Below are 144,179 nucleotides of genomic sequence, written 5' to 3'. Positions count from 1 at the left end.
CGTTCTGTGCGTTCTACAGACCTGTGCCTTTTGCTTTCAGGTCTGGAAGGTGATTAGTGTTCTATTGAAGAAAGTGGAACACATAAACCTTTAGCTTCATATATGTGAATTCAAAGATCTGCTCAGTCAGAAGAATGGAACACCAGTACCTACAGTAATTTTATCTGTCCTCAATCTCCAATCTGTAAGGCAGTGTTTCTCAACCCGGTCCCCAGACACCCCCAGATGCTCCACATTTTTGCTCCTTCTTAGCTCACTGCAGCACTGCGGCAGTGAGCTGGGAGGAAGCAAAAACATGGACTGTCCGGGGGTCTCTGGGGAATGGGTTGAGAAACACGGCTCTAAGATTCCAAAGCTACAGCCTGAAGAAGTTTTTATATGTGTCAGCACATGTCTGAAGAACCAGTCTGTAAAAAGCAAGAGCACCCAAAGGTTGATCCTAAAAGAGTCTTATGGGAAATCGTGAAAACAACATATCCCCTTGTGCATTCATGCGACTCATTGTGCTCCAGCGCTTAAGCCAAGGACTTGCGACAATTCAGCTGTTGACTTCATTACGCGGAGCGCCGGGCATCTCCGCAGGAAGGCGGAGGTCAGGACCATCGCTGGGGCTCCATCACCGATGCCTCCCATGACCACACAAAGATGGTGAAGATGGAGGGTCAAATGGACCCCTAGGGGACAAACAGCTGCCAGTGCCAGCGAAAAGACTGAGCAGCCTCCCCCCTCCGAGGCGACTTGTGCCGATGCCAAGACACGTTTTCTGGCGTCTGAGTCCAAAAGCATGAAGTGTTTCTCATTTCTGCTTCTCAGAGTACCTGCCGCAGAATCCCGCTCATCCTTCCTGCTTCAGCTCGGAAGCTCTGTGAGACCTGGGTGTTGCATATAACACATACAGTTAACATTTATCACTAGACAACTATGCACACAGAGATAAACAGAAGTACAAAAATATATGACAAAGAAAATTGGGTAACACTTTACTGAAGGCCATGTTTTTAGTAATTTATAAACACGTTCATAACAAATAATAATGCATTCATAAAGCATTATAAACATGGCTATAAATATCAAAAGGCATAACACATTATAGCTATGTATTTCATGCATTATAAATGCTCTATGAAGCTCTCAGCTATAATGCACTATAGATACCTTCATAATGCAGTACAAAGCCTCCTTAATGCTTATACTGATCATTATAATGCATTCATAAAGCATTCATAATGCATGAAATACATAGCTATAATGCGTTATGCCTTTTGATAAATATTTATAGCCATGTTTATAATGCTTTATGAATGAAATTATTATTTCTTATGAACGTGTTTATAAATGACTAAAAGCATGGCCTTAAGTAAAGTGTTAGCGAAAATTGTCATACAGTAACCATTAGCAGTTATGGTTCATAATTTGTTTCGTGCTTTTAAAATTTCAGGGATTTCCAGGGTTATCAGTTTATAATGTATTTTTGTTGCTGTTTATAGAGTGATTGGGTATATGTTGCTGTGAGAAAAAAAGCCAATAATCTTTGCTTCAGTTAATAATATTTTACCCCTTAAAATGTAATATTACAAAAAATTTAATGGCGAGGGGCTGCTACATAAATGAGTCATATAGACATATTTTGATAAAGGTTCAATATAGTATGCAACAGACAAATTAATTCTCTACGCTGAGATTTCAATGAGTTATCCATGAGTTCATCAGAATTTAATGTGTCTAAAGACTACAATTCATAATCATAATTAATAATCTTCAAAATCATCCAAATTTAGATGACAGCCGTACTCCTCTCCATGGGAGCCGGAGCAGTTTGCACCTTTTGCAAGACGGCTATCAGGGATCGCCATGGTGACACTTTGGTTAGGTGCTGGGATGGTATGTGTTCTCCCAGAAGGCTGAATGTCAAGCTTCTGAACGCTAGCATGAGTCATCATGACACAATGAGAAAACAATGAAGGAATAAAGGTATCTTGCCACTTGACGACAGAGAGTTGTGTAAAAAATGCTCAAGAATGTAAAGAAACATATAGTTCAGGCTTGCTTAGTATTTGAGTCATTATTACGTTTAAAGCACTCCCTGAAAATTCCTGTCTCAAGTGCTATCAAAGGTCAAATCGTCAACAGCTATAAGTCTTGCACAAGTTGCCAACTTGCACAAGTTACTCAAGGCAATGAAGTTAAGTTTACGGCTTAATTAAATGTTTTTAAATTTGCCTGACGTAGTGATTCGGCGTGGGCGCTTTTCCGACCGTCGACGGCATTTTAAATCAATTACGCTGAACCGCGCTACCGCCGCTGCCAAATGCCGCTGTGAAGGCACCCAGAGCGATATGACAACATGCACACTTGATCGGTATGCTACATTAATTTCTAGACAGTGTCATAAATACTACTGTTTCACATATGTCACGAATTGCTGGAACGAGGCCGTGCACAGTACAGTATTTTGGCAAGCAGCTACAATATTGATAAGCACTGGATCACCAGAGCCCACCTGTAAAATGCTGTACTAAATTATAGAGAGTAGGCCTTAGATGGAAGACCTTTAAAGGAAGGCAGATTGGGAATTGGTATCAGTACCTGAGATGTAACATTGCTCATGCCTTTTCGGCCAAATTTTAACACATTTTGGTTATTAAATGTCTCACAAGTCAATGGAACATGTTGCTAGTAAGGTGACTTAAGCTCCAGAACGTTATGCCCTGCCAGCCTTGTTTGGTCACACAGTGCTGCTTTTTCTGCTAATAAATAACAGGGCCCTATGACTGTCATTTTTAGACTAGCTTAGCTTGGTAACCATGTGAGTTTGTTCATTTTTATTTCTGTTACCCCATCTAAGTGGCACTAATTTACACTTGATAATGTGAGGAGGGCGGCATTAGCACCTGCCTGTACAGACATTTTGAAATAAAACAGGGTATCTGACAGATGGGTGACACATACCTGCACACACACAAGCGGCACCCAGACGTACCCATTTCAAACACGTTTCTGGCCAGAGTGTTTCAGTAAGGCTGATCTCAGCAATGGATCACTTCCTGACATTCAGCAATAGACATCTTACAATATTATTTTTACAAACAAGGATGAAGTTCGATTTCCTGGCTTTTTTCTCAGTGTTGTTCAAAGGTCACTACTGAGAACATTATAGAGGAATAAAATGATGGTATTTTAAAACCTCTTTTGATGGTACATTGCCTCAAACGAAAGGGTACAAAAGACAATGCATCTACTGTACTGAAGGTACTTAACTCTAGTTATTGACAGAAAATAACTTCTACTTAAACAAAAGTATTCCAAGGGCTTGTTAGCTCACTTTCCTGCATTATATTCCTATGTATAGCCTCTTGTTGTGAGGTTTGAAAATATTTAATACCCCTGGACTTGTTAACCTTAATTAGTAATGACTGGGCTTTCAAAGTGCATTATGAAAGGAATGGAAAGGTTATGAGGGTCAAACATTTCAAATATCCTTTGTCTGCAACTCAGTGTTAAACTGTAATTCTTCCAGACACTGCACTTAAGGAATTAAATGTTGGCTAAACGACACAGCGTGATTTAGGAGTGGACACACACAGGATGCTGTATACATCTTACCTGCCATCCCCCATTCCAGAAACTTCCCCATAAATGTAAGTGGCGTACATGTATATATATCAGATCTCTGGGAGCTGCCTTTTATAAATAAGGATATCTTCTGGCAATTACGTGGTACATAGACTGCCTAGGTTATCTCCAGGCTGCTGGAGTGAGTGGTAATGCATTGGCAAGCTACATTTTAGAAGATTTTAGAAGATGTTGCTACTTTTTGTGGTGTGCAAACCAACTATAGCCATAGTTCGGTGGGAAAAAAACAATGTAAAATTTTTCTTTGATTATAATTTGATGGATTTTTTGAGCTGTGTATTAAATTTTAACTATAGGTATGGTACAATGCAACGAATTCTAGTTATAAATATCTATGCTTAACAAAGTACATATACATATTTTCATGTGCATTAAATTACGTTTAAGGCATGGCATTTTACATCGGGCTTTGTATTTTTCCGTAATTGTAAGAACTGTCAATAGATATTGGGATGGGAGTTACATGATGCTGAAATCTGAGGAATATATTTTTCATTATAATGGCACAAATTTGGGAAAATTTGCATTAGCGGCAAAATGTCATGTTTTGCCATTTTCCAGAATAAGAAACAGAATAATCATCTGTATGATAATGGTTTCCAGACATAGTAAACAGCATGAATGTGATAATGGCACAAATGGTGCACAATGTTCTTGTAATTTTTAAAATATAATTTATATTACACTATTTGCATAAAAATTAAGCAAAAGCAGCGTTACAAAATGTTTTCATTTATTTGGAGCAGTGGAAAGAAAAGTTTTGGCCTGAAAAGTTCAGTTTTGTGGTTTCAGTAGAAAACCTAAATTAGTGGCACTTTGAAACCTTCAAATTGTATAGCAAGTAGACACCCTGACACAAATCCCATGATGCCTCAGGCCAGGTTGGGTGATGATTAACCACTTTTAGGAGGAAGAACTTAAACACATTTGTCTACATATCAGTATAAGACACTTCTGTCCAAAATATATGTTATGTAGTTACTGTTTCTAACATTCCTACAATTTTCAAGGTTTTTATTTAACAGTTAGATGAACAGACACAAAATGCTGCAAAACACAAGCACACTTTGAGTGGACAGCTAAACACAGTCTCTGCTAACAGACTGACATAAACGTTAACGAAAATTGAATAGCAGCTCGTCTACTGCGACTCGTGGAGCGGAGGAGGATTGAGATAACCACGTTCGTCACGGCGCATTTGCGAATGTACAACTTAGGTTGGAGGTTTATCTGGAGCGGCAGGGAAAGTGATTTCCGAGTTACGCACGCTCATGCAAATGCATTGCTATCGTTATTATTATTATTATTCCCGCCGCGTGCAGTCCCAATAATAATAATAATAAAAAAAGCCTTTTGCTTTGGGTTTAATTGTCACAGTCACACGCGAAAGCACCGCACATGTGCGGCAAAACGGGGCCGCTTTCGGTCACGTTCGATCGTGGGCTTCGCTGAGACAGATTGGGTGCCATAATGTGCTATTCAGCCTTACAATCCCCATCTGCTATGGAGAGCCAGCGAACTGAGGAAGGAAGGAACGGCTAGCAGGATGATGGAGTATGTATTAAAAATAAAGCATACAGTGTGGTTAGAGTTCAGGTTATCAGCACTTAGACTTCCTCTCAACGTTTTGCAGCTCTAGTAATTCCATGAAAGAACTCACCTCTTTCTTACTCTGATTGATTGTGGCCTATTTATAAAGAAAATATGATGGGGAATCTTGGGAAATTTGCAGAGGGCCTTGGTACATGCGGACAGGGTCGTACTTTACTTGGGGGAGTATGTTGGCCAAATGCTATGTTGGGAAGGCGAACGGTGTTAAGCAAAGAGTCCATAACCTTTCTCAGAGTACCGACCGACTTCAGTGAAGGCTTGTGTTTCTTTACCATTGTTCTGAAAAACTGAATACCGTCAGGGGAGCATAGAAGGCATAAGCATCTGGACACTGATGCATTTTTTATCATTTTCTCTCTGTAAATCACCACAATGGATTTGAAATTAAGCAATCAAGATGTGAGTAAAGTATAGATGTTCAGCTTTAATTTACGGGGTTTAACAAAGGTATTGAATTACACTGTTAGAAATTACAGACATTTTTCACAGTCCCTCCATTTTCAGATGCTCAAAAGTGATTGGACACAGTAATATAATATAAAATATATGTATTGTTTTAATTCTTGGATGAAAATGACGATGACAGCCTGAAGTCCAGAACCCATGGACGTCCCTGAAAGCTGAGTCTCCGCCCCTGAGATGCTTTGCCGCCTTTGGTTCCTGCTTGTTAATTAGTCTGCTGGCCTTCAGTTTTGTCTTCAGTAACTGAAAAGCTCTGTTGGGTTGAGATCAAGTGACTGACTTGGCCATTGACGAATATTCCGTTTCTTTGCATTGAGAAACTCTTAGATTGCGTTTGCAGTATGTTTTGGGTCATTATCCATTAGCGCTGTAAAGTACCTTCCAATCAGTTCTGCAGCATTTGGCTGAATTTTGGCAGAGAGAATAGCTCGATGTGCTTCAGAATTCATCCTGCTTCTTCTGTCATCAGTCACATCTTCGATAAACACCAGTGACCCAGTTAAATGGGCAGCTTTACACGCCCGTACCATAACACTGCCTCACCGTGTTTGACAGACGATGTGGTACGCTCCCGATCAGCGGCTGTCCCTTTCTTTCATCATAATTTTCTCTTCCCATCAGTCTGGAAAAAGTTGATCTTGGTTTCATCTTCACAAAGAACCTTATTCCAGAATTTGGTGGGCTTTTTAGGACGTTTTCTGGCAAAGTTTAATCCCTGGCCCTCCTGTTCTTCAGTATTATCAGTTTGCATCTAGAGGTAAACCCTCTTCATGAAGTGGTCTCTTGACAGTGATATGCCTTCCTCCTGAAAAGTGCTCTTGGCCTGGCTAGATGTTGTGAAGGGGCGCTTCTTCACCAAGGAAAAAATTCTGCGATCAACCACATTAGTTGTATTCTGTTGTCTCCCAGGCCATTGGGAATTGCTAAGCTCACTTCTCCTGGGCTGTGCTGCCTGGAGACCCCAAATTTTCAAGATATCCTGCCTACCCTGCTGCCTGCGATGTCCCCACTGCCTGTGATGTCCTTTCAGCCTGCTCACCCTTCTGCCTGTGATGTCTTCTCTGAAAGCCCTGCTGCTGTACCACTGTTCCACCTGCCATCTGAAGCACCTCCAGCACTTGCCTGTCATTACCTCCTTGTCCCCCGCTTTGTGACTCAAATGTTAAGATTGGGACAATGTGAATTGGGACTTTGCCATCTTGATCAATTGACTTTCCCTGCTGGCCCCTGGAGGATGGGCTGCCCCTCTGAGTCTGGTTCCTCCCAAGGATTCTTCCTTCTACGGAGTTTTTCCTTGCCACTGTCGCCTCAGGCTTACTCACTGGGGGCTTTGGGTGGGGATGCTGTAAAGTGCTTTGAGACGATGTAATGTTGTGAAAACACGCTATACAAATTAAATTGAATTGAATTTAACCAGTACGTTCCATCATTTTAAGAAGGTGCCGAATTGTTGATTTGGACACTCTGGTTTTAGCTCTCTCTCTGATAGGTTTTGTTTTTCAGCCTAATGATGACCTCCTTCACTTCCACTGACTCCTCTTTGGACCTCATGTTGAGTTCCACTTAATAGCTACCAAATGCAAATTCAGTGCTTGGAATCAGTTCCAGACCTTTTATCTACTTAATATGTCATGGAATAACGAGGGAACTGGCCACACCTGGCCAAGAAACTGTGTCAGTCACATGTCCAATTACTTTTGAGCTTCTGAAAATGAAGGGACTCTGGGAAAAATAGCAGAAATTTCTGAAAGCTTAATGCAATACCTTTGTTAAACCCATTAAATATACTTCCATCAAATCCATTGTGATGGTATACAGAGAGCAGATTACAAAAATTGAAAAAATGTCCAAATACCTATGTAGATGCAGAAGTAACATGCTGCAAATAAGATTCATGCTGCCCTGTGATATCCCTGCACAAAAATAAGTAACACTATAGCTATAGGTGGTTATATATTAATACCTATTTACCCATATGTCTGTGATGATAATCCGCTCATGATAGGAGGGTACATCTGGTTTATTGTATACAAGAATCCATCAAATACTGAAATACCAGACAAACCACATGAGGCAAAAACAAAAATCAAATAAAAACCCGACTGGAAAGAGAAACGCTAAACACCAAGATCTATCAGTCGTCTGCTCTGTCAGGGACTTGCTGCAACCTGGAAAACTGCAGTTGCAGTGTAGAGGTTGGATATATTCACGCTGGAATGCTGGTAGTTTAAAATAATTAGAGTGGGGCCACTTTTACGGACTCTGAAGCCTGAGATAGAGAAAATATGATACTGGCTGCAGGAGCTGATAAGACAAGGATCTCAGACGTAATTAGTGGCATTAGGTGTGCAGGCGGTGGGATACAGCAAGACGGGAACTGGTCGGAGCTGCTGGGAACTGGTTTAAGAGTCACATGGGCAGGTTCTGTGCTATGCTACATTCCAAGAGTGGGATTATCGATAGCCAGCAGAACAACACTGCAATAGTTCAGTGTTTGTTAGACATAGTGCTGAAGTGGAATAAGCAAGCATATGCTGGTCTTCTTTTATGTTAGCAGATATTCGAAAAATATCTTTATCTATGTGCAAATTATGTAAATTACTGTAAGGAGCTCAGCTTGTAAAAATATATCACATTAAATAAAAAAGAATTCAAATTATGGGTATGTCAATTATTTTCATTTTACAGTTATTAACTAATTTGCTTACCCTCCTGGGTTTTAAATATAAAAAGACAATTTGACTCATTTCTGTGCCAAGAACCAACACAAGTGTCGGATTCCACACTTTAAACACCTGGAATTCACAGGACAGCTGCGTAAGCACCCAGGTTTTACACAGCAAGTGCTGTTTTGTCCTTAACGTTGAGCCTATGGCATCTAACAGGAAGCACAGGGCACAAGATAAGGGAACTTCCTGTATTTGGCGCCACCCAATCACAAGGCACAAGGCAGGGGAGCTTCCTGGATGGGGTACCACCCAATCACAGGGCACAAGGCAGGGGAGCTTCCTGGATGGGGTTCCACCCAATCACAGGGGATGTTCTATGAATGCATTATGAAGGCGCACAGCATGTTCTACGAATGCATTATGAAGGTGCACAGAATGTTCTATGAACGCATTGCGAAGGTGCACTGAATGTTCTGTGAATGCATAATGAATGCATCATGAAGGTGCAGTCAATATAAAGTGTTACCCAACATGGTATTAGTGCTCTGATATCCAAATAATGAAAATACTCAGACATCAGATGTTAGAATATGAATGACGGCTTTTGCAAGAAGCAGCCATCTTATAAATAAGTCATTGAAGGGGTGAGGCTGGTTACCGTATTACTGTTTTTTTGTCTTTACAGAATGCAGAGGTGCAGATACATACTGATAACTGATTTATGCCTGCGTTTAGCATTTAGATTGTGGTTAGAAGGCTCCCGCTGAAGGGTCCCATGCACACACAGAAGGAATGGTTTCTCCTTTGATCAGTCTGGAGTCGACCGTCCAGATCATCAAACAAGTTAAACGTAGCTTGTGTCACTTGGCATGTTTGTGGCAGCTTGATGTGTGATACATAGATGCCAGAAGATATAATCACCATGTGTAGATGAAAGAGATATCTGATTTAGATAGACAACCCAAGGGTGTGGCTTCAACTTTCAGGATCAAGGTTGCTGTCATGACAAGTGATGGCTTTGGTAAATTGCACTTGGATGAAGTAAACTGTTTTTTTTTTTTTTTTTGGAATTCCATGCACTTGCCAGAGATCTGGTGTTATCTTGATAAAGCCTGAAAGGAATAAGCGAGGAAGATAACGTAATCTTTTCCGTGAATTAATATGATCCGGTTTCTCCCTGCCGCCTCAACACCAATCCCGTATATAAATTACAGTATTTCACATAGTCTGGTTTGTATTCAAATGACAGTTGCCGGTCCATTGCGCAAAAACTGAAAAATAAATTCTGATGGAACATGTCACCTCAGTTAATCCATATGGTACCTGGTTATTTACAATATTTTACTATAACAGATATTGCTTATCCACTGTTTTTTTTGTTATTATTTTGCAGACACTTTTGTCCAAAGTGATGTACCATTAAAGATCCTTAAAGCAGTGTTTGTCAACGCGGTTTGTGGGGACCCCCACACAGCCCACATTTTTTGCTCCCTCCCAGCTCTCTGCCATGTCCCAGTGGACCGGATTGAGAGACACTGCCCTATAGTAATTAAGAATTAAGGGCCTTGCTCAAATGCCTAATGGCAATATGATTAGTCTTGTGGGATTGGAACCCACAACCGTCCAGACATGAATCCCTATCCTATTGAGCTACAAATGAACCCATGCATGCAAATGGTTTAGAATCTAGGTAAAAATACAGAAGCTGTGCCTTTGGGTGTTCTACACAGACCTGCAAAGCATTGCTTTGTGACATCTAGTACATTCCTGTCTTTTGTGGGCTTATCTGGTCTTCTACGATGGCTCATGACAAGGCATCAATCAAACCACACCAGCTATAGATTCATCTCCTTTACCAAACTGCCCAAACTGCATATACTGTGCAAACTGACACGTTTCACGGGAGATAAACGTGCAAACAGTTAGTGTTAATCGCTATTTCATCATCGCCCTGAAAGTTAATTTTGCTGGCTTAGTGAATATCGTTATTCGCTCGGGAACAACGTCAACATCAAATATCCTGTAATTGTCCCTTTCACTTATCCCCTACACATCAGGTGACAACCGGTCTCTCTACACCGGCTTCATGCATAACCTTCACAGTTAAAGAGGTTTTAGTTGATGATAAGACACAACAAATGAAATCCTCATATTTACAAAAAACAAGGAACATGAAGGAATGCTGAATCCAATTGTAAGAGGATTAAATGCGAAACTTATTCTAGGACCCTGATAGGGTTGAGGACTCATAAATTTAATTGTCATTATTTCATCCTGAGCTGTCACACAAGGAATCCTTTATGTGTGACCTCAAGAAAAGTCAAGTGAGAGACTCTTCTTAATGGCCTCAATGAAATACCAAAATATTTTCAACTTTAGATCTCTGTGGTGTAAGATCCCCTAGGTCGATTTCACGGTCACTGGAAAAGATCGGCATAACATACGCGTGTTAAACAACGTTTGACATTTATGCATGTGGATGTTTGCTATTAAACACATACGATAAACAGGGTACTTGTAGAAGGCATTTGTGTGGGAATATATCGATTAATTGGTCTTAAGTTGCTTTGTTTAGAAGTTGAGAAGCTTGAAAGCTGCTGTAGATTGTCATGTAATAACTGTTTACTCTATGAACATTTATAATTGGCTGTACATATGCTTTTTTAAACAATGCTCTGTTCTTTAGCATTTAACTACAGCACAACTAAAACGGTTTCCATTGTTCTGCAACAAAATGTTATGTTCAAATCTTTTTAGATGTATTGATTTATGTTTTAGATATGTATTAATTCAAGGCAAAACTGAATTGTCTGTATGTATTTCAGTAAGAATGCAGTTGAATAACCATACAGACAAATTTCCAAGAGAAATTATTTTCTTATGCTCTATGATGGAATCACACAAAGCTAAACCGGATCAGGAAAGCGAAAAATCATAAAGTTTGACTTGCTCATTTGGGTCACCTCTGAAATGAAGAAAATGTACACTGTCCTACAAAACAGAATGGAGGATTTTATTTCGACAGGGGTGGGCGTTACTCGGTTTCCCGCCTGCACAGGTGACCTCCTTTCTGTACGCGCTCACTCATGCGTGTTTACAGATTCCCGGGAAAAGACGAAAGATGGGAGAGGCTGGCTGCCCGGAAGGAAGCTCCGCGAGGCGATGTGTCACGTGACATGTCCCGCTTTGTGCCGAGCGGCCGGGCGCTTTGCAAAGAAGGACCGGCGACCCCCTCCTTTACGAGAAATACACTCGGCGCCTTTCTCTCGTGACGCCACTTTATTACAAATTGCTTTTTTATTTCGATGCACACGGAGAAAATTAACCTCTCTTCCTGCCCGCCCGACGGTGAAAGCTGGGAATAAACAGCGAGTGCAGATTTAAGAGCAGGGCTCCATTTCTCGTGTTTGAGAACTTTGAGGGACTTTGCTTAAGAAGAGCTGAAGGAGCAGATGGTACTTTCGTCACCTGAGGGCAGCGCGCGTGTGGGTTCAGCGGGGACACGCGGGTGACGTAACTCACATCCCTGCGCGTGATCCTCCATGGGCGCAATTAGCTTTATAAAAGCTACGTGTAAGAGAACAATAAACGTTAAATGCAGAGTAAGTGGCGCATTAATTCATATGGAAACTGCTGTTTTATGTAATAAATGGACAGTACATTAATGGAACTTGATTTATCCTGCTGTTTACATTGGTTTTAACTGATTTCATTAGCATATCATATATTGCAATATTAATACTACATATAAAGAACCTCATGAACAAGCTGCCGCACTTAAATTAACTTTTAATTTATTATAGAAAAGGGTGCCATAAGCAAAGGATTTCTAGACGGATCATGAATTATAAAAGTCAGGAAATGAGGAGAATATTCGCTAATTTTAGGCTGTTGTCGAAGGCAGTGTAATGATGCTTGTTGAAATGTTCTGATTCTGAATCTGTAGAAGAAACTTCAGTCAGGCATTTGGCGTGGAGATGCGATGATGTGGAGATGTGATGAAGGTCACATGAGGGATGTCACGCAACTGCCACTTCACATTTATTGGCTACTTAGTTTGAGTACAACAATTATCACATGTCACTATTTGTACATTAGATTAGGTTAAACTTCAGATGCAGTTAGAATCTAACAAGGTGCAAATCAATTATATGCAAATACATTCATCCATCCATCCATCTATTTTCTGTAATTGTGTATCCTATTCAGGGTAGTGGGGGGGGGGGGGGGGGGGGGGGGGGGGCTCGGAGGCTATGGACGCACGGCAGGGAGCGACCAGGGATGTATATATAAATTTATATATAATTAAATTATGGTTACGTGCAAAATTATACATTAGGTAGTCCATAATGTAAGGTATAGACAGGAAGTACAGAGTAAATGATTGTGATTGATATGATACAAGATCATGCAAACTGTAGGCTTATACATATGAATATGGAATTCACAAATATTTCCTCCCCGCAGTCCGTACATCAGCATGTCCCATGCAGGAGGAGCAAGGGTGACGTAATCTGAGCCAAAATGATACATCTGCTGTCTTCAAAGCCCACAGACACCCTGCTTTTCCAGTACAAACTGACAGGTCGATAGCACGATGAGCTTATCTGCCAGCTGCCGATAACTGTGGGGGGGAAAAAAAGGGACAACGCGATCTCTGAGAACATTCCGGAATTCCGTTCGGAATGTGGCCCTGGGCTTCTTTGTATTATCTATCATTTGATATAGTGTGAAGATCAATCCTTTGCGCCGGAACGCTAACTTTTTATGTTTAACCCTAGTATCTTAATAGGCTCCTTAATTAAATGAAGGGGGTTTGGGGCCTCATCTCTAATCAATCATCCCTTCTTTGTTAATATCAGATTCCAGGATGCTAGAGGTTAGCAGTGAGATTTATTATGTGGAGGCAATTTTCCTGCTCTAACAGGAATTTTGAGAGCATTTATTTAATAAGGGAATTTCTAGGACGTGACTTAGTTTGCTGGGCTAATATTTAATCATAATGTGTCAAAAGGGACAGTCGTTGTCCTCCAAAAACAGCTACGCTTGTGATGATGTCATCTTCTGGCCACACCACCCAGTTCTTCTGTAAGTGGTCTGCACCTCTGCTGCTTGAAATGCATTTACAGACACACAGAATCTGCTGCCTCATCCTCAGGTAATAATGTGCCATCCTTCACAAATATATGCACATATATGGATGTTCAACAGTCAGTTACCCAATTAAGGTTGCAGTCCATGACATGGCACGCACACAACTGCATGCTATGGATACTATAGAGGTATCAAGTTTTATTTGTGCGTGTTTGTTTGTGCCTGTGATCAGAAGGTTGCTGGTTCAAATCCCTGACTTGACAGAGTGATGTCACCATTGGGCCTTTGAGTACAGCTCTTGGCCATCATGGCTCCAGAGACTGTCTGACCCTGCTTTCAGTTGTGTAATGCCCTGGATAAAAGGATTTGTCAAATAAATAGTAACTGCATGCCTTTGGACTGTGGGGCCACAGTCATGGTTTGAAAAATAGTGAGATCCGGGACCCGGGGGTGGGGGGTGGTTCTCGTCAATCACATTATTGATGCCGTCCCCTTCATAAACTCTTCATTTATTTTAAAGTACTCAGTCATGTGAAACCTTACTTAGCCTAATTCTATATTCAGGTGTATATTTAGTTTCTATTTTCTATTTAGTTTCTAGTTTGACTTTTTAGCTCTTAAAGAATTACACGGGTCTAGACCTCGGTGATGTCATAGCTGACTACGGCCCTGGGGGAAACCCATGTAATACGGAGAGAATGCACACGTGCACACACACACACACACACACACACACACACACACGCACACCCTGAAGGTGTGAGACAATGCTGCTCGTCCACCGACCCATCCCGTTAATAAAGAACCATTAGATGATTACTGGTAAATGCAACAGCGAGACTGACAGTGAAATATATAAATACTTTCAAAGAGTCTAAAACGCTCGCTGTAGTCAGCTATTCATTCAATACATTCCCTCATGATGAAAAAATGAACTGCATAAAATAACGAGAGGAAACATTTAATGGATGTTGCTCAGATTTCAGATGAAAGGAATTAGCACACGATGCTTAGTTAATGCCTCCGTGCTGTGTATCAAAAACTTTCCCAGATCACAGATGTTAGTTTATAGTACATACAAAACACTGTCTTGTTTTTAATAATTGATTTAGATCTATATTGTTCAGGTCAGCCACAATGCAGAGCTGTACAGAATTTGTTTGCAGGCTGGTGTCATTTGCAGACCCCACAGATCTGTCGGAAATATCCTTTATAAATAAAGGATTGTGAGTTATACTATCACATTTTGGATCAAGGTTTTAGCAGAAGGAAGTCAGTTGCTTGTTTTGTGCTTACGGGTTTATGTTAACGTATAAAAATGGATTTTAAATCTTCTCCGCTGGTCTTCTCTGGATGAGGTTTAGACACTCCTTGCTGACTGAAGATGCTGAGTTATGCAAGTGATATTGACCTTGGTGGTGTGATCTGGGCATAACTGAATTGCAAATACTTCGTTTCTATGTGATGTAAATCTTAGGTGAAGACTGGATCTTTACAGTAGCAGATTTTGCTCATGTTTATATGAAGAATGGGGGTATATTTTCAAGCCTGCCTTATATTTCAGAGGTCAGGATACACAGATGTCCTAAATTGTGAGAAATAAAGGGTAACAGCCCTGGTGCAAAAATGCTCCTCAGAATCCATTTCTGAACCTTCAATTAGGTTCAGAGGTACATTTACCTACAGCGAGGGTGCAACTGGCAGACCCTTGAGGGTACAGCCCCAGTGACAAGTAATTGTACCCTCAAAGGTACAAACTGGTGCTTTGTTTCTGACACTGTACAGCCTGGGAATTAACTGGGAATGATGCAATTCAGCTGAAGAACTTTAAAACTGGCAAATATATCGCACCTCTTAAGTGTCATCTGAAAAAAAGCTCAACAGAATCAATTTTATCTGAAGGATAGGATGAGGAAATAATACAGTTCTCTCTGGAACATGTTTTAATGAACGCAGCTCAATAACTCTAGGGAGAGTTGATGTTATGTAACAAGGTGGGGTGTAAGGGGATGTTCTAACAGGAAATGATGTCATGTGCTCAGCAGAACACTGCAGTTCGGATCACGTGTGTTCTGGAAGCCTCCTTTCAAGCGGCTCTCGAAGAAAGCAGCCACTCTGCTGTTGTTTTTACAGTCGACTTGCCATATGGACTCACAGGTTTCTGGGTGACGTGTCACAAACTGCGCGTGGCAAACTGTCGATTGTTCAGCAGGGACAAATGGTCGGCAAAAGCCAAGTGTGGCGGAGATGACCCAAACAAATGGTAATTCACGGCCTGTCCATGAGCGCGGTTACCGAGGCTGTTTCTTAGAAGCTTGAGCGGTGGGTGGGTGGCAGTGTTTGTGCGTCATGAAAAAATAAAATTCACAGCTGCTACATGGACAGGACAGATGCACAGGATGAAAAAAATCAGCAGTTTTGTAAGGGACAGAAACAGTTTTGCTTTGATTAAAACATGTATTACACTTACACAACTTAAACAAGCAACTGTTATCTAGCAGCGCTCTCTTAAGACAACACCCCCCCCCCCCCCACCAGAAGAATTAAACGAATTGTCAGATGGTCGAATCTGATGCAAATGAATTTATCACATGCTAAAATAGTTTCTTTAAAGCTTGTTTGTGACCTTTACAGACGCATTTTTCAAATTAAGAGGGAATAAATATGCAAATTTCTGAGGCTGGTCTATTAGAAGGACATGTCCTGGCGTGGACACGATCGTGGTCACTCAGCCCTAGCATCCATGATGAGCCATCCGCCAGACAAACGCCATTCCAGCGATGGCCAGGGCACTGTTACCGAGAAATGCCTCGCAACCGCTGCCAAGTGTAAATATGGAGTACAGACACATTTTACACGAGGGGGCTGGGTGTTAAGGCACTTAAATTCAGAGGGATGCCTGCTAATAGAGAAGAGAGTGCGAAGGGGGACAGGGACATGAGCATAGATAATGCATCCAGAGGGAGAGGGAGGAGGCGCATGCATTATAGAGGAGCGTTTCGCTGATCTATGATTAACTCAGAGCTACGCAAAGCGGAAAGAAATTCTTCTTTTTTGTTAACGAGGAGGAACTCCATTTCCCTTCTTAATAATGAGGGGGTGGCACCCCCCAGTTTGGCCCCTGCTATTATGGAGACGACTTTGAGTCTTAACGTTTTGCATTTCCAGTTGCCTCTTGTTGGGGTGCTAGTCGCAGAGGATAAACACACCACGGCTGTTAACTGGGACACCCTTCTGAAATGTATTCAGGCGTCTGATACATTAAGGGAAAAATGTGGAGCCTTTCCTGCTGTTTTTCCTTTGTGAAAGTCTCCTGCAGTCCACTGTGATTAGGGTCCTCACATGAGTTTGCAAATAAAAAAGAAATGATGTTTTTTATGAAATAGGAGTGATGAAGAGTGGCAGAGTTTAATTCGACCAAAACCCATGCAGTCTTACCACTGAATCCACTCAGCATCTTCTGCTGAATGATCCCACTATGGTCCAGCAAGAGAACATCACCAAAATCAAGATGTCAGTTGCTACCTTAGGGGATTAATTCGATGGATTGCTGGCTTGGTATCAACATATATGCCTGGAATCAGATGAACCTGTCAGAAGATACGAGGTTTTGTACATACGGTCGATACATTTCCCGTGATCCTCATTTCCGAGCCTAAACAAGAGAACCGTACTTACTCACTGTGTTGCGCTGAAGTACAGGATAACATAACACGCTCGCAACCCAACACCTTAGTAACCTCCTAATGGTAACGTATATGTAGCAAATTGCTGCGGATAAACTTCTCAGCTATATAAATAAATGAATGTTGCGTGGGGAGAGATAAGGAACAAAAGCCAGCACACCACCCAGCACCTTTCAGGCCGAGCAGGGGAGCTCTGGTTCCCTTAGACCAGGGGTGTCAAACTCCAGTCCTGGGGGGCCGGAGCCCTGTGTAGCTTAGTTCTTTCCATGTTCCACCACAAATGACTCAGCTGAAGAGCTGCGTGACAATTAGCACAAGGAGTTGAATCAGGTGAGTTAAATGAGGGGAAACCCAAAGATGTCTAGGGCTCCGGCCCCCCAGGACTGGAGTTTGACACCCGTGCCTTAGACCATTGTTTCCAAATCCGGTCCTCGGGGACCTGCAGACGGTCCACATTTCTGCTCCCACCCAGCTCCCTGCCAGACAGTCCACACAGAGGGAGCAAAAACATGGACAGGATGTGGGACCCTGAGGTCCAGATTGGGAAACACTGCAATAGAGGAGTGTGGGTCTCACAGGGCTTATGGCAGCCACAGAAAGATGCAGTGAAGAGGATTGAGTGCGTCTGAGGGAAGCAGGGAGACCAGTGAGGCAGAAGGTCCTGGTACGATGTTGGCCTGCAGGCCTGCTAGGGGGAATGTGCGGCCCTCCAGGTGGGAAAGCAGTAGGGCGTAAACTGGCACTGGGGCGTGAACCGGCAGCAGGGTGGGCTGGAAGAGCTGGCCTGGATGCCAGGCATCAGCAGGCGGGGGCCAGGGCTGCGACGACCTGGAGGGGGGGGGGTGTCGATAAAGATCCACGCTTTCCAGAAGGTTCCGGGAAGCCCTGCGGAGGGTTAATGCAATGATTTCTAGTGAGGTCATGAAGATCTGTGCTGGGGAGGGACTGACTGGGAGAGGTCATGCTAACAGCCCTGGGGAAGGCAAGGTAGACAAACCAGAAGATATAGCAGTATCTAAGAGTAACCTTATAGACATTAGAAGTAACCAGGAGTAACCTTATAGATATTAGAAGTAACCTTATAGACATTAGAAGTAACTAGGAGTAACCTTATAGAAATTGGGAGTAACTATTTGATTATTAAGTATGTCACCAGTATATGGAAAAAATATATAATTTGCCCGACACTTTCTTTTAAAGTACAAGAGACTGATGAAGCGGAAAATCAACATCATTAGATAGCTTCTCCTATAATATATAGTTAACACATTATATATCTATAATATAATTTTATGTGCACCGTGCTACAAAGTGTTCATGGCCCGGGAATCAGCAGACATGATGGAGACTGACTGGTACAGAATGAAACTTAATTCATATGTGTCACAACAAGCTAACTAGTTAAGTTAGATTTTTTGGGGATTATCTGATAAGAATAACTGCTACCACAGTACGTTATAAGTCTCATCTGGTCCAATGTTTATTTTTTATCAGGATTAAATATTTCAGGCTGGGATTGCATTATACTGGGCAGTATATAGGGTGATATTGTGAAACTCCTTATTTATTACAGTATTATATATGACAGTAAATATTATTAAAAACCCAAAGCTAAACCCTGACACACAAAGGGTTTGTCTCACATTTCGCTAGAGCCTGGTAAGGTGTTACTGTCATCCACAGAAAGCATGCAGCAAAACAGAGGACTATACGCTGGGAGTTTCCTCTGCTGTGTGTTTGCAGGTTTTCTGATGATTCAAGATCCAATTGATCTTTATGGTCAGACCATTAAAATAGATGCATATATCCGGGATGAAATATCGTCTCCCGAGTTTCATGGTGCTACATTTACACATTTACTCAACAATATACTACGACATACTAACATGCACATTGACTAGACAATATACTTCACACACTACATTTAAATAGTGACTAGACAATGGGGCACCAATCTTATCCACAAAGGGCCGGTGTGTATGCAGGTTTCTGGGGTAACCTTTAGGTCAGCTGTTCAAACCCAGGTGTGAGGACTCTTCAGTCATCTAATTAGGGGATAGCACTGAAAACTCACACAAACAACAGCCCTTTCTGGCCAAGACAATATGCTACATACAGTACAGGAGGGAAATCCCACCCCATTTCCATTGCTCCAGAGCCCAGTGGCAGTGTGCTTTACACCACTGCATCCGACGCTTGGCATTGAGCTTGGTGATGTGAAGCTTGCTTGCAGCTGCTCGGCTATGGAAGCCCATTCCATGAAGCTCCTGGTGCACAGTTTTTGCGCTCGGGATAATGCCAGAGTACTCTACAGTTCGGAACTCTACAGTTATTGAGTCAGACCATAGACAACTTGTACGCACTATGCATCTCAACACTCAGTGAGCCCGCTGTCTTTCACTCTATATGGTCCGCAGTTTCTGTTGTTTGTAAACTCTTCCACTTTGCAATAACACCACTAACAGTTGGCCATGGAATATCTAACAGGGAAGAAATTTCACAAGCCGACTTATTGCAGAGGTGGCATCCTGTGACAGAACCCCGCGCTTGAATTCACTGAGCTCTTCAGGACGACCCATTCTTTCACAAACGTTTATAAACCTGATTGCATGACTATGTGCCTAATTTTACGTATGTACCTGTGGCAATGGGTCTGAATGAAACACCGGAATTCAATGATTAAGAGGCCCAATACGTTTGTCCATATAGTGTAATAATACTAAAATGTTGCGTGTAACATTCCGGCTATTCTGCTGCTTGGTCATGGGCAAGGTTCAAGGAAAGTTCAGTCTAAGATTTACATGTTTCTCTTTCCTGTCACAGTATAGGTAAGATGCTGGTCAAAAACAGCCCCCTTTCGTGTTCTGTGGCAGTCAGCGAAGTCCTGCAATTTTAAGCAATACTTATAAATGACTCTGGCGCTAACGAGTTCTCCGCTAGCTCCTGAGATCATTAAGGCCCGGCTTTAGCCTGGGGCTGCACACGCACTTTTTTCTTCAAAACTGTGCACTTTATCTATAATTTAGCTATCTTTCTTAAATTATTCAAGCAAATAGTGGGGGAGAAAAAATTACGAAGTTCACAAAATCAAACTCACAATTTATATAATATATATGTGCGTATGTGTTTGTGTTCCCGGTTTAATCCCGAAGATGTTCGCTTTTCCATCCTGGATGTGCTGTTCCCAGGCCTCTGTTCGGCACTCCGACCCAAACGAAGCCTTTCACGTCTGCCGTAAATAAATGATCGGAACGGAGGAGGTTAACAGCGCTGAGGAATATCAGTCTGTTAGAAAGGCTGCAGAACAATAACTCTGGGGACAAAGCCTATTAACACCAACAGTGCTATTCAAATGTACGCTTTTCACCACATAACAATGAGAATAATGTCAATTCAAAAAGGTCAAAGGGTTAATTAAAGACAAAGTAAGAATCTCGGTTTACTGAACCATTCTATTTCTTAAAAGACATTTTTGAAAATTTGGTACTTTGGTAGTCACAGTTCTCATTTGTAATTTTGTAACAATATTGGTATTATCGTCGATTTACGATTTTTTTGTTATCAGGAAACATAAACAGTTCATCCATCCATCTCTCTGATGTCTGTGTTATTAAAATTGGGTGACGTAGGGGGAGGACTGGGCAACTAATTCCCACTGCATTCTTTTATTTTTTTTTCCATTGTCTTGGACACTAGCTAATCGCTAACTAGCTAACCGCTAATAATGCTACGTCCTGGACAAATTCAAAACATTCCAACTGACCTCCCTTCCATTAAAGCGTATCATGTATCTATCTTGGGCTAAAATATTGTGACACCATACATAGTCTCATTGTCAATAATTATGCTTTTAACGTAAACGGCACACAAAGCCCAAGCAGGCAGCTGTGGCCTAATGGTTGGAGAAACACTCATGTAGTTGAACGGTTGACGGTTTGAATCCCCAACCAGCAAAGTACCACTAAGGTGCCCAGAGCAATTTGCTGTTCCCTGTGTCCTAAATTAGCTGCCCCCTGGAATGTCATGATGTCACCCATGGGTTAAATGCAGAGGACACATTTTGTTGTGGTGTGTCAACAATGACAACTAATCACTTTCACTAATTAAGTTTAGTGTGTAGAATTTCTGAGCAAGGTGCAAGAGTAATTTTTATCAGAAAATGGCACTGCACTGATTATGACGATGCCAGCCGGTTCCTTGTGGACAGCAGGTGGCACAGGATGTGTAGCTCGGGGGAAAGGCTTCGAAGCTTTCTACCTTCACTCTGAGCAGAGGCTGTTGTCTGAATACAAAATCTCGGCCATTAGGGTTAACTTTCCATTTCTATCATTAAAGGAGACCTCCTGGGATTCTCTTCTTGACTCAACTGGCAGATTCAGCGTCTCCATCATTTTTTTATTTAAGACTTTGATGCTGCTACGAACATGAAAAGTACCGAGGATAAAGTGATGAAATGGAAATGAACAGGCCTGGTAACAAATCAGTGTTTAAGGGGGGCAGTGCTGTCCTTAATTGCATGCATTTCATAAGACCGGCCTCCTGTGAATCTGCCGGCTTGTTAGCTAAAAAAATAAAAAGAATCACTTCACGGTGAGGAGCCGGAATGCAAATTTAAAAGCATGAAAATAATCAGAGCTCTTTGGGCCGGGCAGACGGCGGCGACATTAATAAGTAATGTCTGCTTGTTTTCTTTGCACAGTTCCGGCTCGCATGCGGCCCGTGGAAGTGACCGACCCTCTGATCCTCTTTGAGCGGGAATGACATCGGCTCAGCCTCATGGATGAGTCGCTTTTCCCTTCGTTATCTCTTCACGTCTTTCATTAGGGAAGCCCGGCTTCGTCTTGTGGAGATCCATCATTCCCACGCGTCTTGACTTGGGCGGATCAAGGACAGTAAGGTGGTCTTACAAACAGGCAGGGTAGAAACAGCCCATCCATGGTGGAACCCCCACCCCCCCCCCCCCCATATCTGCCATTTCTGTGTCCTGTGCGTGTCTTGGTAGGTTGGTATTGTGTGCTTGTAATCAGAAGGTTGCTTGATCAAATCCTCTTGTTGACAGAATCCCTTCAGTGGCTCTTAACCCCAATTACTTGATGCCTTTAATAAAATACTAAAAAATAATTGCTTCTCTATGGGAATATGCTACTCACGTAGCATATTACCTGGCTTTTAAGATGACTTCTAATGTGTTTTTTTTTCCCAAATTATCTGCATAAAAGCAAACCCTTGACTAATACACTTTTCATCATTGGCGTTGATCTAGCAGCCTCACACGCGCAGCCGTATCTGTAGTAATTACAAAGTGCTGTGGCTTGTTAGCGAAATGCGGACCTTTGAATATTTTCGGTCTGCGGGCTCTGGAGAGCTCTCAGGGCTGTGAGCTCTTTTAAAGCCTATCTGCGCCATCGCTTCTTTGCCATATAATTATTTTTCACACGTTGCAGCCTCGGCGCCGGTTCGGAGCTGAAATGTATCTCCGTGTGTTTAAAAAGGTAGAAATAAAATCCTGTCACCTTCCCGCCGCCGGCGAGGTGTGGCGGGTGTGACGACACCTTCGAGGACGGCCAGGGGCTCCTAAGCTATGGCTAATCGACACGTCTCTGGCTTTCTGACACGCTCCGTCGCCGGCTGAACCTCACGGCCCGTGATCAGCGCTCAGGCCCGACACGCGGTGCCCCTCGTGGACGTGCGAACGCACAGGTGTCGTCTTGCGGTCTAACCGGTGTGACCGGAGTCCCTTTTTAAAGAGTAATTCTTAGGCGGTCACAGAGAGGCTGGTTTACGACTCTCCAACATTACCCTGTGGCCTCATACTTCAGCAGATCTCACATCAGTGAGCTTCTTCATAGAAACTAAGGATAACCTTTATTACAATAAAATATTACTCTGCATGCATGTGCAAATTTTATTTTATCTTCGTATTATGATTTCTCCCTTCAACACTATACTGGAATAGGGCTTGGAGGATGGATAGATGTGTTGTGATTTTACACGTTAGAGGTTGCATCAGAATTATATTTACTTACAGTATACACTATATGGTCAAAAGTATGTGGGCAACTCTATTAATTAGAGGACTTGCCTAATTAAGCCAAACCCATTGTTGATATAGGTGTATAATTAATTAAGAACACAGTCACACAATCTCCTGTAACAAACACTGGCGGCAGAATGGGCTGAACACAAGTGGTTATTGACCTACTTGTCACCATCTTTGGATGCAGTTTTTTCCAACAAGTCAGCTTGACAAATTTCTGTGATGCTACAGCTGTCCTGGTCAGCCGCTGGTGAACATCTAGGAGAAACTACCCAAGCTCACAAAAAGGGACCTGATCACCCAGCATCAGTACCCAACCTGAATGGCAGCAAGTCCCACCAGCAATGTTCCAACACCTGATGGAAAGCTTTTCCAGAAGAGCAGAGGCCAAGATACCAACAAAGAGCGGGCCAGCTTCATATTAAAACCCTTGGTTTTGGAACAAGATGATGAACAAGTTGGTGTCCACATACTTTTTGCCATACAGTGTATACTTTTTGCATGTTTGAGGCTCTAAGTGAAATCACACATGAATACTGAGGTCCAGCCATTGAGATTTCTCTCTGTTAATCAGTGATTGCTGTGCTTTCCTTTCCTGAACTTTATAAGCAATTTTCATTTGTTGTGAGGACCTTAAATACAGCATAAAATTCCGAAATATTGCATGTGTTGGATCTAGATTCATATTCAATGATATGTCAATTTTTTACTTGTCTTCCTCAATATATCAATATATCCAGAACTTTATTGCTGGAGAGAGGGCACCATTCAACAGCTGACTTTCCACCATAACTGACTTTATTTTGACAAGCATTCAACCAGTCAAACATCTTAAAATGACATATTCAATCAATACCCAGGTTAGCTGTGTACTAAATAATCTGATCAAAAGGTATTATTTAAATTTTAGTTTCAGAGGAAAAAAAAGAACCAGAAAGAAAAAATGACAGCCAATGAATTTTTGATATAAAATAAAGAAAGAAAGCAACTTTCCTTGCATGGTAGCCTTTGCCACCAGTGTATGAATGTGAGTGTGGATGGGTGAATGTGAGGCATGTATTGTAAAACGCTTTGAGTACTTGTAGTACTCAGTCCATTTACCATTTTTTCCTCAATTGAAATATAGAACTAAATATGACAAGGGGGATACCATAATGCTCCAATCAGGATGGTGAACAGAATCATGTGATAGTTACCTCATTTCCACGAATGTGGAGCTGGTGCTGATGCTGGTAACAGTACTGAAGTGGTTCTCACTGGGTGCCATTTGAGAACCGGCCTGTGTTTCCACTGGTTTCAAAAAAAGAACGGAATGGAAATGTGCGTAACGTGTTTGATTTTTTTTTTACCATTGATTTCATGAAGGTGGAACCTAATCAGCCACAAGAACACTTTAAACTTTGATTTTATAAATACTCATATCATTACTGTTGTTAATGTGGAAATTAGTACAATTACGTTTTGTTTATTTGGATGTTATAGCCAGTCCCACTTCCACTGCCATTATGGTTAGAAGTTCGGAGACCAGCTTTTCTGTGGTGCCGCGCTGGAGCCGATTTTCTGGCCCTGGGGCAATTTTTTATTTTTTTTTGCAGCAGAAATGCCAGAACCACTTCTGATTTGGGAAAAAGTCCGGCACTGGCACCGCATTGGTGGAAACGAAGTAAGTGATAGGAGAAAAGAACGGGGGACATTAGGGAAACCAATCACAGAAGTGAACCAAGAATGACTTGTGAGGGAGGGCCGTGGGGTCACTGTTAGGGGCCAACTGCTTTTCATAGCATCTCTACGTAATCCAATGCACGATTTTCCCTCCGGGGGGGGGGGGGGGGGGGGGGTGTAGGCAGAATCACATGACACAAAGATGGTCGGAAAAGAGACCTTATCTGGGGATGGGCATTTGGGAATAAGACATGAAAAGAAAATGGGGCCATAAGGCCTCCAGCAATGACATAGGGTCGGACATGAAGATCTGAGAGCATTTCCTGCGCTGACAGGAAGCTCAGTCAGAAACAGGTGAAATAAATAAGTCACCTGACTTCACCCCATCACAGGATGTGCAACCTCCACCGTCTGCGGTATTTCAGGCCAGTCCCTCAGATTTCAGACATGTGCACCATCACCATTGAAACTCTAGTGGAAGTGCGGCATATTTTCCCATAATAACAATAATAGCTCGTTGTCCTCACAGTGCCAGCTGGCTCTTCCCTCGTCACATGACACTGGGCCACATGTTCTGCAGGTTGCCAAATCGCTTCCACTCCGCAAGCCAGTTGTTTATGCTGCGGGAAGCTCGCACTCAGTAAACACGCCTGGCATCCGGCGGAGGTCCGCTCAAGGCACCCATTCAGTCACCGGTCTTCTCTTACCGAAAGCAGATACGCTCCGAGGATTTGGTGGAGGCTTCCTGCTCCGTTTGTGCGCTGGATAAACCCCAACAATGGCGGCGGGTGGGAAGGTCTCACGGACGCCTGAGGCCAAGTCAAATAATCGTTGTTTGTCTGTGTTTCTGTGTCAGACACAATCCACTAGGACACAAAGGCCTCAGCACAAAAAATAAACAGCCGAAGATCCTCATGGTGTGGCTTTTGAATATAGTTACGGTCGTCTAGTTTTTAATTACATCCCTGCTGTTATAATCTCAAATGCAGCATAAGTAAAGGACAGAAACATCTTAGTAGGTTCTCCTGTTTGTTACACCAGTCATCTTTGCTCAAAAAAGATGAGCATTTATTTTTCGGCAAGGTGCAATGAAATATTAAAAACAATAAGGTCTGGCTTGCCTTCGGCTGAAAGCTTTTTCAGGTGTGTGTTGTTTTTCTGCTACAAACATGGCTGCCAATCAGAGTGACTGACACGGATCAGTGGGAGCACAAGAGACCCAACCTGACGCTTGTCTTTCAGTTTGCTTCCTTCCTGTTTTCACAGCACACAGACACAGACACACACACACACACACACTGCAGTCTGTCAGCCAAACAGTCCTTCGGATCCACAGCTTGCTTTTTGCCCATCAGGCAAAATGGTTTAAAGTTAAATGAGAGACCATCTTTCTCTGCTACAATCTACCTCTTATATTTCACACCTGCCCCAAACCCTGGGAGCTCAGATGCTGCCCAGAGCAGAACTTGGCCCCTTTGGAGTATTTATTTGGCATGAAGAGCTGTACCTGTGAGCAGCGGCACTTTCAAGTCGGCCGACTGACATGCGCCGAGCCGAGCTGGGAAACAGAGCGGCTTCAGTCATTAGCAGGCTTTATTCCCTATATGAACAAAGGGCCAGACTGTGTTACTGTCCTTCCTGTGCTCTGCTGTGCTGTGACCTATGCAAAGATACTCTGGTAACACTTGTGCTACTTGACGGAGCACAAATAAAATAGTATGCTATTACTTACGTATTAATTAACCACAAACTAAGTCTTAGCTACATACTGATGTCATGTTAATTCATCATTAATTAATCATGATGCATGCTTTATCTCAAGGACTATGTCACTAATTCTGTAAACCTTTGTGAACTACTGATGCAACTACTGAAGGAACCACTGAAGAAATAGATAATGAATAATACGTGAAATACTGATCATATATTTGTTCATCATTAATAAATCATGACACATGTTTAATCTCAAGTAGCAACTACATTTGTTCATGATTTGCACTTCAGTAGTAACTGAGTTATTACTAAATATTTGCGCTTTGTAAAGTGTTTCCTGATACATTCTAATCCCCGGTTATAGTAACAAATTTTCACACACAGATTTGGCCTACTTGTAAAGTCCAAATAAACCCAGGTTTAATAAATAAAAACCACATAGGCTCAATAATAACAATTAGTGCCCTTAAACACTGAAAAACTTTTCCTTTAAAGGAAATCCTTTCCTCTTTCAAAGTTTTGTGCAACTTTAATGAATATGACTAAAAATAAAATGACCGATCTTTTATTTCAAACAGTGGTAGGAAATAACTACCGTAATTACAGCAAGAAGAGGAAAGTTATTTTTTTACACAAATGCATGTGGCACCTGATTGCATCTTCTGGCAGCTTAGAACCAAGCATTTTCATTTCCGAAGTCGGACATGTGATTGCTTGCTCACAGCAGCTTCTGCGCAGCAGGAATGATTTGAATCTGTGGTCTGCAGCAGTATGGAGGTGGACTTTCAGGCACACAGTGAGGAGCTGGAGGAGCTGGGCAGGTATGAACACTGGCGTCTGGCTCCATTGCAGCTATTGCTGTCCAGTAGGTTGGCTACCTCAGCAAGAAAGGGTTCGAACATCATCTGGGAACCAAAAACCGACTATCTATTTTTTCCTCTTTTCTGTTAAGTATTTTTGGCCAGGATACAAGTTTGGGCTAACACTATTGTGCCCTCTATAAAGGTACTTTATTGGAACAATTTGAAATGCCCAGCTGTAAAAATGGACAGACTGCTTTGGATTGAATAGTCACATAACTATACTTTCATGGAATAATAAATTATTATAGCGTGACGATGACTTTAGGTCTCTGTGCTGATTATTCCTGGGTGATTAATTGTAAAACCTATTCTGCTGTGTAATGATGAAACATTTTTAGTACTTTATCATATTTCCATGACTCAATATCAGGACCGGACACCGTAGCGGGCTAACCACTCTCTATCGTTTCCGACACACTCACATGTACATTGCACGAAGAGTGCAAGTCGTCAGGGTGTAGTGTCATCTGCCCCATGGTGGACGATATAAAAGCAGAACAATGGAGACAGACTTAGGAACAGAACACTGAGCACGATACTGCCCATCACTGAAAGATAAAAGAACCTTAAGATACAACTAATAAAGAGCACGATGAAGTAATAAACCAAAAAGTGGGCGGCCCCAAGGTATGCTGGGAGCGACATCCTGTAACCATAAATCAAGCATCCAGTAGAACTCTACAATACGTAACGTCTGTGACATTGTACGCTAACCCATCTCGAAGCTTTATCCTCTTGAGGTCTGAGATCTTACAGATCGACTGTAGCACTGACACATGGCAAAGAGCCTTCACGCTTCATGCATGTGGGACTTTCTGAATCACTCCTGGAGGACAATGAAACTCAACAAGTAACATCATGCCTAACGGTCAACAGGGATACATCTCTGAAGTCTGGATTAAGGTTGATGTCACTTCTGAAGTCAATACAAGGAAGAGGGAATAAAGAACCCAACCCCCCCCCTCTGCCGCCTTCTTCCATTTCTCCCATCTGATTCCAATTACGGGTGAAATTGTTCTGTGATGTCACAGAGCAGCCCGTTGTCGGTGCAGCAATCACGGAACAATGCGGGCAGCTGGTGCCAGAAACCTGCACGGCAGGTGCGGGGCACCGCGGCGCTCAGCCTGCCCTTGATCAGCGGTATCAAGCGTGCGTAACGCCGGCTCCCTGGACACCCCCAGACCCTCCCGTCACATCTGCTGACAATAAATATAATTCTGCTCCCCTGCTTTTAATTAGAGGATCCTGGGCAGATGTGCAGGCCAGTCGTTTACGGTGCCGGGCAAACATTTGGCATCTAATCGTCCGCCGCTATTCTCTTCCTCCGCCTTTCCTGGGGGAGAGCGGGAAGGGGCGGATGGCGGGGGAGCGCGGCCGGTAATCCCTCTTCTGGATGAGCCGCCCTGCTGCCTGATGAACAGGATCATGGTATGCTTGTGTATATCACCACCCCCACCCTTCCCGGACCCCTAAGTGAGGTACACATATTAAGGTGAGTCTTCTACAAGTTTTTATAACATAAAAACTTTATAAGAGGGAGAATAATGTAGGGCTGCCCCACTACAGGCCAATATGAGTATGTGTGGAAATTCACACGCTCCCTAGGGGTTGCTAAGGGGATATAAAGCAAGTCTGAAATTTGGTGCATGCATATGTGTGTGTGTGTGTGTTTTTGTGTGTGTGTGTGTGTGTGTGTGCGTGTGTCCGTATGCCGGGTCAGTGGGGAGGCTTAACTTCCCCAGGAAACATCTTTCGTTCTCTTTTCTTCCAGTGTCCTGTCCTCTTCAGCATTAGACCGACAGAATCTGCCATTTCAATTCGGAGGGAGGGGAGGAAAATGACGTTTTTTTGGCAGACGAGTATCGCAGAGACGGAGGGAAGCTTCGCCAAATGGGTCTGAGCGGCATCCAAACTCCGGAAGCCGAGTTTCTTTTTTTTTTTTTTAAATAAATATGCTGAGTCTGAGCGCACTGCCCAGGCCAGGAGCTGGTAGCATGGATGTGTGTGTGTATGTTTCTGTGGGGGGAGGGGTGAGGGGGGAGGGTCCAGACGGGCCGGAGAGGCGGCCCGCATGCTGTGCCAAGGGCCCCACGCATACAGTGCAGTGTTGTGCTCCCTGTGCCCAGCGTAGCTGCGAGACGGCGTGGGAACTCGGCAGGGCGGCGTCCTACGTGGCGCCAAACCACGGAGCCCCCCTCCCCCACTTCCAGATGGTCATGTGACTCCCTAGGCATGCCTACCTGATCCCACTGGAAGGCAGAGAAATCTCACTCTGTGACAGGTCTATCAACCATTTGCCAAAGTGATGTACCAGCAAGTTAGGGCCCCTTGGTAGCATCATGGTTAAGGATGTAAACCAAAGATGGGTGCAAAGTGCACCCTAACCATTTAGGTAAAGTTATTCAGGGATGTAAACAGATGGAGTACATCACGGGATAAAAGATGCCCATAACTAGGAAGTTAAAGAGTCATGTCAGACATGTAAATTTTTGCTTGTGCATTTGACAGAGTGAAATACCTGGGTGACTGGATAAATCGCGGTCTTTCTGTTTATCCGGATGGGCATCCCGACCATACCTGTGCTCAGAGAAGCTCTTCGCGTGATGTCATCGCTTACCTTCTGGTGCATTCCTTCGCACTAGTGAGAGGTGTCCTCTTTCACGGCCACATGGGAGTGGATTCCACTTAGGCAGCATGCATCGCAGAGTCTTAATTACGACCCCCCCCCCCCCCCGGCATGGCCTCCGACGTGTCCCAGAACGTGTTGCGGGGGGGATTATGTAAGGAACTACGAGCCACAAAGCAGAGTTTGGGGAACTTAAGTGAAACTGTATATGTGTAAATCCTAAATCCCCAGACCGTTTATCCTCTGGGAGCCCTTGAAACCTGAACGTGCCGATTATTTACCCTTCGGCACAGGTAGACGGTAAGAGACATGATGCTTGCTTTCCTGTATGAGTCTCATCCGCTCCGTCAAAACATTCAGCTTGCTTTGCGGTTTGTCAATGGAAGCAAGACTCGTGAACAAAGACAGCTAAATTCCCTATAACACAAAAAAGGTGAATGAATGTATTTACTGTGAGGACAGTCTCAGAGAGAGCTCAGACATTTCAATTGAGGTTCATTGGCAAGTTTAGTGACACTACTTGCATGTGCTGTAATGAATTGGAAGTCAATTTTCCATAACTCACTCAGTCCATTTTTGTTGTTTTTGGGATGATACCGTCAATGACCTGAAAGTCAGGCTTCCTCATCATATGTTACAGTGTTGGGAAACAAAACGCTCATAAGATTTCTAAAACTCATTAAGTCTGCAAAAAAATTCTCTAAAATGTGCCCTGGATAGTGAGTGAGTTTTGGAAATTTGCTCTTCAGTTCCAGAATGATAATTGCAAAGGCTTCCTTCTAAGAGAAGACAAACAAAAACTGAAGGCATCTGCGTTTGCTGATGTCACCAGTATAACATCAAATGACCAACTGAGAACTCTTCTCCATAACCTGAGAATATACATAAGGCTCTCATTTCAGGATAGCCTCCTTCAATTGTGCCGCTGGAATGAAATGTATAGTTCTGCTGTGGATTCTCACACAGATTCCCCGAATCAGCCGAGGATGTTCCGCTGGCTCGCTGCTGTGAATTGAGTTCTCTGAATCCCACAGAAGGGAGCTCCCTCCCCATTGTGCCTGGTCAAAGTGCTTCCTCCCAGTAATCCCATTTTAGCAGCTGGAAGAGAGGGGAAGTGACAGGCATTGTGGCTCGAGCCATATAACGGCTGGCATTATGCCTTTGATAAAGGGCATTAGGGACATCTTACGTCCCGGTCACCTCTATCACAGTTCATCTCTGCTAATGGGAGACTTAGGCGAGTGACATTTACAGACCCCGCACGTTTATATACTTTGGCACATAACCCTCATGCTTCCTGGCCTGATTCGCCACCTCGGCTGACTCTGCCTAATCCAGCTTATGGTCTTCTTTTTTTTTGTGGGGGGGGGGGGTCCCTGGGGGGTAATGCTTACTCTCAGAGGTTAAACTCTGCTGGATGGAGCTTCTGAATGGGTTCTTACCCATCCATCCATCCATCCATCCATCCATCCAATATTACTGAACAGTAACAGTAGTAGTAACAGTAGCTGTAGGAGCTGTCAGCATAATGGTACAACCCTGATTACTGATCAATAATAGTAATATTAACAGTAGCTGTAGGAGCTGTCAGCATAATGGTACGACCCTGATTACTGATCAATAATAGTAATATTAACAGTAGCTGTAGGAGCTGTCAGCATAATGGTACAACCCTGATTACTGATCAATAATAGTAATATTAACAGCAGCTGTAGGTGCTGTCAGCATAATGGCACAACCCTGATTACTGATCAATAATAGTAATATTAACAGTAGCTGTAGGAGCTGTCAGCATAATGGTACAACCCTGATTACTGATCAATAATAGTAATATTAACAGTAGCTGTAGGAGCTGTCAGCATAATGGTACGACCCTGATTACTGATCAATAATAGTAATATTAACAGTAGCTGTAGGAGCTGTCAGCATAATGGTACGACCCTGATTACTGATCAATAATAGTAATATTAACAGTAGCTGTAGGAGCTGTCAGCATAATGGTACGACCCTGATTACTGATCAATAATAGTAATATTAACAGTAGCTGTAGGAGCTGTCAGCATAATGGTACGACCCTGATTACTGATCAATAATAGTAATATTAACAGTAGCTGTAGGAGCTGTCAGCATAATGGTACAACCCTGATTACTGATCAATAATAGTAATATTAACAGTAGCTGTAGGAGCTGTCAGCATAATGGTACAACCCTGATTACTGATCAATAATAGTAATATTAACAGTAGCTGTAGGAGCTGTCAGCATAATGGTACAACCCTGATTACTGATCAACAATAGTAATATTAACAGTAGCTGTAGGAGCTGTCAGCATAATGGCACAACCCTGATTACTGATCAACAATAGTAATATTAACAGTAGCTGTAGGAGCTGTCTGCATAATGGTACGACCCTGATTACCGATCAATAATAGTAACATTAACTGTAGCTGTAGTAGTTGTCAGCAAAATGGTAACAGTAGCTGAAACAGTTGCTAGCACAATGGTACAAACCACACTCCTATAAGATCCATAACACAGTTCATGGTGTGGGCTATACCATTGCAAGCATGTATACTTGTGCGCTGATGTGTCGGTGTCACTCTGCAATTACATGCATTGGAGGAAGTATGATGCTACCAATCGGACCAAACACAGTCCTTGCAGGCTGTTCCACCAAGATGTGTAATAACACATGAATCTGAAATGGCAAAACTGGCAATATTTCATTTCAATCAGTCATTAAAGTAATGTAAGAAAATGTCATAATATATTGATATAACCGTCTCTATGCATTTGCTAAGGATATATTTTCTGTATAAGAATTGCCTCTTTTTTCATCGTTGATATTAATATCCATATTTTTTACTCTTTTTTTCTTACTTCAATCCCTTCAGTTGTATTTTTCTTGAAAAGTTCAATAAAAGCCAAAAAAATGTCATAACATAGTATTGTTATTTTAGAATCCATTAATTCTGTATGACAAAATGTATCATTTACAAATTGAAATGTTGTGCTATAAATTAAAAGTTTAAGCAAGTTTAATGTGTTAATAATGATTCAGTGGTGCCCAGTACTAAATCTTCATCTCCTCAGTGGAGTCCAGACCACAGGTGAGTGTGACTCACCCATCGTCCATCAGAAGTGTATTCACATCCGCGACATGCGGGTTTCCTGCCCAAGCATCTGTTTTGTGCCTGCGCACACTTTGGCAAACGGAATAAACATTCCCACCGTGACCTAAGTTGTTGGCAAAATGCTTGTTTTAGCGCTGAAAATTACCACCACCCACCCCCCAACACAGAGGGAGCCAAACCAATTGAAGAAAAAAAAGGTGTTTAGGAGAAAGTAATTTCTCACCCAACAGCTGCTGGTTTCCCCTTCACTCGGGGACTTTAAGGTGGATGAGGACGTCTCCTTCAGAGACGTGTGACAGAGGGACAGGGGACACATGGTGGGACACTCCCTCAGAGAAACCACATACACAGGAATGGGAGAAGCTGACGGTCTGATTCACAAATTACCCTGATTACTGCTGCCTAAGGCGTCCCTCTGCTTCAGGGCTGGGTTCCTGCTCTCCAGTGTGTGTGTGTAAGTATATATGCCCAGACATACATATATAGATCCAAACACACACACACACACACATACACACGGTATGTACATAGATGTTTACACATAGCCTGCACTTGTACTGTAGTTTCTCTTCTGTAATATGTATCTCTGAAGGCTTTGCCCTCTTCTCAGTTGCGGGGTACAGCAGGGGATTATGGGTAAATTCTTTTTTTATTATCCCATTACAGCAAAGGGCTTAACCATCAAACTAATCATCCTCTGAATTGCTTCATGTAAAAATAAAAGATTGTTAGTGATATTATGCATTTTTTTATTGGTGTAAACTTTTTTTACTGTGCGCTGTGATTCCTGGGGTGGGTGTCCGGCCCCCCCATCCTGCATGGGATAAGCGATGAGAAGCAGGATGGGTGGATGGATGGATGGATGGTTTGGTTTTTTAAGCGGGTGAAAAAACTCAAAAAAAGTAAATTCTGAGCATGGAGCTCACGTTAATATTGTTTACATTGTTCATTTCACTTCAGGCCACTTGGGCGGCGCCGTCTCCTACAGCACAGGGGCAGCCAGTTGGGTAATTACAGGATCCCCGATGGCAGGAAGTGAAGCTGTGAGGCAGCGCCGTGTGGGACGTAGCACCTGGAAATGGCTAGAACCACATGCTGCAGGCAGGCCACTTTGCAGGCAGGCCACTTCGCGGGAGCAGCCGGCTCTGAGGGGATGGCAGTGCCGCTTGGGTTGAGCATGCCAGCGGGATCCTCTCTTACCTTGGCCTTCTGGCTGTGAGGGAAGGTCGACGCAGAGAGCGTACACGGCTCATCCGAGCTCCGCCTTTCTCCCAAACCCCACCTTTCGTCCAATCTCCGCCTTTCACCAAAGCCCCGCCTTTCACTCAAACTCCACCTTTGCGTGCTTTTCTCAGTTGCCCCTTTGATCCATACACCCACTCCCTCCGGTGAAAACAGATCAGTGTCTCGCCATTCAAAGGCTGACCAATAGGAAGCCAGTATCCTCAGTGCCAAAGAGGCTCATTTAACCACGACTCTGTTTAACTTGCTTTTGGCCGGTGTTGTTTTGATCCCACTGATCCGTCACTCCGTGGCCCCGGGCTGCTTCATCTGGGGGTGTTTTCATTCTCTGTCCCTCTCCTGTAGCATCTCCGTTGCACACAGCCCCCCCCCCACCACTCAGTAGGACTGACACAAAAAAAAAAGAAAATGCACCAATCCTTTTCTCAGCTATTGGTTCCTGTCCCAGATCAAATGTCAGGGTTTAAAGGCTAAAGTTTGATGTGGATGAACAACTGCCTATAAAACACTTTAATCCCTAGTGCTGTAATGTATTTAATTTCACACCCTCTGATGGTATTGCCCCTGTAGGGATTACGGTAGGGGGCGGTCACTGTCGCTAGGTCGACTCCGAGGAAGAATGGTGCAGCGAAAAGCTGCCGAGCTCTCAGAGGGCACACAGACGGGCAGGAAACGTGCGATTTTTCAATTTGGATGTTTTTATTCAAATACGAAGTGAGGACTTTAGACTTCCGAGAATGCAATCATTTCTAGCTTCCAAAGGCCGAGCAAATCCCATTTTATATGTGTGACTTTCCAGCATTGCTTCGGCCTTCACCGCATCCGCATTGTTTAAGGATCTCATATAATGCAAATGTTTTATTTATTTTTATATTTCTTTTTATGTCGGCGCTTAATGTCCCATTCACAGGAATACAGCCTCAAAGCGAGATAATCAGAAGCAGAATGGAAACTGAGGCAAATGTCCGGGTTCCTCAGTACTGTTCAGTTAAGACGCAGAATCTCTGTGAAAGCAAATTTATTCCAGGCTCCCATTTCTCCGTGAAAATGGAAAAAAAAATAATCGTAGGTGCAAAGCTAATTTTATTTGGTGTACTTCATTATTTATAAATACATATATTTGAATATGTTGTTAAAAAAGCAATGGTATGTATTTTTTAAAACTTGAGCATGTGCAACCTTCATCGCTGCCTGACATCCCGTAGGATGAGGAATACGACATAAACATCGCTGAGCAGTAGTTCATTTTATCACCTTGTTTTTGGACGGAGACGCATCGACACACAGACTAGATATTTATTTATGGTTCTATTCATTGGCACATTCATCTTGATAAAATGATAAAAGCATCCAGTTTTATGTTCTTGATCAATGCAGTTTTTTTATTCTCCCAAAACGAACAGCAAAGCACAGTGTCATTTAATTATACTGTATATACTGTGTTATTACTGAGCCTCAACAGGAAAGCCTGTCTGAAGAAGGCGGATGGATGGTGCTGTACCTGCTGTTATGCTGCTGTAGGAGAGCATGGGATGCGACAAGCCTGTTTGATTTAATGTTCATTGGGAAACATGCAAGCCAGTGTCAACACTTGTGCAGCTGTAAAGTCCTCACAGATAGTGGGACAAGTTTTAATGCATTAAAGCTCCTCAGACCTTTGAAAAATACTCTATCAATTTAATGCTACCATCCATCCATCAATCCATCCATCTTAAATTACCGAGAGTATGGTTGTGGCCTCCCAGTAGCCTCCCCAAGGAAACACGGGCCATGAAGCAGGGAACGTCCTACACAGGATGCATCTCAGGACAATCTTAATGCTTCTAATAATCATTAAATGTGGCCTCTGTTGTGTATTTTATCACAGTGTACATGTTAAATATGCCCTCTGGACTGCCATTGCTCTATGTTCTTGAACCCTACAAAGCAGGAGTATTTTCTACTCTGCTGAGGCAGTAACAGCTTAGTGATTTTCTGACCAATAAAACTTGATCTGAAGTTATAGAAAATATTTAAGTTATACCTTGATTGTTAGTGCTGGGCTGAGGTTAGGGATGGGCTGCCGCACGGGCCTTTCAGCGCCGATATAACCTGACAATCCCAAATGCTAAACTCAATCTCCAGCAGTGACAGCTGGAAAAGCAGGGCTTCCTTCTATTGGACTCAGGAGAGAAGTCAATTTAGGCTCTTCGAGAATCGATAAACAGTGAACTAGCGCTGGATGTTATAAGACATTGTGTAAGATGTTATAGAAGGTCCCTAATGCAGCAGATAGGGTTCCGAGGATTCTGGGAGAAGTCCATGATTTGACGAATGTTGTTGACCTATAGGATGTCATCCAACACAGATTCAAAGCCCTGGTATGGTGATTAGATAGATAAATAAATAGATAGAAACTTTATTAATCCTGAAGGAAATTGCTTGAACCTCTGAGACCAGGGTTCGAGTCTGCGCCATGGCTCCATGTGTGTGGCGTTTGCATGTTCTCCCTGTACTGTAGTGGGGTTTCCTCCACGTTCTGCAGTCCCCCCCCCCCCCTGTCCAAAACACACTTAGGTGTTCTGGAGCTGCCAAACTGGCTGTAGGTGTGCGCCTTTCAATGGGTTTGCACCCTGTCCTGGATTATTCCCTGCATCCCCCGCCCCCGAGCCTTCATCAGACAAGCTGGCCCACAACATGGTTGGATAATAAAGTCTCCACTATAACTGAATCCCTATAAAATATATGCTTCCCTCCAACGTGACCAAGCCCAACATTCAGGTGGTCAGTACCTATGGGCAGGATCATGGACATCTACCCTCGCTCTCCACCCCTTCTTCCCTCCCCCTTTCCCTCTGCACAGCCTGTAAACTCCCCCTCAGATGTGCGTCCCCGTCTCCGTTACTCCTGCTCGTTCGGCTGGCTTTATTTACTCATAACAAGGGCTCAGTTGAGAGCCCCCAAATGAGAGTGTATGCTGATTTATACGCTGAGCAGGGGATTTGGGTCCCCTCGCTTCAGTCCTCGCTCCACAACTGGTGTCCGTCTCGCCCAATCGCTGCCGCCGATTACCTTCCATGTGACGCCGGCCCTGTTTCCTCACGCCGTATTTAACAGGGAAAAAAAGACACGCAAACGCACTCGCCGAAGGAGGAGTGAACACAGCATCATATCCACTGTCCCCAGAGGAATCTCCTATTTTTAAACAATCACTCTTAAAAACAATGTAAGCTTTGGTGTTCCTGTAACACTCCTTTCTTAATGTGGCAGTAAATTCAGCTCAAAGCACAATGTGCTGGACAGTGAGAGCGGTTCTTAGGGTCAGAAACACTCAAATCTTTTAGCTGAACTCTCACTTATAATAGAAAGTCATAATATAACAGCCCATTACAAAAAAAATGTAATTTTACACATTTATTTACCATTAATAGACACTCATAATTTAAAGCTACAATCATATATATATACCCTGACCAGGATAATCAGTTTCATGTGTGTGTGTGTGTATGCATATACATGTGTGTGTGTGTATATATATATATAAACATACTGCATATACACACAGACTTTGTCCATGGTACCTTGGCTCTCCATTGAGCTGTATCGATGTATAAAGAGAGATTAATTACCGCAATTATGCTGTTTGTTATTAGACAGGTTATCAGGGACGTGTCCAAGCGTGCCGCACCCTTCAGAGGTTACGACAACATTAACTCAGGTGCTGATCTGTAGCCTTGAGTATTGAGCGTGCATATGCACTCTTTCGCATGTATAAATTAAGTGGGCATTTTCATATGCCCCACTATGCCCCCTCAATAGAGTCTTTATTGGGTGTTTGAAAAAGAAATTAAATATATTTTGCTTGCAATTGTTTCATTAAACACTGTGTTAACTGCTTTATCAATTTGTTTCAATTGACTGAGAGGTCAAACACAGTGCACACGGCTGGTGTGAAGCTCGGCTCTCGTTATGCCAGTATTCCCCCGGTCCGCTCCATCCTGTAACCCCGGCACGTAATGAGTTATCGGACCCAGTCAGTATTGGAATCTTAATGACTTTGTTTGTTGAGCCTTCACTATGAAGTAATTTATTGCCCTGCTAATCAATAACTAATCTTCAACATAGTCAGAGATGAAATAAAGTGTAAAATGAGCCGCACTGGAAGGTTCCGTCGGACTCGGCGCCCGGTGACCTTGGATCCTTCCCGCCAGTTTGGAAAAACAAAGGGCAGCGGCTCGGCGCCCTGGGCAGAAATGCATTCTGGGAGGCCATCATTCCAGAAAGCCACGAAGCAGAGGTAGGGGTGGCTTTGCTTGCAGTGAGGGAGGGGCGGTCAGGGGGTGGACTCGAATGGAACAGGCAAACAGACAGGCCCGGATTTGGATACCGAGGAAGGTGAACGGAGCAGAGACGGGAACGAGGGCCTGGTCGCTTTGCTGTGCCGCTGCTCTCCCGGGCCAATTGCGGCCAGTCTGATCCGCCGTGTCACTTCACTGCCACCCCAGTCCGAGAGGCCCAGGCCCTCTGGGCCCCGACAAAGGGAAGAAAAATGGAGAAAGGGAGGAAAGGGAGGGACGCCGGTCCCGGCAGCGTTAATTCTTCCATATCTAAGCCTCTTTGCAAAACTCCCCTTTTGTCTTGAGAATGCGAGGTCATTAAATACTAATCCCATCACTCCGGATAATCTGCAGCCGCCGAAGCACAATCCAGCTTTTTGGGGGCTGCCCTTTGTCACCCCCCAAATAGACACGGCTAAGGTTCGGGCACGAGGGTCTCCCTGCAGGGCCCATGTGGACCGCTAATTAAGAGCGGCTAATGAAGACCGCTAATGAAGAGCGGCTAACGAGTCCCTCTGTCTCTGAAGTGCATGGTGCTGTTTGCAGAGGCCTTCAGTTACCATGGGGCATTCCAAGTACCACCAAGCTCAGAAAAAATATATATATATATATTTAAAAAGAAACAAGACAGGGACTCGCTAAAGAGAGATGAGGTTCTTAAGAGCAACCCGATTTAAATAACAAAGGTTTTAGTTCATCGTCGTGGATGAAAAAGCACAACAAACCGAAAGGAGATTTCAGGGGATTTTCTGCAAGATTTGTGATGAGGAAGTGTTTGGGGGGAACGTGCCCGTTAAGGGGTGGTTAAACAGCCCCCCGTCTTTTAATTTAGGGGCATGGAGACACACGACGCGTGTTTGATCCGGGCAACAAACACGAGCGGAATCGCGAGCGGCGGGAATATTTCAGCAGTTTAGTGCAGCTTCGTGTGGATTTTCGGTTCCAGTGATCTTCCAGCACATCTGCTGCATGAGGCTCCTGATCCCGACAGCCCTCGTGAATGTCTGTCAAGGTTGGAATAAAATAAAATCCATCTTATGGGGAGCAGAAGCTGCCCGCGCAGGCTCTGTCCCGGTGATCGGCTCCTGTTTGCTCCATACTTTTGCTCTCCCAGCAATGTACACTGGGAAGGATATTGGCCAAGCAAACATCACATTTATTCTCCCAGAGGCTGTAGTTTCAGGATCCATTCCATGCACGTGAAATCATCAGCGTTAAGCCTTTCCTGTTTTGGTTTGGATTTTGAAAAACTTTATTAGTCTGTAAGGAGGGCGGTTTCACAGTAGCGACACGGACATATTTGAACTGTTAAATCATGTCAGTTCAGATTAGGCCATCATGTTTATGGACCAGGTCATCAAACTTAATAACAAACATGGCACATGCCTGTCCTTTAACAGTAACTGCTTCCCCAGACATGGCCATCTTGGTCTAGTGCAGCACTGGGAAGTGTAAGTAGTTTGTCAGGCTCACAGAGGAGCAGGCGCCAGCTCCTTCCAGTGCACAAAACAAGCTATAATCCTTCCAGTGCACAAACCGCCATAACAAGCTATGATCCTTCCAGTGCACAAACCGCCATAACAAGCTATGATCCTTCCAGTGCACAAACTGCCATAACAAGCTATGAGGCACTGCTCTGGACATTCTATACATTTTTAATGCTGCACCGAGCCACATTTAAAGCTTTTATGTAACATGGCAGCTGAAATGCATCACATACTGCACCGACACATAAAAAGACGCGGCGTGAGAGGTATGTTCCTGTAGGCCGTCCAGCCAGACTTCACGCAGTGAACATATTTTTAGATTCATTGAGTGCAGTGAAAGCAGGCCGGCAGCACGGGACTTGGGGGGGGGGGGGGCACAGACAGGCGTAGGGAGGCTTAACGAGGCCGTGGAAAGAACCAGAAAGCCAGAGGAGGCTTTCCCAAGCCATACTGGGGTCAATGATACCATTACTGTCTCATGGAGGGAAAACTGGGAAAGAATGAGGTTAGCAGTGTATTAGCAAATAATGATATATATTTTTAATAAAGAACACTGATTGATCTCTGCGGGGAAACTCACTTTTGGCCAACCTGATCTTGCTCTCCATGACCCACATGTAGATGAGACCCAGCTTGGCACTGAAGGACAGCCACACCCATGGGGGCAGGGGGCTGATTAAGGGCCTTGCTCAATGGCCCACACTTATTGGAATATGCTGCCAAAGCAGAGCTTGAATCTTCCAATCACAGGCACAGAGGCTTAGCCTGCTGAACCACACACTGCCGCCTGATTGGGTCAGTGGTCACACAGTTAAACATGTTTGTTAGTGGGGCTCAGATACTAGACTTTTCCTCACTTGTACCCTTTAAGTGATGAGAAGCATAATGTTGTGATTTTAGGAAATCGGGCGGGCGGTTGCGGGGGGGGATGGGGGCTGAGTGACTGAGCTGGGCTACCAGATAAATCGCTGGAAGCTGATTGGTTGGAAGGACTGCTTACGCATTTAGCGGGCAAGCCGCACCACCTCCGCTGGCCTGCTGGAAATCTCAAGCCCTGTTTAATCTGTGCCGGCCACTCAATGAAAACCAGACGCAGCGCCGTAGAGATTAAATCCCACACAGACAGACGATACTCTGACTGAGCTGCAAACGTGGGTAGGGGGCTTTTCGGGGAGGGGGTATCCGGTTCTGATCCAGTTCCCGATGCCCAAACCCCATGGGTCTACAGCCGACATTAACACTCCCGTATTTTCAGATTTTTTTCTTCGTTTTTGGATTGAGCCACGACGTTAGCTACGCCACGGCAAGTCCTCACTCTGAATGGCGAGGTGGGGTGCCCCGGCTTAGGGTCATCTGTGTGACCTCTGCCCGTGTGGCTTAGCATGGTGAAGTGAGGGATTAGGGGGTCACTGCACCTCCGAAGGGCAGGACCACTCAACACCAGCACCTGGAACTGGCTCCGTCGCCTGACAGAAGTGCTATGCAAAGATTGGCTTAATTTACTTCAAAGCAAGTTTAATCTCGCTCGTTTGTTACCTACAAATCGTCTAATTTTAGTAACTTCCTGACCTGAAGCCGAAAGAATATGGCATCAGTGCACTATTATATTTTTCCCCATGTATTCCTGGCCCCTCCCCAGCGGTGACCATGTGACACTGGGGGCCCCAGGCAAAAAAACTCCACGGGGCCCCCAGACGCACCCCGCCCCACATGGCAAAATTTACGACCCTTATTTTAGCGTGAAGTCTGAATTAATAATATCAACAAAGGGAATTTAATAAACACAATTCCATTATTTTCACTGTGAAAAACAGAATACACAAATAAAGCTGATTTGCTGTTGCTGCGGCCCCCAGGCGATTTCTCTGCCCCGCCTGTCCCGTCCCTATCCCTCTGCCCTGCCTCCTCTCACTTTCCCCCCGCAGTTCTGTTTCTGACTGGGCGCAAAGGAAACATTTCGGTGGCACTCAAGCATATTTAGCCTGAACCGAATCCCAACCAGAATGTGCACAATTACCGTTGCAGCAGTAAGGCAGATAGAGCAGGGTGCTTTCGATGCAGCAAGAGTCAGTCAATTTTTAAACTCCGTTATTGTATTTCATTTCTTTTACTTCACTCAAGCTGTGTTTAGAAAATATGCTCTGTGTTTGTAAGGTCCCTCCCCCCCCAGCATGACTAACCGCACATAGCAAACAAAACCTCCAGCGCCTAACGTCATGCCGGGCGCTAACTTTAGCATGTGGATCAAAGCCATGTGTTAATTTGCCAATAAGAATGGGGTAAGGGGGGGTCTGCTGGCTACATTCGATAGCTACTCTTTCTACGCAGAGCTGTGCCGTCAGCGTCCATGTCTGACACACCCTCAGCACGTAGACACTGGCTAATCTTAACATGAGGCACGATTGAACTAATAATACCAAAGTCTGTCAAAGGCTCCTAAGTCTAATACAATGTATCGAATCGGCTTTCATATTAAAATAAATAAATATGCAAATCAGCCCGCAGGCCTTAAGATTTATGCTACTTTTAAAATGATAACGGAGGAGATGCTCGCACGGTGATAATTACGCTGTCGACGCTGGCCTCCATCCTTCTCAGTAACGAGCTCCCGGATCGCAGCGGAAGGCACCGCCGCACATATTGATATGTGGCCGAATTAATAAATCCATCAGGAGGCTTTGTCGCATCCGACTTCATCGGCGGTAACGCACTGCACCCGGGAAGCGACTGATCACACTCTCATCACATGATCTTAGCTTTTGGTCAGTGATATGGAAATATTGCACTGGTTCATTAGCTTTTATTTACAGGTAAATGTTTGAATGTAATAATAATAATAATAATACATATTGCAATAATAGTAACAATAATGAAACGCTCTTGCATGATGTCACACGGTAAAATCCACACTAAGCAAAAGCTGTTAGCCGCCATATTGGTGCATGGTTTCCCATCCGGTGCATGACACGGTCTATGATAATTTGCCACGTCCGTCGTGATCAGCTGTGCCATTGTCGGCCGCAGCAACAGTAGTGTTCATGACAAAGGTAAAGAATCCTTCAGGATTCCCAAAATTGATGAGATGAAGTTTTATATAGCAAACATTGCCAATGTTTACACAACATCCAGAGTTGAATATCCAGGTAAGAATAATGCTAAAATTAAAGAATAAAGAATATTCCCTTGTACAAGTACAATAATTTATGTAATTGGAATAGCTGCTTGCAATAATGTCATTCTACATAAATCTTGTTACCATCCAGTTCACAGGAAAGTGTCTTTGGCATGGAATGGATCCTGACCTGAGGCTCAGTAAATGGACACATCTTGTGACTTCACTGCCAACGCAGTTTGGTCACATTGCTAACATTTTAAAAGCACTTTAGAAGCATTTCTTTCATATTTCCTCTATGACCCACTACTGGGTGGACAGCTAAATATGGATAGATCAGGGACGGATTATGGGTTGTGCGGGCCCCTGGGCAAAATGTTTGCGACACAATTCAAGGGCCCTTGGCAGCCAAACGCCCTCCCTCCATGTTTCCATCAGAGGCCCTATAGGGTCAGGGGCCCTTGTAGGCAGAGGATCAAAGAATGTAGGCCCTCTAAAATAGACAAACGAAAATACATTGTTGATAAGCGTTGCAAATTGTTTTGGGCTAGGGGCCCCACGGGCCCCCTGGACCCCAAGGGCCCCTGGGCAGCGGCCCCGCTGGCCCAGTCCGTAATCCGTCCCTGGGATAGATAGATGGACTGATAATTCACAACTATGCTAACAGACAACAATATGCACACATTTCATGTGCAGGATGCACTGTGCAGGATTAATGTCCTTTATTTCACTGGATGCACACACAGAATCAGCATAAAGAAGAATTACACCCTTTGAAGTTCATTTCCACTCTCAGTGTATTTGCCAACTCTTTGCACATGAGTTACTGCTCAATGTCTCCATGAAAGAGCCTTGATTTAAAGATCTGCTCATGACTGTTACGCACTTCAAGGACAGATCTACCCTCTACACAGAAACTACGACTCAATCTGAGGGCAGTCCGGCGAGTCCTTTTCATTACGATCCCTTGGCTGGATAAGAGTTGCTCCAGACGCACTGTGAAACACTTATCCGCTCCCCACTCTCTTTCTGAGCTTGGATTCCACCCAGTTGGCGAATCACACACGAGCCCCATGTCCCTCTATGTCTCTCCACAGCAACTGCGCTCATCCCCTATATCATATCGGGTCTCAGATCGCATTCATCTCCACTCCACTACAAAGGCGACTCAGCATGAAGATGCTGCCATCCTAAGGAATATGTCAGAGGTCCTTCAGGGTCCTAATGGTTGGCCTTTAGTGTCCATGGTCAATCTGGAGCCCGCCAGCGAGGTGGGGGAATCCCGGGCCCGGGGGCTGGGGGGGCCGCAGAGCCGACAGCAGAGGGGCATGTGTGTCTGTGTGTGTGGAGGTGGGGGACACAAATGGATGATGGCCAGTCTCACCCTCCCCACCCCCGCCCCCTCACACTTAGGGTCGCACATACTTACAGTAGCGGCTGCAAGTCAGGATGCCATTTGTCTCTGGGGAAAATTGGCAGCCCTCAGCGCCCAGGAAGTGATAAAAACGTTGCCGTCCAGCATAGCATAGCAGCTCACCTTTAATAAAGCCAATATGGCCGCTATCAATACATTTCCGCAGATACAGACCACGTTGATGGGACATCATTCCAATCGATTTAAATTCCAAGTCTACAAGTCGAAAACCAAAGTATATACAGCTTGTTAACATGCAAATATGGGAGATCATTGAACCGGGAATTGCAAATTAACCTTTTGTCAAACAGCCTATAAATCAATGAACATGGATTGTTTCACAAAATAATGATATGAAAAGGACACGGATCGATGGCTCCTTATACAGGCTCCTGTGCTTCTTGTAGCTATATGGGGGAATACGAAACAGACAGTTTGATAATTTAGTATTCCCATGGATGCACAGTACAGAGGCTGCAACACGTGACAGGTGTTATAAAAGGCAATTAGCATGTTTCATATGCAAACGGATGTTGTTTGTCGACCAAACACAAGAGCTACTTGCCCAGATGTATTTCAGAGTGTTATAAGGCAGATATTTTGGAGAATATTATGATTCGATTGTCTTGCCAGGCCTGATTTTTAGAAAAGAGGTTTATTATGAATGGAAGCAAAACGAGAAATTGCTTTAGGATATTCTTTGGATCTTCATGCATTAGGAAGCGCAGAGAGGAGGTGTCCCTCATTTCCGCATCGGACTCCAGGCCGGTTGCTCTGCGTCTGAGATCCGCGGTCAGCAGGCCAATCGCTGAGTCGGATGCGGGCTGATCCACCGCTTCCCAGGGGTTACTGCTTGCTAGCAGGAATTCCACCTACGTTCCAGCTCAGTGCACGACTTAAAGCTGCCTTCTTCTGAGCGAGACGCCTGCGCCATTGAAGGCAGGGCACTTTTTGTGGCACTTTAAATCCTAGATCTTTTAATGAAACTAAACTTTGGGAGGAAGGGTTCTGAAGATTTCATCCTTTCAAACAGCGTGAGATGGTCTAAAATCTAATATCTAAAGGAAAAGAGTTCAAATAGCCAGTCCAATATATGAAAACTGTGAATTAAGTGGAGTTAAGGACTTAAGAGGCCTTTTATATGTGTGTGTCATCTATAGACTGTGGCTGAGCCTTTGGAGCTTGTGAGGGCGGTCAATCCCTCCCCCCCCCCCCCGGGAAATGGCCAACAAGGACACGCAGCCGGGCTGGATCCTAAACGTCGCTCCTTTAGCGAGAGCAGGTGCGAAGGGGCCGATTTTAGAGCTAGCCGCTAACTCAGGAACGCATGACTGCATTCCCACTCGTGCTAAACGGGTGGAGTGTGGGAAATGGACTGATTCAGCAGAAGAGTGGAACCGGTGCCAAGGAATATCTCCGAGGGTCTGCATCTACATCTAGGCTTATTTCATGACAATGACATGAACCTACATTATGTGATGAATACACATATATGATTTCAGTGGATCTGTGTCGTCTACATGCATTCTATACATCATACTTCAATGGTACAAGAGCAACAACAACAGAAATACTATTATTATTACTCTTTTGATTATACATTTTGATTATATGGGCTTGGAAGATTTATATACTTGGATGGATTTTTGTTTATCGAAGTCACCACAGTGAATTTCCAGTCACCCATCGGCTCTGATGACACTTGTGACCAAAAGCAGAAGAGCTCATTATGGGTCATCTATGTTATTTTACTGGAAGACGAGCCCTCTGCTCTCCGTCTCACAGAACCTGGCTCTTCACACCTCTGTCCTTGGCTGCACCCCCCCCCCCCCCCAACGCCTGCCCTCTCAGGTGCTGATCAATTCGCAGTGTTCTGGGGAGGTGCGAGACTCGTCCCGGTGCTTCACGGCTGGCCCACATGCGATGGGCAGTCCACATCAACGCCCCCCTCCCCCCACATACACACACACCCAGGTTCCAGAGCAGCTGGCCTGGGTGCCTGACTGAGCTTCTCTTTTCACCTCCAGGTCTTGGCTACGCTCCACAGATGACAAAGGTAGGAGGAAGATAGAATAGCAGTAATCTATGAATTTTTTTTTTGTGCTGCTCTGATCCCATTAGCGCACCTGAAATAATAGCTGCACTGAAAGATTCTGCCTTTATTACCGCTGGCGAGACTTTCAGCATGGAAAAATAATGCATTCTCAAGGTTTTTTTCTGAGGGACCACTCACGAGTCCAAACTGTATTAACAAGTTCTCAAATATAAATATATGTTGAACAATAATGAAACAAACATCGAATACAATTGTAAGTATGTATTTTTCCCAAAAAAAGTTTTTAATAGGCCTATTTAATATATTTCATATATGCACATACATTTATGCAGAACAACTTCATAGCTTAATCCATAACACACCGTTTAATTTTAATCAAGCGTTTTTCTTGAGGAAAGCGATGCATTCTTGAAGAAACCAGCGCATTTTTCCATAAATCAGTATTTTTACGTTTCTTGCAGCACATATACTTAAAGAAGGCGGATATACTGTACATACACGAAGCAAATTCCGTCCGTTGCATCAGGAGAGCAAAATATCGATCCATCGACGAAGTTTAAGCGCTGCAAAACAAGTTTACTTCTGGTTAGGGCTGAATTAATAAAGTGACAAAAAACGATCCGATATACTTTTGATCCATGTCACCGTTAAAAATGCGAATCTGAAAATAACAGAACAAGCGGATAGAAACTAATTTACAGTTGTGCTTCCACAGCAAAGTGTAGTAGTAGCTAGTAGTGGTAGTAATACTAGAGGTAATAATAATAATAATAATAATAATAATAATAATAATAATAATAATAATTACACATATTGCAATAACAAATATAAATTACCGATATTTGTAATATAATGTTAGATTTATGAAATTGCTTTTTTCTATAGAAATTTAGTTAATCAAGTTAGACTAATGTCTAGATATTCATAAATAAACTTTAACTTTCTAACCCTTGTCTATATGTTTCAATACACGTGTTATTTAATCTCCCGGGACAAGTGCGCGTCTGCCGTGAGATCAGTCTGTACTACTGGACAGTGCTTGCGTGTTGGTGTTGTCGCAAGTGACGATGCATCTAATATTAATACGTTCTTTAAATATTACCATGTTATATTTAAATATTTAAATATAGGTTTAACCTGAAACACTGAAATGAAAAAGAAGATATCACATTACATCTAAATAAGTAATTCACTTATTATTTATTTACAACACAATTTGCCTAATTAAATCTCTATGACCAACACTATCTAATCCTTGAAAAAATAGTTAAATATTTCAGGCCATATATTTTTTAAAAACCGCTTAGTCTTAGGCACGTTCACTGCATTTTCATCCCATTTTACGTCACAAGGTGAAGAAGACATGCATTGATAATGGTAACGTGTTTTCGTAAATTGACAAGAAATGCTTAAATGAGTCAGTTCATGTTTCGCCTTCGATAATTTGTAAAAGCGTTTTTAAAGATTGTTGTCAAAAAGTTTCCGCTTTGCTCGCTTTCGAATAAGTTTTCCTAGATATTTCATTTTCTTGATGTTACCAGTAGACGGCGCAAATGGCTAAGGAGACCGTTAGCTTCACAAGTAAAAGTTCGCATAAACATTTTCTCATATTAAGATTTAAATGCATAGATGAATAACTAAATAAATATATGTTTCTAAAACCATAACATGAATTATTGGCCCTTGCATAAATTATGTGAACGGCGTGTTAAAAACGTGGGAAGAAACAAGATCAAAAATATAATTTTATACATAAAATTATCAACAACATAATCATTGCCTAATGTGAGAAGTAAAATTTTTCAAATGTCACACACAAACACGCACACACTAAGAAACTTTTAAAACAATATTAATTGACATTTAATTTTCTTTTTAACAGAAGATAACCTCGCCACAAAATGTTTATGACTGAATATTACGACAAATGCAGACTGCTGTTCAGGATTTGGACATACCATCGATTTTATGATATAGAAATTCTGGGCAAAAAGATAATTAAGCTTTAAATGGTTCCACTGTTCGACTCACCCGCATAGCATGCGTGGTGTAACTTCTTATATCAACGCAATGCAGAATTTCACTGGAGGTCGGGCGTCGCGTTTTTCAACAGGTTTGATCGGCGACTACAGAGGAGCTGTGTAAGCCGACCTCCATTTGACTTTTGAACTGCATCGCCTTTTGTTTCTAATATGAACAAACCAAAAAAGAAAGAAAACTATAGATACCTAAGGATATTCACGGGAAACAATTTATTTAGGAATTTTAGCAAATAATAATAATAATAATAATAATGATAATAATAATAATGATAATAATAATAATGATAATAATAATCTTCTTTAAATAATTTGGTTCGTTGTAAAAAAGTAAATTATATAGTACTCTGATACGAATGTGATTCTGATATTTACTTAGAAATGCTTTCATTTGTTTCTTCGGGTTTTTTTTTTTTTTTGAGTTCGAAGTTTGTGAAGAGTGCAATATGTATAATTTTGGGGGAAAAAATCTTAAAATAAAGTCTATAAAAATCTATAAAATCTATCAAGATCTACCCCCTGTCTGACCAACAACCCATTTTAACTTGAATATGAAATCTTACATATTAGTTTTGTCACGAATGTCAAGCGACAAGTTATACGGTATTAGTTATTTCACGTTTAACAACAAAACAACACATTTAATAACAATAATAATAACAATAACAACAACAATAATAATATTAGTTATTCAGTGCTATGTGAGACTAAGTTAAAACAGCATCCTAAACTGTTTCGAATGGCCTAGAAATTCAAGCCACCATTTAAGTCAGCAGACCAAAGTGATTTTTATAGTGATGAATCACAGAAACAGTAGTTACATTACTAAACTACAATTAGGCTACATTACTAAAAAAATGCATAACATTCATTTTCACAATGCTGGCTTTTAAAAATTAATGTGATATAAAACACACACTGAAACTCAGAACGAGTGAAAAATAGAGATAAAAAATACTGGTTTACTCACCCGGAAGACTTTAATGTCGAATCTTGTAACATGTAATACAAGCTTCCTAGATCTGTATACAAATAAGGGTAGACCCCTTTTCCACAGTTTCCGCCGAGCGTCTGCTCACGGTCAAATGTTGGTGTGAGTATTCAGAGCTAGACGCCATCTACCCCGCAAATCAGCCTCCTTTGCGGCTTCATACCAATTTCATGCCTGTAAATTTAGACGAAAGACCGGACTGCACCTCTGCGGCGAGGATCGCTAAACGTGTGAGACCGATACTGTTTGATACAACATTTTTCCTTCCGCCAATCTGTCCTGATCGATGACAGATGCTTCCTAGACAATCTTCATGCACCTTGTCACATGGTCATTTAAATATATACAAATAGCACGTTATACCACAGTGCCACGTCAACCACGAAATTGGACAAATCAATATAAAGTGTCAGAAGAGCCACCGTACCTTATAATAAAGACTAATAGCAATAGGCAACATTTATTAAATAATTCAGCCTACGCCACACTGGTCGTTCCCTGTGACTCAAATACAGGCACCAGACGCTCAAAAAAAATTCTCTGTTCAACACAATAGCTCAGAATGGATGGTTTATCTTTTATGGCCTTATGCTGTATTATCTGTGCGCTCTTTTTCGTCTTTGACAGTAGGCCTTAATGTTGTGCAGTATCAAGTAGGTGAACTGTGTGGGCAAATTTCTGACTTTGTAACATAGTTAACACCGAAAACTGGCTTAACCAAACATTCTAAATTTAATCTACTTAAATTTTGCCAGTAATTCTAGAACAATAATTTTTAAAATAACTTTTCAAATAGGAATCATGTTAAATTCAGCATTGAACGTTTAAATTATAAACGTATACATATATATATATATATATATATATATATATATATAGGTAAACAGTACAATTATTTGACTATTGTATTATCCGTCGTACAAAAAAACCCCAATAATGTACTTCATAATATTGTGAAGGGCAAGAGGTTGATCTCTTTCAGCTGGGCACAACATGCGTGTTTTAACAACACGCCTCCCCTCACCTCAGGACACAAATGCATCGATCGCTTGATTCTGTAATTGATAATCTTTCTACCCAATTAAAGATTTGCCTCAGTGGGGTGCGTTTTGATTGGACGCCGCCTCTCAACTACTGAAATCTGCCGTGACATGGACCGGCTCATTCTGCATTTCTGAGGGGGGTACCAAGACGAAGCGCTCAAGAAAATTGATACCTTGCATCGGCGATGCTTAACTAGTATTACGTTTTAATGTCACTGTGTTGTAATAATTGCACACGAAATGTAGAAATACTTTTTAAAATCTTAACGGGATACAACCCACGACCCATCAATGGATGAATAAACGCATAAGAGAATAAGTTGGAAGTAGCTGATATTGCAGTTGACAAATATACGACCATCACCCACATAGTGAGACAGCCAATTCGCTACATTTGTCGTGTGCCGACTAAGAACGAGCTGACCTGTGCATATAATCAACTTGTAATTGTTTTAGATAATACGGCTTTTAACGAGACGCAGCAAATATAACGCGCTAAACAATTACGCATATCTTAAATGGGAAAGCAATGTGCAAGACTCAATTCAGTGTGACAAAACTGTCAGTGTAAAGCTACACACGTTGTACTGATAGTCCGATGTCGGTGCCTAAGCCATGTGGAGAGCATCAATCTCAAGAACTTGAAGAAGGACAGACAGCAGTGGTCAGTTTGGATTAAAAAAAATCGTGAGGTCACGTCCCACATTTCCAACGACACCACAAAGGGGGTAACACATAGTAAAAAATCTGAAAGTGGAGGTGAGAAAGGCGGGTTGATAAAACAGATAAACAAGGCATTCCAAAAGTAGCACGGTCTCTTCTGCAAATGAACATCAGCTCCGCAAGCTTCCGTGGCGGATTGCGCTCCCCCTCCGATAGGAGCCACTTGATGTAGTCCACTGCCTTGCGAAAGACGCGACCTGTTATGGCCACCACTACTTCCGGGTTCTGGCATTCTGGTTCAGATCCACTTCTCCGCACTGTTCAACACACACACACACACACACACATACACACACGGGCAGTCTCTACTCGCAGGCGGGCGCTTCGCAGCATCGATCGTGGCTCCTTTAAGAAAAAAAGAGCAAGCCAGAAATATCACCCCACCTCTTCTTGATCTAATTGAGAGACTGTTGCATTAAAAATCTACTCAGGAGCCGACAGTGATCAAAGAAACGAGAGAGCTTGATTTTTTTTTGTATGTATCTGTGTATTAACATTTAAGGTGTCCCGACCAGAGGAAGCGCACGGCGGATCATCATTCATTCAGTACTTTGACAACCTCGCTTAAGATTGACAGCTGGAGTGGCAAAAAGCCATGCAACTCTCTAGTTTTGTTTGAGAATCAATTCCATAGTGATTTGAAAAAGAAGATTTGCTCTGCGCACTGTTGCCGTCCTGGAGAAAGCCGAGGAGATACTCGCCGTACTGAATGTTTCGCCTTGAGCTGAACTTGCGCTGAAGGTCCGGCTTCGTCATCCTTCTGCGGGAAACATAAAGGGATTTTTCAGTATCGCATTTGGAGTGTGCGCTGTATTTTCTTTCACCCTGGCCTCATAGGAGATATTTTAATCTGAAGGAAGAAGAGGGAGTGAGGAAGGCCAATGGCGCAAAGGGTACGTATTTGAAAAGTTTCAGCAACTCAACATTTTTCAGCATTGAAACGTGGCTGATGGCATCGTGGACAGCGAAAGTTTTTTTCCGCCTAATTTGTATGGCTTCTTTAGGACGTTTAGATGGGTTTGATAGTGTCACTGTCTCAATAAGAGGACTTGACAGTGCATATAAATTCATTTGCTTATAACGCTCCTGGTAAACATGTTTACAAGAAGTATTTACCAAGACAGCCATAGGTCTTTCCAAAGTAACGGATGATTTACTATACTGAGGTAGAAGAAACATTTTCGAATTTTCAAGAAAATCCTGCTGATATTTACATTCACGGACAGACTTTGTATAATTAAGTTTAATTTTCTTATCTGCTGATGCTTTTGCTGCAGCTCATTAATTTAGTCTCCGTGTCTAAATTACCATTTGATGCTAAATCGTATTGCGTTTGTACACATAAAGCACAAACGAGGATCTGAACATCATTTTTGAATATTTTTTTCCATGTGCAACCGACTTATAATTGGTTACGTCAATAAGTATGCTGCAGTTATAGTACAAAGTTAATGTTATTTTTGTTACATAAATAAATGTTAAATCCATTTGGACCTTAAATTAAGCTAATGGGTATTTTAAGACAAATTAGTTACCTATGAAAACTTTACTTAAATCGCGTGCTCGTGAAGGTGAGACCGAAGCCGTAAGATCTGCAGAGGGCTTTGACACCTTCACTGTTTCATGGCATAAACGTGTTAATTATTTTTGCCACTTTCAGGGTAATTTCCTCCTCGCTTTCAGATATAATTCTAGATATATGGGCCCGTCCGTGGACATCCAACACGGCTATATCAGCGCCGACTCCCCTCTCCCTGGGGTTTTCATTAAATCTAAAACAAAAAAACAATTTTAAATTGCAAACATTAACAAAATAATCTTCGGTGTAATGGCAAAGAGACGAGTGATGCTTTTTGTTAAAAGTGATTGCTGTTTGCATATTTATGTAGTTGCAGTTGGATCCAAACTTGTGAGATTAATCAGTTTACATTTTCATTAAAAACGTAATCAACTGCATTCAACTTTGATTTCACTTCTGTTTAATTTGTGTTTATTGTACATTGCGTTCCTTCGTTTAGCTAAAAGAAATATTAATAAGTTGGCATCATTTATTGTTTCCTGCAGTCTTATTATTGAAAACAAGGTTTCTTCTCTGTTTGTAAAAGTATTGGGTCCATCAGAAAAGCAAATAAACTGGCATGTTTGTCTTGCTCTTGGAACAAGCCTTCGAACCACGAGGGCTTGGGTTAAAAACTGATGGCGTGATGGACTCTTTACTATGTCCCGGGAGTGACGTCGGCGTTAATTCCACGTAAAATTATAAAATTAATGAATAAAATGATAGTATTGGCAATACATTTTCATGTAATTATTTTTTATTTGATTTTCATTGTACAGTATGAAGATTTATCCCATTATGGTATGGACGGCGTAGGAATCGCCAGCACGATGTATGGGGATCCTCACGCAGCCAGATCCATGCAGGCTGTTCATCTGAATCACGGTCCCCCGCTGCACGCGCACCAGTATCCGCACACTGCTCACAACGCCATACCGCCCGGTATGGGCCCTTCCGTCAACGATGCATTAAAAAGAGATAAAGATTCAATTTACGGGTAGGTTTCAGTGACAGTCTTTTCGGGTTGCTTTTTTCCCGCGACAAAAAAGGGGGCGCACAGAACAACAGATGTGTGTTAGTTAATAAAAATGGAAAAAAAAACAACGTAGTGAGTCATTAAGGTTATATAGCGTTTTAGAGAAAGATGAAAACTCGGAAGCAGGGTCATACAAGAAAAAAAAAACTTTCGGGCCCATTTTTCATTTATGTTTATCAGATAGTTTACAGTTCAGTCATTTTCTATATTTTATAACACTGTCCACCAGTTATGCATTTAAGAGTTTATGAATTCAGGCGCTTTTTGGAATTAAAGTTTGTAAAGTTTTTTCCGTGTGAATCAAATTATTTTAGGTTGTTTGCTCGTTGAAAACAGAGCAAACAACAAATGTATTGTAGACAGTTGGTAAGTGTTAAAAGAAAACTCTGTCTAGAGAAGGCCAGAAAATAGTTTACTCTTAAAAAGAAAAAAAAGAAACTTTTTCTCTGTAGAGTGCTGTACCAAACGTGTAATTTAATAACCTTGTACACAATTTGTATTGCTTATTACCTTTAATGTGTGGATTATCGTTACGGGCTCTAATTGTAAATATATGTGTCCTACAATACATTCTCTAATGATACTGTTATTCTCTCAAGCTTGAATAAAAAAAATTAAAACATGAAATGTAGCTGTTAAGAAATCGACTTATTATGGTCGCATTGTCTTTATAAATTAAAGGTTGTAATAATATGTTTTAAAATGGTTCATCTCATCCGGTTGGATAGAATATAGAGCAGATAGAGGCTATTGCTCAAAATGGCTTCTCCTATACGAAGTTACTAGTTGGCTTTAGTTTTACGCAAATAATTAAACGCTGGATAATTATATTGCTAGTCTGGTGTCTCACTATGGGAATGATCCTGCTATTTTACTTTCGCACTTTTCCTGGTGTGCTCACTGAAGTTTGCAATGATATTCTCTTGCAGGCACCCTCTCTTCCCTCTGCTAGCACTGATTTTTGAGAAATGTGAATTAGCGACTTGCACACCGCGAGAACCCGGGGTTGCGGGAGGTGACGTGTGCTCATCCGAGTCTTTCAATGAAGATATAGCCGTATTTGCTAAACAGGTTAGAAAAATCACAAAATTGCTTAACGTTATATTTACTGACTATTTTCTTTTTACACGAATATTTACAGCAAAAAAAGTAAATAATAAAAGAACAACGACACAAGGTCGGCGCTTCTAATTTGCTTTTTCTTCTTGTCTGTGGCCATTTAACGCTGTAGTTTGTATGGTTTAAAAATAACTGAGATGTCTAAGTTAGTTTTGGGCCCATGTTAGCTTTAAATTTATTGGAAACTAAATGATTCATGGAATTATGCAACATATGTTTAACGCCAAAAATGAAATGAGAGGTTTTATTCAGAGTTTGCTGTTTAGGTTGGATCTTTGAAATGGTAAAATATTTTATAAATTATCTTGTTCTAGATTCGAGCAGAAAAACCCCTATTTTCATCAAATCCGGAACTGGACAATTTGGTATGTATATGGTGTGTGTGTGTGTGTGTGTGTGTGTATATATATATATATATATATATATATATATATAGTGCAGTTTCCGTTATTTCAGTTGATTTCAATGTCAATTTATGAATTATAAATGGAACTTCATAAGGCTGTGTAACAACTCTTAAAAGTTTTGTACACGACCGCCACTGGAGGAGTCGACTTCAAAATGGATATTTTAAAAATCGTGTCACCACATATAACTGTGTGTCGCTGCGTAGCTGGCAGATGTCTTTTTAAGCAGCTTCTTTTCCGCTTTAAAAGTTATAAGGTATATACAAACAGTTAGGACTCCTGTTTACGTCCCACATCTCAGTGCTACCCCAGTTAACTTACCCAGCTAACTCAATTCAAACATGGCAACTTACTATTTATTACCTTCAAATGACTGTCTTCATACGCTGTATAAAAGCGTCTTAATATCCTGTTTAATTCACGACGTGCAGCTGAAACAATGTGCATGAAAACATTCTTGTGCCGTCGGGATTATTATAAACAAGCCATTTTTGTATATGCAATACATTTAGGCGAATAACCGCATCTTGTTTCGAAGGAAGCGGGGTTTGTTTAAGATGTGACTGACAAAATATGAAAACTTCATTAATAATTTTAGCGACACACGAGATTCCATGAAGATTATTAAAATTGTAAAAAAAATACATACAGTATCAATAAATGCTTTAGTCAAAGTGTTCTTATGATATGCCAAAATATGGCGTTTCTTCATTGCTGGTTTTATTAGGAATGTAATGTTAGTGTGTTTTTCTTAGATGATTCAAGCAATCCAAGTATTGCGGTTCCATCTGTTGGAGTTGGAGAAGGTAATTTTCCCTCACTTACTTACGTGTTACAAATGTGACCTATACGGGACATTTGCATAAATCATTTTTTCTGGTCTATTGTAATTAGTGTCAAAACCAATCCTAGTGCATTCTCTTTCCAGATTAATTACAATTCAGGGTCTTAAAACAGAATAATATAAAGTACTCTTCTGTTATCTTTTTATAGTTTCTTTTCTTCTCATGGACTTGATAATTGTCAAAAAGTATTTAAAAGTAGACCTATTGTGTGTTATTTGCGCTATAAATTTCTTTATATGCGGTAGATAGTTATAATCCACAATTCATTGTATAGTATATTTTCATTTTATTTTATAAATAATAGTCGTTCTTGTGGTCTAAATTTCGAATAAAGACATTACCGTAACGTGATAGCGGTTCAGTAAGCGAAGCATAATTTGATTTAATTTCCTCGACATATCTGCTCAAAGGTGCATGCTGCAATATTAACGTGTATGTACATTTCGTGTGATAGTCTGGACGACGAGAAATGGTTGGTAATTAAATAAATACGAAATTAAACAGTTTACCTTAAATGTCACTCAAACAGGTCTTCCCCCTAATGGTAACATCCGCAGGAGCATGTGAATTTAGCACGGGTGCTGAATATGTTGTAACCCGTGAGTAGTCTTGTCACTGTCAATTTTATAAGATATCTCAATTTTTTGGAAGAAAAACAGTAATTTTAAATTCAAGATGGCAAAAGCAACTCACTGGCTATTTTAAAAGTCCCCCCTCCCGCATCAAACGGTCTGGTTGCGCTTGTCAGCTTCTTATAGAGCTCTTTTGTGATAATTGTAATTTTGTCCTCTATAGGTACACGAACTCTGTGACAATTTCTGTCACCGGTATATCAGCTGTTTGAAAGGCAAGATGCCAATCGACTTGGTTATAGATGACAGGGAAGGTGGATCCAAATCAGACAATGAAGATATCACGAGGTCATCGGGAAACCTCGATCAGGTAAATTCGCCTGTTTTCTCTTTAGGTCTTCGTTGTGAACACAACTTTATTTTCATAATGCATGTGTTTGAAAAATTAAAGAGACGAATGCACCAATGCATAGCATTTTTTAAGATCTAATCTTGCTAACCCATGTTAGTGCATCACTAATGATGCGTCTTTGGGGTGTACCTGAAACATTTTGTCTCCGCGCGATCTTTTTTCTATTCTTGATTTTTTGCCTTGATTATCACGGTTCACTCGTTGTTAGTGAGTGTTTTTCACGTGTAATGCCAGTTGGCATGTTGCCCTGGAGTAGTGCAGAGATTGTCGGTGTGCAGAGATGCCGGTGCAAATATATGCACTTTATTACCGTAATGCAGCGCACTGGCTGGCTGGTACAAGCTGACATGCGGGGGCCAAGAGTCTTAAACACGAGCAGCTTTTCGCTTTTATTCTCTAAATGGCGGACCAGGATGACTCTTCTCTCATGTAGGAGCGCTCCTCATGGCGATCGCTATTACAAGCTGCTCAACAAAGTTATCGAAGGGATTTTTGTCACTGATAGTACTAAGAATGGTAATACTAATCATGATATTGTTCTTATCGCGGGATGCTGTACTTGGTTAGAGTTGACCCTGAACCTTAAGTTTAGTTAAGTTTCCTTGACGTTTATTTATAAAGTACGGTGTTTTATCCCTGCGAATGAATTACAACGTGGAAGCTAAAACTTTTAATTAACTTTCAAGATGAAGACATCTACCATTGCGCCCTTAATATAATGCATTATATGAGGCTTGCATAGTAACAATATCTTGTGACAGCATCAGGGTTATGTTGTTGAAGCTTAGGCGGGACTTCTTCGATGGGACATTAAATTAACATAACGTGCAGTCCCCATCCTTGCATGCAGTCTTTAATAAAGGACGGCACGCAACAAATGTGATTGAATGCTGTTTTCGAGTTTGCCAAATGAACCTCTTTTATATGCATGGGGTCAGCGCCGCGATAAACACATGGAACTAATCGGGTTGTATTTTAGGAGTTGCACGGCTAACTACTACCTCGAAATATACTTAATTTTGCGTTTTCATTATATGTTCCAAGGTATCTGATCTTTGTAGAGGACTTATTTAGCGGTGACACAACCAGCAGCTTAATGTAGTGTGTGCATTATCTTCTTCTATATGTGTTTTTAAAGTATACCCTGCGGCATGAAGCTGAATCGGGCTTTGTACGAGGACGCGGTGGTATTAACAAAAGGGAGGTCCCTGTGTTGATTCAAGTCAGGGCAACTGCAGAATAAATGATAACAGTAATAGAAAAAATACACAGAAATCCACAATGAAAATGTATAGGCTGAATTAAACTCCTGCTCTGTCCCCAGGAGCTGTGGAAACAGTGCATTGCTGTTATTTCTGGTTATTTAACGCTTTAATAAAGTCTTTATTGTCGAGGGTAGCGTCCTGGCTGAAGGCAGGCCTGCCGAGGAGTGCAGGTGGGGGTGCGAGGCCTGCTGGCGAATGCCGCTCAGCCGGTTCCGCTCCTTGGGGCCGCGTAGACAAACACGCGGGGCCACAGGTTGCCGTCTGAGCCGGAGTGACCGGTTCGGAGATTAACCCCTCCAGCTCCGGAGAGTGTCCCCGTGCTTACGGGGGAGGGCCCCGTGTGGAGCTTTTTAGGAACCCGTGTCGCCCCTGCCCCACAACAGGGACCGAGGCTGACATGAGGCTGAAGCTGGGTTCCCTGATAGCTTCTCTGTTTTTATTCCCCCCCCCATGTGAACCTCATTTTCAACGCCAGGAGACATCTCCTGCATCTCCTGGACGTCTTCATGACCGATCTCCCTCACGATAGCTTCCCTGCTGCTGCTTGGTTTATATTCTTCTGTAGCGTTTCGTTTCGCCCCATTGTGTTGCCTCTCCAGGCACTAACTTTACGTTTCGCGGCATCTCGAGCGAGAGCAGGGAGTGGCAAAGCTCGTTCCTCGAGCTCTTACGCTAAAATGCCACGTTATGAGTTTCTGAGACTACACTGAGAGGCTGGGACTCTCTGTGTCAATGGCATCAAGGTCTCTAGCAAAAAAAAGAAAAGAATGAACTTGTTTGTGTTTTGGAGTTGTATGATAATGTATGAGGTATATCACATTATTCTAGCTTTCGTATGTGATAAAATTAATATGATTATCATAATTGTACAAGCAACAGTCAAGATTTGTTCACATGGAGGTTTTTGTAAATATCTTTTATTCTGAATTGGCTACTTCAGATTCCTCTCATAATAGCTGAACTAAGAACCTGTTTTAGGGAAAACTTTCGAACCTGTACCTGTATGCAGATTTAAGGGGCCGAACGACATCTGATTGCAAGTCAACGGTTTGCTGTTGTTAATGCATTCATGTATTTCTGTCCCAGGCTCGTTCGAATTACCGTCCCGTTGACATAATGGATGTTGACAGCATCTCGCTCTCAGTGTTGTTGTTTACAGCTGTTGTGTCTTGTCCATGCATTGTTGCCCACTGTCTCTCACTCGCCGCTGCTCGTCGTGTGACGTCGGGGAACACTGATCCGGCTTAAACAAAAGGACCATGAGGTTCCTGCGTTCTAATGTTAAAGAATGTGCACGCTTGCGCAAATTTCACGAAGGATTACAACTTGTTGACAATGCAGGAGAGCTTTTCTCCCTGCCTAATAATCCAAGGAAAAGCGGAGCACACTCAGTAACGTGGGAGGGGGAAAAAAAATGTTGATTTCAGAAAACGAAAAACTTATTTGAATGTGAGATCTCTGCAGAATAATGACACATCTCACTGGTTCCATGTCCTTACAAGACATTTTAATAAACTACGTACCTAGATATCTGTATAAAAATGTACAAAAGACAGTGCATTATATGTTGTACAGCAGTATTGATTTACTATAGTTTTTTTTTAATATTCATAACCTGCTACAAAATATTGAAATGTCTGAGTAAATGAAACAGCATGAACAGACTTTTAAATGTTGGGATTAGCAACAAGTGGCATTCGATGGAGGGCTGAGAAGGTTTGGGTCCTTCAGCCCGAGACGGCCGTCTAAACTCACGCCTGATTGTTAAGGGTCATTCTGTTTAGGGGGGCCTGCAAGACTCAGCATGACATGGCTGCTGTTGGGGCTGAGTATTATGATCACGTGACCTCCCCCAATATTTAGCTCTCACTGTGTCCAGTAACGGCTGCTGGGGTTCCTGTCAGTGTGGATAAGAGTGGCTTGCCCGCCCTCCCTCGTCTTGGTGGTGGAGAGGACAAAATAAACAAGAGCTTAGACCAAGGGAGCGGGACAGGCTGTGTGTGTGTGTGTGTGTGTGTGTGTAGGCCTCAGACCCAAGCCATATTTAGCAGGTCTACAATCACAGAGGGGGCACAGTTTTTAATTTAACATGACCTGCTGGCACACGCACACACACACACACACACACACACACGTGTGCGTGACTGTGTGTGTTGCACGATTGATGTACTTCGTCCATGAAGGGTCTTCAAAGCAAAGAGTAACGTCCAGCATGCAGACACCATTCCTGTTGCTATTAGGAGTGAATCGGCGGTGCAGCATTTCTTGCATGAGTGGCTGTTTAATACGGGGTGGGGGGGGGCAGAGTGTGCTACTTCTGCCAAAAAAGGCCCCTCATCTACGCTAAGAGCCGCCACAATGAGGACGCGCTGAATCGGAATGCCTCGGAATCAGAATTTCCAGCAAGGAAAATCTCGTCACGGCAAATTAAGTGGTGGGAGGAAAATGTAAATGAAAAAGGGAAGGTTAGGTGTTGATGGCAAACGCACCGCCCCCCCCCGTCCCCCCACCCCCCGAGCATCGACCCGCCGCTGCATATTTGGACTTTTGGAAGAAGAAACAAAAAACAACGAAACCCGCACAGAACAGAATGTGGGAAATTGAATTTACTCAACAATTAAGCGGTGAATCAATCTTCATCCTGAACCCGGGGGGGGGGGGCATCGAAGTGGGGGTGGGTGAAGGAGAGGGGGCGGGGGGTGAACTACATCCAAAGCAGCTCATTAGGGGGACAGTGAATGTATCAGACGTGTATAGGAACACCATTCAACTGCAATCTTTAACACCCCAACCCCCCCAAAACAACTAAACACACGTATCAATATATGTCCGTATATGTATAAAACTCTCACAGTCTCTTTCTGTGCCACCACCTAACCTGTCTTCTTTTATATTTATGGATATCTCACATTATATATATACATATATACACACACACACACACGCGCGCGCGGTGGCGAGCGCCTGAGATTTGGCATCGGCCCGTCAGGCTGTTTTCTATTAATTTTGAGCCGGATCAGTGCTCAGCCAAAGTGTTGGGGGTATTATAAATAGACTGAGTGCACCCTGGAGATGTCACTCTCTGGATGGCGGGGCCCGCCCCGGGCCCCTCGGGCCCCGGCCGGTACCTTCCCGCGTGCCTCGCCCGCCTTTTGTTCAATTACAGTTCATGCAGTAGTTTGCCGTTTTCTCTGTCTAATTGTATTTTCAAGTGGGATCTTTGTCACGTAGGGGGAGAATGGCGGGGAAGAGAAAAAAGAGGACGTCCCTTAGCGCGTCGGCTTCTGGGGCCTGCCGTGCTGTGTCTCTGGGGTGCTGTACCGTTCTTTTTTAACAAAGCTCAGAATAAACAGTCCCCCCCCCCACCCATACCTCCCCGTTTTTCTCAGCGAGTTATAGAAACTGGCAGCCAGACTTTAACCATTTGCTGCCCCCAGCACGCTGTGCGCCGCATGACGCCGCATGACGCCGCTCGCCTGGAATGTCGGCACAGTGATACATATTTACTGTTTGTCTTCGTGTTTGTTTGTGAAGCGTTTATCTGGGGGCGGGTGTGGGGGGGGGGAGTCACTCTGCAGCTCAGCGCAGCATGGAGATGGGCTCTGGATGAAGTGTCCAGGCCTCGTCCCCATGTGATTATCGGACCGCAGGTCCTGCGCGTCCTTAATTGTGTTGCGTATTTCTCATTGAATTGACTGGCAGACATTTAAAGAAACTCTGTGCAGAAGTGGCCGATTTGGAGCAAATTTGAGTTTTTGGCATTTCCTCAGCCGGCAGTGAGGCTCTACCTCTGTCCATGTTTCAGTTAGCGCTACTGAGACGAAAAACAAACACAAACACCCCCTTATCCCCCCCCCCCCCCCCACGCACACACACACGATCAAAAACCCACACAAAAGGCCTGGCGTGTGCACATACACACACACACGCGTGCGATCACTCCGAAGGCGGCAACGTGCCCACGGCCGTGAATTTGCCGCACTCCTCTTTGGCGGTGATAAGAGGCAACATCTGTTTGGCGCTGAATGGTGGGGGGGGGGGGGAGCGCCGCGCACGGCTGAGTGCCGGGGCCGGCCGGGGGGGCATTGTTCGGCACTCTGCTCATTATCCTCATGTCTTCTGCATTTGCCGCAAACCATTCGGCAAACAGCTGACACTGTAGGGCCACTACAGGCCCTCAACTCCATCGTCAATGGGAACGGCGCTCCTCCTCTTTTTTTAATCCCCTTCTTGTTTGATTCACCGGAGAGGCGCAAGGTCCGGCCGGCCCACCGCCCGCACTCCTCAGGGCTATAAAGGCACGGGCAGAGCGACCAGCAGCCACATCGCTCCTTGCCGCTTACAGCATCGCTCTCACTGTGACATCACGCTGTACCCCCGCACCATGGCTTGCTTTTCCCTGGTAATGTCATTGGCTGAATTCTCCTTCTCTCGCTCTCTGGTCAAAAGCAAGCTTTGGGTGGGGGTTCCTTTATGCAGGGGCCGGGGACTCTTCCGCAAATCGAAAGCCGAGATGCGAGGGCCCTTCCCGGGATGTTGTGGGCGGATGGAAGAGGGCGAGTTTTTGTTGGGGTGAGGCAGCATGCGGCGGTGGGGTGGGGGAGTCAGGAAGGTGTTCTTTACCGTGAGCCAGAGCTAGACCCATGGTCCTGCGGCTGAGGGGCTCAACGCATGCGACCGCGTCCGACCGCATGCGACCGCGTCCGACCGCATGCGAGCGTGCCTGACCTCCTGCATTCCCTCCCCTCAGACCTCGTGGAACAGAGACCATGACGACACAGCGTCCATACGTTCAGGAGGCACGCCGGGTCCGTCCAGCGGGGGACACACGTCTCACAGCGGGGACAACAGCAGCGAGCAAGGTAAGGAGCCATGCTCTGCCAGGGGGAGCTGGGGGGGGCTGTAAATCGTCAGCGATAAAGCTGCTCTAGGCCGCAATTTTCTGTCCGTCGCCGTGCGAGCAGAGGCTCGGGCCCCTGGCAGCGACAGACAGCATAGTGAAGATGCCCTTGAATTCGCGGAACCTGTCGAACCTGTACCAGGCCCCGGATTCAGTTTCCTTTTTTAATCACGGGGCTTGAGAACGTCAGGCGAAAACAGAAATCCTACGATCAAGGAAATTGGGTAAGATCCCGCTTTTATGTCGTGCGACGTGTGATTTTTCGGCATGCGACGCGACTGGGGAACGGCAAGTTTTGCATCTGCTGCGCGCGTCTGTAGCCGGGCCTCTTTCGCGTGTGTTATGAGCGCCGTTTTCCGTTTCGCCGAACGGCCCCGGAGAAAGCGGCAGCAGAGAGCTGCCTCATCTATTATTGATGGGGGTGTCGGGGTGGCAGAGGCGCGGGACCCGGCTGCCAGCAGCCGGCTGTAGGAGAGCAGAAAGAAGCACATTATGCTCTGGCTGAGTGAGCAGCGATTTACACACGGTGAGGGAGAGCAGCAACATGTCCCTCCCAGCCCCGCTAATGGCTGGAAGGAGGAGCTCGCCTCTCATTGGACGTCTTAATGAGCCCATTTTCTGTGCGTTTTTTCTTCTTCTCAGGTCTAGGCCGGGCCTGACCTTTGCTCTTTATTGACCGAACTGACACTTCATTTTTCAAGTATTTCTAATTACCGCCGCGACTCAGAGCGCCGCCCTGCTGTCGGCATGGCCGCCTTTCTCCCCCCGGTGGGTCAGACCCACTCTGGGGGGGCGGTGGGAGGTGTGCCGTGGTGCGGTTCTGAGACAGCGTCTTTTTGTGGCCCGGGGGGGGGGCACAGCAAGTGTGTGTACTGAGGATGAGTGTTTGTGGGCACGTAAGAGGATGCTGCAAATTCTCATTGGATAAAAGTCCAGATGTGATTCTCAATGTCAAAATATACTTCACTTGTGTTTATGTACAGTATATAATATTATACCAATCTATAATCACATGATATAGATATTTTTTAGTGATCAATGATGAGAGTCAGAAAGCCAGGTGGAATTACAGGCTTACTGTCGGCCTACGATCTTCCTCAGTCTCGCTGAGTTATTCCCATTCGGAATGCTGTACCTGCTCCTTTCCGACATTGCTGCCCTTTTCCCATCCCTCCCACCCTCCCCTGCTCTCTCTCTCTCTCTCTGTCTTCCCTCCTTCTTGCTGTCCTTACTTCTGATACTGTAGCCGGTCTCTCCACTGCCTAGCCAAGCACACCTAATAAATATGGCTGTCCTGCTCTGCTCGAGCGTGTCCAGGCCGCGGGTGGGGGGTACGTGGGGGGGGGGTACTCGCTCCTGCTGACTCTCCTGAACGCTGGTGGCCCCCTCGCGGGGCTGTCCGTCTCTGCTGTCCCCAGCTGCCAGGTCCGGGAGAGGCGAGGGAAGCCACACTGCATTCCAGGCCGCAGGGAGCTTTACTGTGCTGGAGCAGCCCTGCTCCCCCCTCCCTCACTGTGCTTCTTCTCCCCCCCCCCCCTTACTTTAACTATTTTTTTCATTGTGATCCCACTCTTTTTATATCTCTCCTTCTCTCCCATCTTACCGTCCTCTGTCAATATTTTACCTCTCACTGCTTTCTTTCTTTCCCTCTCTCACTCTCTCTCTCCCTCTCTTACCGTACTCTTTCTCACTCTGTTTTCTCTCACTTTTTCTCCCCCCTCACTGAGCTCCTCTCTTTCTCTCCCTCTCTCACTGTTCACTGTGCTTGTCCCCATTTCATTTCATTGTGGACACTGTATTTTGCTGTCATTCATCTGCTCTTTTGCCATCTTAGATACACACACACACACACACACACACACACACACATTTATATGAATATATATGAGTTTTTCACCAACTCTGCAAACCCGCACCTCCCCCAGTCTGGGATGTCTGATGTCAGATATCATGGGATTTTGTCCGTCCGTTTCGGCAGCGGAAATGCACTAATTTTTCTCCCGCCTGTCGCGGTGGGCTTGCATCTGCGGCGGCTTCAGCCAAAGCGGAGCAGGGACGCCGGCCGCGTTTGCGGCCTCGGCGCTCGCCTTGGTAATTATCGCGAGCGGTGCGCTTTGGAGAGCAAAACAAAACAAATCATTACACGAGCTTGTGGCCCCTGTGCTGCAGCTTACACTGTGCTGATTAGAGGGGGTAACCCTGTTCAGCAAGACTGGCAAGAAAAACAAAAGATATCAAGGAGAGAAAATGTGAAATATGTATTTACGTGTGCTGTTGGACCGAAAAAGAGCAAAAAAAATAATAAAAAGATAGATATGTTTCACCAATTACCCGGGCTGTTTGTGAACTGCCGTCCGCAGGCCAAGTCAAACAGCCCTGGTGAGTGTGGGGCGGTGGGCCGGTATCCCTGCCCCGCTCTCCCGCTGCTCCGGGCCTCGGGCTTGTGACGGAGGTGAAAGATGAGCTCTACAGCTACTTTAAGCTTCTTGCTCCAGTGGCGAATTTTGTAGCAAAAGTCTGAGGAAAGATTTTCTCTTGTCTGAAACATTGTCCCGTGTGATAAATCAGATGTTTGTGGAACAAGATATCTGGTATTAAATGTACCGTGCATGTAGTGTGTCTCGAGGAGGTGGGGGTGGGGGGGGGGGTAGGGGGGGTGCTGGAAAAACAGGCTGACCTATAAGTTGTTTTTAGCCCAAATTGATCAGATCGACAGTCAGTCATTAGTCCTCATTGACCGATGTCAGTTTGTCACTGACAGACCCCCGAGAAGGTCAGTCAGACTGATGAAGCGACAGTGATGGCTGCCACTCTCTGATTGGCTGTCCCGGTTGGCCCTGACCCTTCGAGGTGGGCGGCTTGGATATCGGTCAGTACCATGCAGATCGCAGGGGGGATGGGGCGGGGGAGCGAGATGGCAAGGGCCCAGCGTCACAGCTGGCAAATCTCTGGCTTTGTGTTTCCGGAAGGTTGTAAGATAATTGGAGAAATTGTCCAGTGGACTGAAAGGTTGCGCTGCTTCCTGGCTGTGTTGACGTCCCCCCACACTTTAAAGGATTACAGTAAAATGTACCCTTTACCCCTCTAACGAGAGATACGTGCTGGTTATTTCTTTCCTTTTGTTTTTATAAAAATTATAAGAGACTAAGGAGAAGTAACTAAAAATCCCTGTAGCTTATTGTCACAAGTTCAGTTGACTTTAAGAGAAAACCAGAGGAAAACAGTCAAGATCCTTATCGGGATTAAAGACCTGTTTGAATATAGACACATTTCAGCACGTTTCTGCCAATAAACTTTCCAGTTTCGCAGGTAGCTCGTGCGTGCGCGTGTGCGTGTTTAAGTTTAAGTCACAAGGCAGGTGACCTCAGGCTGGGTGTCACGCAGACAGAAGGACAGACATTTTTCCCTAAAAGCGTGTTAGTGTGGAATGTGGAGGAGGTGGTGGAATGCTGAAGGGGATGCTGTGGTCATTGCCTGCAAATGAAGACCGCCTTCTCGGGCGACTCCAGTGGGCCGTACCCAACGTGTAGCGACAGGATCACAGCCTCCCGAAATGCTTAAGGGCCTCATAGCTTCTGAGTGGATTAAAGCTTTCACCAACGGTTCCAGGAGGGAGTTGTACACATGTGCACGAGTGCGTGTTTTTACGTGCATGTGGAGACTGATCAGAAGTCTGTGGTGGCGAGAGGACGGTCTTTAAAGACAAAAATAAAACTGTAGGTGGAGAAAATTGCCCTAAAAGGAAAGTAGTGGGACAGTTAGATTCAGAACATTGCTGATGAAGCTGGATGAAGTGTCTTAGATGACAAATAAGCTGCATTTATGTGTGAAAAAAGACTTTGAAAAACATTGTTTTATACTCTTTTACGCTGGTTTAAGCACCATTAAATTACTCGCTATAATGATTAAGCATAGTAATTAAAGTAAGCAGAAGTTATTTTAATGTTTGACCATGTCAGAATTGCATGTTAATATCACCTTCAGCTAGTATATGCATTATTATATTATAATTGTTATATAGCTATGTGAATGTAATATGTGGAAACTTATGGAGGGAAATGGCTTTAGTGTATCTTCTCTTTACAATGCACCAGTCACTTCCCACACAGTGATTTACGCACCCCCATTACACCCTGACCGAATCTGTCCCACGGCACATAAATTAGTACCTGTTGACTTTAACCAGTGTTTGACTTTGACGGACAGCTCTCGCTTTTTTGATAAGGCTGATAAGCACCAGTTCCCACACGGGGTGGGGCTGTGGTTTTTATAGAGGGAACTGGACAGTGTTGTTGGGAAGCATAGTATCCTGCAGATCCCGAATGCCAGGCACGTGGGAAAAAAAACCTGAGGGAAAATGGAAGAACAAAGAAGGCAAACAAACTATATTCCCATCCATCATGGCCTCCTCTGTTCCTCAACCGGTGCCCTGGCTAAGACTTTGCTGCCCAGATTGAGCACCCCATCAAGCAGCAGATAAAGGCCATGAAGCAGGAGTGATAAGCTTTCATTTGCGCTTTTGTTTGTGCTTTTGTTTGTACTTTTGTTTGTGCTTTTGTTTCTGCTTTTGTTTGTGCATTTGTTTGCACTTTTGTTTGTTCCAAGCTTGGAGTGTCTCATTGTGATTCCTAAGGATTCCTGCAAATGCCACAGCTTCCCCCAGCGGTAAAAGAAAAAAAACAACAACAACAAAAAAAAAAACACCGGCTACGTGGAGAGTCCTGTTCCTCTGTTTCGTGTCCCCACTTGCCGAGCGTCAGAGTCGTTCGAGCGGTTAAGAAAACTTTGGAAAAAAAATAAAAAAGAGCGACACACCTTTCGCGGTTGCCTTGCTAAGGCAGAGTTGCCGTGAGCAAGAATGTCCCCGGTGAACTGGTTGATTCGCCGGCCTTCGGCTCGACCACAGAGTGGCGTGTAAAACCGCCGCTAGCCGGACATGAGCCAGGCTCCCGTCTCCAGAAGTTCACGCCGTTAAGGTCTTCTCCTCCTCTGGCTAAGTTCTGCATTCCTTTGACGGGCAGATGGTACATGCTAAGCCACTCCGAGGAAACGCTGATCTGCTAGGAAAGCTCCCTCGGCGCGGACGGGGTTGTGTATTCCGGATCATAAACATGCAATTATGGTTCGCTAATGATGAGGCCTTGCTCTATCTTTATATTCCTCTCCAGATATTTGTAGAAGCCCTTTTTGACCGACTTCTCTTTCATGGCAAAGGACGATTGGGGTTAGTAGCTAAATCCTATCTCCTACCTTGTTACGCTCTTACGGTGGTAAGACATTATCAGACACACGTATAGGGCCAAGATAACTGTTGCATTTTATAAACGTTTGCATTTTACTTAGCAGATGCTTTTATCCAAAGCGACATTCATGTTTTTGTGAAAGACAATCGGGGTTAAGGACCTTGCTCAGGGGCTCAACGGTGAAATCACTCCTATCCCGCCTATCCTGGGATTTGACCTGGCAACCTGCTGATCACAGGGACAATATCATAACCCTCTGAGCCACACAGTGCCATCAGCGATTTGGATGTATAAATGTATAATGAACAGACTCTATGTAAAAATCATAAATGTTAAAGAGCTCTCTGAAGCTGTTTTGCCACATAACTTGAGCTTCGTTCTACTTGCCGAACATCTGTCACTAATATTTGCTGGATTGGTGACAAAGGGACACAGAGCAAACATAATAGTCATGAGTCGTCTCTCATGGCCAAGGCGTGGAAAAACGGAGACATTCGCGGTCTGGCGGCCATGATGAGCGCGGGTCTCTCTCATGGGAAGTGTTTCGGCAAGGACATGGTGCGCGATGCAGGAGTGAGGAGTGAGGAGTGAGGAGTGACGTATTCGGGGCCCTTTGGTCACGCGGTATTCCCCTCTCCGATGTTTACTTGCTGAACTTCGCCGTGGGACGCCTGCCCCCCACCACCACACATGCGCCCCTGCGCTGGCCCGCGCTCAGAGCTGCCTTCGGAGGGTTACGCGGATTTAAACGGAAATCGGGGCGTTGCGTCGCTGACGAGTCACGACGGATTACATCTGCTGATAAAGCCCCGAATGAACATTACTCATCATCCCTGGAGCAGCTGGGAGGCCCAGAAGGAGAGAGACCAGCACATACACGCTATCCAAGCTTTCAGGAAAAACCTGATAGCGCACAGAGATATGCTATCAGCCGGGCCGTAACTGATAGGGGGGGCAGTGGATGTGTTGTGGGGGCAGGAGGGAAGTGGGTATGTGTTTTAGGGAGGGGAAGGATTGGGGAATGGGAATGGAGAATGGAAGGAGGGGCTGGGGGGGGGGCGCACGCAGGCCACCCCAAGTGACAGTAAACAAACACAGCCTGAACAGACTGCTAGTTACCCCCCGCTCCTGCTTGGCTGGTATCACGAGTCTCACTTCAGTTTATTTAGCTCTTTGATGAGAAGATTAGCAGAATCAGCGCAGTGACATCAAAGCACAGAGTCTCGGCCACCTAACTCTTTACGGTTCTCGGTTTACGGTTCTCGGTGTGGGCCGTAGCGCTCGCCATGGCCGCATCGAGCCGTCGTCCCTGTCACGCGGCTAACGGCGCCTCCAATGCTAAGAGCGCAGGGTCTCCCCGAAAGGGCCACGGAAGCCGGGCTGGGGCTGAGAACGCCTCCACGGCCTCGCATTCTCCCTAGATGGGCCTTAGCGCTAAAGCGGCTTTGTCTCGCGCCCGCGATTCATACGTGGAAATAGTGTAGAGAGCTGGGGGGGGGGGGTGGGGTGCGGGCTGGGAGCCAGCGCATATGCATGGATGTGGGTGTGTACGTGTGTGTGTGTTTTTTATTAGGGGTATTGCAGTGGAAGAAGCTTACAGGCCCGCAAAACAGCACTGTGCTAATTTTAGCCGCTAAAGAGGATGAGGATAAATAGCCTGCTGCTAGCTGGCCATATGCTGTCCTGGCAATATTTCTCAGTGCCGGCGACGCAGCCCGGCTGATTATTATCGTTTTGGGGTGGGCGGATTCCCATGCCGGCCATTGAGATACGTGAACCCCTAATTAATGTGTAATAAGAGCGGCGCTCATTATGCACCATGAATCCGCAGAGCCTTCGGAAGGCTGAAGTTCATCCGGCAACCTCAAAGGGCGGCTTTGACTTTCTGAAGCTCCTAAGTGTTAAGGACACAGTCAGCCTCATTCATTTCTTTCAACATTTTTTTTTTTTGGTGGGGGGGTGGTGGAAGTGGAATAAAAATGAAGTTTCTCTTTCGAAGTAACGTAATTCCGTTTTTGTAATCCGCACCTCTCTTCCAGGAACCGTTACGTCAATGGAGGGATGAGGGAAATTATCCCCCCCCTCCCCCCCCCCCCTCAAGAAAATAAGGTCTCCAGGGCCCTTCTGTGTTATCCGGGACTCTCCTGGCTTGTTTCCGATGTTCCTGTTTGCCGTCTGTAGTGGGAGACGGATTATAGATGTGGGGTTTGCGCTAGGGTAGCTGGGATAGATCTTACCGGGACAGTTGCCCCCCCATCCCCCTCACCCCAGCTCAGAGATTGTGAGTTACGTCGCCAGTGGGGAGGCTGTTAGTTTTACTGGCGGGAGTCCTGACCCCGAGTTGACCCCGGGCAAAATGAAGCCCCCACCGTTTGCCCCTGCAGGCTGTCCCTTCCTCCTGCAATGGATACCTGTTTGGAGGATTTAGGTGGGAGGGCAGATAAATGCTTTTTAGTTAAGAAAAATAACAGCTGAAGAAAGCAGGGAGTGGGACTCTGGGGGGGGGGGGGGTTGTGTGTGTGTGTGTGGGGGGGGGGGGGTGAGAATGAGTCGTAACCGGATCATTTCCTAGTGCTCTCAGCCAGGGGAAGAGGGGAACAGGCAGGATTCTGCAGATGAGAAGCCGTGATAGGTGGCAGAGGAAGGGCTCCGGCCGGCTTCCCGTGACCGCCGGCGTGGACGTAGCGAGGCTCGGCACCACGGGCCGTATCGCGCCGGCCCACCCGGCTCAGGAAGTGCCGCGCGGCCGCTGTGCTGCTCTCTTTTGGTCACTTCCCACTCTTCTTTTTTTTCTTTTTTTTTATCTCGCTCGCCCACTGGGGCTCGATAGTGGCCTACACGTTCTCGCTTCCCGCTGCCCCCATTCTTCTGGGCTGGGGGCTTGGCTGTCCATCAGCGGTGGCAGGGTGTGTCTGTGTGTGTGTGTGTGTGGGGGGGGGGGGCGGTGCCTTTAATCAAGGGGCCGCACAATCATAGGAAATCAAACGGAGAGTAGAAAATGACTCATTTCCATATATTCAGCTCGAATCTCCAACACAAATAAGATTGGAGTGCACTTAACTGAGACAGGGGGGCCGGTCGGCATTCCGGACCCTTACCCGACTTCCGGGGCACAATGCTGTGGTGGTGTCAGCTGGGGGGCGGGGGGAGGGCGTGTTATCAGCGCGGTGGTGGTGACGCGCGGGGCGGAGGAAGGCCTCGAGGGCCTGTGTCACTTAGATAATTCTCCACATGGAAGTTATCTGCCCCAAGCTAATAATAAGGGCCGGTCAAGTTGGGCCGTACGAGCCGGTGACGGCACCCTGTGATGCGTGCTGCCAAATTTAAATGGAATATGTGGTGTAATGTTACCGTGTGGCTGGCGGGGAGACGCGCAACCTGTTTGCCTCACACTTTTAGCTCTGCTTTTGATTTTGCGTGACAAAATAAGCACTTCATTGGGTCTGTGCTATGCTGTGTAATATTATGGCCTATGTATGTCATGTTGTGCTGATTTACGGGACGTGCTGTTTTCAACTCTACTGCCTTTGAGCGCTTAAATTCACTCTTGTCTCTGTCGAGGGTTTGTCTCCCCCCCCCCCCCCCGACCCTGTTTCATTTTTTGGAACCTGCCCCCCCCCCCCCCCCCCCCCGTGGATGGGTATCAGGTGATTGGGCTGTGGGATGGCGTCGGGGCGATCCGAATCGCAGAAAAGTCGTGCCGTCGTGGATTAAGGCGGTCGATGTGGAACGGTAAATTAATTTGGCAGTTTCCCCTTGATCTGTAAGAACAACACATATGGGAACAAAATCTGCAATTTAATACTGCGTACTGCAATAAGGACTTAATGGAATTGCTGCGTTTTAGAAAGTAAAGCTAATATTTCTTCCGTACAGTCTTGAGGAGAGCGCATATCCTGGTGTGGAAAAACAGCAAACAAATAACAAGTATAATCTAAGGAGATGGTGTGTGGTGTGTGTGTAGATATTTCCTGTGGGACTGTGAAGCCTCAAGCTGTTTTTCCCGCACAAGAATTTTACTGTAAAAGAAGACAATTTGATGTATGTATCTATAATCCAGTTACACGTAATAAATAATAAATAAAAAGTTCCCTCATCCCTGTCACTTTTGAGTATGAGCAGGACGCTCAGCGAGTTAATGTGGACATTCGTGTCTGGGTGTGTTTCCTAGCTCATAGTGCACAAACGTGTAACAGAGAAAAACTTTATTTGCTTTACACTGCCTGGAATAGAGGACTTTTTAAACCCACAGGTGCCATTGAAGTATCGCCGAGATGTGTGGAGATTATCGTTTTGTTTCCTGCACGAAACGTGTTTGCCTGCCACGTTACTGTTCTGATGTTGGGGATGCCTTAAGTAATGTAAAAGGCCAGCTTTTAGAAAACGCTGTCAGTATACCAGGATGTTGTTCCGCGAGAATGCTCGTGGAAACAGCGAGGAGGACGTCTGAGAATATACCTTTCTTTTTTTGTGTGTGCAAATGGCAGTTAAAAAAAAAAAAAAGAAGAAAAAAAAAGTCGGCATTTGTTGGGAATTCTGCTGCGGGAATTCCTACATGCTCAGAATATCTGCGGGTGGGAGGGGCTTCTGACCTGTCTAAGGGGAACCCCCCACTGCCTCCTACATTCTGCCTGGCCTGAATAGCTGCCACACAATGCACACAGCTTTCCACCCCCTAACCCCCCCGCCCCCCCGCGCTTACCCCTTGCCCATCTTTTGAAAGGAGTGACACAGCAGGGTCCTAATGGCTGGACTTTCTGCCCAAACGGGTCGATCCCCTGGGAACCGGCGAGGTGCGTGTGTTTGCGAAGCCCAGGATGGGTACGGGCCGGATCGGTGCCGCTCGTGGGGGGCGTGACGGGTCACGCGGACTGCTGCAAAGGGGGGGCCCCGGGGGGGTCTGGTGAGAAATCGTCCGTGGACAAAAAAGTAGGCGTAAAAAATAGCCTGTCTCCACTTGCCTGGCTCCTGCCATCAGAGCACGGCCTATAAAACTTTGTGAAAACACTTCGGAGATGATTTGAGAGGGGGCCTGACCTCCGTCTGCCTGCCTTCCAGCATCATCCTCAGAAAAATTGAAATCGGGAACGAGCGTCTGTCCTCTATGGGCTTCATTTTGCGCGCGAAGACATCGAGGAAACAAAAGTAATAATGACAGGAGGTGAATGACAGAGAACGAATGAAAATACAGTTTTATTCACGCGTTTCCGACTGCCTGAGGTCCACTCCGCTGGTCTGAGGTGAGGCTTTGCCGATTCGCCAAGGAGCAGAAGAATGACTGGCACCTTTAAATTCCGAAACAAAGGAACTGGTAGCACCAATTATGCAGCACTGTGAGCTTGCAGATCAGGGCGGATTACCCTCGATTCCTGTGATAATGTCAGCCAGCGCCTTTGAGGGGGGGGGGGGGGGGGAAGTGGTATGGAATGAGGAATAAGGAGATGGGGGGAATGGAAGGAAGAAGGAGTGGAGAGAGAGATCGAGAAGAGGAGACAGATCAGGATGCGCATGCATCTGTGTTACAGGCTCCTCATCAGCAACAGGCTGCTAAGGGAGAGTGATGTGTGTCTGTGTGCTTGTGGGCTCCGTAACCCTCACACCCCCAGCCCATGCCCTCTGCCCTCCCACCCGGAGCGGGTGCTGCCACACGCTGGCAGAATGCGTGCCATTTCATGGGCCATGTTGCTAGGAAGAGCCACGCCATCGCCGGTCACTACCAAGCTGTCAAAAACCATTAGGCCGCCCCACGACACAGCGCCTCCTGCTGGATTTAACAAGGACGCGAGTTCCTTTACGGGGCAGAGTCAGGTGCCCAGACAGACAGCTGGTGTCAGTTCGGCCCCTAGACCGGACCCCGTCTGCGCAGCTGCCCCTGGCAGTGAGGGGACTTCCTGTCAGGGCTGGGGGGGGTTAAGCCATACAGATCCTCGAGGTCAGGATTAAGTGAAAACAACCTAATGAAACATGCGATTGGGGAGATATCAGGCCGTGGCGGCGAGCGAATAGCACAGCCTGCCTCGGACGTCAGAGCCTCCCTCCCCTTCCCTCTCCCTCTCTTCCTTTCTGTCACTTTATCTAGCGCTGGCTTCTATTTCTCCAGTGCCGCCTGGGACAAGCCCCGGGTTTATTGTTTTAGGCTTTAGCCGAACGCCGAGCGAACTTTTTAACGCTGAATCGGAGGGCATTTGCTTCCAATGAAAATCCCGTCTTGGATTACACACCAGCGGTGTGTTTCCCCTTCCCCAGACGGGAGCGGGGTAAATATGTTTGTCTAGAAACAGTAGGAAGAACTAACCGTGCATTAAGACGGGGATGTTTTTGGCTTAAGGTGGTGATGTCATATTGGGGGAGGGGGAGGGGGGCGGAGCAAGCCGGCTGGTCACTTTCACAGCGAGCGGGGCGAGAAGCCCCCGCTTTGCTTAAAAGCTTTTCCTATTGTAGCTACAGAAATCCGCACTTAGGAATCTGGCTTTTTGCAGGCCTCTCCTCCCATTGGCCAGGAAGAGGGCTGGCTGAGTGTTTCATGCGGAATACTGAAGGTCTCCCCCCTGCTAATGGTATCTATAATTCAGGTGCCCTAAAGGCGGCTTTCTGGAATTCTTTGGCCCGAGGTAATGGGGAGCCAAATGCTGTTTAAAGACCTTTATTATTCTATCGGTTCACAAAGCTGGAAAAAAGTAATCTCCCCTGGATTACTGCCGAAATTCCCATTAATTATCGACGAAGCCGCCTTGCAGACAAAGGGTTAAAGTGCGTGCGTTTGGCCGGACGGACTGGAGTGGAGTATAACTTGAGAAATTCTTGAATAATTGCATTCTGCTTTAAGATGCTGAAAGCTGGCCGGGGGTGGGGGGGGGCATTCTTGTTTTCCTCACTCGTAACTTCGATGATTTATTATTTTATGCGGCGAATTGCTTCATCTCGGGAAAGGTTATGGCAATAAGAAACGCGGCGTTTCTGGCTTATTCGGTTAGTGCTTTGCGGTGCGATTTGCATAGCATGAGGCTCGGTCCCTGCTGGAAATGAGCAGCCGTCTCCCTGCCTGCGTTTGAGCTCCTGTAAAGAAACCTTCATAAGCACCTGTTCAGGAGTGTTATTAGAAATCTGGAGTTTGCACCCTTCCATTCCATATATGTCTTTCACTTAAAGTTAACCGTGTCCAAACAAGTTGGAATGGAGATGTCACTCTGGCAGTGAGGAGCTTTTATAAATATGGCTTTTAGCTTACTTGCTTCGTGTTTCTTTGTGTCGAAGGCCCAGCAGCGGCTTTCGTTTCTCAGTTCAGGGGCGGGGGGAACGTAAAATTAGCTGCTGTTTACATTCCGCCGCAAAGCTTGAGCTAGCGATAGCGGCAGCGCCATGATTCGGATGTGTAGCTGCGCTGCGGGCAGCCCGATCGCCATTGACGTCTCATGTTCTCCCACCCGCAGGCGACGGTCTGGACAACAGTGTGGCCTCTCCTAGCACGGGGGACGACGACGACCCCGAAAAGGAGAAGAAGCACAACAAGAAGCGAGGGATCTTCCCCAAAGTCGCCACGAACATCATGAGGGCCTGGCTCTTCCAGCACCTGACGGTAAGTGTAGCCTTTATCTGGATCTGCTGCGTCGGCTGTTGCTCACCCCCCTGGGGAACCCCCATCCCCTGATCCGTGGCCGCCCCTTTAAGAAGTACCGTTATTGCCTAATCCATGCACAATCTTGCCAGACAGGAAACCAGGGTTTAAATCCAAGGACTTTTTCCTCATCCGTGTGTGGATAGGGCCTCTGGTTACTGGTTAATGGCTATGTGGTAGTATCTGGCAGTGATTTTGATCTGAGAGTAACATTTATGTGCAAATAGGCGTAATACTCTGTAGGAGTGATGGATCCTTATCGCTGTTTTGCTGTGGACTAGTAACCACATCAAAGGCAGGAGCTAGCGGCATGGTTTAGCGAGAGGCTAACGCCGCTCTCAGTTGGCTGAGCCAGTCTCTGTCTCGTGCATGATGGTAGTCTTCTCCTTTTCTGGGGGTCAGTCCCCAAGATCCAGATGTTCGATGTTGACAGTAACGAATGGCTCCACCGACGACAACCACAGCATGTTATGATCTTGACGGATTCAAGTGTTCAAGAATCAGAAAGCATTGACTTTGATACTCAAGATCAAACACAAACAAGAGATATGATCTTGTAAGGTTCGACACCATAAAATCTGATAGGACGACCGTGTCTATGGTTGAGGGGGCCTGGAGAACAGCCCAAGATGGTGCTGAATGTTTCACTTGAGCACTCAGCCTTTGCAGTGGTTGGTGCCACGCCTTCAGAACATCTCATATCTACCTCACCCTGCGTTTCGGAAATCAGTCAGTGATAGATTGATGACAGGCTGGGCCTTCCTCCTGAAGCTTGAGCGATTTATGCTCTTGTCGCGGTGAAAGCTGTGGCAAAACTGGTTTTCGGGTACACTGGTTTCCAGAAGAGAATTTCGTGGGAGCGAGGGCCCGTCAAACGCAGGGCACAGCCTAAACCTCCAAGCGATCCAACAAAAGGCTTCAGAAACATATGGTTCAGGCAGGAAGGGCTGCTGCTAGTGTATTCAGGGAGGTTTGCCCCCCCACCCCCACCTCCACCACCCCACTTTTAGCTTGGGTGTGAAGTGATTCATGTAGAAAAGGCATTAATTATACGGCACAATGTTCGCAGTTGTTGATTAGCATCTAGGGGAGAAAGAAAAGCAGGTCATTGGGACCCCCCCCCCCCAGAGAGTGTGACTGGCGGGGGGAGGAAAGGAGGTAAGGTATGTAAGGAATGAACCAAAGGGTCAGAACGGGGGAGGACGTGATGTCAAACAGGATGGTTGATTTATTTTGCCCTGGCTCATTTGGGGTGCCCATGACTGGCCAAATTACCTGATCCAGAAAGGCCCGAAAAACCGCGGAAGGTCCCTGGAGCAGGCGCTGGCGCGCAGGCGAGGAGAACAGGAACCGTGTCTGTGACAGAGTGACTGTGGTATGAAAATAAACAAACGTACATGTTGGAATGCTGTCCAGAACTAGGGTGTATTATTGTGAAGGAGATGGTCAGGCCTACCTAGACACAGACCTGAGGGACCTATTTCATAATCCCGACATGTCGGACTACTCCGGAATCTTCTGTTTTCTTAATGAATGTCATTAACTTGCTGTCATAGAATAAAGAACGGTTTGTGCTGGCTTGTGTTGTATTTTAACGCGACCGATGTTCAAACCTGTTTTTTCAGCGCTCATTGCCAAAATACGTGTGTGGGGCCTTTAAGAAAAAGAGCGCACTTGACGTGGAATGTCTCTGTCACCACTGGCCCTGTCCGGTGCCTGAGGAGTGACATCCCGGCTGTGTGCTGCTTTCTGTTCCCACACCGTGTCACGGTGTCAAAGGCAGCCGTGACAGGAAAAGATCCATGGGAAGCAGGGATCAAATAGGTGAATAGGGCATTTTATTTGGCGCCTTGGAGTGTATCAGACAGGAAACTGCAGATCTCACTTCAGCATATGGGACTGAGAACCAGTGAGAGCTGGACTAGTGCATCCAGTGACTATCTTGATTAACTCACATGATTGTAGCCTAGTAGCCTTGGATAATTAATTGCAAGCGAGTAACAGGGCTTGTCCCTTGAGCTGGCCCCTCCCCTGAAACATCTCTGCCTTCCCCAATCAGTCACATGACTATGGCGATTATGTCATCAGACGGGGACTCTGTTGCGCCGGTGCGGTCGCCTCCCAGCTTGAGAATATGGCATCTATGCGTCCGTGTATTTACAGAAGTGGCAACCTGGCCTGAAGCAAGGAATCGCCCATTGTCCCCTGCCCCCCCTCCCCCCCTCCCTCCCCGGCTCTCGTTTGTTCTGGTTATCGTAACAAAAACAGTACGATTGTGCCTAGCATCCTGGGTAGCCATGGTGGGCAACTTTGTTTTCCTGTTCCCTCTGTAACTCCCCCACCCTATCTCACCGTCGGTATTTTCTCGTCTAATTGAACGAGAAATGAGTAGTAAACGAAAGGCGCCGACTGCGACCCCCTGCGCCTGCGGCTTGCATGGGCGTGGGGGGGGGGCTCCCCAATGAAAAGGCAATTTGTGAAATGATGTGATAGAATAATTAGACGCATTGCGGGCACTGGGAGGCCGGCCCGGGGCGGTGCGTTATTACCCTGGCAGGCACTGTGCCTGTTTGTATACAGAGTGTTTAGCAGGCGGCAGGGAAGGGGGGGGGACGCCGATAGCAGCTCGTAAAAGCAAACCACAGTCCGCTGCTCTGCTCCTGCTTTCTCTTTCTTTCTTTCTTTCTTTCTTTCTTTCTTTTTTTTTGCCGTGTAAAGATTGAACTGGAAGGCATGAAGCCTGTTAATGCAATTAGGGTATAATTTACCGGCACGGCGAGGTAGCCACGCAGGGACGGCCGCATTAACCCCCCCCCCTCGCGAGTGCGCTTAACGAACCTGCGCGTCCTGAGCAGAAACAGGTGCGTCTGGCACTATAACTCATTTCCGCACCGGCTCGCTGGCGGGGCTCGGGGGGGGGGGGGGGGGCTCTCCATGTGACCTCGCTGGCGTTAGGTTTCGGCTCGGGGGGGGGGGGGGGGGGTGAGCCTGGCCATTTGGCCGCCTCTTCCCCGGCCACGTGGCTGATTCCGGAGACGGCGTCTCGGGTTAAACCCTCCGGGGGTGACACCCGTCCCAAAGAGGGCATAACGACGGCAATTAGCATCTGCATTCGGGGGAAATCTGAGGCAACTAACGCTATGATACATAAAATGCCGTATCTTGGTGGCCGGCTTGACACGCCCCGGACCGCCTTCCTATCACCATGGCGATGGTATTGACGGTGACACTGCGAATATACCTCAGTCACAACACAAACTGATTCCCCTTAAAACCTCCCCCTAACTTTCCCTGGCATATTTTGCCACCCCCACCTGGATGCCTTTCTCTAAACAAGTCCAGGCATGGGTGCAGTTAGCTCGACTTTTTGCAGAACGACCGTGTCAAAAAGCACTGCCCGGGCCATTACGGGTCAAAGGTCACTTGGGCCTCAGAACCCATTAGTCATTGGTTGTTTATTGCCGGAGCCCTTGGATGTCAGCGCGCTGGTCACCCATGGCAACCTAGCTGGGCCAATGGGCTGCGAGCCTGGCGGGGAACCTACTTTTCATGCCTCGGACTCACATTTATAAGTTGGGCCCACTCCAGGCCCATGAGAGAACGTGAAAAAATACAAACCCCCACCCCTCGGCCCCTCCAGGGAGGAAGAGGCGTCGCGAGCCGGCGCCGGCAGATCTCTGAGCCTGCATTGTCCTTGCCGTCCACTTGCGGGTGACGGCAGACGAAGACCATTCACATTAATATTTGTAAATTCAATTTAGTGTCCTGCAGTCGCCGATTATTTCTTAATTTTGTCTGCGGCGGCCTTGGGAATGGGAGGCGCCGGGCACCATGGGACGATAAGGAGCTCGCAGATGGCTCCATGGCGAGATGGTCCTGCGGCCCGGCTCGACTCCGCTTCTGAAAATATCTCGCTCTTTTCCCCCCCCGCCCGGCCATGACTGCCTCTTTGTTCGCGTATCTTCCCCCGCTTTCTGTGACAGCGGCTCGTTCTACTTTTAGCCTGCTTGATAGCCTTCCTCTTGGGTGTCTCTCCCTCTCTGTCTCCCTCTTATTTTTTATTTTTTTGTTTTCCTCCGAGTGACAGAGGAACATTTGGAAGTAATGAGTGGATGCTTATTATAAAAGTCAGAAAACAGGCAGCTGAGTCGATTTATCTGTGTCGCCTTCCTGCCGAGCGGGGATGCGTCCCCCCGCCCCATACCCTACACCCACCCCCCCCCGCTCCCACACCTTGTAGTGAAAACATCATCAATTACCCGTCTGACAGGCCCCTGGGACCCCAAGCGAGAGCCTCTCTGGGCCTCCTCGTCTTTGTGGGCCAGAGGAGAGGGAGGGAAAAAAAATTAGAGCAGCATACAGCTGCGGCCAGGAGTGGCGGCTGGGCAGCGTGGCTTTTGGCGGCGGGTGCGGGACGGGCGGGACTGGCGGGATCGGCAGGCGCCAGATTGTGGCGGCGGTGGTGCCCGGGGCGGCCGGCCCGGCATGTCGGCTTCCGGCAGCCATCTGGGAGATGATGGATGGAGCGGGATTTTCTCAGCTTGCACCTTCGCCGTATCTCTGGTTTCTCATAGCTGCCCCCCACCCCCGCTGGCCCCCCCCTCCACATTATGGCTCTCTTGATGGCAAGTAGCCACGTCGCTACACCTCTCTCTCTTTCTCTCTCGCTCCTCTCGTCGGTCTTTCTCTCTTTCTGCATCTTTAACATCCCCGAAGGGCATTTAAACTTTAATTCACCCAACCTCTGAACTCCAGCTCTGCGGCAGACAGGGAGGCGAAAGGGACATTCTTCCTCCCTTGTACTTTTGCGGGCGCATGGTCGCGATGCGGTCGAGGCCCGGACCCCGGGGTGGGCCCAATGCGCCAGAAAGGCCCAGATTCTGCTGGGATGGGCTGTTTTTATTCTCATCTTGGCCAGATCTGAGAGCGGGTAACGTGTCTGGCCCTGTATATTCAGTTACGCTGTTAATAGGCTGGCCGCCTGAGCTATAATCAGGCTTTCATTATCGGCCACGCGCTAAGGGTGCGCGGGAATTAGCGGTAGCGTCCTACCGATGCTTCGGTCACATTTTATTGCGCTGACAGCACCGCAGAGACACTTCCAGGCCTGGTAGGTGTGAAAGTGCAGATGGCCTCTTTTATTGTCCAGTGGTAGTCAGTCTGTGAAACCTGAGAAACACTCCCCCCGCTGCCCTCTGGCCCATAATGCAACGGGCCTTCTGTGGCGTCCTCCTCCCACGTGTGAATTTAAATATATATTTCTTTTCTGTAGTTCGAGTGCTTTTTGTTGAATCCACCCGGCACCAGGGGCGGATTAAGGTGTACGGAGGCCCCTAGGCTACAGTAGTCTGTGGGCCCCCCAACCCAGCCCCGCTCCGCGCCAATGGGGGCTCCCTTGCAGGCTGGCACACGTGGGGCCCCTAGGCTTAAACCATATCTAGCCTGTGCGTTAATCCGCCCCTGCCCGGCACCATTCGTCTGCCCAATCAAGAATGAATCCCGCCCCCCTTACCCTACAGAGTAAGAACCCTGATTGGACGGTCTTTACATTCAAAGGTGTTGCAATGGAGGACTATGCCGTCGCCACAAAAATCACTCCCTGTAGTGGTGGAAGGATGCACTGAGGAAGGACAGCGTGGCTCTCTGAGGGGCGGGGTCAGGATGAGGGGCGGGGTCAGGATGAGGGGCGGGGTCAGGATGACCTGAGACACGGCTGGGTCTCATGGAACTGGGCCTGGCAGGATGGCGTGTTGGGAGATGGCAGATTTCGTTGTATTCCTGCACCTGGTGCCATGGGATGACTGGCACGCCACAGATGTGCCGCAGCCATGGCCAGCTTTGTGTGCCGCTTTCAGACCAGCGGACGATCGCGGTGCCTCCAAGCAGCCTGACATTCTGCTGGCGGGGGCTGTTTACCGCCGGTGCCCTTACACTGTGCTGATAGCTGCCTCCGTGCCTGGCAATTGAACGCACCGCTGTGGGCGACGGCGGCTTGGGAGGCCGCACCGCGGCCGGCGTCTGCGTTTGGCTGCGTTTCGGTTGCGTAACCGGCTTCCACATCTGCTGGATGCGGGTTTGAAAATCCCCCTTTCTTTCAGGTGATGGGGTGGGGAGGTATCCTGTATGCAAATATCTTCACGGTCGGAGGGAATCTGAGCACATCTCTCACCTGACCGGTTTGGGATACCAGGAGTGACTTCAAACGCACGTGTCTGAATCTGATAGGTCAGAATCTCTTGGTATCTCTGCCGCGGCCTTTGCCTGGTTCTGCTGCCCTGTGCAAGTCCGTGAGCGAGGTGTTCACCCTCGGTAGAGCTTTTGGCACATTCAATGCTCCTGTTTGACAAGCCCTTTCTCCTGGCAGCCATCAATTTCACTCAAACACAGAGGAGAATAGAAACGTACAGCAGCTACGGACTGGTTACACGACACCTTACGCTTGTTTCCTAACGTTCAGACACGGTTTTCAGAAAGTCTGACCATCTCTGTGGACGTTTTCTCCAGCAAGAAAGGAGGAGCAAGGATCTTTTATTGCCTGGAACAAGATTAGGTTGGTCTGGTGCCTGGACTGGTTCTTGAAGACATAAAGTACCTGAGAAAGCTGTGTTTATGCAGGGTGTTCTGGTCTGGGCCGCTGTTGCTGGGAGCTGGTGTTCAGCCTGGGTCAGTCGTTTATTTATGGCAGGGGGGGTCTCTTGGCGACGTCGTTCCCATGAGGCCTAGCGCCCGGCCAGGACGGGCATGAGCTGCCATCCTGTGCCTGTCGAGCCGTGTTCCTTACCTCCTGAATGTTATGGGAGGAGCCAGTTTAGGGGGCGGGGCGAGGGTGGCAGCCCTGACACACCAATGGGCTCGCTTGTTTTGCCATGACAGATTGAGTCATCGATTCGTAAATGTGGATCGCCGACGGTGGCGGTATTTCCCACTGTTGTGCGCGCGTTTGTGCGTGTGCATGCATGTGTGTTTCAGAAAGAGGGATTGACGAAAGATGAGAAACACAGCGGCCAATGGAGAGCCCAGTCTGCTCTCAGATGTCTGGTGTCTTCCTCCTTTTATCCACAGGCATAAGGGAACAATTGTAAAATACCAAAAAAACAATCTACCTCCCCCGCAACCCTGATCAGGTTTATGTTCCCCGGGGGCCCTACAAATGAGCATTAATTAAAATTTTGAGGGCGCAGAGGTAATTACAATAATGACATAATAATATTGGGTCAGTTATTAGGATTTTCCCTGGCCCTGAAATTGCTTCCTTTGAGTGTCATATTTCAGAAGGAGCTGACTCAAATTTTTGACTTTCAATGGCAAATTCCACAGCTGAGGTAATACCACAACTAAAGTCAAACTTAAATGCTTTCTTTCTTTCTTTCTTTCTTTCTTTCCTTACTTCTTTTGCTTCTTTCGTGCCTTCCCTCTTTGAGGGCCAGGTCTTTCTTTCTTTCTTTCTTTCTTTCTTTCTTCCTTCCTTACTTTGCTTCTTTCTTGCCTTCCTCCTTGGAGGGCCATGCTGTGCAGGCATCCGTGCAGCAGCAGGTTCTTCACTGCCGCTCTGCCATTCCAGGGTGTGAAGTCATGCTTCACTTAGCAGAGCTGTGTTACTTATCTCAGAGCCCCCCCATTTCGAGGCCCTTGAATAATCTCTTTAAAATATGTTTTGTTTTCCAAATAACAGGTCAAACAAGTGCATGTAGGTACGGCGTGCATGTTTGTGTGTGTGTATGTTTGTGTGTGTGTGTGTCAGCGTGGCTGTTTTTAAACACCCAGCAGTGGCTGCGCTCGGCGGGCCCCGTGTACCTGTCTCCCCCCACGCCTCCGTAACCCGTCGCTGGGCGTATTAAGGTCCCCCAGCAGCCACCGTCTCCAGCTGCGGCAGCCGTGGTGCACGGAATTGCTTTTGAATGTGCTTTACTCAAATAGGCAGTAATTACAAGCTTAAAGAGGTTTAGTGGTCCAGTAAACTATATAATCACTGGCGAATTAGTCCGGGCTCATCAGTCGCAGTTCAGCAGGCCCCACTCACTGTTTGCATGCAGCTCTAATTATGCGGCGACGCAGACCAGCAGGTGTGGGATGGCGAATGCCCTCCCCCCACCCCCAAAAGCCTCCTAGCTGCCCACCCCCTTAGATACAGTCCGCCCACCCCAGGCCGGCTCAGTCCCCCCCCCCCGGATGAGACGCGACCCGCTCGTGCTGTGTTCGGAAGGGAGGCCTGCTTGGCCCCTATGCCGGTGCACAGGGCCCCCCCGGAGAGCCAGGTCCCACTGCACACGCGTGTCAGAGCCCAGGCAGGAGCAAAGCAGCACAGAAGTGCTTGTCCTGCGCGTGGCTCGGAGGCCGGCAGACAGACGCAGGTAGGACCGTGCAGGAGGAGCTGATCTTAGCCCTAAATCCCAGCACGGACCTGTCTCTTGTACCCCGAAGCATTTACTTAATGCTACTTTACTGCAGTTGACATCCAACTGTATAAATGCTGGAAACTGAAGCTATTTAAGTCTGGATAAAAACAGGATTAACTTCTTGATTGGTGTGGGGGATCAATGATACTTTGTGTACAGGATTTTGCTAAGCAACCAAGTAACAAAATAAAAGCAGGTCCTTAACACTTGAGTCCATTAAATAAGAAACGACTTCCTCCGAGATGTTTGATGTCGTTGGATCCTCCAGAGTTCGGCTGATGATGCCTTTCTGTGGGATTTGTCTGGAAAGGTCCGGCTGGCCCGATGCCTGGTAAACAGCTGCATTATTTCACTTTTGTTGATTTCCATTCTAGGGCGGGATGTCAAGAGGAAATTCAGTTGCCAGGTTTTTTTTTTTTTTTAACGCATTAGTTTCTTCGCTTTAAACCTCATATCCTCTTGAAGGATTTTGCTGGGATATTGTGTCAAAAGTCAGGCAGAACTTTTTTTTACCGTGGTCCAAAAACAGATGTACCAGAGTTACTCTCTGTATTATTTTTGGTTCCCTGGGCCTTTTTATCCCATCAGCAGGAGATGTTTTGAAATAATGACTTATGGGATTTCCTATTAAATTACACGCAGTGACCCTGGCGTCGCCTGCCCGAAGGGGGGGCCCTCCCAGGGTGTGTGTGCGCACATGCCAAAGGCGCGACCCGGGACTGCTTGCGTCGGGTTTCTGGCGAAATCAGCGCTAATTCAAGCCGCGAAACCGAGAGTCGCGGTAAACTCGTATTCTAATCCTGTTTATTTAAGAGCCATACCGAAAAAGGGATTGAGGCCGAGTTATAAGCGGCCCTGACGGTCAGCGCTTATTGGGCTGCCTGTGGGGGTAGGGGGCCGGGCCAGGGAGAGGGGGGATTAATGAGACTTTGGGCCAAACCGAAAGCGTTCTTGGATTGGCCGTTCAGTGTTTCCGGGTGAATCTCACTCTCTGTGAGAATGGCCCCGTGAAACGGCGCATGGTGAGGTGCCACAGGAAAGAGTGAGGTTGCAACTTCGGCAGGTGTCCACCCCCCCCAACATATGGGAAATATTGTACTGCCTTTGTAAAGCTGCCTGTTGGATGTTCCAAGGTGTGAGCAAGGCGTCTGATGGAGGTTCCGGAATTTTCTCGTTAGAATACATTTCATATTTGATAATTCAAAAATCAAATCAAACATCCCTTTTTCCTTTATATCCGCCTTGTCGGAAGTGACTGTTCGGTATTTTTAACAGATATGAAGGTAATCTAGTGTGGAACGAGAATCTTTCTTAGGCCTTGTCTACACGTACACGGGTATTTTTTAAAAAGGTGTTTTTCCTCCTCCGTTATTAAAAAGAATCTCCATCCGCACGAAAGCACTAAAACGTGCTGTCAAGAGCACGTCAAACCAACAGGGGATGATATAACTATAAATAATAAAGTCATTTTGGCCAATCAGAAGCCTTATGGCCAGTTCAGCTACGGTAAAAACAGCTAATGTAAACAGCGAACGGCGCACGCTCTGACGTCAAACAGAGTTGACAGTGGTGCACAAGCTGACGTTAGAAGCCAAAAACACTACAAACCGACACTGAAAATGGAGTTTCTGAAAGTCTTCACCCTGGACGGGGTTTTACAAAAGCTCTATTTTCAGTGATGTAAAACGCCGTTTGCGCTTGGACGAAAAATAGGTCTTAGTATTAAAAAAAGAGTCCATTTATGCAAAGATATATAGCGATTCATCGGAGGCTGCTGGTGATATAGAGGATGCCGGAAGTGCTATGGGCCTGTGATTGAGCCATTAGTAACAGATAGGAAGAGGAAATAATCATCATGTTTACAGGATTGGCCTTGGGCTTAGCTCAGTGCCCCCTGACGAGAGAGTACCGGAGGCTGGCTGCGGAGGAAACGGCTTGTGGCGGAATGTCTGCAAATGGGGAAGGCCTGCTCAGGATTTTAATGAAGAGGTGAAGGCCCACCCTCGCCCTCCTCACCACCAGCAAACCTAAATGCTACCTTCCGCTCACCTGCGAATTTGAGGAGCCCATACCACATGTCACCAGTCAGTGGCGCTGTCTTCTCTGCGGCCCTGTTAGTTATACAGCGTTGGGAAAGTAAAAGGGAGAACCAGACCAAAGTAAAAGGGAGGATCGACGGCCGTGTTTGTTTCGGGGGAGGTCATGAGGGCAGGAGTGAAAGAGGTGGTGCCGTCACGTTATCGCTGACACCGACCCGGGGCCTGAGCACTCCGCTGTGTGCCGGACAACAGGAAGTGAAGAGGGAGGCAGGGGGGGACCGGGGGGACATTGCTGCTGTGTCAAACTCAAGCCTTGACACACATGAAGGCAGAAAGATGAGGCGTGTATTTCTGACCGTGAAGTCTTCTGTGCAAGGAATTGTGGGTATCTGAGATTGTGGCATCCACGTCCTTCTTGTCAGGTAGCACTAACGTTTTCCGTTTATTTTACTTCCATTATGAAATTAAGCCTCTGACTGATGATGGGAATTCTCCATTATATCGAAAATGCCTGAAAGGGGTTACGGGATGTTCCTGAATTTCACGCCTTCGTTACCCCTCTTTGGAAATGCCATCTCCAGGCAGATCGGGCTGGAAGCTTGGCTCCCTGACGTCTGACGTAAGAGGAAGTGTCTTTCCGGCGTTCTGGGTGTGGAACTACCGAAACTGTAGGGGGGGGAACTCACGCGCCCGCACATCCAATCACACATGTGTGGGGTGGAAATCTAATAGAGGGCTGCTCGATAAGGGAGCCCTGTTCGGAGCCGGGGCCCCCCACATACTGGGGAGCCGCTGTAATCACTGTTAAACGAGATCTGTTATTGGATTGTGTACCTACCAGGGGGCGAAGTGTGGCGGCGGCATGCTGCTTCAAGCGTGTGCAGGGACCCCCAGGACTTGTTACTCAGCTGCAGGGCGAGCAGTGAACCCCCCCCCCCCCCCCCCCCACACACACACACACACACACACACACAAAACAGCCTCCTCCTCTAAGTGTTGCCACGTTGGCGTTGTTATAGAAACAAAGGTGAAGCATGGCGCACCCAAGTGAACGTGAAGCGCTGCTTCGTGTCTGCGAGGCCCCGATAAAGACCCCCCCCCCCCCCCCCTGCGCTAACAGGTTGGAAACCTAGGCTTTTGCTAAGTTTCTGCAGAGCAAAGACCGGAGGTCTCGCCGTGGTTGCAGCCTCCCCCTTTCTGTAACGGGACACGGTTCCAGGATTAGGTGCAGTTCTGAGACCTGCTCAGACTAAGCCTGCGGTTTCCATGGGCTCTGTTTTCATGGATCGAGGTCCCCAGCAAACGATGGCTGTTTTTCCGCAGAGGGTTGTCAGTTTGGCTCTGGATGAGGTCTCGTTTCCAAAGCCACGCTCTCGCTGTCGCCGCATCTGCTCCTCTGCACCCAGCACACCGTTCCCGGTATCATTATGGGATGCAGACCCCTTCCCGTGTTTACGGGAGGTTGAAACTCAGGGGTGATAAGCCTCTGGGGCTAGTGGGTAGGACAGAGTGCGGAGGCGAGGGCGTGGCGGGCGGGCCGCGGGGAAGGTGGGCCGCGGGGAAGGTGGGCCGCGGGGAAGGTGGGCTGGATAGTGGCCGGACAAAAAAAAAATAATTCCAAAAAAATTATGCGAAAAACTTTTCGAGCCTGCTTCAGAGGTGGCTTTGTGGCCAAGGCATTGTGCTGGAAGCATGCAATTGTGACATCACATCAAAACACAACGCCGCTCTCTGATTGGTTCAGAGCTCAAAGGCACTCTTGGAGGTGCTAAGCTGTCAGGTCAGTCACTGCAACTCCTTCATTCATCTTGCTTCTGAATATAAAAAACGAAAATACCGCCTTGCAATGCGGTGACTGCCCTTCCACACCATCTGTCCGTGCGGCTCGAGGGTCAGCACTGTGGCCTTACACCTCTGGGGGGTTTGTTTCCCCCCCCTGCTCTGAGTTTGGGTTGTCCCTATATATTCCTCCTGTGGTCTAAAGACGGTGAGTTAGGTGAGCCTGTGTCTCTGTGCTGCTCTGTGATGGACTGGCACCCCGACGGGACCTCTGTACTCAGTAAGAGGCCAGGGAGGATGGAAGGATGGATGAATGGATGGATGGAAGAGGAAGTAGAGACGGCCAAGCTTTTCCACAGTCAGACTCGGTCTGGTTCCCGTTGTATTTCTGTCAGGGTTTCTGAAATACAGCCCGTGTATTCGAAATTTGATAAAGCCTGTAAATTATACGGCAGGGAGAAAAGCAAGGTCGGCTTTCTGGCCGTGGGAAAAAAAGAGAAAACGAAGAAAAAGAAAAAAAAGAGGAACAACCATCTCTGTTTGTACGTCGGCATCTGACCGCATGCTCTGAGTGGGGTGGGGGGGCTGGGGGGCATTGCTCTTTATCTGCACACCCCACCCTGGTCACGACACTCTCCCATTTCCGACGTCCAGCCCCCCTGTGTGTTTGTTTACCCCTGTATTTTTAGCTCATGCCCCCCCCCCACCCACCCAGGCCAGCTGGAAGAATAGGATACAGATACATATTTATCGCCAAAGGCGGGGAGGGGGGGGATGTATGACTTTCTTGCGATTAGGACAATTATATTTCAGGAGCCGTCTGCAGCGCTTGGAGCCGGGCGACGGGTCAGATGACTCGGAATAAGCCCAGTCCCAGGAATGCTGTTTGCCCACATTTTTTAACAGCCGTTTTTTCCTTCTCGCTCCCAACACAAGCCTCATTATTGCGGATTGATAAAAACGACCCCGTCGGCAGACGGGCGGACGGGCGGACGGGCGAATGGGCGAATGGGCGAATGGGCGGACGGGTAGACGGGCGGATGGGTAGACGGGGCCCCCGGTCGTGCTGGCGAGCTCCGATGCGCAGGCGCCAATCCGTAGAGCGGAGAAACCGGAGGCGACATGTCGAAAATTAAATATAAATAACAATACAGAGACAGTTTGGGCAGGTGCCTATGGGGGGGGGTCACACGGGGGGGGGGGGTCACACGGGGGGGGGGGGGGGTCACACGGAAAATCTCTCCCCTCTCATCGACGCCCCCCCCACCTCCCGTAAAATTTTGAAACTGTTTTTGGCAAACTTCTTTTTAAATACTCTTTTCAAGAATTCTTTTTTCTTTCTTCCTTTCTTTCTTTCTTTCTTTCCTTTTTACGTCTGCCTGCCTGCATTGCTGCTTGCATATCTATCTATCTATCTATCTATCTATCTATCTATCTATCTATCTATCTGTCTGTCTATGCATCCATCCATCTTAGCAGTAAATTCTAGCTGCCAGACCCTTGCAGCGGAATAGCCATCCTGTCTGTATTAGGAATGCTAAGCTGACCTTTGACCCTGTAGATGTTCACATTGCCTTTTAGTGGCCTTGACGGTCAGTTCTGATCAGCTTCTCAGTTTGTAAACAGTATTCCTGTGGTACCATGTAGATATACTGTAGCGTTGGTTTGTTACGCAGCATGCAGGGTCAACCTAACCCATCCCCCCCCCCCCCACGCCCGCATCACGATAGGTGCTGCAACGCCATGGCTGTAGCGTCAGTGCTTATTTGTACTGCCCTGCTGCGATGTGACCCCCCCCCCCACCTTCTCTGGCGGCCACTCATATCTCTGGTTCCCCTGTCCCATTCCCCCCCTCCCCCACTAATCCCCGGCCTCTCTGATGAGATAATGGCCTTATAAATGGCAGGGGCCCCCGGAAGGCCACAGGCGACACAGTGAGGGGCCCGACCACTGACCCGTCCCTTTGGAGGACTGCTGGGGGGGCGGCAACGAAGTCGAACTCTCTTGACCCCATGTGACTCTGTTCCCTGTCCTACATCCCTCTCTGTGCTCCGCGGACCCCTGAATCTTCCCTGTGGTTTGAGCTGAGGTCGAACCTTTCACACAGTTATTGTTGTGCTTTATAGACACAATTTTTTCACTCTCCCAGTTCCCTTCTGCTGTCGTGTGTTTCACTCACCTGCACCCTATGTAGTGTCCAGTGAAGTGACAGAAAAAGTGATCTGGTTTGACACGATCTTATTGTAAAAGAAATTACAGAAGGTGAATGATAAGCACAGACTTGTATTAATATGGCAGACTGGTAGTAACAAGCTTTCTAAAGCCAGCTACCTCCATCTTCTCTTTCCTGGGTGAGTCGATGTTAAGCTGAAATTCTCCATCAAGGACTCTGGCTAAGTGGGGGCTGAGTTGGACCCGGCGAGAGTAAATTTTGGTGTGGTTGCACAGCACAGAGCCCTAATTAATGTAGCTGTTTCACTTAACTTTATAATTGGCTCGCCTTTTCGCAGCCATTAATTATGCCATCTCATATTTCATTAATGAGTCTAAGACAAGGAGACACCTCGCTTCTTAAGCTAATTAACGGTCGCTTGGAGACTCATCTGCGGCCCTGTTTTTTTTTTTTCCAGCAGAAAAGGAAAATCTCACTCTTGCATTTATCAGCGATATTGTTAATTAATTGTGGTGTTTATGTCGTCCCCCCCCCCCCCCCATTATTCTACCTCCAGCACCCATACCCCTCAGAAGAACAGAAGAAGCAGCTAGCACAAGATACAGGGCTCACTATCCTACAAGTGAACAATTGGTAAGTTGGTCCGCTTAGGTGTTTACATGCAATCAATCCCTCAGCCTCTAGGTAACCCATCCCATAATGATATAAATTAATACCCCCCCCCCCCCCTAGAATAAAAAATTCTCAACACTATGCTCCCTCTGCCTACTCCCCTAGAAATCAATTAGCTGGGGGGGGTTGGTATTAGATTTTCTTCCCGTTATTGAGTCTGATGTTTTTATATACATGGTTACACATTCCTGACCAACTAAACACCTTGTCCTTAAAACCTCCCCTTTAAATGATTTGTACTCTGAAATAGTTGACTGTGGATTATGTAAAATCTGAGCAAAACGCTAGATGAGTTGCTGGATTTTGCTGTAAATTGGTCCCTTTAATAGGGCGCCTAACTAGGTTCCCTGACTAGCAGTCCACTTCTGTGTGGAATGGACAGTCTAATCGGTGCCCTGTTTTGAACCCATAGCCCTGTACTCGTGACATAAGTGCATCCCAGATGTTACTGGGCCTGGCTCATTAATTACCTGGGCCTCTCTGGCAGGTGCGGGGGCCGCGGGGGGGGGGGGGGTGCAGAGTGTTTGATGTGCTCAGAAGTGAGTTTCTCTCCTCTGCAAGGTTGCCAGCCATGACATGAAAGTCCTTACCGCTGCCCCCCACCTCTGCAGCCCCTACCCACAATCACCCTGCTCTCCCCTCTGTCTCTCATTCAATAAGTGCCAGAGATTAATATTGCTGAGTCTCTGATTACACGCCCTAATCCATTTTGCTGTATAGATTGTGCCTTGATGTAGTCGTCCCCCCCCCAAACGTCTACGTATGATAAGAAACCCAGCCCGTTACCCTCGCAGGCCAGAAGGCTAAAGGGCAGAGATCTCAGATATATCACAGGCTATTACAGAGAAGAGACACAGAAAGAGGTGACTGGTGTCGGCACGATCCTGCCCCTTCAGTTTGGTGCACAGGCGTCATACATACGGCATCATACGGCTTTGTGGGATTCATTTACAGGGTATTGCTGCCGTTATCAGGGCGTGAGGTCTCTATCCCGAGGTTATCAATTTCTGTGACCTGACTGAAGCCTGAGGGAGATCGATTGCCTCAGCTGCAAAGTCACCATATCCCTCAGCTCCTACTCTAATGCACTTCCATATATTATCAGCTTGTCACAGATAAATCTGTATGATTATTTTCACTGTAAGTACTTAAAAGACTTAACGACTGGGCTACAATATGCATATACTGAATGCTACATACACTTTTTAGGTTATGTGTCTAGACTATAATATCCTGTTGCTCTTTACCAAGGTCTGTTGCGGTGACCTTAAGTGACAGTGACTCTGGTTGTACTTGTGTACTTAGTGTCTTATGTCTTGTTTATCTCTGAAGTGACCCACCAAGCTTAGTTTTCTGCCTAAATGAAAAACATAGATATTGAGTAACTAGAAGTGTACTTAATCCAGGCACTTGTTTTTCTCATTCTGTGCATAGAATGTGAGGCAACCAAAATAGTCCTTGTTACTTAAGCAGGTGTGCTGAACACAGCATCAGTAAAGGTTTCGCTTATCTTTTGGGGGCTTTTTAGAGATTTAGTAATCAAATGTAAATACGACTATCACTCACAGATGAGGGGACAGTATTCCGGAAAACTTAGTATTTTGGTAACATGTAGAAAAACACTGGTAACTGCTTAGAGCTCAAAGCCAGAGGTCCCTAGGTGGGGCACTTGGACAGGAATGCTTCCTGTACGTTGCCAACGAAGACAGGTGATATGATATAATGAATAAATGATCAGAAAAAGGCATGATTTCAGTTACGGCAGCACGCAAGCGCCAGAATGTTCAGCAGCCAGCGACACTGCCAGAGCACAGGCTTATGGGAATTTTCCCACTGGAAATCAGGGACTCTTGCTGTGACAGTGAGGAGTCGAGTACAGATGTGAGTGAGAGAGAAACAGAGAGAGAGGGAATCAAAACAGAAAAGCAGTGACTGAGCGGTTGCATAATTGCCCGCGTCTTATCAGCGCCGATAAGGGGACGTCAGCTGTTGGACCGGGCTGACGGTGTGTGTAAACATGAGGGTGTAGTGAGCGCTGCACCGCGGACGCCCAGCACTGCCTCTCGGGGGGTCATGGAAGATTAACTCTGAACACGATAGCGCTGGAAGCCCCCGGTACAGATTTAAGCTCCCCATTGGCCAGGCTCCCTTTTGGAGGTTTTTGATGGTTAAGATTCGAATCGTGTGCAGAATTGTGCGTGGATCTCACGGGTCTGAAATAGACACACAGCAAAAACTGAGGGCGGACATTTAAATTAGAGTCAAATGCAGGTGGTTTTGTTTAAGCATCCAACGCTGCTCTTTGGACAGCTGGATATATCTGTCCAGATTTGTTACCTTGATCAAGGAAGTTCAAAGAATGGTAGGGGTCAGCTTGAAGGGTCCGTTGTGCTGGTTCTGCTCTCCTGGACCTACGCTGTCAGGAAAGTGGATCAGAACCTCACAGTTGGAGAAGAACTAGGACAGGACAACTGGGACGCAGAACCCAAGGGGCAGAATTGTCAGAGAACCCAGGAGGTATTATAGACTCAGAACCTAAGTGACTGTAACATCTCAGCATCCAGTGAGAGGACAGGCTGGTAGCTTCCGTCCAAAACAGGTTTATGTGTTTGCGTAACAGATTCCTTCATCTGGGGAGGCTTTGCGGATTCAGTCAACATGTCACGCTTCTGGGAGTCCCTCAACCCCCCCTCCTCCCCCCACCCCCTGGGGTTTTACCCCCCAGCCTTTTGGTCACTCATCCTGTTCCTCGATCCCAGAAACACCTGCTACCCATATATCAAAAGCACTCACTGGCCAGCGTGGAATGGACTCACACACAGACGTGATGCACGGAAAGGGGAAATGGAGGGAGAGAGAGAGGGAAGGAAGGAGAGAGAGGGAGAGAGAGAGAGAGAGGGAGGGCGATCCAGCAGAAAGAGAGAACTCTATAAAGCTCCTGGGCATCTGAAATCAATGAGAGATCATCAGCTCTTGCCTGGTGTCCATTCTGCACTTCCTGGTGGAATTTAATAATCCCCCTTAAAGATGGTGTTTAAACATCGACGATTGATTGTTTCATTGATAAGGCAGCTTTTACGAAGGTCCTAAAAGCAGTAGGAGCAGATTGGAGACCTGATCAGTACTGATCCATATGAACTGGGTCATGATGCAACATCCTGCCAGCCTAGATGTGTGGGGGCCCCGGCTCAGAGAGGAGAGTCGACGTGCAGGAGCCCCGGCTCAGAGAGGGGATCGGACATGCAGGGGCCCCGGCTCAGAGAGGGGATCGGACATGCAGGGGCCCCGGCTCAGAGAGGGGATCGGACATGCAGGGGCCCCGGCTCAGAGAGGAGAGTCGACGTGCAGGGGCCCCGGCTCAGAGAGGAGAGTCGACGTGCAGGGGCCCCGGCTCAGAGAGGAGAGTCGACGTGCAGGGGCCCCGGCTCAGAGAGGGTAGTGGATGTGCTGGGGCCCCAGGTCAGAGAGTGGACTGGATGTGCAGGGGTACCGGCTCAGAGAGTGGACTGGACGTGCAGGGGCCCCGGCTCAGAGAGGGTAGTGGATGTACAGGGGCCCCAGGTCAGAGAGGGTAGTGGATGTGCAGGGGCCCCAGGTCAGAGAGGGGACCGAATGTACAGGGGCCCCGGCTCAGAGAGTGGACTGGACGTGCAGGGGCCCCGGCTCAGAGAGGGTAGTGGATGTACAGGGGCCCCAGGTCAGAGAGGGGACCGAATGTACAGGGGCCCCGGCTCAGAGAGGGTAGTGGATGTGCTGGGGCCCCAGGTCAGAGAGTGGACTGGACGTGCAGGGGCCCCGGCTCAGAGAGGGTAGTGGATGTACAGGGGCCCCAGGTCAGAGAGGGTAGTGGATGTGCAGGGGCCCCAGGTCAGAGAGGGGACCGAATGTACAGGGGCCCTGGCTCAGAGAGGGTAGTGGATGTGCTGGGGCCCCAGGTCAGAGAGTGGACTGGATGTGCAGGGGCCCCGGCTCAGAGAGGGTAGTGGATGTGCAGGGGCCCCAGGTCAGAGAGGGGACCGAATGTACAGGGGCCCCGGCTCAGAGAGGGTAGTGGATGTGCTGGGGCCCCAGGTCAGAGAGGGGACCGAATGTACAGGGGCCCCGGCTCAGAGAGGGTAGTGGATGTGCTGGGGCCCCAGGTCAGAGAGGGTAGTGGATGTGCAGGGGCCCCAGGTCAGAGAGGGGCCTAGGCTCTGGGTAGGTGCCACTGAGCCCAGTGAGATTGTAAGAAGACTGACAGAATGGATATTGAAGCATGAACTCCGAGTGACGTCGGTGAGACCGAAGCTTCCCTGGAATAATCCCTGGAAGTGGGAGTGGTCTCCCTTAAAGAGGCTGATTCGTCTTTTATCTTTATAATCATTTGCATTTCAACATGTCCGTCCGGCCGGCCCGGCCCGCTTTCCCGGGCTCTCCACCACGTGGGGCCTGACCTTGCCGGCGGAGCATGTGGAATGTGGAGGTGCTGTCTCTTCACGAAACCTGAATGCTAGCGGACATAGCTGAAGGACGATGTCACCGTAACGTTCCCGCCGAGGTCCGGGGACGGGAGAGAAGGGGTCCAAACGTGGCAAAGCCCGGAAAGCGCTTAATGACAGATTTAAGCGGGCGGACAGACGGGTGGCACATCCAGAGGGGGCATATCACAGAGGGGGCATATCACAGAGGGGGCATATCACAGAGGGGCATATCAATGAGGGGGCATATCACAGGTCAAACGTGTCTTGGCGGGGGGCTGCATTATAGGCCCCCTGACACATGCGTCCCGGACAGGGCCTGCGCTGACTGCGCAGTTTCCAGGGGTGTCTGCCATACGGGCCTAAGCTCAGCCGCAGTGTCATCTCTGGCAGCGAAGTATGGTGGCCGGGCCCCCGGGGGGGGCGGGGTGGGGGCGCTCACTAAATTGCTGCAAGCACTGCCAAACATGACTTCATGGCAGCTTATTTTGGAGAGATCAGGCCTCGTCTCTCTCTCTCTCTCTCTCTCTCTCTCTCACGCAAGCATATTAACAACAATGGCAGGCAAACAAGATAAGATAAAACCTAGAATGTTGTATGTTCAAGTTTATTTTAAATGATCCAAGATAGAGGGTAAAGACTATACACAAATATTTATACTGATATACATTCATGCACGCACATGGAATTGCACGTGTTTATATAGCAAGTGTGTGTGTGTGTGTGTGTGTGTGTGTGTGTGTGTGTGTGTGACTGCTCAGGCCGCGTCCAGGGAAGGTCCGGAGTACGAGGTGCCGGATGGATCACTGGTCTGCCCTCCCACCTCCCCCCCACGTCCCTGGGGTGACCCCCCCCCCCCCCAACCCGTCAGGAAAAACTTCACGGTCCCGTTAATGGGACTCCTCTGCTCAGTTTGGTGAGAGGTGCTGGGGGGTGGGGGCCACTGATGTAATGCCGGCCCGCTGTGGGATCACGGAGACCCCCAAGCTGTCCTCACCCTCCCCAGAGGAAGGAGGAGCAGGAGCTGTGCGGAGACACAGAGCAGGGAGTCACTGGGAAGGGAGGTACAGACTGGAGGTGGGAGGAGCCAGCGCAGAGGAGTCTGTCATGCGTCTTGATGGGGGGGCGTGGGGGGTGTATAACCGAGCCCTCCGTGTGCCACTTTCTCCCCTGCCCTGTTCCTGGGCTGAGCCCCCCCCCGCCTCTTCGCACATGCTCATTACAAAGTTAGCGGTTGTCTTGGCTTTTTTATGTGAAGCTGTATGAAGCAGCCGGCGATCGCTAGAGCTACAGAAAAACGGGAAAGGTAAAGTCACCCAGAACGTCCCGCGTTTGACGGTAACAGACGCGCGTGCATGCGGAGCGCGTTACCGTCACAGCCTGAGCATGGCGCGTGCGAGAGACGCCCACTGCGGCCTGGACTCTGCTGCGCATTAGTGATAATTGCAATAAAGTGCGCCGTGCGGGGCGATGGCTCTGCGCGGGTGCGAGCAGCAAACCGCATGCTGATTAGGGTGCATGGGGCATTGGGGGGGGGGGATTGGGGGACGGGATGGAGGCTTGTGTGAATGGAATTTTCGCAGCAAACAGCTGGACGAGTTTATTTAAACACATCTAGGGCTGAGGGACTGACCTGCAAATGACATGGGGTGGGGGGCTGGGGGGGGGGCACTGTGGCGAGGGGAAGCCAAGATGACATTTCCTGACTTTGAGCCCAGTTCCCGACGATGCAACTGTATATAACCTTGGCTTCGCCACGCGTGATTAAAAATGCCCGCCCAGATGCCCTCCTCATGTGCGGGGGGGCACGCTGGATTTGTGCTCCTGGGGTGGGGGGTCTGGTTTTACGAAGCCGGGTGTGCCGATGGGTGGTATGGACACAGAAACAGTCCAGACCTGTAGGCTGTGTCATAAAGATGAGAATCCAGCTTGTCTGCTGATTTACATAGTGAACAAGTTGTGTATTCATCATATACTGTAAATCTGCTGTGGTTGGTTTTGCATGTGAGTATGTGAGGATTTGTGTGTGCATTTTTGTCCTGGTATTTTTGTCCGTGTTGTTCTGTGTGTGTGTGTGTGTGTGTGTGTGTGTGTGTGTGCGTATGGGGCAGGGGGGTGTGTGGGTACAGGCTGCGGATAGAGGGACATGGGGGCTCATATGCATTTAGATAGATGAGAGGCTCCTCTATCTCCGATCTCGATCTTTCCAGAGATTTTTATTAAATGATCCCCTTATTTGTCACGCAACACAAGCAGCTGATGAAAAAGGAGATTTCTTGGTTTTAATTGCCCATTTCACGTGCCGGTCGAGGTACAACTGTGCGTGTGGGTGCATGTCTGTGTGTGTCTGTGTGTGTGTGTGTCTGTGTGTGTCTGTGTGTGTGCGTGTGTCTGTGTGTCTGTGCGTGTCTGTGTGTGTGTCTTTGTGTGTGTGTGTGTGTCTGTGTGTTCGTGTGTGTGTGTCTGTGTGTGTGTGTCTGTGTGTGTCTGTGTGTGTGCGTGTGTCTGTGTGTGTCTGTGTGTCTGTGCGTGTCTGTGTGTGTGTCTTTGTGTGTGTGTGTGTGTCTGTGTGTGCGTGTGTGTGTGTGTCTTTGTGTGTGTGTGTGTGCGAGTGTGTAATGAGCACTGGGCACAGGCAGAATGCTGGCACACTCTGCCGCCATCGTTTCCATGCTTTAAAAGGAAGTGCTTTCTCGGGTCGGGTGAAACGGCGATCAGCCCGTGGCAGAGCGTACGCAGGGGCTCCCGCGGGACAGCGATGGCGGAGGGGGGGGCTCCGCCCATTAGTCTGCGCCCTCTCCCATGTCTGGGTGGCTTTAATTAAATGATAACCTGAGCCATTCCGTCTGCACACGCGTGTGTTTTTTCTTTATTTTGCACGTTTCTAGTGGCGGACGTCACGAGTGCTGTGTTTTTGCCCCACTAGAGGCGTTTTGTTCACAAAGTGCCTCCATTGTCCGAGGCCAGAGGCACAGCCGAGCTCTTTGTGCCTCTTTGGGAAGTAGGGGCGCGCGGGCGGGGGGTGGCGGTGGGGGGGGTCGCACAGGGGTGAACTTTTACTCCTAATGGACGACGAGGCTTAAGCTTGGCTGCTTTGGCCCCCCTCCGCCCAAGGTCCCAGCATTGTGTGCCGCCTGTCCTTTGTTGGGGGCCTTAACACGTCCATCCAGACCACAGGACTCAGGGAGCGGCCGGCCCAGCCACGCCGAAAGGAGAAGTGAACACAAGGGCTGGATCGCAGGGCACGGTCGCTGGCTAGACCACCGCCGCTGACCCCGCGCTGACCCCGGCCTCGCATCGAGTCGGGGGGAGCAGTAAAAAGATCGCCTCGCTGCGACCCCCCCCCGGCAGCGTGACCTGGTCGTGATAAAAACTCCAGACATTCTCTCATTCGCCCTGTAAGAACATTTATTTCCTGCTTGTTTTAAATCACGTTGGGACAGGACTTTTCTCACAGAGAGCAGACATTTCTAGAAAAAAATTAAAAGCAGGTACCGTTCGGATGACAAAAGGGAAAGACTTCTACAATAGCGATTAACGACACCGGCGCTGGCCTGCATGAGCGCATCTCCTCCGTTCCGCCTTTTTACTCTTTCTTTCCTCCTTCTCTCAACCACCCCCCTCTTCTTTCAACCCCCCCCCCCCATTTTTTCTTTTTTTTCCCTCCCTGCCTGAAAAGAGTAGTGCCTCTATTGTTTCCTGAAAGGTCTACTAATTCCCCCCTTCAAAAGATGAAATGGAAATATCCAACGGCGGTGAAATCTGGGGGACATAAATCAAGTGGGAACCACTGGGCCGGCCCACCCCGGGGTCAGGAGGGGTCGCAAGTTTGCTTCTGAAGGTTGCTGAGAGGAGAGAGGCCAGAGTGGCCTTCTGGTCCGAGAGCTGGGCTGGGGGGTCGGATGGTGGCGTGAGGCAGGGAGGAAAAAACATTGGGGCATGTAAGGGCGCTCGGGTGCGGCTGTTTGAGCGTCACAAACTAACTCTGCAATCTGCTGGGGTTGGTCCATCGCTCAAAAACAAATGAACAGGCCAGGGCTCAGTTTAAAGCGTAACGCCGTCTGTACACATCTCCGCCGTCCTTTCTTTTGTCCGATGAACGACGGCGGTAGCGGAATGCGGAAAGGCCACCCCACCCATCACAAACACGACGGGGGTCGGGTGCTTTCTGAGGAATCCACTCTGGCCGGATTTGTCGCCGATTTACGCCGGTCTGGTTTTGCCCATTTCCCCGCGAGCCCCGCAGCTTGTGACTCTCACGTGTCATTCGATAATGACTACAGTCCCGGCTTTTTCACTTTCTTTTAATTATTATTATTTGTTTAATGGTTACCGGGTGGCATTTTTAACCTATTATTTATTTTTATTCATCTTCTCGATAAAACCTTCTGGTGGACGCCAATTACTTGCCCACCGTCACTAATTTCTCCATCGTCCTGCAGTGCGAATTGCCCTCTATGGATGCGTCGACAAAATGAACGATAGTCAGAAGTTAATCCCCCTGTTTTGTTCTCATTTTTCAGGTTCATCAATGCCAGGAGGAGGATAGTGCAGCCTATGATTGACCAGTCCAATCGAGCAGGCAAGTCCCCCTGTGCTCCCCGCAGGCTGCACACTAAACACACTCTGCACCATCCAGCCCGGCCAATCAGATTTAACCTGCAATACCCAGGGCAGTCAGCTGAGATTCCAAGTATTTTCTCTAAACCAGTGTTTCTCAATCCGATCCACAGGGACCCCCAGACAGTCCAGGTTTTTGCTCCTGCCGGGAGCTGAGAGGGAGCAAAAATGTGGACCGTCTGGGGGTCTCCGAGGACCGCATTGAGAAACACTGCTCTAAAAGAGACTATCAAGATAATGGAATTTAAAGAAACAGAGGAAATCGAGTATTTCAGCTGTCCGGCTGGTCAGATGTGTGCCCATTTGCTCTCTTCCACATCAAAACAGAAGGAAACAAACCGGCGTTTAGTTGAATGTGAGCCGAGCGGTTTTGTAGACGTGGTGCCCCTGGGATCCCCTTCCACCCAGCACTGGAGTTCAGCCCCCGGTTCACGACTTATAGGGACTGTTGTAAACTTTATTACCTGCGATAAGGGTCAGGGGTCAGGGTTGTGTTAGGGACTTGGGAAAGTTCAAAGGCATTCGCAGAGGTTGGACTGTTCAGGCCTCGAATAACCTAAACCAGGTCAGATCGCCAGTAAGCCCATTTTATGAGAGCGGGGAGGGAGAGAGAGAGGGATAATTAATCACTGCTCTGTTGATCACTGTCACATGCTTCACGGTTTCGTTTAGGGGTTTTTTTTTGGGGTCGCAGTAAATCATCTCCCTTGTGGAGGGATGTGGATGTAGATGTTTGATGTAGAAAAGAGTTCATTGGCATCAGTAATGAAACGTACAGAAGGGAGAAAGGAGAAGAGCAGAAGACGGCCGGGAAGCTGCCTGACAGACAGGACCAACAGGCGAAACTTAATTAAAAGTGTAATTAACTATGTTTCTGTGCCCTCCCCCCCACGGTGTTGCAGTAAGTCAAGGAGGACCTTACACTCCAGATGGTCAGCCGATGGGAGGTTTCGTTATGGACGGACAGCAGCACATGGGAATCAGACCACCTGGTAAGGCCTTGGTGTGGCTTCCTGCAGCCGGCTCTCCATGGGGATCGGGGGCGGAGCTGGGGAGGCAAGGCTGGGCTGGGCTGGGGGGGGGAGGGGGGGGATTACACTCACCGTGGCCCGTCGTCACATCCGCCTCCTCCCACTGCCCCTCTGCCCCTGCTTTCTGTCTTCCTGGTGCATGTTAATACCCCTCTGCATGTAACTACCCCTCCGCCCCTGCCTCCCCGGGGCATGCAACTACCCCTTTGCTCCTGTCTCCCAGGGGGCATGTAACTACCTCTCTGCATGTAACTACCCTCCTGCCTCCTCTTCCTTGATGCCTTCTTCACAAAACCCTCTTCATCTCGTGCTCCCGCTGGGTCAGAAGGTGTCACACAAGACTAACCTCCAACATCCTCCCCCCCCCCCCCCACCCGCAACACACAGATACTTTGAAGAGGTTTCTGGGTCCTTTTTGGTGCATAACTTGTTTTGAAACCCACTCACCCAGCGCCCTGCCTTCCCAGCGCGGCTCTGTGTTTTTCTCGCTTGGTCTGTGCTGATCTTCTGGTATATTCTTCTTGGATTTTTTATCTCCTTCTAGGGCCTATGAGTGGAATGGGCATGAATATGGGCATGGAGGGGCAGTGGCACTACATGTAACCTTCCTCTAGTTAACCAATCGCAAAGCAAGGGGGGAAGTAAGTACAATCAGGGTCTTTATCAGTGTCAATCACAGCAGGGGGCGCCGTTTTGCTGTGTAACAGTGCGTTGTTATTGTCCCTGTCTCCCCGTGTTCTTGGTTCGCTCCTGTTGCAGTCAGTGTGCTTCCAGCCCATGTCTTCATACTTGTTCACTCTTTTCCTTGTTCTTTTCGTTTTGTTTTCATCTGTTCGTGTTCTTTTTCTCATTTTTTTTTAACAAGCTGACGGTTCTGCTCTTTAAAAAGCTTAATAATTGTTACACATGCTAATAAGTAAATCCATGAAAATGGTTGAATACTGATTAAATCGTCTCTGAAGGCATGAAATAGGTTCGGTTTGGGCAGGTGTTCTCCACCGTTGTTTACGGGCAATGGTCACGTGATTCGGTGAATTACGCCCTCGTCCCCAGGGTGGGTGGGGCTGTTGGGCAGGATGGGGGGGTGGGGGATGCAGAAGAACGGGGGTAGGGCTGGCGGGGGGGTGAGGGAGGAGGACATGGTGGCGTTGGAGGTGAGGGGGATTGGTAGGGTGTTGCTATGGCAACAGACTGATTGGCAAAATGCGAGCGGCCTGTAGCAACCGAAGCAGGAAAGAGTCGGTCCCCAAAGTGCTATAAATCTGTTTTACTACAGTTGGGGTATGAGTTGCATTAATACGGTAACCTACGAGCCAGCGATGTCGGCGTAAACACCTGCACGCGTTTTTACCACCGTGCCAAGCCGCTCCCTGAGTATCTCCCACAGCCTTACTCGGGTATAAGCCTGCGTCTGTCGTGCTGGGATTACTCATGGTGTAGAGGAAGGGTAGAGGAGGAGAAAAAAGCAAAAAAAAAACTCACACGACACGGAGGTGTAGCAGGCTATGCGGTTTAGCTGGGCTAATTGAGTATATCCAAATTAAATATGCCATCACCGGTGGCGTGACCAATGGATTTGACCGATCCAGTATACAAAAATAGAGATCATTAATGCAGTCCGCTACGGAATACTCCAGAATATCCCAGCCCATTCTGCCGTCCCTCTCCGAAGTGGCGATAATCGGTTTTTCACACGGCCACTCCCACCGGCTTCCGCCGTATTTCCGAGCATATTTCCGAGCCCGCCGATGTGCCCCGGCTAAATATGTGTTTGCACGTCTATAAACACTGGGAACCGCTCCCCCCCGCCCCCGCCCCCACCCCCACCCCCCACGCCTCCGCCTCCAGTCGTGGCAGCTTGGCTCTTTGGACGGCTCTCAATTTGCCGGCTGGATTCTCTAATTGAGCTGTGTGCCGAATCGCAGATGAGATGGGTAAACGGAGACACGGGCACGCAGACAGGGGCGCGGAGACGGAGTGCCGGCGGAGGCACTCCTCCGCTCTACGGCCCTGCCACCAAACTCCCCTAGCTTGGCTAATTTAAATATTGTTCCTTTAGTTTCTAGGTCAATTGAAGGCAAGCGACGTGTGATATTCTTCATGACCAATTAAATTAATGGGTTATTGTGGAAAGAATGTTCCCCTCTTATTCGATTAAGGGTCCTAGGGCACTCCGCGTTTTATAAGCTAGTTTCATTAGTCGAGAAATATTCCGGAAGGAGATACTCAGCTATTATTTGTAGGGAAACTCTGAGACCTGAAATGAAGGTGTTCCTAGCAGCCACATCGCAGCATTACTTAAGAGCAAAGCCAATTAAACCTACTTAGAAGGCACGCTACGCTCGCTCCCCTTGATTATTACGGAGCTTATAAGTCTGGGAAACAATACACCTGTCACGTCCAATAAACCTAAGTAATTCATGCAGAAGAGCACGGCCCTTTGATAGCGGGGCTAAATGACTGTTTGATGGCCATTTGGACCCGCTCTTTTCTTCTTCTTTCCTTGGCGAAATTAGCCAAGGGTCGACAAAATTGCAATTTCATTTCCAAGACAATGGCAATCGCGGTGAAATAATTAATGGCGAGCATATTGGATTCCCCCCCCCCCCACTCACCGAGATACTTTAGGTATGCCGCTGTGAAGTGGGGGAGTCACCAGGGCCCTTCTGGCTCGGCTGGAGAGCTTTGTACTGGGAAGCCATTCCTCCAGTTATTCAGCTGAAAGTTTGTTAACCTTTTGCAGGGTCAGCCGTGAGGATGAACTCTTAAACTCCACAGAGAGGAAAAAAAACTGCAGGAAAAGACGACTTCGGCTGTTACTCCTTCACTTGTTTTAGGGCTTGTGTCATCTGTGGTTTAAATCTGTGTGCATCTGACAGATGCAAACATGTGAACGGTAGTAAGCAGTAGTAAACAGAACCCATGTGAACAGGAATGAAAAGGACCCACGTGAATGTTAGTGAGTAATAATGAACAGGACGCATTTGGACAGCAGTGAGCAGTAGTGAACAGGACCCACGTGAACAGCGCTGAGCAGTAGTGAACAAGATTAATTTGAACATAAGTGAGCAGTAGTGAACAAGACCTGTGTGAATTTCAGTGAGCAGTAGTGAACAAGACCCATGTAAACATTAATAAGTAGGACCCAAATGAACATTACTGAGCAGAAGTGAACAGGGCTCGTTTGAATGGTAGTGAGCACTGGTGAGCAGGACCCTTCTGAACAGTAGTAAGCAGCACATTTGTTAACAGTAATGAACAGGACCCACGTGAATATTGGTGAGCAGGACCCTTATGAACAGTGTGCATTTGAACAGTAATGAACCAAGCCACTATTAGATTAGCTTTGTACTCCAGCATATCCACAATCCATTTCATAGAAACATTTAAAAGGCAAAGTATGAGAAAAAGTTAAATATTTATTGTATTTGCGCGTATTTGCATGAATAACATGAGTTCATGCAAGAGCTTAGTGGCTGTGCTGTGGCTTAATAAAAATCCTCTCTTTGTGGCATTGTTTTGTTGATATTCCACTTTTTGAATGAGACATGCACATTTTTCTAAGTACAGTCATAAAACTAATGTAGCTGATGTCTGTAGATGGATGGATGTGTAGCTGTATTGGTGGATGGGTGATATACCTGATTAATCCCAAGTGGGAAATTCCAGACCAGTCCTGGTTTTATTTGGTATAAATTATGGACGCTTTACGATAACACAAAAAAGTGTTCCATTTGAGGAAACGTTTAATTTTGAAAAATATGTCTTAGGATGTATTATTCTGTGTTTTGAGCAACCGTCACATGGATAAGCAGTTGGGAAAATAGATGGATTATCTGGAGTTGTGTAAATTATCATTTATATGTTGTACATGTCAGTGATGTGCAATTGAATTTCCTCCAGCACATGAAGGAATCTGTGTTTGCATTCCAATATGGAGTTTACTGACATTTTTACATTGGCAAAGTCACAAAATCTGTACAATTAAAATGGCCCCCTCGTGCAGAGTTAAATCACTGGCTTGTGAAGTTTTAATAACACCCTGGCAATACTTTTTCCGTGCCTTGTTAATCTGGGGGACGTTTTAATTGTATGCTAAAAGTCACTGTCACTGTATGAAACAGGTGGGGGCCAGTCATGTGCTGATTTATGTAGGTCTTTGGTAGAACGTGCACAGGTGGTGATCAGGCCACAAGTTTCATTAATCTGTGCAAAATCCAGAAACCAAACCAGCAAACTTTCAGCTCTAGGACAGCCATCTTGGGCGTTGGTCTGACTCTATGGGTCTAATTATAATGAAACCTTATAAATATAGTGTCAAGTAAATATACATTATCTGCAAAACAACAGCAAACTTTCATATCTAGGGCAGCCATCTTGGATGTTGATCTGTCACTATGGGTCTGATTATATGTATGTGTGTGTGTGTGTGTTTCTGCTTTGAATGTATGTTAAATACAGGCATCAGTGCAGTGCCTGACGGCCTGATTAGTGGTGTTGTGCTGGCCTTTCCTGATCGCCTGTTTCCCGCTTCTCCCCAGGACTGCAAAGCATGCCCAGGGATTACATGTCCCACTGTGGTTCGATGGCCATGGGACAGCCCAGCTTCAGCCCACCCCAGATGCCCCCCCACTCTGCTCAGCTGCGGCACGGGCCCCCCATGCGCCCCTACATTCCTGGACACCCCCCCCACCCGGCGATGTTAATGCACGGAGGGCCACCTCACTCCGCCATGCCCATGTCAGCGTCTAGCCCCCCCATGCTGAACCCAGGAGATCCCTCCATGGGGGGGACAGTCATGGACATCCATGCTCTGTAGTGTAAGATTTCGTGAGACAAAGAAACAGAATGAAACGTCGTGATTTTACGCCTTTTTTTTTTTTTCGTTTTTAGGAAACTTTAATATACTGGCTTCTTGCAGAGACTGAGGATCTCCATCCCCAGCATCAGATCTGGACCAAGAAGAAGCTAATGTCTGTATTTCCTGGGACCCTTTTGACACAGGAAGTGCACTGGAAACATAACAGAAAAGAAACAAAGGATAAAAAAGTCCATTTTAACAATCTCTGCTCCTGCGGGGGTGAGGGGGAAGTGGACTTGCTGTAAATTGTTGTAAAATTACTTTGGACTCTCAAGGGAACTGAGAAAATATGTAAATTCTCTTGTATTGCTCTGAATATTACGTTGTTTCTTATAGATTTTTTTTTAAAGAAGGATGTGAATTCCCCCCCCCCCCCCCACACTGTGTGTGCCATGTCCATAGACTCTGAGCCCCCCCACCTCAATTTTGACAAATAAATACATGGATAAATCAGCAAGCTCTAAGGTCGATAAGCCGTGGTTTGCCACTGTGACGGCTCCTTCTGGGGTACCACAAGGCACCGTCCTGGGGAAGACCCAGTTCTGGCCATTTCCTTTGTCTTCCCACCTAGAGGGTAGCATTTGCATGTGTAAACATTTTGTTCATCAAAACTGAATTTGCCTGAACAGATTTGAAAGGGAATATCTGGGGGGGAAATCAGCAGCAGATAGAAATTTAACCACAGGAGGTTAAGAGGGGGCAAAGTGGAAGAGGAAGAAGAAGAAAAAAACATCTTCAATCGTCACTTTTTCACATCTGTCTGCATTGCAACTAAAAGTGGCTTTTGAAGCCAAAATACAACTTATAAAATTAAAAGAAACCTTCTTCTGCTTAAGACACCTTTCCCATGGTTACAGTTTGGATACTTTACGTTGTAAATAAATACTTTTGTGGAAAAAAAAGAACTGGAGGAGACCGAGCTGTAGTATTTGCTTTAAGAAAAGTTTCTATGCTTAAAATGTCTCTATGGAAAGCAGATTGAGGCTTTGTTGTGGTTTAATAAATACTTTTTTTCTAGTGAGCAAAGTGAACGAACCTTTCAATTTTGCTTTAGTGTATTATGATTTTAAAAATGGCATTTTATACGTATGGGCATTTTACAATCACATGAATCACAGTTAAAAAGCAGTATTCAGGCACGGATACAGCCCAAACGAAGTGTTTGTATAGTTCGTGTTAAAAATCCCAAATAACTTAAGGTGACCGTGTCATCGTATAGACAGCCTTTCCAACGCACAATGAGAAGGACAAGCCACACAATTGCAGCCGGGCTCTCCGCGGCTTCCCGAAACTGTTTGAAGAGACCATATTGTATTAAACAGAAAAGCGTGGCTTTTGGCAGCCTAGCACACCAAATTTAAGAGTATAGCTGCTATTTGAAGATTTTGCTTATATTACTAAACACGGATAATGTTAAAAACAATTCTTACTTTTTTTTGTAAATATGCGGAGGAGAAATCAACTATAAATTAAACGTTTTACAAAACACCAGATGCATGTCAAGGGGATTATTTATTTAGCACAACTTGCACTAATGTTTGCACAGGTACCCTGGATAACCCCGAATTAGCGCGCAGTGCATCTAACTCAGTTTCACATTTGCACAGACACACTTGAGAAAATGGCGAAATGGGCATATAAACCTCTTTCGATTTCTATGTTTATCGGAAAAATGCAATGCAGTGCAGCAATACTTGAGTTTCGGAAGTGCCTGGTTTACACTCCTGCGCACCAAACGCCGCGTCTGCCCGCCCTGTGCAGAAAGAGGATAGCCTATGTGGGGTGGGGGTTGGTCTACTAGTCTGGATACAAATGGGGAATTATCCCTCGTTTAGCATTAAAATTCGTTTAAATAAAATTGCAACAAACACTTAAATAGGAAGATTAGTTCCCCCTCACGCCTTATTGCACCCAGTCAATGGCTCAGTTAAGAAGGGTTTAAAATCTGTACCCCAGCTCTCAATTCTCGCATGGACTTTCTTAAACAGACCAAATTTCAAAGCCGGAAAGCATAAAATCCACTCGCAACAAAGGGTGGTTTCTTTCCGTTTATTTGATTAATTTTACTTTGATGGGAAGAAGAGGGGGTAAAACTACAAACCAAACTGAATCTTATCTCTGAGAAGTACACAATCGTCGAGGGCAAACAAAACATGTGTGTGCATCAATATGCAATTCACCCCGAACACTTTCCTTGGAGATAGTGGCGTTTTGCAAAACTATCTTGATTTTCTTTTACTTTGGGGTCCCAAGTGAATTCTGCCTCCGTTAAAAAAATGTGCTATTTAAAATGTGTCGACGTTTTAATTGTGCAGCTTTTGCCAGTGCTGGTCTCCGGGTTTGAATTCCTGGCTGCGACTGTTTGCAGCTCCGGAGATGGACGCGGAAAAATCCCATGTTTGACTGCCATCTTTAGGGGGTCGGGGAAACTGTACCGCTGCCTCTCCTCTTGTTCGGCCTCCTTTTAAAAAAGGACGAACGTATCTGAAACATCAAAAATTAATTAAAAATCGGATCCTAACCCAACACAGTGACCTCTTACACAAAGTTAACAAAAAGTAAAGTTTTTTTAAAGAAAATGTTGCATATAACGTTGACTTCTGAAAGTATTTTAGTTTGGCTTTTGTCCTACATAAAAAGGCAGAGTACTGTTAAGGTTTATTCGCTGAAATACATTGTTTTGGATCTCGCCCAAACAACTGAAATGCAATATTTTCTCTTTTATATACAAGTGAAATGCCTCAACAGCTCCTATATGTTACAGTGCGACATTTTACAGACAGCAGATTTAATAGTATTTATGGAACTGGGAGGTTTGTAACATCAGGAAATTTCTTTGAGTGTTTAAATAGCCTATATTTCAAATTATTAGCACGAAAATACTGTTTAACTATTTGAATGTCCAGTAAAATAATGTAGCGTGTTTGGAGTACACTTATGGACCTTTCAAATTCAAAACTCATTTAGGCCTACGTCAAAACTTCATGACCCACAATACACTTCTGTTGCATTTTTCGGAAACACTTGATCGTTTTTCTGAATTGGATCAGCATGGGTTGTGGGCGCTTAGGTAGACGCTGAAGGTGTCACACATTTAAAATCGCTCGGTAAACACTGGAGATTTACATTTCAGACATGTGTCCTTGATGATGTGTCGCTTGTGCTGCCAGACGGGTACAGCATCGGAATGTCAAAACATTGTTCCTATTGATCTCTGTGAGACGGAAAGCCATGTTTAATATAATAATAACAAGAAAACTCAGAAGCCAGGTAACGCTAAATAGAGACCATAAACATAAACGCTATTTATTTTTTTGTAACATTCTGTTTTCGAGGCAGTTTTGTTTTTAGCCTATATATTTAGAGCGGGGAACTATAGCTGTTGGCTTGGAGACAACCCCAGCCCCTTTTTATTTTCTGTCCAATAATCTTTATGAGGTTGCGATAGCATAGATTTGTATTTTACGCTGGATCTCGCTTTGCAGAATAAAAATAAACGTTCTATACCACATGAAAACAAAATAATTACTGTACAAATTTTAATCAATATGCTGCTGAATCTCCAATAAACCCAGATACAACTTAAATCTAACAATCAAAACACACAGGAAACGCGCTTAGAACGTTGAAAGTTTGTGACAGTTGTCACGTTTACACGTACACATTTGTTAATTTATCTGCCTTTTTTTATCCAAAGTGACTCAGTAGAGGGAAGGGTCAAAATGTTGTTGTTGGAACAACGTGTTCCACTAATACAATATTACAATAATAATATAGCACCTTAATATTAATTAACTTCATTTAATGATTTTTCATACTGATATTCACCCAATTGTGCCAGTAAGAGAAAAATAATATAAAAAACATCAATGGAATCACACAACAAGCTAACACCTACATTATGACTAGACATTTAGCAGGGGTGTGTATAAAGGCATAAACTTAACATAACTGTTCTCTGTTCATAAAAGAGACAAACGATAATCAAGTATTTGTCTTCTTTTAGGTGCCAGCCAATAACATTCCTGAGTGACAGAGTGACATACATACTGCAAAGCTGTCACCGCAAGACAATGTGTTATTAAGAATATGATCAATAATAGTTTGATTCATTGTATCAATAATGCTGCATACAGACAAAAATCTGCAGTTTACAGTCTGGCTAATGGACAAAGTCAATCACATAGTATAATCTTATGGATTAAAAAAAATACTATAATTATTATTAAAGTGCTATGAAAATATTATCTAAACGATATTAAAAGTGTGTGGAAAGCTTAAAGCAAATTGTGTCCTGTTTTTGCATGGACAACAAACAAAGTTCGAGGTGTGTGCGTGCGTGTGTGTGCGTGCGTGTGTGTGTTTTCTGTGAATCAGCGACGGCTCCATCCATACCTTATGTCATAGAAAGCCCATTTTCATAATGAAGATAAACGCCGTTAGGTCAATATAAACGCGCGCGAGGCATAGGGGCACGTATATGTAGATAGTGATTTCAGTCAGTGCTGTGCAGATGCTCCTGGGGTTTGTAGACGGTTAGGGTTAGACTTTACAGTTAAGTTGTATTATTACTTACATAACACTGAACATAATACATTACTTACCAGGCTGATACTTTCACTAACTGATGATGATTATAATAATAATAATAATAATATTTTAGGCTGCATGGTGGTTAGCCCTGTCACTTTACATTTGTGGGACCCGGGTTCAAGTCCCCACCATGGCTCCATGTGTGTGGAGTTTGCGTGTTCTTCCCATGTCGTCGTGGGGTTTCCTCCACTTTGCCCCCTCACTCCAAAAACATGCCGAGGCTAATTGGAGTTACCAAGTTGCCCATAGGTGTGTGTGTGTGTGTGTGTGTGTGTGTGTGTGTGTGTGTGTGTGTGTGTGTGTGTGTGTGTGTGTGTGTGTGTGTGTGTGTGTGTGTGTGTGTGTGTGTATGCATGTCCTGCAATGGATTGGTGCCCCATCCTGGGTTGTTTCTCACCTTGTGCCCGTAGCCCCCAGGATAGGTTCTGGACCCCCCATGACCCTGAATAGGTTAAGCGGTTTCGAAGATGGATGGCTAGTTGGATAATAATAATGTTACTTATAGATAATGGTCTGGTATAAATTAAATTATATAATGGTTCAGGTCCCTTGTTCTCTCAGTAGCGAGGATTATGGAATATCCTGTTATTTTCATAACTTTGAGAATGTGTGCTGTTCTCTTGTTTCTCTCCATCCACCTTACCACAGGTATCTCTCTGACATGCAGCAGCACAAACAGAAATGTGAGGGAGCCACAGGACAACAGACCATATCCCTCTGAGTAAGAGTCAGGGAGTAGAGTGTGTGTAGATGATGGGATTGGGCTCTGCACTCTTAGTTTTACTAGAATATGTGTGCAGATGATGGGATTGGGCTCTGCACTCTTAATTTTACTGGAATATGTGTGCAGATGATGGGATTGGGCTCTGCACTCTTAATTTTACTGGAATATGTGTGCAGATGATGGGATTGGGCTCTGCACTCTTAATTTTACTGGAATATGTGTGCAGATGATGGGATTGGGCTCTGCACTCTTAATTTTACTGGAATATGTGTGCAGATGATGGGATTGGGCTCTGCACTCTTAATTTTACTGGAATAGATCCATGGAACAGGAAGGCATCTATAGGACTGAAATTCTGCTCAGATTAGCTCTCTTCCTATTCTCAGGTCAGGTGGCATCTCATGCACAGGTAGAAATACGTCAAATTTTCTTCAAAAACAATCTGCCAGAGCAAAGAATTAAACTGATGCATCATATGTCAGTATACGGAGGTGGATAATTGATTGGATTTGCGAAAGGTCATCAATGTCTCTCCTACATGGTTCTGCGGCAATGTAATTTTAGCTTTACTGTAAAATTGAAAATATGTCCACTGGTTAAATGTTTGAAAAATCGCATTGATTAATGACTCCATTAAAATATCCATTCATATTTTACACTGTTGTGGTACATGTACGTGACTGAAGAAGAAAATCTGCGAATCCCACCTATTTTAAAAAATGCTACAAGATAGATTAGCCATGTTGCGACATGGGCAGAAAAATCAACAGCCAAATTCCCATAATTTTTTCCTGTGCGGACTGCATGACAATGACTCGACTCTCTTTATTACAGACCTAGTTGACTTACGGGCTTTTCTGCAAATCATCAAGTGCATTGATACGCATTCAGGTGTGGGATATTTTATTCTTGCAAATACAGGCAATAAAAATGTGCAGTATTTAATATATGGACACACGCAACTGGGCCAAGTAAAATGCAGTTTAGAATAGCAACTGTACTCCTCTGGGACTCGGGAACACAGAGCAAACACTCGTCCTACGGCAACTTCTCAAAAGGCGCAGAAAAGGTAGAGAAGACAGGATGTACAACAGTACAATAGCTTAACAGAAAGCGTCATTTGAATTCACTCTGTAGTTGCACAGCTAGTACGTGCAACGTGCCAAGGAATGTAGCTGTGCAGCAAAAATGTTCTGGGCCTTGGTTTGACCCACACATCTCTGGACTATCGGCGTTTGATAATGCACAGGTTTCTCTTTCACATGGTGTACATCAAAATAAATCATACAGTCAGCAGCGCAGCTAGAAATTCTGGGCCCACAGACAAAATGTCACTATGCCGCCTACATTATTTTATGTTATGTATTGAAGGGCCCCTGTAAAGTGCGGGCCCCCTGAAGCCGCCACGGTACAGGCTGACGTCGTTAGCTATTGGAATGCATACAAAAGAAACCAATTAGCTGTAATTGTTAAGGGCGATACTGTGTGATGTTAATAGTTTGGTTTTAAAGCAGGAAAAAACTAAAAGCATCTATTTTTCATTCTGCTTAATCAGAATTCAGGTCTGCAGTGGATCAGGATGAAGTGAAGTGATGAGCTGTCACGCCACCACAAGAAAATGTGTCCTCTGAATTTTACCCATATTTGACATCATTGCTATAGCAGGGGGTAGCTAATTCAGCACCTGGGGAGTAATGCTTGGGGGTGGTACCTCAGTGGTACTTTGCTGGTTGGGGATTCTAACCTGCTGTCTTTTAATTGCAAGCACACTTCCCTAACAATTAGGCCACCACTGCACAGGATACCATAGCCAGGATGGCAAGCCATTTCAGGGCACATGTACTCGTAAGTACTCACACATACTCACGGGTCCTCACATGTACTCACAGGTACTCACATACAATTCTTGAACTGCAAGTGAAAACTTGTATAAACACAGAAATATCATGCGGAATCTGTCCCGGAAGTGAGAGGCTTCTGGGATATTCCATAATCCCCTAACCCTAATCCATGTTGGAAATTTTATATTTTCAAATATGAAAGTGTTTCTGTTGACTTAATGTATGTCTAGCAATGTAAACAAGGACTCCTGTTGCTGTGTGCATTTAGATAAAAGCCGGTGCGTGGGCTGGCAGGCTTGTCCTGATCGGGTCCGAAGTGAGCTTCCAGCAATGATTGTCTCAGCTAGAGAGTCCTGGAGGCGTCTTCTTGAACTCCCAGAAGTCCGAATACGGGCGATGTTTCAATAGTCAGTGAGCACAGGAGAGAAGCATGACGTTACTGTTGGAAAAAAATGGCACACTTACCGACTTCAAGGTCATCTCCAGGGCCACTACAAAAATGAAACGTATAATTAAATAAATAGCCTCATTAAGTGTGTCTGCCATTTAGAAAGAGCCAGGCATAGAGACATGTTAGTTTAATATGGGGATGATGCAGAAATGTTTGGTGATGGCACTTCATGGTAGAAACCTTCAGACAATAGAGGATCTGACTGTAGCTCTATGTGTAGTTGTATATCAAGATTTAGAAGGCTTATCTGAAAAACATCAAAATCACAACAGCTGTAATAGACAACATTGATGAGAGTCATTACCTTCAAGGCGTTCCAGCTTAGTAAGTTATCTGCAGAATTGCAGAGCCATGATTAGATGAGGTGCAGTGGACCTTGGACACTGGGCCAAAAGTGAAAGGAAGGTCTATATATAGAACCACTGTCCACTGGCTATAGCAGGAATGAAGTAATGTGTGTCGAGTGTAATAGGAACTGAGAGCTATTTAACTACCAACTACAAAAGTGTTGTAAGTGTCTTACGAATTATGAGTTGCTCATGCCAACATTAATGTCCAGTGGAACCTCGAGCCGAAAATATTCTATTACAATGGCCTTACTGGAAAAGCTAATGGTTTCCAATTCTCAGTCCTTTGGGACCAAATTTGGAATGGATTCAGATTTTGGGAAGAGACTGAGTTCAAAGATGAAAGACACAGAGCTAATTAATTATTCATCGTAGCTGCTATGACTAATCAAGGTCTCGAGGAAAAAAAACGCATGGAGGACATTGATCGCAAAGTTGTTAGCAATCTACGCACTTCAACTGAGACATGTAACACCAAGCATATGCTAATACTGGTCGTCTGCTGGTGTTTTTTATTTAAAGCATAGAATTTGTCCTACGTAGAAATTGAATATTCAACAAAAGTATGCCAATGGAGCTTGAATTTGTAAGCTGTATGAATTCAAATAATGGAATGTGTTTTATTTGCATTGAATTGAATTTGAAATTGAAATGCAATTGAAAGTGAATTTGTTATTTGTATTTGGTATGCAAACTTACTAGGCAGGTCACGTTCAGCAACAGCTGTCATGCATGGTACGAGACAAAAAGCACCTACAGACATTGTAATATAACATATACATATATGACATGCATAGTACCCAAGGTGATTATATATAGTATATATAAGGTGATTACTAACTCAAATGTGGAAATAATAGAAGGTACTGCTGTGGGAAGCTGAATTACACACAGATGGGGGCGGAGATCTAACTTGTTTTTATAATTGGAAACTTTTTTGTCTCCTGGCAACATTGTGATGGAGAATCATGTTTACAGAACAGGGTACCAACCACTAGCTGAAGAGTAAATGAAAAGTCAGTAAAAGAGGGTGAGATGGAGAAAACTCATCCAGCGTGGCAGAGTTACATCCCCGTACTGCTCCCACAGCACGCGAAACTGCCATTTTGACACAGTAACAGAGTAACAGACAGGATGGCTGTCGTTGCAAGAAAACGTGAAGCAGTTCCTAAAGAAACTCATTGAGCAGCATGTTGCCATCTTCCACGGCTACCTGAGGCAAGCAAATCACCCTTAGCAATAAATCAGGACGATGTCAGTAAAGTATCGCAAAGCGAAGGCCTCATGCACTGGGAGGTAGGGGTGTAGAAAGGAGAGTTAAAAATAAAATCTGTAGAACGGAGCCAAACGATTTTAATGCCCAAGCACACGTCTCTGACAACCTCTGCAAGGCAAACAAGTGTTCATTTCATTTCCTGTCAAACGCCAACTGCAGAACCACAGACGAGAGTAAAGACTTACGCCCTGCAGTCCGGGTTCGAGAGATGGCACCGAATCACAGCATTCTCTCCGCATTCTCTCATCACACCCGGTTATGCTTATTGATTTATACACTCATCGATACTAATAATGCATGGATCCCCAAACTTAGGTCATACGTTCACATCCTGCAGTGGCAGTGCATTGGGATATGCAGCTCAGATTTGATACACAAATAAAAGCAAACAATAAAAGAGGCAGACAAAAGAGAAAGCAGGAATGTCTTCAGCGACTCTCCGGCAAAAAACTTGCAGCCAAGCCAAATAATTGCATTTTGCTTATCCAGTTTTGCTAAACAAAAAACTGCTTCAGTGACTGTATAGCTTTTAAGTCCAAAGAAATTATATCAAGAATTCCTCCATAAAATGAAAATGTTTCCACTCTAGACAAAAGTCTTGTGAACTAAAGTTTATATAACTTATCTGATGACATGTCTATGACTTTGTTATTGAAGATATCAAATGTTGACACTCAAAATAAATTAAAGGCTTTTTACTTGCCTCTATAAACTGTGATATATTAAATAAGATGTGTCCTGAGTAATTCCGAATTCCGAAGCTAGCTCAAAGTTTGTATACAGAGCAAACTTGGGAAAAGTATGTTTTCATATATGCACAAGGTTCTTATGTTTATATAAATGTATGTCTAAGTAGATGTTACATTTAATTCTTGTAGTTTAATGCCTGTCTTAATGTAACTATTGTTTTAAATAATTGATTTTTAAATTACTATATAGCTGCACGTATAAGATCCTGTAGCTTAAAGTGTGATTAATTTGTCAAATATCTTTGACAAATGTGTTTTTCCAAATATATCTACTTCTATTTTGGGTCATGTCGGTAAAATAAAATGATTACCCTTATTAATTTATTTTCAGTTGCAATAGATATATATTTAAACAGAAATACAAATATAACAAATGCAGCACCATGGATATAATACAAGATAGAAGCTAATGAGTGGAACTTAATGACTGTATGATTTAGCACTGGAGGCTCTGATGCAGGGGGGCAAATCCAGTGCATTGAAGCAGAGCCATCTGGGACGATCCATGTGGCTTCAAAACCCGGGACACTGCGATTTCCTCACTGGCCCTGTGCATTACAGCAGAACAAGCTATATTATTACAATATTGTTATATTAACTTTAACATTTTTTGCATTTAGAGGGGTCACCTTCTCTGTTTATGACTTATTATTTACAATACATTAAACTGAAATTTATTAGTTTACAATAATTGTAACAATGAAATTATTATATATGTTATTTGGTGTATTAATAAAAAAGTGAGTTCAGCTGAGGTCTAAAATCAAGACCTTATTTTAAACATTCCTAAGTTATTTCAATGAAATATTCTTCCCAAATAACCACAATCAATTGCATCCCGAGGATCATCAGAAGAGAGCAGTAAGACCTAATTAATAAAATGCAGAATAGACTGTGCAACTTCGATCGATGTTATTGACAAGACAGAAAAAAAACAAAGTAGCATCCACGTGGACAAATTAACAAAAAAAAAAAAACACTGTAAATGAGCAAAGTGCTCTGTGAGTCATTCTCTATGTGGTTTCAGTGCAGAAATATAGACCCGTGTTGAAGGTCAAGTGGCTGGAATTAAAAGTACTGCCGCAACCAGTGCATAAACAGAGAGAGTGAGTGTTTTTAGCGTTTGATCGGGAGGGATTCAGACCAAAAGCTACTTCGCTGCCATTTTTAACGTCATGTGTTTCCTTGGCGACTGTGCTTCATCTTAAAAGGCTCTGGGCTCTGGGATTGTTAGCGCAAACCACACCATTTCCCGCACCATCATTTATCACTGTCAACACATAATGATTCCCCCAGCAGCTCCGTATTGATGTTTTTAATTGCATTATCTCACGTGGGGGAGGGTGGTTCGACTGAGGTGATCAATGCAACTGAACCATAGATTCCAGGGCCAGTGGATGCAGAGGTCCAATTTGTTCATATAATATGCTGACTATCTTTAACGGCCTGACCAAGATAGATCTGATCCGATGCTAGTCGGACAATCGCATTCTTTAATGCACTTTAAAACGTAGGCCAAAATAAACAAAAAAGTTGCATGGCATGGATGAAAACTCGATAAAGCATGTGTCGAACCATAATGTAATTGCGATGAGGAATTAAAATAAATTGCATTTCATTGCAAGTACAATTAACATTGCGTCGAAATACCATAAGAAATGAGAAAGGATGCTAAGAGTCTAAAAGCATTTATGTGTCATGTTTAAAACTTCACCAATTAAAAGCAGCGGGCACTTATACTGAACATGTATATTAAAGTGTGCGTAATAAGTTCTGACGTTTGATCCTGTAAACGTGGTTCGGGAGAATTAAGGAATGATATCACATTTCAGACGGATGACGCCATCTTCAAGGCTAAGTGTTTATATGATATAGCCTAACCACACACACGACTATTAGATTACACTTTTAAGATAAGATAAGATAAGATAGATAGATAGATAGATAGATAGATAGATAGATAGACTGTTTAAAACAATATTTATTGTAATGAATAATATCAAATTTGATTTAGAATGCATTTCACTTTTTTCTTAATGTGATAGCTTACTTTTTTTGTCGTAAAATTCGATGTTGCATTTTAAATTTGTAAAACTAAACTAATATTGTGAAAAGGTAGTTTAATGCATCACCGCAAAATCTGGAGAAATAAAAGGGGAAAAAAAACAATTCATAAATCTTTATGGCATAAGTAGTTTATCAGACTGCATCATATTTCAAGATACGAAAATTATCCCAATAAACGCATTTTTGTTGATATTACTATTATTTATTGCCATTTTGCGTAATGTAAAATTATGTATTTCTTTTTACTGACACAGCAAATTTACACAAAATAAGATCATATGAGCTTGACTGTTAGGCTTCATATGGGTTTAATAATACACAATATGTAGCATCAACAATCCAATAATATTTATAATGTAGTATTTAATCTCTTTCTTATCTTAAATACGTAAGAATTAGGTTTCCCCCCCAGGTACAGAATTAATATGTTTATGATTTAAAAAAAATAGCACTAACTTAACAAAATAAATAAAAATAATTTAAAATTGGAATTAACATCTCAGTCAACACCTGGATTTGCCTGGCTTCCGCTCCACAAACGTCTCACCCCACGACGCATCCCTCACTCCCGCCGCTCCCGCCCCATCCTGGCACCGCCTTAAACATCTCCCTTTCCCCCTTCATCCACCGCCCCGTCTATCAGTTCAGTTACATGGGGCGGGAGCGCTGATAAATTTGAGGTCACTTTGCCAAAGGCTGGCCAAGGTCAGAGCAGACTTGGGCTGTTTCAGGTATCAGCCGAGGGTATCCCAGCACGGATCTTCTCTTCACCTGATGAGATCCGATCCAATGAGGGCGATCGAGACGCCCCGGGAGAGCCGCCCGACCCCCGCCTGCGCTCCCTGCTGTTATCAACAGTTCAGCGGGATGCCAAAACGCACTGAACATCCTTTCACCTTCCCTTTCTCTTCAAATGAAGTATTGCGTTTCAGTCATACAATAACCAGTTATGTTAGCTCTGCGCTTTGATCTCGGTACGTCCCACAGTAACAACGAACTAATGTGGTACGACTCGTGCAAGCAGAACTGGAAGATGCATAACATTGGAAGGGGTACATTTCTGGTATAAAAAAACTAGCCAAACATGGTTTCTAAATGATACCTGCTTACTGGTTTTATTTGAATCGGCTAAACATGTAGAAATATATTTTAATTTGATGTGTATTTCAGTTTACGGGTTCGTCTTATTTTATAGTTGTTTCATTTTATAATTTTAGTTACACTTTTCTAAACCTTTTTTTTTTTTTGCTAATAAATGTTTTAATAGGTAGATGATAGGCTATATGGATTCTAAGGCAGAGGCCTTAACTGGGCGGCCAGAAAAATAATCTCAGCATCTGTTAGTTTCCAGATGGAATGAAATGAATGGTTATAGCGCTAAAAACCTGCCAGTTCACAAGTGTAGTAAATTACTCATTAACGCTTAAATTTTTTTTACTAATGAAACAGACCGCGGTAATAACCTAACGCAGGTTATATGTATAAAACAAACAATACCGGTGCACCTTGGGCGATGCTCATTAAATATGAAAAACTTTCATTGCTGTTGTGGAAATTATGGGAAATTACGCAGTCGTGCACTTTGTTTTCCTGTGACATTCACCTGTCTATTAAATTTGTGTTGAGTCCGTGGGGATGACGGTGAATTGCTGAGTTTTCTCTGGAGATGATTCCCTGAAACCTTCACTTGGGGTATTGTGAGCGAAAGCAGGAAGCAGAGTCATTTCTAACCTGGAGAAACATGACCAGATGTGACATAACTTCGGCTGTCATCGCTACTCGTGATTGCCTTTGTTTTAAGCGAATTCTGTCAATTTTATCACTGCATCCTTTTTGCATGTAGTCGCATTGTGATGCAGGGAGGCTTAAATGTACATCGGATTACGATCCCCTTGAAATTCTTCTTTGACGATATTATTTATTTTTACGTTGCTACATTTACATTATGGCGCGCTCATGTTTTGTCAACCTTTGAAAACGCATTTAATACACCAATGTAGAAGGATAAGAAAATGTTTAAGAGGAATTCAAATACAATTCGATTCTTGAAAGGGCGTATTAGATAAAAGAACAGGGAAATAAATTGCCTGTCAAAAGTAATTGCACGGTCTGTGTTTTATATAGACAGTGCGCTTATTTATTAGATAAATGTCCGAGTTAACGTTTAAAGATGTTCATCTTGTCAAGCGTGTTTTGCTATGTGTTTGATACCATACTGCTGTTCTGGTGCCGTAAGTGCTGTCCCGGCTCCACGGGACTGAATGTGACAGGCAAAACTGCCAATGTCAATTTGCAATGTGTTGTTAAAAACAGCAAGAACACATTCAAGTTAAACGGTTTTATTTCAGAAATACATACAGCCCACAGATAACTATATTGGCGCGTTTCAGTATAAGTAAAGGCATCATCCGTGTTTTATTGGTACAGTAAACAACGTGTATGACAAAGAAAACAAAAGGCTGCATTTGTAGGCCTACTTATGGGTATACGAAAAAATACCAGGTAATAACTGAAATATGTTTAATATGTTTAGTGGATATTTTAAAAACAATGTTCTGCATTTTATGACATTCATTTATTACACATTCCTTAAAAACAATAGACTCGGGAATTAATTTAAAAATTCTAGGTTTGTAAGGTCCAACATGTAGCTTTCCATTATTATTCTGACTGCATAAAAACAGATACTTTGGGCCAGGGTTCTATTTTTTTCCTTTTGGCATGTATCTAAGTAAATGTTTTCCAGAGTCATATTAAATGACCGCGCCAGAGAAGGACTCTGATTCCCTTTATTCTTTGCTTCAAGACTTTATTACCAAACAACCCTTTGGGAGCCGAAACCATTATGTATTTTAAGAGATATCGTTATAACAGCAGAGGAATTATTGTTTTAGATGGGTAACGAAAGAGAAATTCGAATGTGCTTATTTATGGCGATGCACCATATTCTGGGATTAAAATGTAATACGAACGGTATTATTATTCTTCTTCTTCTTATTATTATTATTATTAGTATGCCGTTTAATTACACAAAAACAAAAACGAGTGAAGGAAAAACGTCTGCAAGAGGCGGTCTCACCTTTTCATTTTCTAAGCTGCATTTTCACCTTCGAACCGAAACTCCGGGCTTATTAGACATACAGCGAGATGTGTGCGCCGTTGCTATAGTCATTAGCAACTGCCTCTTCTACATGGAGACGCTTTTACTGGCAGGCTTGTGGAAACTATTTGCAAGTAATTATTGGGAGATAGACTGTGCCTACAAATACATTTACTTCATCATGCGTTTAAAAAAAAAACTCCTGTTTCCCATAATTTCGTTCCTCTCAGTGACAACGCTATTCCAGGAGGAGGTGCAGGCGTTGTAGTCACCGGTTGGAACATTTTTTCCCTTCGTTCCCTTCGTCACAGAATGTGAGTAAATGCCATCGATGTCTGCTTATGAGCCAACAATAGGCTCCTGTTCACGGACATGAAAACCTTGGACGGTTGGGTATTTTCTCCCTGTGAGGATAAATGGTGGCATGAAACGGGAAAATGCCGGACAGTAATTGTTAAGTAATCAAAACCTGAGACCCGAATGCTACACTCAGTCATGGAAGACACTGAACAGTTTATTAGCTGATGTCAGAGCTAGCTTGTTCGAAAATTGAATGACTGTCCCAGGAAATTAGGTATAAAAAAAGGCTAGTTTACTGAGAAACACATGGCTTACAGGACTGACCCGCCTGTCTTCTCTCTACCATAAGCATTCGGTCGCTGTGCTTTACTGAGTTGCAAACAAGAACCTTTAACTTGACACCTAGTTTTCTCTGCCCTAAATCTCCCCCCTTCTGTCTTTGAAATAAAAATCTTCGGCAGTTAATTAAGACCATCAATCCATACACTGCTTCGCTGAACATATGCAAAGGTGCACATGAAAATTAAACGGTTTCAGTATCAAAGGATGCAAGAAATGCACCTTTGCTTCCATAATGACTCATCGGACTCTGTGGCTTGGCTTTCCCAGGTTCCCAGGATCTGATTCTGCTTCCCCTTGTGGAACGTTTCACTAGACTGTTGCCCAGGTCAAATCCACTGGGGACAGCACTGGTTTATGTACACGTGGAGCTGTCTGTCCAAGGCAAACACTCCCAGCACGGCCTGGTGAAGACTGGTGAAACAGAGGGGTGGGAACCGACCCCCGCCCGGCTGCCACCAGTGGGAAACGTCAGTGTCAGGCAGGCAAAAGCCAAGGTTCAAGTAACGGCAAGCCCCCCCCCCAAAATGCACGGACACTGAAATAAACACAACTGACTTCTGGCTTTAAAAAAAAAAAAAAGAAACAGGAATCAAACCTCCAATCAATAGAAGGCAAAATGTACAGCCGTCTCCAGGAATCGTGCTATGGGACTTACGAAAGTTTGTGTGGCACTGCTGTTTTCTTAAGAAAAAAAAAAAAAAGGAAAAAAAGGAATCAGGGATTGCACGATTGACAAAGCAAATTTTGACTGGGGGGGGTGGGGTGCTGAGGAGGGGTGGGGGTGGAGAAAGAACAGGGAGCAGTAAAGTCAGTATTCTCCGCAGACTTCCAAAGAAAAGCAATGGGCTCCGTGCTTTGAAATTTATGGGCCATAGACAGTTTATAAGAAGAAATGTAGCCCATCCAAGTAGCTGGCTGATTGAGCACATGGGAATTCTCAGCACAGGAAGTCTAGTTTTGGAATATTACTTATCCTGATAAAGATGTTTTTCTTGTGGAGTAGAGCTGCTGGGAGCCCAATGGCCACTTACTACTTTAACCCAAATATAAGGGGGAACTACTGAGCCTTTAAGTTTTACATCCACAAACAGCTCTCCCCGTGAGCTTGGGTTCCTACTCTATCTCTCCGTTTCCCGAAACGCTGGCAGTAGTTACGTGAAGGTAGGGAGAGAGCAGTCAAAGAAAGCGTTTAAGGCTATTTTTCTAGGTAATAGGAGTGAATGTGCAATTTCACATTAGAACACATGCAAATTAATACTAACACCATACAAACAAAGAGGAATTTCTACTGTTCTGCAAAAAGTTATCGGAATCTTGTTGGATGGCTAGATGAACACCGCTTCAGTTCCCAAACCTTTCCTCAATGCCACCTCACCCATTCCATGTATTCATTAGATTTCACCACCAGTTTAGTTAATGAATTAATTAATTCAGTGAGGTGTCGATCAGCCAGACAATTGGACATTGCTGTATTGCATGGTTGCTGCAAATACTGGGGTGACTTCAGGAGAGGTTTCGAAATGGCTAAGCTGATACACTTTGACAGACACAAAGACACCAACATTAAAATCATTTAGTCATCATTTTCTGTGACTGCCTAAGATTTTTGTGTGGTACTGTAAATTCATTTAAACTTTTCAAATAATGGTAAGCTTGGTGCGAAGGAAAATCAAAAGAGAAGAAAAATAATGGCTGTTTAAATGATATCTGTGTCCTCGGTGCATGGACAATAATATATAGGAATTGTGTATAACAAATACAGAATTGAACAAAATAGATTTTGAGTGGGAAAATATGTAAGGATAATGTCATATGTCAATATGTAATGAATATCACACTTGGCCGCATCGCAAGCATGAGAAAAATCCTCCCAGCGTCCAGTCAATAAACGGCGCCGCTTAAAAGCAGGGAAAGGGCCCTGAAACAAAATGCCCAAATACTGCAGAGACATCAAAAGGTCCCCAGCCATCCTTCACAACTGCTCCGTAGCTGTTTATGTAAAAATAGATCCAGGGCCACTTAGACATAAAAGAAACAAATTCTTCAGACGAGATGGCCGTTCCTGCACAAGGCTGCTCGTTTAACACGGAACGCTTTTAGCACAGGGCAGAAGAGCTGAGTCAAGGCTATCGCGGGCGGGGCGGCGTTAGAGTTACCCATGACGAGGCGCTCTGATTTATTAGCGATGAATCAGGTATAGGTGCCTCTAAACAGCACATCCATGACGGAAAACTAAATTTCAGCCTGGCAGATATTATTCATCGATGCAGGGACCTGAGCAGGGCCTGGTGGGGAAAATGCAGCCCTAAATCAACAGGTATTCCCCCATATTCATTTAACAACTGCAGGTAAACAGGAGAGAAAGCCACCTGTCAGCCAAACATTTCAAATTAATACGTATAAACACAAATTTACCTAATACCCGGTGCTTGGAAAGATTACCGCTGCATTACTCAAATTTCATACTCACTACACCATCCCTGGTGATCCCCTAGACTCAGGAATTACCACACAGATGAGCTGTTAAAATACTACATTAAATTAAGCGTCATTATTTTGCTTGTTATTATACTAGAGCTGCACTGATGAGAGAGACAGAGCTGTATTTCAGTGGGTTACTGGGAGGCCACTGGCTGTCCCCTGTGTCTTACAGTGACCGCTAAGTGCACACTGCACAGTGCACCTTCACACTTTCATCTGAAGATGAAGCCTCAGATATATTAGTCCTTGTAGTTACATACCAAAACAAAGCGGTCAGTGTTAATTAAGTTCTTAGGACAATATCAGATTTAACTTGTTGCTGAGTAAAGAAATGTCTTGAGGAAACCTGTGCAAAATACTCACTGCAATACTCTGGCCTGGTTTTATTACTGTAAAAATACTCATTTATAGGGAACCTGCAAATTATGCTTATTAGAATTGATTTTACGTTATATTACAATTCTGTTATCTATCTGATTTCAGTCCAATCCACTTTTTAATTGTGTATTATTATTTTTTTTAACAGATCACATTAGTTCAGTTTTTGCCTTGTTTGGATGTGTGCTGTTTGGCTCATACTCCCTCTAGGTCGCCGTTTGGGTTGTCAGTCATCGCGTCCGAACACTGAACGCAAACTGTCGGTCGCTCCAGCCGCATTGCCAGCCGTCATGTACATTTTTACCCGTCTGACCGCCTCAGCCGTTTCCCACAGAGTGCGTCAGAGACCGCCATTGAGAAATTTACTTAACTGGATCATATGAACACTGACATGTTGCACGGTAGTAAACTTACAGGAAGATTCATAAAGATTCAGGCTTAAATTTAAAATGTTTTGTTTGTTTAAAAAGTCAGACAGTGGGGGTGAATTCTGCTGTAAACAGAATACAAGGACAGTGGACAGAAACTGATAATCTTTTTCTTTTGCTTCTTCTTTACTTCTTCCAGTTATTCTTATTATTAACAATTGCAATAAAGCTAGTTCTGTAGCCAATCAGGGTGTCCTGATAGGTCTCCCACCTGGACCAATTCCCCTTTTCCTGCTCTCATATGGGACAGTAGACCTTGGGTTTTTTATTTACGGCACCAATCAGCTTTACCGATGAATTGTGGCTGGATGTTAAGCTGCACTGAAGTCTCAGTCAATGTTTATGTCCACCAATCAAATGCACTGTATTTATACCACTGGATGCTCTGAGGCACGGAGGAACATACAGTCACATATCTCATTAAAAGAGTCAGAAGAAAAAGATCCGTAAAACAACATATCTAAAGTAAACTGCAACAAAACTTAAGAATCTAAGCTTCCAAAGAACAAATAAGTGCAAAATATGTTTCATGAAAAAAACTAATTAAGTGGGATCTTACAACACATGCGAGAATCATACAGTGAGTGTTGCTTCGTTTTTTACGGCTGCTGTATCTGGCGTACTGTCTCAGCATTTTATTATTTATTAGTTGTACTCTGATGTATTCAAAGAAATAGCCAGCACTCTCTTTTAATGTCTATAATCGGGTTTGGACCGTGGTTTGGGTTTTCTGGACTTTGCAGCCATAAAAAAAAACAAGCAGGAGCTGACAGCTGCTGTTTCCAGCCCCTGCTATAGTCACATTCAGCATGTATGTGCCTAAACAGGCCAACTAAAATGCTTTACAACAATGAAAGAAAAATCATAGGGAAAAGAAGCCAAGCTTTTCCTGTCTGTAGTCTTCAGGTTGTCTGTAGCGGTAGGCCAAGGCACAGGATCCTCGTGTGTGTAATTCATCTTACACGGCCTCTAACAGCACACGCTAGAGTGCGATTCGCTGCTTAGCGTGTTAGCATGTGGTCAGGAGGCTACCTCTCTGGTGTCTTTAGGGCATGGAGTTGAACAGTAGATGGTCATCTCCTTCATGGGCAGCCAAGAAGCGGAGGAGCAGATTAAGGAGGAGAAACAGACCCTCCAGCGATACGACAAAGCGCCTGGATTTCTCTTAATAATAATGTTTTCTTAAAGCTAAGCAAACATTTGTGTGCTGTATCCAAAACATGCCTTTAAATGGAAGTTCAAAGGAGCTTTGCTGAAGGTGAACCTACTGAATTGGTGACTGGTGTTTGGAGATTAAATCGAGAGATTAAAATTGCCTCCCCTTAAAGAAACCTGTTCGGATTACGCTCCTCGGAAGTGAAGAGACTGGATCTTTTCTTGTCCACAAACCACATGCAAGCAGAACGCAAACAGCTACTTAATCCTGATGGACAGAGGATCTTGACATCAATTTGTCCCACGAGGAGAGACCACAAGCTTTTCGTGGCTTGTCCAAATCTCACACCCCCCCTTCCATACATACACTTCTCCGCACCCAAAACCACCCTTCTACCATTCTCTCTCCCTTTTTTGTTTTAGATCCAGTGCCAGAGTAATAAATCCTTGCTCACAGAGTTCAAGCCATATGTTTTAACTCACCGCTTCCACAGGACTGACTTGCAAACTGCAGTATTGCAAAGCGAAGTTAAGATCAACTGGAAAAAGCATTGTCTTTGTAAAAAAAAAAAAAAATCCCAGGAATCCAGAGAACTGTCATTGTAATTAAGATCTATATTTTAATCTAAGCAAAGCAGTAAATTATTGCCACATGTTATGGATGATAAGTACAGCAAATAAATTCGCATTGTGTTCATTATGCATCTCCATTTCTTTGTTCCAATAAATGAGAACTTTCAAGAAGATGATTTAGGATTTAAAGCAAAAAAAAAAAAAAAAACACATAATATTAACATTCTTTGCTGTGTCCCAATAAGTGTGGAGGTTTCTCCCAAATTTTTGGGGTGGAGGGGGGCTTTGCCGCTGAGGTGGGTGGGGGTACAGGCTCATGGGGCAATGAGAAGCAGAGATGGGGGGTCCGCTTGTCTGCTAAGGCTCGAAATCCCACCGCAGCTGTCCCAGCGCGAGGGGCCAGGTGGGGGGTGGGGGCTGGGGGGGTGCTGGTACCCATCCCCCCCACCTCCTTTAAACTTGTCCAGACTCTTGTTCTCCAAGGTAAAAATCAGCAAAAGCAGAGGTTAGCTAGAGGACACGAAGTCTTAAAGAACATATGCACTTAATATTAAAGCCATAAAACTTGTTAAATTAAAAGCTGTTTCGGAAAATAGAAAGGAAAATATTTATGCGTCTGTCAAAGATAAAGCCCATTTTATCCTGCAGCCGCGACTCTGTCCCGCACCCAGGTAACAACTGTCAGCGATCGCGAAGTCATGGCGTACGAATGTACTGAGAGAACCTCCCCAGCCTGTGGCCCCTTAACGGCGGGTTCGGGCTCCAAACTTAGTTTAAAGACTAAGTTTGTAATTAGAAACAAAATAAGTATGACTGGTGGCACGTGCGCAGGCCGCGAGAGGGACGCGAGCCCATCCTGATGGTCTCTGAATTATTAAGAGTGTGTTCTGGGAGAAATCTGAAACGCATTTGGGTTTGCAGCCCTGCTTGTGACATAACAAGGGAAATAAAAAAAAGTGTTGTTATTGCCAAAACTGCCAGCTTTTCTTAACACTGTAAATATAGCTATTTGCCTGCTGTACTTTTTTATGACTTGAACTGTTTTGGCCGCTCTATGTACAAACAATAGGGCATTTAAACCATAGAATTAAGATGCCTGCATTTTTATATGACGTAACACTGTAGAATAAAGCCATGAATCAATGCTTTAAACAATGCACTAAAATAATGCCCTATAATGGAAAATATAATGTACATTTTAGAAAGATAAAGATTTTAGATATAACTATTCATGTTTCTCCATCCTGACTATGAATGCATATAATGTATTGTAGGTAAATATTTTCCTGTTATAATTTAAATGACAATGTATACATTTGTGTTTTAATTTTTTCAGAATGAAAGGAATGACACTATGCTGTTTATATATACATGAAATGCTCACATGCACAACTGCGCACACACAGACACATGCGCTGATACATGTTGTCATGTTGCTAATGCCCTGGAAATGTGTGACCCTTGCATTCCTCCCGGGTCGAAGAGCTGGCCCAGTACTCTGCTTTCTGGTTTCAGTTACACGGCCGCTGTGCTTCAGCAGGTACACTCGCCCTGGTGAGTGAGGCGAGACTCTTCGTCATTAGGGCAACCCTCCCTGTGGTGGTACGGTGGTCGTGGACCTGTGACAGCTATCCAAACCGGGCCAGTCCACTCTATCGGAATGGGGGGAGTTTATCGGAGCGGACTCTAGGGGCTACGACTGTGGTAGAGGGGTGATAAATCCTCGTTTTATTACTGAAAAATTCCAGCTTCTCCCCATGCCTGACAGCTCTCCATGCTCTCGGACCCATTTGGACAATTTCTTCGCCGAGTCCATCTGGTTCTTGTTAAATCTCGGCCCGGTTGCTCCTGAGGAGGGAGAGAAAGAGAAAGACAGGTCAATGAAGGGTGGGGAGCTTGAGGGCTGGTGGGGGGGGGGGGGGAGGCGGCCGAGGTGAACAAAACGGCAGGGGAGGGGGGGCGGCTCTTTGTCGAACAGATCAAAGGGTACAGAAGCCACACCGCGGCTGACCACAAAGCAGAACTGGCCGAGGCGTGTGACAGAAGAAGCACAGCTACCCCAGCACCAAGACACATGCGCCAGAAAAATGCATCACATAGCTGAGATTTAAAGCTGAGCTCTTTCACTAGTAATAAATAATCCCCTTTTGTCCCCCCCCCCATCTCAGTGATTGAAAGTCTCCGTTTTGTTTACCAAAGGATCAAGTTCTCCATGTCCTTCCAGCGCTAAGATAACATCAGGCAAGACGGTGGCAAACTTCCCTTCGGTAAATAATTTTCCGTTCGTACGCCAGTCCTCAGCGGAACAGCGTGATCACTTGTAATCATATTTTAACTCATTTTATACAATCAAGCCTGGCTTCGAGGGAGACATGATTAAAAAGGCAGGCCGAGACTCACACGAGCACACACACGCACACGCACATGCGCAGACACACTGTAAAATTGCAAAAAAAGTATTCTGCTCAAACGAGCAAATTAAATAATCGTGAAAGGGACTGATGATGTCTTGCATCCCCCAAACAGACATTCTGAGTGAATGCATGCAACAGGAGCGAATGCGACAAGGCAAGCCGCTAGTCGCAGGATGAAATGCGACGCGAGCTCGTGCATGCGCGGGAGCAAAGCCGCCGTGCCTCTATTGCGCGTCAGTATCAATCAGCCCTTAACAATGCAGGCCTCACACGTCTGCCTGGAGAAGCTGCTTGCCAAAAATCATCTTAACAGCCCTGGTGTATGATAAAAATATCACACTTTGGATTAGTCGCACTGACTGACTTGTGGTCTCAGTTAAAACCTAAAGGCAATCGCCAAGATGCCATCTTCACCCCAGGAAGCAATTATTTTGATGCCACCAGATCTGGTTTTAATTAAATGTAATTTGTTTTTTAATGTGTAATGGCCCCGCAAGTTTGATTGGCTCCGTCGCATCTTGTAATCGTGCCGCTCAATTTTCAATCGCATTTCCTGCCGGTAATTGGCTGCGGCCTCAGATCCACACCTTTTTGTGATGAGCAAGTGTCTGGTCCATCAGGGGGGTGTCAGTCTGGGGGGGGGGGGGGTGTTGCCTGGCCGTCACACACACACTTTTCAAAAAAAGACGCCCGTTTGCATTCAGTAGAAGGGAACGACTGACTCACAGAAGCATTTCTAAAATCATGGCAATGAGGCAGCATCCCACTAAATGAAACAGCTGAACGAGCCATTAGGAACAAGCCAAGTGGAATGCAGACCCATGGTTTGAATCCTGTTTTGGAGGGAAAACCTTGTCGGGCAGCTCAGTAAACAGGACTGAGACCTATTGAGCTCAATGTCAATTTTAGGCTGCTGTCTTTTAAATGACAATAGGGGTCACACTGTCTGGGACCGTCAGAGAGCAAATATGGAAAACTACTGAAACAGACTGATGGCTTTACACCGAATCTGATTAGCAGGGCAACAATAATGGTTATTCACAAAGTGCTTTTACTAGTTATTGTACTTATCTCCAGTTTGTTTTACTATTTACTCCAACTCTGCTTAAATAAACCCTTCATTTTTTTCGCTTCATATTTTTAAATCACATAGAAATGTATGTGACTTTCAAATCACTTACAGACTTCGGCAGTAACATTTATTAATTGGGTGAAACAATGTGTGCAGTTAGAGGCAACTTCAGTGAAATGATTTTTTGCAGTCAAAAATATGTAGAATTGAAGATACATCCAGTGTATTTGATTGAACATTTGGATCAGACTTTCTTCAATAATAAAGTGAAAAAAAATAATAATTTTGTGTGTATGTGTGTGTATATATATATATAGCTTTTAAAAGTAATGAAATGTATAGGGAGTTGAGTGATAATCCCTTTAACAAATGCCTGCATGTGCAGTACCCCATATAACACAGGCAGTAATGTGCTAATAAATACAGATGCGCACGCACACACACACACGCACACACACACACACACACACAAACATACACACACATGCACACACACACTCACACAAATGCAGACAGACACATATGCACACACACACAAACATACACACACTCACACACACACGCAGAGAGACAGACAGACACACACACACACACACACACACACACACACACTACATACAGCATTTAAAAACAATGTTATGACGCGCCCTTAGAAGGGCATCACTTCCACTCAGGGGGGAAGGGGGGTGACAATTACCAGACTCAACTCAAACAAACGAAGAAGAATTCCGAAAAATAAAAAGCAGGGGGGGTCGGCCGTGGAAATTAATTAATGGCTTTTGATAATTCCCCCTTTTCCCTGTACCCAGCACCTACGCGTCTTTGTCAAAATGAATGACAACAACTTGGCTCCTGCTCCGGCTGCGGCAGTCAGCTTTGACAGGCAAATTATCCCAGGGCCCACAGTCCCTTATTACCAGCCCGGAGCCTTCAGGGGATGCACTCGCCAGCTCTCCCTCCTGTCACTGTTTGTCAGGGGGACAAGGGCCACGGCGGGGACTAGCTGACAGGTAATTTCAACAATAACAATTACTCTGATTACTAGTGTCATAAACAATTCCTCCAAAGTGGAACAATAACAAAGCTTTATAAATCTCAGCCTTATAAATAAATTCCAGCAGGTAACAAGCAATTTGCCAGTGTAGTGTCCGACGGACAAGATTGCTAAGATAAATTAAATATTATGGAAAACATGGCAAACGTAAAGCAGGACCTTAATCTTACAGTTAATACAATTAATAATATATTTTAAAATATATAATATAACCCTAAATAAAGATAAAGCTGTTTATTTTGGACACCATAACTGGGTATTACTGAAAACAAAGTCAACGATTTTAGTTCATTAATGTTGCGATAATTTGTTTTGCTCCTTTAAATCGTAGATTTTTCTTGTGTCAATCCAGTCGGATGGCGGTCTCATTTGATCCTTACAACAAATCGAAAAAAAGCGTTACTTAAATTCACACCGAAATAAAAAATCTGCAAACAACGAGTTGATTGTATTACCGGTATTAGATATTAAGCTTGTAAGTCACGTCCATGTCCAACTCAAGAGTAACCGGTGCGCAAAAAACGGTGCGCTGCTGGTCAGGCAGCAGTACAAGAATGTGAAAATTACTAATTAGGAGAGCAGTGCAGCTATTAACGCATGTCAAAGTCGACATAATCAAGTGCCACTCTAATTTTGCCACTAAAATTAATGGTCTTCTTTCTTCCTTTTTGTGTCCCCAAAGGCAACTCTGACTAAAACCGCGCACAGACGAGTACGGGGAGTCTAAGCGCTTGAGTGATTACCGGCCCGTTACCTCCTCTTACATGTCGCCTATGTAATACGCAGTCAAATTAGCCGCTAAATACACAAATTTCAAACTGTTGCTCTCTAACAAATTTTCACGATCCAACAGAGTCACGTTGATATAAATACGGGCGCCTTTCCTTCAGTCTGGTTTATTTCTATTGTTAAAATTGCGCATTTCATAATAGAGTGGTGTACATGACAATGGCTATAAATGGCCTTGAAAGCCTTATTTTAATATTGCTATCTATCTATCTATCTATCTATCTATCTATCTATCTATCTATCTGTGTGTGTGTGTGTATTTGGGTGTCAAATAAATCTCACACTATAATTTAAAGTATAGCATTTAATTTTTAATTGAAATAGCATTCATTGACTATTTCATATCTGTTGCTCTTGTCATGTTTAAAAATTATGGTGCAAATCAATTTTTAAAAAGAAAAAAAAGTTTAAATGCCAGTGTAATCATTAAAAAAGTAAGTGGTCTGGCTACTGAAGGCCATTCACTGCAATGCCTGAATTAAGGTATTACTGCACAGATAAATAAAATCTGCGGCTAAATCAGTGCCGCGAAACGAAACGGCCCTCATTGAACGCCGATCAAAAAGTCACACACTGTGACATGAGAGAGGCTGAAAGCCCAGCGTCCCCAACAAAGCGAGCGTCAATAGACAGAAGCACCAAGCACAAGAAAGCCATTGCCTCCGTGTGTCCCGATACATCCCCGCGGCCTGTTAGAGGCGACCATAATGTGTGTGCGGAACAATGGGCACAAAGCAGTGATATATGTAACGGATAATGGCGAATATGCAGGAGAGGAACAGGTCGTCAAGCCCAGTCTGTGTCGTTTTTGTTGTGCTACAGAGGCACAGTTGAAACTGTGTGCTTTCACACTTGATTTGGTTATGTATACAGGGGAGTTAAGTCTTAACATTGCTGCTTTAACATGGCCGTAACAAGGCAGACAGTGAAAGGGGCATTAATCAGCAGAATTCAACTTATATATATATATATATAAGTATATATACAAGCATATATACTTATATATAAGGACATACATATGAGTACATATTTATAAGGACAAGTACAAATAGGCCTATATGTAAAAATCATTTTATAAATAAATAGGAAAACGAATTATCTGTTGCTACGCAACTAATATACTTACTATTAGAACAAGGGGACGAATCCTGTTTTATGTCTGCTCAGTGTAAATTTTACATAACTAAAATATTTCATTGTTATGCAAGCATGAATAATATTTAAATCACAGCCTTCGGCCCATCAATTCCGAACAATTTCTGTATTATGTATTCATTTATTTATTTTGCAGCATCTTGTCATTCAAATCAAACCTATCGATCAAATCTACCAGGCCTTTCCTCTGCAGAGCTCTCTTGAAACATTGTATCATCGCAGCATGTCTTCCTCTCAGCTCTCTTAAGGTTTAAACCATTTATGAATATAACTTTTAAAAGAAAAGAAACAGAGCCATCATGTATTTTATGTACATGATTTCAAACAGTGCATAAAAATGCATGTGCAACACACACACACACACACTCACACAGATATACATATATTTATACATGTATATTTACAAAATAACAGTAAATTAGAAGAGATTCTTCAATTCTGAAAGAAAAGATAAAAGAAAAAGTATAAACCATGCTGACAGTATGCTGCCATCTCACTGCAGACCTGGTATCAGACAGGTTGAGTAAATATTCAATAGAAATGAAATAGCTGGATGCCACATTAACTAAACTTAAGGAGAGAAAAATGCTTTTGTTACCATTTTCATTATCAAAGCAGCTCATCTCCCAGCTAAATGGACGATCAGCTGGAATTCACACCGTGTCCCTGAATCCTCCGCTCTCCCGTCCTTTGGCTGCTGCATCTTATTTACATACATTTATCCCCAGCTGGGGGGGCCGTCGCCCTACTGGGGATATTTTTTTTTTCTCTCCCCCTTGCATCTCGGAGAATCACGCTGCTCAGTGTCTCTCGACCTGTGGCGAACAGAGCGCCATCTGAAAGGACAAGAAAAGAAAGAGGGGGCAATGTTTTTGCCATAAAAAAAAAGAAGAAGTAGATCAAGAAAACACAAAAAGACAAAGAGCGCAAAGCAGCGAGAGAAAGGGGACTCCCGTGTGTGTTACTGTGTGGCTCAGTCTCTGGGAGAGGGGCACCGTTTTGTGTTAAACAGCCTCCTGTCATGACAGATACCTCGCGGGGTCAGGGGCTAAAGTTGAACCGCGGGTCAGCAGTAAAATAACAGGCGGGCGAGCTGAACCCCGGACTGGATCTTTATCAAGCGCTGGATTCCATGCAGCTCACTGGAGCGAAGCCAAACCTCCATGACCCTTCCGGAGTTTTTTTATTATTAATATTATTTCATTATTATTATTATTTGCCATGATGACATGACAGGAAAGAGGAATAGGTGGAGGGGGGTGACAGAAAGAGCGGGAGTGGGAAGGCATGATCCGAGGGGACAGAAATCACTCCATAAGCAGGGCTCTCTAGCAACCGCCCCAGAAAAAAAGGTGAAAGATCATGAACTTAAAGTTGAAGATCAAACAATTAAGAGTGAAGGCAAGGAAGCCTAATATAAATTTAAGTGTGTTTTTTCTGAGACTCGTCAGTCCGTCGCCAAAACTTCACTGGATGAATAGAAATTTTATGGCCGTTCTTTCTAGAAAATACCCACCAATGTTCTTTTTTTGGCATTTCTGACTTTCCATCTTTTGTTTTAAGGCTCACACCAGTTTCCGTCCAATCGGATCCCTGTGTGAGAGGATGGAGGGAAGGAGAGGAGGGTTAGGAGCGCGGGGCTGAATGCGAACTTTGTGCGGCTTGTTCTCTTTGGACAGAAAACTGGTGACGCAATAACATTTTTAATTGGAAATTCTGCAGGTCGAGGGTGTGTGTGTGTGTGTGTGTGGAGGGGGGGGTTGATGTTTAAAATGGCAAAGCTAGATGTATTACACCCTTCTGCTCCCCACGCTGGCTTCGGAAGGACTCCTGTATCCTGGGGATTATCCCCAAAAGAGGGATTCGCTATGTTGTCATTTAATGTGAAGCAGTTGTCCATCCAAAGGGCTCATTCCCTTTTAGGACTGATTTCATTTTTTTCCCTCCTTCACGTTCTTGACATCGACGTGTGAATTTTTTTCATGGCTGGGCCTAGCTGGGAATCATTTGCCTACTCAACTAACTTCATTTCATAGGCAGGAAAAAATATATCTATGGAGATACTGTTAAATTGCAATAATAATTACATTTCGTTAAGGAGTAATTAATTAGGATTTTTAATCTAGTAAGAATTCAATAATAGTGTTTTTCCCAAAGCAAACAAGACCAAATTACATGTTTTTTTTATATGTGGTGGACACGTGATATTTTCCTAGTTGAGCGTTTTTACACATTTGAGGTGAATCTTTTATATTTTCTAAAAGGCAAGCTTTGAATTTGGGTAAAAGTAATATATATATATATATATATATATATACAGTATATACTGTATATAGGTGGTGAAAATAACACATTTTAAAAAAGAATGCTTGGGTCCACTCCACTTTTTCGCTTATTTGCGATTGCCGTGGTCCAACTTAAGACCTCTTCAGATCTGTAAAAACTAAAATACCCATGTTGATTGTCTAAACATCCAGACCTTCAGCCCTGTAATCAACGGAAGCACCTTCTGCTGCAGTTACAGATGCTGGTCGTTTTGATAAAATCTTTGCACAGGGGTGAACCGTTCATCGGCCAAATCCTTCCAGGTCCTTCAGCTTAATAATTGTGCAGATTATGAAGTCTGAGCCATTCATGGAAATGAAGTTATTCACATATTCTTAAGCACCTGTAATTTAGCATAAAAATCCTCGTTTTCTATGTTAAATCATCATCTTACTGAAAAGCAACTATTCCCACATTCCCACTTTTTGCATATTTTCCTCTCACCCATGACTGGCCTGTAATGTTTTCTAGCTCAATTTTTCTTGCCGTTTTCCAGAGCTGATGAAACGAGTCTCCACAGCATCACATGACCCAGCTTTTGTGTAGGGATTGGTTAATGAGTCGTGATGTCGGGCTAATCCCGAGCGACACGCTTGCTATTCAGGTCCGGTTCGATTGCACCTTGCCATGTGAGCATGTTTTTGCCTGACCACTGTGGGCCTTTGTCACATGTTGAAATGGCTTATTTATTTTTAATCATGATTTCATTGCCTCTCAGGCCGAACAGGCGGTTTTTGTGAAGCTTTCTGGATACACATTTTTTGTCTAGTCTTCAAAGCGTTCGACAGGCCTTGCCGGCTTCCTCCCGGCCTTCAGCTGCTCGGATCATGTTGGGCAGCCTAATCCATACACTGACAGAGTGGCCGGATACAGACCTTCCATTTCATGACGGATGTATAAGCTCTGCCCACATGGATTCTCGCACACTTCTGCGCTTCCTGCCTAATCGTATTTCCGAGGAGCTCCAGCTTAGCTAATGAAAGAATGGTGCGGTGATCTCTGCGGTCGACGAGTGGTGTGACCTGTGCGGCCACAGCTACCTTCAATACTTAAAAAATATTTTGTTTTCTTTTGCATTTATTCTAGCGTGTGTTTAATGCAAATCCCTTGCATATGAAACCCATAATTGCAGCCCTCGGTGTGGCTGCATGTGTCACCGCAGCATCCAGGCAGGCACGGTCGTAACCTGCATGCCGGCTTCAGGGCTGCATATTTACATGCGAGATTTGCAATGCAATGCAACGATTGCTGGACAATAGTTTAGGACTCGCCGGTAGCCAGAAATAAATTTCAGAAGGGGTCCAGCAACCTTATACATTGGTCCTCTTCGGAAGATTTTGCCGACTGGGTGGGTTACCCTCAATAGTTTTCACCGGCGGGGAGTTGGTGGGGGAGGGGTTTGGCAACCTGGGGCCTGAAGCTAACAAGAAAACTATTTTGGCGATGGGGGGAGGGGTTTCGGGGTTTCAAACTCATTATTTTACTATGTGGCTATGGGCCTGGTTGAGGAGTAGAAAGATAAACACAACTGGACCACTGACGCTAACCGAAGCTAACGCAATAGCTCTGCTTAACCGTATGGTGACATTGCGTTACACAGAGCTATAACATTTCCACTTTTGTTCATTGCTTGAAATTTACTACCGACTACAGAACCTCAAAGGGATCGCTGTTTACTCCCACACCATAAAATATCACTCTGCAGCACCATTAGCCTATAGCCACCTCCAGCCACCACACTTTACGGCACTTCTCTTGCTCTCCTAAGTCCACACGGTTATTCAGCTGTGACCTTCACATTGTTGTGTCGCATTAATTATCTATATTAATTATCTATCGACTTCTTCTTTTTGTTTGCCTGAACAATGAACATTATGGTTGAGGATATTACACGCAAGAAACGTGATATGTTTATAGCTTTGAGCGGCAAAATGTGAAACCTGCAAGGTTCTGAATACGCTTGAAGTCCATTGTGATTGTATAAATACGGCACAATGGCACCCAGTGAGTAACAGCTCCTTTGGTATTTTTGGTACTTGGTACTTGTCTGTTTATAAATGCGTTACGCATACAGAATTAAAAAAAAAGTAAACTGAGAAAATGCGACGGATCCCTACCAGGGTCCCCAGGGTTTTTTCAGAGAGTTATTTAACCCCTACCCCCCCCCCCCCCCAAACACACCCCTCATGTCAAGATCACTATGCCGAAGATGATGCGACAGCATTCGAGTTAGCAGTTGCCGGGACCAACGCACAGGCCCCCGATAGCTTCCCAGCACCGTGCCAACATACGACACGAAGAGAGAAACTCCCCAGGTGGTGGGGGCTGTTTATGGAGCTGGGGCACCACCTGTACAGGGCATTAAACACAATGCATACACTTTCCTTGTTAATTCAGTCATATGAACGTGAAGTCAGACATTGGAAGTATTTTATAGTTTACTGTGCGTGTGTATAAGTAACTGTAAAGTTTTACTCAGCAAGGAAGCTAGTAATGTTTTCTGATAAGTTGCTACAGTGAGATACATACATGTCATTCCATGTCGTTTCTTACTTGTAATTCTAGCCTGTGACTTTCATTGGAATATAAAGCATCAAAGAGTGAACATTTCATCCCAGTACAAAGACACTCCTTTAAAGCATTGTACTTTGCTGAATAATGGTAATAGTGTCTTTATACTGGTATATTTCCAAACATGATCAATGGAACAGTAAAGGCAAGGATTATGTATTGTGATTAAATCTATAAAAAAATTATATGCTTTGGTTAAAGTATCGTTATCCATGGAATTTTTTTCTGCAAATCGTTTTTGGAACGAAGAAGTGCCTGAATTTTACATTTAATATCATTTAGGATGCAAAATCTGTATGTGTTTTTTTTTCAATCCTTATTGAGAGAGAATGTCTTAATGGTTTGATTTGAAGTCTTCATTATCTCTTTCAGAAAGTAAAAACTTTAATTTAACAACCGACAGTGTGCAGGGATCACTGTATCTGAATAGCATTTCTATTTTTAAAACTATCTTTGCCAAAGTTTTATTACTTTGGTATGGATGCTTGCTTTGCAAATTTTTAGCAATGCTTTTCAGGCTCTGAGCTTATTACTAACCCGTCTGCGCTAATATAAAAGTTGAAATCAGCTAAAAATGACGACTCTCCCCCTCCAGTCGCCATATCGGGTTACAGAGGAAAACAACCGGCCTATGACATCATGCCAGTTAGCTGTTTCCAACCTCTGGATATTAACCCAGGTTAGATCAAAGGAGCACGCAGCTATTTTTTACTTAAGAATTAAAGTCAAGGACCCAGCGTTATTATTTTGGGTGGGGGGCAGCAGATCATTATGGCGTTAACTACCCCTCTGTGATTTACGTGTTCGTTGCCTGCTGGGCATCACATGACCCAGAGCACCGCATGCCCCCACTGGCATGGAAACAGGCATGCGGAGGCCATGGGGTTGTGGTGGGGGGGGGGGGGGGGGTAACTCCGTAGAGGCTGCGCGTGATTTTAGCTAAACAACTACCCCACAAGGGCATTAATAGGTCCACTCTGGGGGCAAGACTGGAATTTTAACCTGGGTGAGGTAGACAGGCTTATTATGGTCCAGGCCAAGGTAAAGTCTGTGAAGCGTGGCTGCAGAGTGTGAGGCCGGCTATCGAGCTTTGACGGACGCATTCCCCGGCAAATCACTGTTGGTCACCATATTTTACACTCGTTTATTTATTTTGGGCCATTCATTTACTTGCCAGGCGAGTTTACCAAAGACCACCTACCCAGAAACCCAATGAAAACAATTAAAACCCTTCATCCATCTTCCTCCCGCCTGTCATGGACAGGGTGGGGGAGTGGAGGCTGGGGTCTAGCACAGGGCACAAGGCTGGGGACACCCTGGATGGCTGGCCCCTCATAGGGCACATACACGTGCGGGGGGCAATTTAGACGCCAATTAGCCTAACTGTGTGACTTTGATGGGAGAAAAGCAGAATGCAGAGGGGAGCCTCACGTGACACATGGAGGACAGGCCAACTCCATGCATACGACCAAAGGTGGGATTCAACAGCACTACCTACTGAGTCGCCCATTACTAAAGCCAATGTCCCAAAATGGCTACATTTACAATTACTAATAAGGACAAATGCCTGTAAAGTGCAAATTATAATTCCAAAAATGAACAGAACAATGTTTAAAAATAGAAACGCAGAATGAGATAAAAGTGAATCTTAAACAAACATCAGTATGACCTTCTAAAGGTGGTATAGTGGTTCCGAGGTGATGGACAGTACTGTGTTTTTATACTGTATGTGTAAATAGACATAGATAGAGACACAGATGTGGAAAAGCAGGTACAGATTTTATAAAAGGATTTTTCACTTTTCTGCTAAGGTTGGCATGAGACAGAGAGAGCCAGGGGTGGAACTTCTTAAGGGGGCACAATTAATGCAGCAGTACACTCTTACTTAATGCATTAATTAACCAGAAACTAAGTGTTAGTTATGTACTGATCTCATGTTCGCTCATCATTGATTAATCATAACGGTCCATGTATTTCATGCAGTAGCTATATTTGTTCATGATTTGTACTTGAGTAGTAACTGAATTACTAAGTTACTTGTGCCCCATCAAGTAAAGTGTCACTGAACAGTGTTTGAAAACAGCACTTTTATGGCAGACAAATATGAATAGAAAACTGAAAGCAATTACTGTATATCAAACTTCATGAGAATCTTTCAGATAAGAAGGGTGGGTGCACCTGGATCTTCAGCTTTAGTGAAAACTTGGTTCATCTTTCTAGATTATTCCAGCAACTTTTTTGTACACGATGACGCAGTTTTGCATTCCTGTAGCTGGCTGATTCAACTTAACATCTGCGGTCTAGGGAGTTTATGTTGGACACAGACGCATGTGGAGCATACTGCATACCTCGGTGCACCTCACGTTAGTTAGGACTAATACTTAGCTTCTTTAGAGAGCTGCCAGCGTCTCTGCGTACACACAAAAACAGCGACAGGCAATCTCAAGGCCTCAAAAACGTTGGCGTGATGCTCAAAGAGCCTGCAACGGTTTGCACTCTGAAAGGCTACCCTGGGCTTCGGGCCGAAAGCTTGGCCCAACTGAAATAATCGCATTGGAATTCCCCCCCTCCTGCCGCAAGCCAAACATCGGCTTGGCGTTGACGTCTGCTCCGCCGGCCCAGACAGCAGGTATGTGCATCTGCGTACCAGCGTCTGCAGGAACAAGAAAGGTGAAGAGATGCCATCATGTGGATCACATTTCCCACCCGCATGTCTTCTACCAACAGATCAAAAATGGCAATGCCAAGAAAAAAGCTACTTTGCTATGAAGTATAAGAGATATCAGGTAGCCGGGGGAGGGGGGGGGGGGGGGGCGCATTGCCGTGGTAAGATTCAAAGGCCGCATTCTGCTCACCGGAGGGCAGCCTGAGGTAGCTGTTAGATTACAGGGCCCCAAGTCCCACCTCGTCAGCCAACAGGGCTCTTCCCGCACCATCTGTGTCATATAAATCCAACTAACTTTGCGACCGGCTGCCAGTAAATCATTGCCAAAATAGTGCCCCCCACCACCAGACATCTCTGACCCCCCACTTGCCACCCCTCTGGACACCAAAATTTGTTTTCCCGTTTTCTGTGTCGGTAAACAGTCCCAGCGTTTTAATATCAGAGATGGGAACTCTACTTGTCAGTGCACTTTTGAAGTCACCTTTCTTGGTGGCATCGTTGATAAGATAACATACAGCAGAACGTGCATGTCTGTCACAGGCTATGGTGGCTGTGGTGATCCCGTGCATCACACCCTGTTTTCCTCTGTGTAAGCTTTTAGCAGCTAAATCGTTAACACAAAACCAAAATAACACATATTGTGTTCATACTAAGTGTTACAACATAATAAACATAATAAAACCAAATAAACTTATTTGTCAAATTTTGTACTTATTTGTACTCATTTGTCACGTACAGACGTGGCAACCAATATCGGACAGACAAAAGCATTTGTAGCGATCGATTTAGCAACAAACTGCTCATGCATTACACTGATTGAGTTTACCAATGGTCCACTATTGATTTCTACACTTATATAAATAAACTGCATTTTGGATTTGTGCACCATTCCCCGTAATGTGGATATAATGTAATGAATGCAGTATATAACATGTTATATTTCGAATTCAGATGCTAGAAGTTGCAATATGTATTATTTGAAATTACCAGTTGGGAATATGGCTTCTTCAAAAACTGTTAAATAAAAAATCACATTTTATATATTTAGTTTTCCATCCATCCACCCACCCATCTGTCCATCCATCCATCCATCCATCTTTTAACTACTTTTTCATCCTAGCTAGCATTAGAACAAGGCCATGATACATCTTGGATGGGCTGCCAGTTACTATTTCGCTTATTTTTGTTTTGTTTAATACTCATTAAATTGTTCAAAATTGCTTTCTGATAGCTGTAAGTCATCCATCCACCTGCCCAAATTATTTATCCACCATAGAGTTGTTGAGAGCCCATGCCAGGTAGCACAGGGGCACCTTGGGCGGGGAGCCAGTCCATCGCAGGGCTCGCACACACCGTGGGTGGAACCGGAGTACCTGAAGGAAACCCACACGACACTGGGAGAACACGCGAACTCCACAGGCAGAGGACAGGGGTGGGATTCGAACCCCAGAGGTGTGAGGTGACAACACTGCCCACTGAGCCACTGCTCATGCCACAAATGTGAAAACATGCTTTCCTTGGCGTCGTCAAGCAGGCTGATGAGAAGGAATCTCCTGCATATTTATACTCTGGCCTTTATTATTATTTTCCACACCAGCCACCCTCTGGTCTTCCTGCGGTTATGCTCTGGGTGAGTTTCCTTACTGCTTTAGTGGTGGGAGACCGAGACGAGCCCATGGATCCATCAGCGGCTTTTACTGAGCTCCAAAGTGCCGGTCGGAAGGGGGGGGGGAGCCGCACACGTGGGTGACAGCAGAACACACCCTGCCGAGCTGCGGTATTCACTACACGTCTCTTTCAAAGCCTGAAAGGCTTCATACCGCCGTCTCCCTTAATAGCATGTTAACCATCATTTAGGTAATTTCATTATCATATATACCCTAAATAAATTATCCGTCTCTATTGTTTACATTCACAAAAATGGATGAAATGCTTTGTGTTAAAACATACTTGAAACACATGAAATCAATATTAATATCATGATTACTGGTTTCCAGTAGGAACCCCCCCCCCCCCCCTTCACTTTCCCTGTGGCCCTGTAGAGAATAAGCAGATATGGATGATAGGTCGATTGATGGCACTACTATTGTTACTAATACACAACTAATACTACTATACTTATCCTAGTACTACTACTATTACACTGGTATACAGTGATTTTGGTGCCAATGATGTCTGAATGGTTTTATATTAAGGTTACGGTGCTGATTAAGAATATGACTTCTGTTTTGCCAGATTGGCTCTAGTTTCTGAGATATTTAATAGTTAATTAACGCAACACATTTGAAAAGCATTCATAATTGCAAGATTATTTTTATTTTAGTTACAACTAGTAAGTAAACAGTCTAACATTATACAAAAAAGAAATTAAAAATATCTAACAGTGACAGGAAAAAGTTATGTATGATTTGATTAAATAATACAATATTAATTAGTTATTAATTGTTATTAATGTCAATGCTTAAAAAAAAAAGGTACTGTGGCTGGTTGAAAAAGACGACTAATGTCTACGAAGCGCGATGCAACCTTTGTAAAAAAGTCATCAAACTGGCAACAATGGGCTCTAAAGCCATCGACTCACATATCAGGGGAGAGAAGCACAAGTGTTTTGTCGAAAGTTGGACAACAACTGTCCCCATTCAGTTGTTTGCCAGTCCTGCAAGTACAACCTCTACAGATAGGCCTACACCCGCTTTGGCAGTGTCTCCGGATCCCAC

The 144,179-nt window shown here is 45.0% G+C and overlaps 1 protein-coding gene and 2 long non-coding RNA genes across 5 annotated transcripts; 1 reads left to right on the top strand and 2 right to left on the bottom strand.

Annotated features, from left to right (window-relative positions):
* Positions 1-47,078: 47,078 nt before the first annotated feature.
* On the bottom strand, positions 47,079-50,700 carry LOC111850718 (uncharacterized). 2 transcript variants are annotated; one of them, XR_002839867.2, is made up of 3 exons: positions 49,826-50,700; positions 48,848-49,003; positions 47,079-47,379 (listed from the first exon to the last, which is right to left on the bottom strand). It is a non-coding gene; the product is annotated as an uncharacterized lncRNA (long non-coding RNA). The 2 variants fall into 2 exon arrangements; XR_002839866.2 differs by having other exon boundaries at positions 47,079-49,003.
* Positions 50,701-51,822: 1,122 nt separating this feature from the next.
* meis1a (Meis homeobox 1 a) lies at positions 51,823-108,103 on the top strand. Of its 2 annotated transcripts, XM_023824909.2 has the most exons (13): positions 51,826-52,505; positions 53,950-54,167; positions 55,136-55,277; positions 55,640-55,690; positions 56,488-56,538; positions 57,373-57,519; positions 63,577-63,688; positions 76,400-76,545; positions 91,528-91,604; positions 100,624-100,682; positions 101,623-101,712; positions 102,296-102,392; positions 106,293-106,432. In XM_023824909.2, exons 1-12 carry the CDS (start codon positions 52,494-52,496, stop codon positions 102,352-102,354), a joined length of 1,164 nt encoding a protein of 387 aa, XP_023680677.1. In that variant the 5' UTR covers positions 51,826-52,493; the 3' UTR covers positions 102,355-102,392; positions 106,293-106,432. The 2 variants fall into 2 exon arrangements, with proteins under 2 accessions (XP_023680676.1, XP_023680677.1); XM_023824908.2 differs by lacking the exon at positions 102,296-102,392 and having other exon boundaries at positions 51,823-52,505; positions 106,293-108,103.
* A 608-nt stretch (positions 108,104-108,711) lies between these two features.
* Positions 108,712-121,999, bottom strand: LOC111850719 (uncharacterized). The gene is made up of 3 exons (XR_002839868.2): positions 121,740-121,999; positions 114,236-114,261; positions 108,712-109,096 (listed from the first exon to the last, which is right to left on the bottom strand). It is a non-coding gene; the product is annotated as an uncharacterized lncRNA (long non-coding RNA).
* Positions 122,000-144,179: the final 22,180 nt, after the last annotated feature.

Source organism: Paramormyrops kingsleyae, chromosome 20, assembly GCF_048594095.1.
Source record: "Paramormyrops kingsleyae isolate MSU_618 chromosome 20, PKINGS_0.4, whole genome shotgun sequence".
Taxonomy (NCBI): Eukaryota; Metazoa; Chordata; class Actinopteri; order Osteoglossiformes; family Mormyridae; genus Paramormyrops; species Paramormyrops kingsleyae.
Note: the sequence above shows the minus strand (reverse complement) of the source record. Positions and strands in the feature narration are given on the sequence as shown.

Bases quoted from the DNA above. Each gene is read 5' to 3' on its own strand.
- meis1a (XM_023824908.2), top strand. The intron at 54,168-55,135 runs GTAGGTTTCAGT...ATTCTCTTGCAG, and splicing joins GATAAAGATTCAATTTACGG to GCACCCTCTCTTCCCTCTGC. The intron at 76,546-91,527 runs GTAAGTGTAGCC...TTCTACCTCCAG, and splicing joins GGCTCTTCCAGCACCTGACG to CACCCATACCCCTCAGAAGA.